Raw genomic sequence first — 144,179 nt, forward strand, 5'->3', positions numbered from 1 at the left:
CTAAACATTTTTTTTCTTTCTTTTTCTGTCTCCATATAGGTCAATGTCCATCAGAACAAATCTATCTTGAAGGCCATCACCAACTAGGGGGGGTCTACAAATGACGCAGCATACATTGCCAAAAGAGGTGGGAGGACCTACAATGCTGGCCCAAATAGTCAGCAGATGTCCAGCTTGGCCAAGTCTCCCAACATGGGAAGCATGTGCACTGCACCCTGACCCCTAATGTCCACCATACTTGTGCCTACCCTAGCTTGATGGGCAGCCGAGAGCCTCACAGCAGCATCAATGGGGTAAGTTATTTTTGGAGTTTTGCAGGTTTCATTCAGTTTGGCTGTTACGTGGAAACATTATGCTCTCAATATAAAGGTTGACACATGACCAATGCATAAGAAGAGTTCTTGGTAGTGTACGTTTTGCCCAAGATGTATAATAAAGTGTTTTGTATATGATTTTGTGGATCATGATTCAACTATATTTCTGTTCAGTACCAAAGGACTGTTTTGAGCTGCTTGCCTAAACAACAAATATGTCAGAGATTGTTAGGTGTTATAAGGGACGGTGTACCAAATAGGTCACATGTTTTCATTGTGTCAGGTGATGCTCTGTCATAGTTGTGAAGAATGTTAAGGTAGCCCTAATACAAGTGACATCGCATAAAATGCACTTATGATACAGTGGATTTTCCAAATGTCACATTGGTAATTTGGCATTATAACCGGACGATTTTGAGCATGAGTTAAAATGACTAGAAACAGATTAAATGCCTACAATTTTCACAGGTATGTTTTGAATAAAAAAAGACTATCGAATTTATTTTTTAAATGACAGATTTACTTTAAGTCTTACTCGTTCACAAATGTGCATGTAAGCCTGTCTGGTTCTTTGAATGAAATATTTCTTTGGCCTATATTTTTTGAAAAAACATACTTGGATGTGTACATATTATTGACAGTGACACATATCCAAAATCTAATTTTCATTGTCCCTCGTTATGTCCAGGTGATTAATCTATGATGAACAAAAGTAGGTTGTTTAAAGGTACTTTTTTAGATGGAATGTTCTGTCACAGATATATGGGGGTACACCATATTGAAAACTGAAAATGAGACACAACTCATGCCTCATAATGGATTGTATGAAGGTATCAACCGTTCTTAGGTGTTCAACAGTTCCTGTAGTGAATTTATAATGTCAGTATAACTTTATATTGCTGATAAAATATCAGCATAAAAAGTATTCTACAAACATACATTCATCATGATAAAACAATCAATAAAATAAAATAAAAAATTTAGACTGATATGTAGTCAGAGCATGGTTTAAAACAACAATTGTAGCTTTAAGAATGCAAATTCTTCAAAAGACATTTATAAGCTAAAAATACAAAAGTTCATATATTTGTATACAAATTTCCAACCGACTTTATAATTCAATTTTAATACCCGGTTATAAATTCAACGTCCTTCTATTTAAAACAGATAAAAAGAACGAAGCCAGACAGAAGCATGTAAAAGGGTTTGATAATGACAAGAGATACTATAGGGCTACACAACATTGTCTAAAATTCATTTTTCTAATAAGAGGAATGATATATCTTTTCCTTTAAATTGTGTAAAATTTACAAAACAATAAAAAATGCAGGTCATTCTGAAATGATCGCTTATCACACGGGCTAGGTGGAAGTGCACTAACCGTATTCATTTTAGATTGATAGGATAAGGGGGATATAGTTTATGCAAAATCTCACTAAGATATATATGTGTTGGAGATTGGACACAAATGTTAGATAAGAAAACGTACTGTCTATTATGCTAAGGACTGTTTGATAGTGTCTTACAGTAGACAATTTGTGGTTAGGATCATACCTCTTTGAGGTGAAGTTAGATAGTAAGCGGCTCTTAAGTTCTTTTTTAGTTAATGACAGGTACAAATTTGGATCCTCGAATAGGTTATATAGGCCAATGGCTTGCAAGGTATCCCTTTACACCATCTAAATACAGAGAATCGTGTATAATAGCTCTTGTTAACGAAAGAGTTTCTTTTCAACATACTGAGTGCCACATCAGATTAGGAACGATCCGGATCTTTTCAGTAATATAGGGAACCCTCAACTCCATCTGGAAAATATTATTAGAGCAGGATTGAGGGAGAGATATTATATTTTTCAAAAACACATCCTCTAAATGCTGTAGTTTGGAGATATCAGATATATCCCAAACAGCTTTGCCATATGATGCAGCAGATAGTGTTTTTGCCTAATAAACCTTTTTCATTCTTTCTATTGGCTTGTTCCCAATTTTCTTTACAAATTTAAAAAGAGCCCCAATGTTTTTACCATCAATAGTCCTCTATTGGAAACCTTATTTCTCCAATCGTTATCTCTAACATGATCCCCAAGTAATTAAAAGAATCTACGACCTCTAAGTTTAAACCTTCAATATACAATCAAGGTTGTTTCTGCCGCTTAGACCCTGCCACAAAAACAAAGGATTTAGTGTAATGAATCTTCAGGTCCAAATTGTTATACATTTTGAGTACTCCTCTATTAGTTGCTGTAACACGTTACCGGTATGTGCAATAAACATGGCGTCATCAGCACAGAGGAGTATCGGGACGGGGTAGGAGTTAATATAGGGAACATCAAGCAACACAGCACCAACCACTTCAACAGCAGACTCATGCAAGCACACATCTGTAGACAAACTAAAACCCACCAAACAAAATGCACACCCTCACCCGAATACAGATCACCTGAGAAAACTACACACAACCAAGCATACACAAGACCCACATTGCACTGGAAATCATACACCCACAGGCACCACACTAACCACCTCAACAGTAGACTCTTCCAAACACACATCTACCAGTGTTCACCAAACACAAATGCACACACTCATCTGAACAACATACATCTACCAAGAAACACACACCCAAACACCCACAACATACACCAGACCCACATGCAACTACAAAAACAACAGACAAACAAACAGCACCCACTGCAGCTCCCTCTACTCCTAAACCCAATGCTCCACCACTCATCTTGCATTTTCTCCTCATTCTGATTTTTTATCAGATCTGTCCTTGACCCGCTCCAACACCAACTCTACCTCTCCCAAACCCAGCCCTTCCAAGATAAATCATTGAGGTACCTGCTCTGTACCCACTAAATGTCCTTACTTAAGGAGGTTTCCCTTGGCATTTTCATAGGAGGCACATTTACTGCAAAAGAACAACAGTGCAATTATGGACATTTGTTTTTGGTTCAATTTATTATTTTATTCCAATATATTTTATTTACGAGAGAAGGATCTCTTTTTGTAATAAAACAACTATTTTCATTTGACCAAGGTTGCCCTAAAATTATTTTTCATTTACAAATCTTTGATTCCTAGAAATGTTACTGATTGGAATGTGAAGAACATTTTGTTACTTACCATTAGGACAGGAAATACAACATTTTGTTTAAATGTCTACTTTGTAATGTCCATGCACAAGTTTAAATAGTATGTGATGGACATGTAAATTTTGTTGCAAGCATTCATCATTATAATGGACACTTACAACAACATATATATGTTTCTATTTTATTATGTGTTAATAAAGGTGTGTTTATTTGAACTTGATAAATAATAATAAAAAACACACATGCATTGCACCTTAAAAAATTACGTGAAAATTAAAATATAATAAAATACAGGAAATGCACTAGACATCGGGTCATGTTACATTTATAATACATTATCTGATCTAAGTTTAAAACTGACATTGAATTTACAGTTATTTCAAACTAACATTTTGAGTTTTGATTGTTTTTTTTTCTCCTTCTTTCTTTTTGTCCTCATTTGCCTGACCCTTGTTCCAAGAAACGCCAACCATCTTACATATCCTTAGTCAGAGAGAAAAGATCATGATCCTCCCCCACAACCAGACACAGGTACCAGAGTGGCGGGAGACGAATACCAGGAACACCTAGAGGGAGGAAAGATAGGGTGGAGTGCTGACCCACAAATACTCCATCAAGGCATATTTCAGCCTGTCGGACCACATACGTTGTTGAACGGAACCACCAGAGGTCCGTGGAGTGTAATAGGCTTAATCATCGGACCCGGGGGGAAAATAAAAACCCGGAAATCCTAACTCCACTGAACCAACAAGTTCCAGAAGGATAGATTACGTTTGCTGCAGGATCTGGCCAAATCCATCTTTGATGTATCATATAGTGATGTTAGCCAGCCTGCATGCGATGGTGCCTTGGTGTCAACCCAGAATTTGCATATCTGCCCTCTCGCAAGAAGAATTGCGTAGAACAGGAAGATCTTTGCCGGACCGGTGACGCTGTTGTCTAACCCAAAAATTATTAACGGCAGCGTAAAAGTTAACGATGTGTTAAGAATCGAGTCCAATGAAGCCTTTACTTCTTCCCAAAAAGGACCAATAAGGGGACATTCCATAAACATATGAACATCAGAGGCTGCGAGGAAGTTACACTTGTTACAGCATTTTCCTGGCTGGAATTTGGAAAGCCTTAAGGGGAGAGGTAGGCTCGATGTAACGTGAACAGGTGGTTTCGCCTCAACCAGGCTGGTTTGACAGTTCTATACAAGAGAGTGAAAGATCTTATCCATAAGTCCTCGCATTGAAGGCCCATGTCACCTCCCCACTGCTCGTCGGGGAGAGTGAACTCCCCATCCACCTCCTCCAAAACGGCCCAGTACCAAATGGCTACCTCTTTACCCCCCGCTTGCCTCTCTACCAGCTGTTGTTCTAAAATACTGATCTTGCCCAATTGGACCGTTTTCCTTATCATAGCTAACAAGCTGTATACATTTGAATCTGGATAAAGCCGGACCTACCCTGTCATAAAGCTCCTCCCATTCTACCATTGACCCTCCTGCTAACAGCTCACCCCATCTTACAATCCCTGCATCCTTCACGGGGGCTGCAAGACTGTCCTTAAGACAAGGAGGGAGCCCAGGGGAGTCCCAAATGGGGGCAAAATTTGAAAAATAGGTCAGGCCTATTCTTGTTTTTATCTGCACCCAGGCTCTTGCCAGTGATTGTAAAATCTTTAACCTCACCTTTTGAAAAACTTCTGGTCCCCAAACTTAAATAGGAATCCATCAATTGGCAGATCCGCCACAATTAACATGGCCTTAAACATTATCCCATTAGATGAGCTCAATGGAGTTTTCAACAACATCCTGGAATATGACAACTGGAACGCCCATGCGTAGTATTGTAAGTCTGGCAATGCCAACCCTCCCTTTTCCCTCCTCCTTCTCAGTTTCTTCCAGGCCAGCCTAATTGCCTTATAATTCCAGACAAAAGAGTTGATTTCCTGCTCACATTTTTCAAGTTGTTTAGAATCAAAGGCAAGTGGGATGGTGTTAAAAATAAACGTGAATTTGGGAAGGATGGACATTTTTACTAAGCTTATTCTCCCTAGTACGGTCAGTGGGAGAAAGGTCCAAGACTTTAATAGCTTCCGACATTCTTTAAAGACCCTGTCTAGATTAATCTGTGCAATATTGCTGATTTCCTGGGTGATCCGTATTCCCAAATAGCGCATAGAGGGGGTCACTACAAGCTGTGTATTGACGATGTTCCAAGTCATTATCTCGGTTTTCCCTGCGTTGATTTCGTACCCCGAAATCCGCCCAAATTCCTCCGCCCTTTTGACAACTATGGGAAAAGATTGAACAGGATCAGTTGTATAAATAAGAATGTCGTCTGCATAAAGTGCTACCCGCTTTACCCACCCTCCAAACTCAAAAGAGGGGATGTTATGCTCTTCTCTCAAGATTTGTGCAAAAGGCTCAATATACAGATTGATTAACAGGGGGGAAAGCGGGCAGCCCTGCTTAGTACCCCTCGTGATTTTAATGGGCTGTGTCAGGACGCCATTAACCAACAGTCTAGCCCTGGGGGCCGTATACAGGAGATCAATAAGTCAACAGTAGTTGGCCCCAAAATTGAACCTTCTCATTACCACGGCCAGATAGGGCCAATTGACCCTATCAAATGCTTTGGTAGCATCCAAAGTGAGAGTAGCCAGGGGAAGAGAAAAAGTGGAAGCGATGTCTAAAGCTCCCATCAGGTCATGGGTAAGATCTGCCAACTGCCGCCCCCTTATAAATCCCTTCTGATCATGATGGATAATTGAGCCAATTTCGCTCCCCAACCGAGCAGACAAAATAGCTGCAAAGATCTTATAATCGTTGTTGAGGAGCGAAATTGGCCGGTAGGACCCGCAGTCAGTCGGGTCCTTACCAACCTTGGGGATCAGGACAATTGTTGCCTCACTCCACGAATCTGGTGGTGCCTCACCATTCAAGAAAATACCGTTAAAAAGGGCAGTCAATGTTGGAAGTATAATTTGACCTAATACACGATACACCTCTCCCGGTAAACGATCAAGACCGGCCGCATTCCCTCGCTTTAATTGTCCAATAGCTTTACTAACTTCAGCTTCTGATATTTCCCTCTCCAGATGGTTATTCTGTGCTGTTGAAAGGGTTGGTAAAAGGACCTTGTTTAACCAAGACTCCCTAGCCGTGGGGTCGTTTATGATCTCCTCCTTATATATGGTCTAAAAGAACTCGTGAAACGGGCACCCGATTTCCGATTTGGAGGTCCTAGATGTAGCTTCCCCTTCCAATTTTATTTCTCGGATATATTTTTTTGCTTGATCTGATTTTATTTTCCAGGCCAGTACCTCGCCTGCAGATTCCCCATACTCGAAGTGGGAGATATTACTCGCCTCCCATCTCTTGGCAACCCTTTCCTTTAATATTTTTCAGCTCGGCCCGCTTCTCTTGGTCTTCTACAGATCCTGTTGAGAGACCACACTTCTGGTCTAAAAGATGCATTTCCTGCTCTAGATTTTTGATTGTCCCTCTGTATACCTTCCCTCTGTATGAGGCTCTGTTGGTTATACATCCTCTTAAATAGGCTTTAAAAGCTTCCCACACAGTAACTATGGTAGCCGAGTTTAGATTGATTTCCAAAAATGAAGTAGACTCAGCTACCAAAAAGCTTATCTCCTCATCTTCTAGCAGAATCGGCCGGTCAAAAGACCAAAAGAAATGTTTAATCTGCTGACCCTGTTTTAAAGTAAAAAGGATGGCTGAGTGGTCAGACAGGTGAGAGGGGAGGTATACCAACTCCTTCAATGAATCTTTAAGATTATAGCTGAAGAGTGCATAGTCGATTCTTGACTTATATTTATACTTAAAATTATGAAAGGAGACACCTAGTTTATTACCCGCCCTCTCCCTCCATAAGTCTGCTAAACCCAAGGTTGTCATTATCAAAATCAGGGTTTGCCTTGATTTAGATGGTATCAATGCACTGGAGTTCGGTGACTTGTCAAGCTTGGGATTTAGAACTATATTAAAGTCTCCAACCCAGATAACCGGGTCTTGAGATGTAATCAGATGGTTCTGGATCCTGTTCAAGTATGATGGATCATCTTGATTCGGGCCATAATAGCCCACTAAAGTATAAATCCAGCCATCTACCACAATTTTTGTCAAGAGCCATCTTCCACTAAGGTCCTCCTTATGCTCCAGAATCTGAACTTTAGCCTGCTTTTTAAAAATAATAGGGATCCCTCTTATGTTGGCGTTATGGTCAGTACATAAGAACTTATCCACCCACTTCTGCTTTTTCAGCATGTCATTCACTTCATTTTTGAGTAGGTGCGTCTCCTGGATGATGATGACCTGCGCGGGGGAGTCTCTTAAATATTGTAGAATTCTTTGTCTTGTACCCCTCACACGCAGGCCATTGGCATTAAAGGATAAAACCTGCAACATGGTCATATTGGTATCCTACCCCCTAGCACCCACCCACCCAGAAGGCCAACGACCCCTGAGTGTAACTGCTGACATCTCTTAGCCTGAAAATAATCACCAGTAGGGCGTTTAGAGAACTTACTGGACATGACAAACTTAACGAGAACAGACTCATGAGGACGGTTTAACTTTTTTTTGCCTCACCCCGTGCCCCCCCTTCTCCGTCCTCCCCTAGAAAACCCTCCCTAACTCACACTGGCCAGATGGATAGCCAGATTTGCGTCTTCAGACAGACCTCCCCCTCCTGCGCCGCTTAACCTATATTAGGATGCCAGCTGAACAAAACAGTTAAGGCTGAGTGGCTCTTGAAAAAGCATGGGTGTAGTGGGAAAGAAAATCCTATCCGGCTAATGTGGAAAATATGATTTCGTAATGTGTTTGTATTCCACCCCCCCTTTTTTTCTAGCCTTTTATTCCTTCCAAAATCCTTTTTATTTCATATCTCTTTTCTTTTTTTTCTTCCTTATTTACTTTTAAGTTGGTTAAACCTTTTTCAGTAAACCCTAGACACCTTCAAAGAGAGTTTAGGGTCCAAACATTGGGAGGTCTAGTTTCCATCGCGCCCCTCCATATCACAATGTCACAACATCAGACTAGAGGCAAAAACCTGTTAGCTTCCCCCCGCGAGCGCTCGCTGATGGATTCTATTAAGTCATCGGCCTCAAGAGGGAATCGGATGTTATACATTTTATTGTTAAACATCACCCTCAAGAAAGCGGGGAACCGCATCTGTACTGTTGCCCCCGCAGCTCTAAACTTCTCCATTTTCTGGCCGAGCTCCCACTGTCGATCTTAGGTGGATTTAGATAGATCAGACCGGACTTCAAAAGAAAAGTTTGGGGCCTTTAGCGACGTTGCCTTCAATGCGAGATTCAGGATTTTTTCCTTCAGGGTGTATGTAAGGAAGTTGACCAAGATCTTTCTCAGTTTCACTCTCCCGGGTTTAAGGCGAAAGGGGTCTCTATGTATCCTCTGGATATCCCTCTCTAGCACTTCCATGGTTTCGTCCAGATTCAGGGCATTCTTTAGTACTGACACCACAAACGCCTTAATATCTCCCCCCTCCTTCATCTCTGGGATCTTCAAAAGTCGGAGATTATTCCTTCGTGAGTAGTTTTCCAAAGACTCGGCCCTTTCCTTCATGGCGTCCCCCTCTCTCCTTAGTGATTGAATCTTAGTCTCAGCTGACTCTAGACTTGCTTTTAGTGCCCCCACCGAGCCCTCCGAGGTCTCTGTTCTTTCGTAAAGGCCATCTACCTTCTTCTCAAGGGTTTCACAAACCACCCTGATCTCATTCTGGTTAATTTTTGAAACCATGAACCCACTCCTTATCTCCTCCCTCATGGCTGTCAAGAGCGCCTCAATTGAGCCATCTCCCCCCTTCTCTCCTACCATAGACCCCGCACTGGCCGAATTGGTTTCCTCAGTAACCTCCTCAAGATATTCGGCCTCCCTGAGATCAACCACTGGCCACGAGACCTCCATTGTGTCCACCGAGTTAATGATCTCCGTTTCCTGGGCAATATTAGACTCGCTTGAAGGTGGGTGGGAAGACTCAGTCATGTTCCCTTTGGGGGTGCCACTGACAGCCGCTGTAACTGGAAAAATATCCAATACCTGGGGCAATGCTTTAAAATAGGATCACAGAGAAGGTGTAATACGAACTACACTGCTTAGTCAGCACTTGTTTTCTCCTTTGCCCCCTTTCTGGGAACTGGTGCTAGCTTTAGAGTGCTTATTTTGGGCCTCTGGTTCACCCCAACTCTGTTCCTGACTCTGTCCACCTCAACCGCTCCCTCGTGCCCCACCACAGAGTCTGCCTCAGCCTCAGCCCCCACTTCACTTTCTCTCTCTGGGGTGTGGTTCAGGTCCTTATTCCCACCTTCCTCCCCTTGACTCTCCGTGAAAGTGCAACTTCTGGGGCCTTTTCCCCGCCTTCTACTTGTTGCCTCCCGCCTCTCAGAGGAACACTTGTTGGACTCTTTGGGCTTAGCAAACTCAGTACCATTTGTGCCTCCAACCCTAGCCCCCACCTTACTTCCACCTTCAGCTGTTTCACTTCCAGGTAGTGGGAGGGATCCACAGAATTGCACTGCTGCCTCCTTCTCCTTTTTCTTCGCCGCCGCGCCTTCCTCGATGCCTCCCTCGGGCTCCGTGGGACGGAAAATAGCACATATTGGATGGGCCGTCGCCCCCCCTCCTCCGCTTTCTCCGCTCTCTCCACTCTCTCCACGTACACTCCCTCTAAGGAGCCCGAGAGCCTCCTCCCTGCGGCCGCACCTCAGCTCCACTGCTGCCTGTTTCCACCGCAGGAGAGAGGTGGGGGGAGGGGTCCCAAGCCCACTCCGATACACATCGGCGCCGGGACAAAGCAGGCCCGAATCCAACCCTAAAACACAGCAGCAGAGCTCCGGGGGATTTTAAATCTTCACTTTCCCCTCCTACCGCATCCTGCACGACTCCAATGCTACCAGGAATGCCAGCAACAGAAAAAACCTACGGCGGGGCTGGGAGAGGTCTGCCACTGACGCGCCCACCGCCCTAACCAGCGGCCGCCATGTTTTCCGCTCTCCTTGAGTTTTGATTGTTGTCCATTTTTGTGTGAGTGTGCATTATCATGGAGCCAGCTTGCACCAAATACACTCAAATTTTACAGGTGTGTTTCTTTAAATTACTTAAACGTCAACATTACACAGACATATGCATAACAATTTGGTATGCTATTGGATATACGAGAGGCTTAAAAATTCACGAGTCCCGGGCAAATGTTGCCTTTGACTTGTCTTTTTACAAGTTAAAGTATCAGCTTACCTTTGATTCTGGTGTTGACGGGATTGAATTGTGTCATGGTCATGTATCAGCAGCAGCAGCAGGACTTGTACAATCGGGTCCATGATGGAACAGGAATTGTAAAACAGTGAGAAGGTAGGTTTCTACCTTATATCCGTTACAATCCACCAACTCAGGTGTGGAGTTTTCCCTGCCACAGTTGCATTCGCGGGTAGGCACATCATGACTGGCCCGGCAGACAAACTGGTTGTACTCCATTCGACAGACCATTTTGCCTATGACGCGTTGATACAGGTGGTAAATTGTGATGGAGACAGTGGCACTCTGACGGTCATTCATCCATGGCCCCTCCAGCATCTAAATGGAGTGGGCGGTCCACCTACTTGGCGGAAGGGGAATCAGATGGCAAAACGATGGCAGGATCAAATCCATTACGATTTAAATCAGGCCCTAAGTGTGAGGTATGTGTAATTTTGAATTGTATTGTTTTTTGCAGGTGAGTGTTCTGTTTTACTTTGCAGGATTTTCATAAAAAATGTTCCTGTGGGCAGATGGATTTAGTTTTTTTTAAAGGAAATCGGTTTTGATTTCTAATAAACCAATATTTTTTCTGTGACTTCCTTTTTCTTTTGAGTATCGAGAAGAGTTTTTTTCCAACACTTTTCCATTGTATATGGCTCCTGGATACTTTGAATTGCTTCAATGGATCTCTATTGGAATAGTTTTATTTTTACAGTTTTGTGTTCTTTTTGGAAGTAACTTTTAAAGTTTTGGGTGAATTATACTTTTGTCTACGAGGATATGGAGTATGATCTGCAGTTACAGTAATACTTAATTTATTTGTTTTGGGTGGGAAGTGGTATATTTTATAATTTATGTAGGTTTCATGTGATTGTTAATTGGTATTATATATTTTATGTCTTGTAATTATATTTCCAAATAAACTGAATTTGTTGTTTGAGATTTCTTGTTGGTGAGGTTAGGTATTTTTATATATATAATATACATATTTTTTAATGAACATTTTTATTGATGTGGAAAAAAGTAATGATCTCAAAGTGAAATCATATTCATGAGTTGGGTTAGGGTTGCCTTCTACATATAGATCAAGCATTGGGTTAGAAAGAAAGGGAAAAAAGATTCAATCAAATTGAGGTCACTCATCCAAACATTTCCAAATTCTCAAAATCTTTTTAAGGATTTTAAGTATTACCCTTAATATTTTTGCGAGCCATTGTCTGAAGGTTGGAACATCCATGGATTTCAAATTGGTTAGAATCAAAGATCATGCAACAAGGTCGGCAATTAAAAAAAACTGCTGTTGCACAATGGAAATTTCTCGATGCTGCAAAAATTATGCCAAACAAAGCTTCATAGCCATTGGGCACTAGGTTAAATATAAAGTTTTGGTTAATATACGAGAATATATCTTTCCAGAAGTTATATAGTAGAGGACAGGTAAAGCATATATGAAACCAATCCCCTTTTCATCTCTGCATCTAAAGCATGCTGGCGAAACTGCATTTTATGAATGAGCAGCAAAGTCTGGTACAGCACAAAGAACATTCTCTTATAATTTGCTGCACAAATGGCTTTGGTCTTCAGTTGGTTGTAAGATCTCCACTGGGAAACACTGATCTTACAACAAGTTGTAGATGTATTTTTGCTTAAGAAAACAGGTACAACCTCTTCATATAGTTTCCCTCATAATATATGATGTTTTAGTATACGATATTTATCTGATTTAATATATGGCATTTAGTACACAATATTTATATATCCAGTAATATATGATAGCAATTGCCTGCACTCTCAAAATATAGAAAACAGCTCTGCTAATGCTTTTGGCTACCTTCAAACCTTTTGCTTTATAGCCACTTAAATATTTGAATAAAAATGAACTGCATTTAGAACTCATTTGGGGATAGATATCTCATAGTTGATATCGTTGAATAAATATATCAACTCGAAAAAAATCCTTTAGCTTATGATATCCCAGGCTATTCCATAGGCTGATAGTAAGAGCGTTCAGGTGTTGCCATAAAGAAGTGCAATCGGATCGGCTGAATGCAAAGCAAGGTGAAATCTAGGGACACTGACTTCTTGCCAAATACTATTAAACCTATTGAATATTACATTTGGGATCTTCTATCCAGTTCTTTTTGGGAGTCTAGGTATTTTAAAAAATTAGAAAAGCTTGGATTCTGCTTCCATAATTATCCTATCTAAATAGAAATGGTTATGGGCTTTATAAAAGGTAGCAGCTCAGGTTAGCAAATGCAAAAAAAATGGCTGATAATACAATTTAATTCTTGAAAGCACCAGCTCTCCTTCTTTCTGAACTAATTGCAATGCCTGTAAGTTGATCCGTAGTTTCTTTTTCAACCCTATAGAGTGTCATAATACTGCATCTATTTCTTCAAAGAAAGATTGCTGCAACCTAATCATAACGTTAGCGAAACAAATAAAAGCAGGCGAAGGATATTCACTTTAAAGAATGCGACTCAAACAATAACAGTTCATGGTAACCTCTGTCACTGGTTTCACAACCTACGCATCTTTCCAAGTATTGGGATATAATTTAAGGAAAAGTTGGTGGGGCCACCACTCCTCCGACTAGATGGTTAGGGCTTTACCCAGTAGCATGATCTCCATTTTTTCTGTATTCAACTGGAGGCAATTCTCAGTCATCCAGTTGGATATTGCAAGCATGCCAGCTGAGAAACGCATTTTCTCTGATTCTAGATTAGGAACCACGATAAACATAAGCTGGGTGCTGTCAGTGTATGAAATGATCTCAAAGCCAAATTGTTCTACGATCTTTGCTAGCGGAGCCATGTATATATTGAACAGTGTCGGGCTTAGGCAAGATCCCTGGGGTACGCCCTTGTCCAACTGCATTTTGTCTCAGGAATGTGGACTTGAAATTATCATCTGCTATCTGTCTGACAGAAAATGCTGTAGCCATTTTAGTGCTGTTCCCTGAATACCACAATCCTGCAATCTAGTCTTGAGCCTTGGGTGTAAGATGGTGTTAAAGGTTGCAGACAGATCCAATACTATCAATACAGCCAAGCCTCCTGCATCCATCACCTGTCTAAATGAGTCAGTCAGTCAGTCACTGCCAGGACTGCAGTCTCTGTGCTAAAATCTCGTCGAAAACGTGATTGCGAGGGATCCAGAATAGTATTGGTTTCAAGATATGATGCTAGTTGCCTATTTATTAGGCTTTCCAATTGCTTACGCAGCAGAGATAGCACGGAAATTGGACAATAGTTGTTAAGTACTTGGGGGTCCAATGTGGCTTTTTTTAATATAGGCTGTACACATGCTTCCTTCCATGCTGTGGGGACAGTTCCCATTTGTATAGAGCAATTGAATATTTTTCTAATCGAGGGGGCGCAGCAAGTGGCTAGAAGAGCCATCATTATAGGGGAGCATGGATCACGGGGAGAGCCGGATTTGGCTGTAGCCAGGGAATATTATACTTCCTCTAACTGAAAACAAAACAGTCCAGAGTACTGTGGGTTACTTTTTCTTGCTCACCTGGCCTAGTGCTGGTCTCTGAATCTTGCAGAGTGGCAGAAGGGAACTTTGAATAGATATTAGATATTTTTTCCTGGAGGTAAACGGCCAGTGAGTCGCAAAACTCCGGGGATTCCACTGAGGATTGGCTGCATGCTTGTGGGGAGACAAATTCCCATACTATATTGAAAAGGGCCTTTGAGGAGTTTCTGGCTTGTTCTATTTGATTTCAAATAAAAGTGTGTCTGGCAATTTTTATGTTCTGATGGTACTGAGACAGAGCCTGTTTATAATGTTCCCTGTCTTGAGGATCTTTCCTTTCCCGCCAGAGTCTCTCCAAGGTTTTACATTTGGATTTTTCAAATTTTAGGTCTGGCATATACCATGGGGCTGACAGTCACCGCTGTGAGGGGCCATGATTTTTAAAAGGTATCGTTGCATCCAGTGCCGTCATGAAGGCTGAGTTGAAGCCTTCCAACAGCTCAGATACTTCAAGATCGCTGTCTAGTAGTTTAGGGTGAAAGGCCTCACTATAGGATTCAAAAGTGAGTTTATGCCAAGGTCTACATGCTTCTTGTCGCCGCCCGTTAATCTCAGCAATGCCCCAGATACGTGGAGGTTGCATAGTGAACGTAATCATGAAATGATCTGTCCATGTTAAGGGGATTGGAGGTTTGCAAACCAATTGGCCTGTGTTGGAAAAGATTAAAGGCTGTTATCAAGGCTGTAATCAATGATGGGGTTTCAGATGGTGCAGGCAGCTTCGTGTCAGATGGTGAGACGGATACCAATAAATCATTGGAGATTAACACCCCTAACAAGAACCTGAGGGTGGTGTCTGTAACACCAACGAAGGATCTAGGGGATTCAGGGGAGGCTAACAGGGGGCTGGTTGAGAAAGCTGACCCGGAAGTATCCCCTGTAACTGGTATTTCACATTCTGCCAACAATGTTACTGCAGGACCAATTGTGGCTACAGCTATGGAAGCCACGGGGGGTGCTATACCTCCTCCTCAGATGCTACAACTACAAACTATTCAGTTACATCCACCAGATCTGACTTTGGTAGAAGAGAGAGTAGATAGCGAGGATGACGAGGTTTTAGAAGAAACACAAGAGAATAATTCTAATGATAATTATGAGGAGCTGCCCGAGGTAGGGGATGTATGCAAAGAAAGAAAACATGATACCACTCAAGTAAAGGACAACAAACCCTTGGTCCTTAAGAAGTGGGAGAAGGTAAAAAATAAAGCAAAGAAAGCAAAGAAAGGTGCGAGAAATGTGAATCCTATAGTTCTGCCTAGTACATTAATACCAATAATTACTGGAGGAAGATCAGACTCCTTTGCTTAAGTGGATGCAAGTTAGAGGGGGTGTTAAAGACATGGCTTTGTGTACAGCTGGAACTACTCCCAAAACTACCCCCAAAAATTTGCAAATACTTCCGCTATCAGATTCAGATCCAGAACCACTGGAGATACCTTTGACTGCAGCCCCCGCCGGTACTACACCGTCTATTGGATATGCTACATTGAGCCTTAAAGATAAACACCTTCCTTCTACCACTCCTGGCGGGGAGACTATGCCTGAGATACCTGCTACATCCCCCTACTCTCCTCCGGCTTCCACCAACGCTTCCTCATTGGATCTAATATTAAGAACTTTAATGTTACATCGTCAAGAGGCTCAAGAACACTTTCTTCAACTAAGGGAAGATAACAGTAAGGTGCACAACTGCCTGCAGGAAGTTACAAACAAACTCAATGGGATTACAAAGGAGATTGAAGAATTACAGCAGAGGGTTGTCGAAGTGGAGGAGACGCTAATTACTACTACGGCCCAAACAGAACAACATAAAGAAGATATAGGGGCCTTGCAGAATAAAGTGGAAGAATTGGAAAATAGGCTGAGGCGGCAGAACCTGAGACTTTTTGGGATACCCGAGGGCTCAGATGTCAGGGCTTATTTGGTTAAATTATTCCAAAGGGCATTCCCGGACCTGTCCGACTGGGATTGGGACTCCCAACTGCAGAGGGTACACAGATTACCAATAATCTCAAGAAATAAGGAGAGTAAATACCCACGACCCATCATGATCTACTTCGGCAACTATTTGCTGAGACAAGCGGTCTATTAAAGCTAGACCAAAAACCCCTGTGACATTAGATGATGTAACTTTTTTTGTGAAATCTGATCTTAGTAAGATTAACATGGATAAAAGATGGGGGCTTCGTAAACTGATTGATCCATTTAAGTCTCAGGGGGCAACGGTATACCTTCAAGAACCTGCTCGCCTCAAAGTTATGAAATCTGGCCATACTTATTTTTTTACTGGGGTAGAAGAGGCTGAGCAACTCCTTGCAAAAATGAATTCAAATACTTAAGAAGAAGGGAAGAAGAGGGGAAGGAGAAAGAAAGGGAAGGAAAGGGAAAGAAAGTGATTAATTTGTTATGTTTAATGATAATCTACTAGGGCACCTGCTTTTGGTTTTTGATTTTTGCGTATGAGGCTAATACGGAGGGATGGGGATTCCGGGGAGACCTCTCTGACTGGCTGCCCTTACAGCGGCAGCAGAAGCTAGAGATAGGCTTCCGGGTAGGTACTGGGGGGTGGGACTCTAAAGGCTGGGGGGTAGGCTTAGGGGGAGAGGGTGGGGCGGGAGTGGACAAAGGGGGAAAATTGTCAACACAAGCATAGATGAGTTTAGTTACATAGAGATTAAAAGCAATTCTTTTTTTTCTTTTTTTTTCTTTTTTTCAGCTGAAGTTCAATAACCAGAAGCAATGTATCAAATAAATTGTTTAGCCTGGAATGTCTCAGGTTTAAATAATAGAAGTAAAAGAGAATTAGTCTTTGAAGAACTTAAAATGTACAATCCTCACTTTGCACTATTAAATGAGACTCATATTCGTTTTCGGGACCGTAAAAAAATGGAACAAGGGGGATATGAATTGATAACTTGTACAGCTTTGAATGTATCAATAAGGGGGGTGGCGATACTCAAGAAGAAAGCACTTGGGTTGATGTACTAAGAGTTGCCTCCGATAAAGCTGGTTGATGGGCAATTGTTCAACTTAATTTAACTAATTTCAAATATGTATTATGTGCCCTGTACGGATCAAACATTGACGATGCGGGTGTTTTTGACCGTCTTAATATAGAATTACTGGACTGGGAAGGAGAGCTAATACTCATGGGCGATTTTAATTGCGTTATGAATTATGCGAAAGACACTACGAAGCCCAACCCATCTCAACGGATGTGAAAAACAAGAGCCGCTATCCTCAAATTATCTCGTATTCATAACTTAAAAGATGTATGGATGAATCTTTATCCCATGCTAGCAGGATACACCTACTATTCAGCCAGTCATAAAATGTGCTCCCGCATAGACATGGCCTGGGCCAGTGATAATATCTTGGACGGGTGTAAAATGGAGATCTGCCCTAGAGTAACATCAGACGACAACCCCATACTTATACGGTTATATATTTCATTTGAAAAACAAGAAGTCAGGCTATTTTCTTTCCCAAGATATTGGTTAACAGATACATCATTTGTTACTCAATTAAAAAAAAAACAAGTAAAAGAATTCTTAGAGTTCAATGTAGACTCTGCTCAACTCATTCATGTATGGGATGCTTGTAAAGCAAGTATTAGATGGTTTGCCCAACAGTATATCATCAAACAAAATATAGAACGAAAAAACGAGATATGGGAAGTGACTTCCAATATTCGCTCACTGGAAAAACATCTAGCAGAAGTTATCAGACAAGAGAGTACAGGGGTACATACCACACAAAATAAATCCTCAATAGAACTCAAACTGATTAGTTTACGATCTGAAACTAAAAAGTTTTTAAGAGAAAGAGTGAGTTTGAAACTACATAAATATAAGATCTCGCAATATGAAGGTGGCGATAGAATTGGCAAGATTCTTGCTTATAAAGTAGCGGAGGATAGAGCTAATTCTTTAATTGAAAATATAAAAGGGGCTGATGGAGTTACCTATAATCAACTAGGAGAGATTCTAGAACAATTTGTTACATATTACAGTAAACTTTATACTCCTGAGAACACTCTTACGGAAGATATTCTGCAGAGATATATAAGAAAGAACTGGGTACTAAAAAAGGAAACAGAAATGATGGAAGAAATGGAAAGAAATGTTTCTCTTACAGAATTACAACTGGCTATTTCTTCCCTTCCTCCGGGGAAAGCTGCGGGAGATGACATGCACCCCATTGAAATTTATAAAAGCTGCAGCGAAGAATTGTTACCTATCTTGTGCTCTGTGATTAATCAAATAGGAGAATCAGGCAAAGTACCTAATTCTTGGAAAACTGCTAAAAATATATTTTTTTTGAAAAAGAAAAAATCGCCATTGGAGTGTGGGTCATATAGGCCCATCTCCATGATAAACGCGGATGCTAAAGCATACGCTAAATTATGAGCCATGAGATTAGCTCCTCTTATGCCCAAATTAGTAAGTCAACAGCAACATGGCTTTGTGATGGGAAAAGATACGACTGAACATGTTAACATGGCCATCACAGCATTCGATGTTGCTTTTACTAATTCCTCCCCACTCGGCATGGTGCTACTAGATGCTGAAAAAGCATTCGACCGAGTGGGGAGGGATTATCTATGGGCAACTCTCAGGGAGATTGGCTTTGGGACACATTCTCTAACAAGAATCCAAGCACTTTATGATTGTCCAAATGCGAAAATAGGATATGCTAATTTAACTTCCCCGAGTTTTTCTGTTTTAAGAGGCACTCGCCAAGGGTGCCCTTTGTCTCCACTCTTATTTGCTCTTTCCATGGAGCCATTTATCAATGCAATACAGGAACAAGAACGTATTAAACCTTTTATCCATGGTATACATTTTCTTAAAATTACAGCTTATGCCGACGATCTTGCAATTTACACTACTGATGTGACAGAAGCCATGGCTGGGTTTGTTAAAGAAGCCGATGATTTTGGCATGGTTTCAGGACACAAATTAAACTTGAACAAAACGCAAATTATTGTAAACCATAAAATACAGGCCCCAGTCACTGGTATCTGCCACACAGCTACTTACTTAGGCATTAAAATAACGTCTAATATTAGGGATATTAAGGCACTAAATTATGATACTTTACTAAAGGATATAACAGTGCTTCTGAAAAAATGGCACAAGGTTCCCCTAAATTTGCTTGGACGAATAAATCTTATTAAAATGAATATTCTACCCAAATTTCTTTATTTATTTATGTCTATTCCGCTGCTTTGTAACAATTTATTTTTTAGAAAATTGGATGGTATATTGGATAGCTTCATATGGGGCTATAAAAAAACCATAGAGCTCTCTCTTCTGAAACTAACACCTATTAAAGGTGGTTTAAACTTCCCGGACTTCAAAACCTACTTTTACACTTATTTTCTGGGCAGAATTCGCAGCCTTTTTAATTCTAATAATCCATATTACTTTCACCAATTTATGTTAGGTCTTAAATCCATACAATTCTTGGCGAGAACCAACGATCCAAATTATTTCAAGAGAGTTAGTTTTAAGACTGCCAAAGACGCGGTTCGCATTTGGAATATGATCATGGCTATTGATAAAACTTCATTTTTTCATCCCAAGTTAATATTGTGGAACAATCCAGGTTTACCCGACATATTTAGTGATTCCATGGGGAGAATTTGGGCTAATCAAGGCATAATCCTGTTGGCGGACTTATATGGTTCAACAGGTTTTCTAGAATTTGATTAGATTACTCTATGAACTCCCAGAATACATGCGATTTAAATATATGCAGATTTGTGATTTTTTTATTGGTAAAATGAAACTTAAGGAAATTTCAGATTCAGAAATATGGACATGTATTTATGGGGAAAAAAATAAAGCTATAATTAGTCAAGGGTATAAATGCTTTAGTCAATTTAAATTGGACGACTACCCTAAACTGGCGCAGAAATGGGTTTCTAAATTAGGGACGTGTATATCCTCAAACAATATCTCCACATTTTTTCATAATAGTAACAATTTGGTTCACTCATCTAGCTTAAAGCTTCAAGCCTATAAGACCGTATGCCAATTGTATTACACTCCGTTTCAAATTTCTAAGTGGTCAGGAAATAATACTCCCTACGACCGGACAAAATGTCCAAAATGCGACCTGCTCGAGGCTGATCTGGAGCACATGATTGTTTCATGTCCTATCTTACATACAGTATGGGATAACGTGGAAAACTTTCTGAAACAGAAACAACTGACATGTGCTCCACTATCAGCTGAGATGATACTTCTAGGAATGCAACCAATTACTGCTCCATCTAAGGATTTGTTGTTTATTTTACTATCGTGTGCTAGATTGGTCATAGCAAGGGCATGGATCTCGAACAAACCACCTCACATAACCGAATGGTGGCGGTTGGTGAAAGAAATCTATGATATGGAACTTTCCCTAGCTAGAATACGAAGCGAATGCTCACTCAAGAAAGTCGACAAAATTTGGGGAATACTGTTTCCATATATGAGCTGATATTTATTTATTTGTCAATAAGCGATACGCAGACACTTGTGTATAGAATATTTTTTGTCTCTGCAAATCAGTATATGACTTAGTACTTTATGAATTCTGGAACTTTTCGTAAATGTTTTGTATTCAGTAATGAATTTCTCTTGTAATGATTGATTGCTTGTGTTGCTAATAAAAAAATTTTTTTTAAAAGGAAAAGATTAAATCCAGCGAATGAACGGCCAGATGTGTCGGGCCTTTAACTCTCTGGGAGAGACCTAGTAATTCTAGATTAGATAGGAGTTTATTAACTTTGGGGTTAGTGTACTCTTCCCCATAAAAGTTAAAGTCGCCAAGCAGGAGGAATTGATTTGATGCTAGTACATATGTGGCTATTTGTTCTATCAGTTGGTCACAACATTTCAGCCTAGATCCTGGAGGGCGGTAAATCAGTGCTCCATTTCAGCTATCTGTCGTGGATATGTTTATCTTAAAGATCCCTAATTCCATACAGCTATTGCTTATGGTAAAGTAAAGTAAAGTAAAGTCCACATTTGTAAAGCGCACAATCACCCGTAAGGGTCTCTAGGCGCTGGGGGGCCGTCGGGAAGATTAAGCGAGCTATTGCCCAGAGTCACATGGTGCTGGGCTAACCTGCCGCCGGAGCCGGGTATCGAACCGTGGTCCCCAGATTCCAGCGTCAGTCGCCCTGGCCGTGGCGCCACACCTCCCAGTTCACATTGAAGGAGTTTTTAAAGGCTATGGCCATGCCACCATCAGTTTTTCTGTCTCTATCTAGGTGAATACGTTTATAATTATCCGGAATGGCTAAATTAATCGATGGATGATTTGCAGAGTTTAGCCATGATTCTGTAAGGAAACAGATATCTGGAGAGCGTGAGGTGATCATATCCCATATTTCAATAGTGTGCTTAGCTAGTGACATAAAAATGCAGAGTAAGCCATTTAGACCATACGTGTGTGATTTTTGGCTGCTTCCTATATCCTGTAGCGTACTTAGGGGTCGATTAGGATCGTGGACGGACTTGAGTCCGTCCGCGACCCCAGAGGAGGAGGGAACGTCCGCATGGGCTGCGGCTTTCCCTCCGTGCAGATTAGGATGTGACCGCCAGGTTGACGGTCACATCCTCTATCTTCAACATTGCGGCGGGTGCAGCTTCAAGCTGCACCCGCCGCAATGTTAAAAATGCATGCATTGCATTTGCGTGCACAAAGCGGCAGGCACCGCGCGGTGCCTGCTGCTTTGTGCACGCAAATGTACCCCCCATGTGCACCCCCCACCTCCCCTTCACCAAGGGGGCCCGCAACGGGCCCCGGAAGAGAATGTCCGTATGCTTTTCCACGGCGGAAAGCCGCCGTGGAAAAGCATATGATTTCCTCCATCCTAATATGGCTGGCGGTGTCTGATAGACACCGCCAGCCATGTTAGAGCTTTTCCACCGCGGTCGGAAGGCGACCGCGGCGGAAAAGCTGCGGACGGATTTCAAGACCCTCTGTCATCCTAATATGGCAGTGGGTCTTTTGAGGCTCCGCAGCGGTTTTCCCGCATCCTCCGGGCCGGCGGTGGCTTCCGCCGGCCCGGTAGAAGCGGTAAAACCGCTATCATAATCAGCCCCTAAGTTCTAGATCATATTGGAAATGGCAATTTTCGTAAGCTACCAGGCCTTCTAAAATATGTGGAAATTTTTGGGGACAGGTTAAATGTGGTGAGTGCTTTGCATATTCCTGTCTTCTAATCTGATGCAGGGAGTCTGTGGAGTATGACAAACAGATGGGGTTTAGGACAGTTACCTCTGTGGAGCCAGCGTTCCTGGCCCCTGGGCCCGATTGGGCGCGGACGGGGCAGACGGGCTTGCCTTTGGCTCGCCATGAGAAATCCTCTGTGTGCCTTAGCACCTGGATTCATTTCTGTGGGCCAGAAAGCTGTCTTTATTGAAACTAATCCACTCTGAGTTTGGAGACGGTGACACAAAGGCTAGAGAGCTCTAAGTAGTGAGATATTGCCATGTTTGGTTGACTATCACCAATAACCGTAGACCCAAAAGGTCGGCTTACTTTCCTAGAGCCGGGATGCACTTTTTACAAACTGTGAAACAAAGCCCCCTTTTTTTCAACATTGCCAAGTACAAAGTTAATTTAAATACGTCACAGAAGAAGGAAGCTGATGTATGATTGCTGTCTTTTCGCTATCTCAAGCAACGTGTTAAGGCTGAGAAGCAAAAACCTAAACTAAAATCATAGCGTTTCTTTTGACGGCTGCTGGTGATCATCGCACCGCAGTTATTTTTTATAGGTCCATCTTCTTACAGCTCACACGTGACTATAACAGGAGGATGAGAGAGGTCCTCGTGTTGCACCCCAGATGAACCTGCTCCCTCTGGGTCGGGCAGTGCAGCTGCTGACATCTGTTCTGCAGTAGGCTGCAGATGAAGGGTCGCACCCTCCGCTACATCTTAAACTGCAGACGTGTTGATATTCTAGGATCAGCCACCTAACAATAGAAACTATGGAGATCACCTTGGCGTCATGGATTGAAAACATAACAACCCATTGCACAAGACGTCAACACAATTCAGTTTATGGTGAAAAGAGTGCATTTTGCCAGCATATATTTCGATTTACACATTTTTAAACATTACTGTCAGATGTTTTGTAGATATACTACTGGTAACCATAGTGATGTCACATATTATAAGAACTACCTTTTCATAAATTTGAGCGGTGATGGCATGTTGCTCTGTGTTGTCCACCACTGGGAGCGTACTCAGTATGTCATTGTACGTTACATCATAGCAAATTAAAAACATTTACAAGCTTCTTCTTCCTAGATTTACTCCTATTAGCCTGCTTGGTTACAGGACAAAATAATAACAGAAAACGATTCTGCAAACACAAGAATATCAGCATTATTTAAAATGCATAAGCGATTCCTCAGGTCACTGCTTATTTTGAAGCAAAATAAATAAATAACTACATAATTTAGTCTGTGTTGTAAAGCTCGGAAAAGCCTGGATTATATGCAGAATTGCATTATGTGGTGCTTTTCTTTACTGAGTGCCCGTCAGAAACTTGTTTGATATGTCTATGTGGCATTTACCAGTCATGAGCTTCCATATGCAAGGCAATCATGAGTGAGGCATAGAATTCTGATCCATCCTGCTTGTGTATGTGTAGGGATCATAATTCCAAGTAATGCAATGTTTACCACGCCATGTAATTATTGGGAGCCAGAAATTCGGGATCCTGTAATTTTCCCTACATACATTTTATCAAGTCGATCCTTCTAATGCTTACAGGGGGAAAACACCTATCAGGAACTGCAGAATTTGGTGCTGACTTGTGCCTCATTTCTAACTTTGAATCCAGAGTTATCCTCTGAGTACGGTAACTCACCAAATGTGGGGGCTATTCACAAAGGTAAATCTACACATATAAGTTTACTTTTGCGCTATTGAGTAACTTTACTACTCTGGCTTTTCACCGTTTCCAAATGTAATTTTCATTGAAAGTGTAGACTTATATGTCCCACCCTCTACATTCAGAGGGTGGAGCAAAATGTACAAGTTTAAAGTAGATTCATGTAACTTTTCACACATAGACAAAGGTCTTTGCCACAGGTATGGCGATCTCCCTATGTTAAAGCTTTGGAAACAGTTTTAAAGTTTGTTGTGCCTAAAAAATAGTAACAAAATAGTAATTTAAAATATTTGCTTTAAATATAGAACAAAATATAAAAGTGCTTCAGAAAATAACAAAATAGTAATTTAAAATATTTGCTTTAAATATAGAACAAAATATAAAAGTGCTACAGAAAACTAACTTAACAATTGAAAAAATATGTCATTATTTTGTTATATATTAAATGAAATTAAAATTAATGTTCTTAAGATTCAAATAAAAAGATGGCACCTAAATGATCCAAAATTGTTTCTAGAATAAATGTAAATTAATTTATATATTTAAAAAAAGAAGTTACATTGATGTTTACCAAGGAGCCTGCCGACTGGAGCACATTCAAGATCTCACTCAGCCGGTACCACAAACTTGTGAAACACACCAGAAGAAACGCCTTAGCCAACTGCATAGAAGCAAGCGCCATCCACAGCAAAGAAGTGTTAAGTTCCCCAACCAGTTAGCAACCGAAAACATCATCACCCACTCCCAGAAAGTCTGTACCACTCCAACCCAACTATTTCCATGACAAAATCTCCACCATCTGCAGATATTTCATACCCCAACCTGCCAACACTGTCAGAAGCCCCCATTGACTACAGGATCACCAGCTGGAACAAGCTCACCACACAGCACACCACCAACATCATGTGCTTCATCTACTTTGGTTTGCCCACTGACCCCTACCCACACCACACCACATTTTCAACCTCAGCATCAGCAGCATCTGCAGCAAACTCACAGACATTTTCAGCATGTCAATTACTTCAGCCACCTGCCCAAATGACTGGAAACATGCTAAGATGAAGCCCTTCCTCAAGAAACCATACGCCAACCCCAATGTGCTCAAAAACTATCAACCGATCTTCCTGCTCCCCTTTCCTGCCAAATTCTCAAAGAAAACATCAATCAGGAACTTATGGAATACCTAGAGAACAAAAACCTTCTGGGCACCTCCCAATCTGGATTCTGCTCCAATCACAGCACTGAAACCACCCTGATTGCTGCCACAAATATAATTAGAACCCTCCTGAACAAAGTTGTTTTAGCTGCTCCAATTCTCCTCAACCTCTTGGCAGCTTTAGACACTATCTCCCACCACACTCTGATCAAAAGGCTCCATCAGATCTACATCTAAGACAACACCCGCAAATGGATTGCATCCTTCCTCTCCAAAAGGACTCACATGGTATACCTCACTCCCTTCACCTTGGAGCCAAATAACACCATCTGTGGCATCCCTCAAGACTCATCCCTCAGCCTCACCGTTTTCAAAACCTACAAGACCGCCCTGGCCAACATCATTAGAAACCATGGACCAAACATCATCTCCTACTCTTTGAAAGCACTACCTCATCGTGAGATGACTCCTGGTTGCCTGCCGCCCTGGGACCACAGAACAGGCCCGGAATCTCTGAATCAAAGTCACTATGAAGAACCAGATCAGCACTGTCTCCTCCACCTACTTCCTCACCATCCGCATGCTCCGTAAGATCTTCAAATGGATCCCTGTGTCCACCAGATATACTATCACCCAAGTCCTCGTCACCAACTATCTGGACTATAGCAACACTCTCTATGATGCAACCACATCACAACTCTGGAGAGACTTCAGACTTTCCAGAACTCTGTGGCTAGACTCATCCTCAACCTCCCCAGAGGGACCCACATCACCCCCACCTGCAGGAGCTTCACAGGCTCTCTGTACACAAGAGATGTCAATTCAAGATTCTGACACATAACTACAAAGCCCTGCACAAACAAGAACAAGCATACATCTACCAGCGCCTGAACTTCCACTGACCCTCCAGACTCCTGTGCTTCGCGTCCCTCTCTGCGTCCACAGCCTCCACATTTATTGCAGCAACATACCTTGCTGCGAAATACTGGAACAGTCTCCCCATGAGCCTGAAAACACTTCCCTCCCTTCAGAATTTCAGAAAAGAACTCAAGACCTGTCCTTTCCACTGAGACCCCGAGCAATCTGGACCCAGTGCCTGGATACCCTCTGGGTGATTTGTGTGCTTTACAGATTCGGGTGATTAATTGATTGAAACCTCGCCAAATTGGCATATTCTTTATTGGTGTATTTAGCATTGTCATAACTTCATAGTCTATGGTACAAAATGTACCCAAGGGTCTGGAAGGTAAATGCCAAGAGTTGACTGCAGTATCAATTGTACCTCGCACTATGGTGATGGTGTAAACATGGCTTCAGGCCTACCACTGTAGTCTGACTGTAACAGTGCAACTGTGAGCTGTCAAAATAAACCCTTTTTCACAGGTTAAAACCTTCCTGTTAAATATTTATAAGTCACCCCTATGTAGGCCTTGTTGCCCAGAAAGAAGTGTGCATGGTATTTAAGAGTAGGATATGTATAACGTTGATGTTTTACTGTCCTTACAGTGACTGGCACCAAAAAAACTATTTTCATTGGGGCAGGCCCAACTGTCCTATGCATCACACTCAGTGTTTTCACAAGAAAATGTCTCAATCAAATTTCAGAATTCTCCAGTTCTTCTTCTTATTTTGGTTGTTAAAAAACAGAACTCCAAATGTTACCACAATGACAGCCAACTCGTTTCTTCTACAATAATGAATTTCTTCCGGGCCTATTCATCTATATTGTCTAATCCTCTGAAGCTAATAGGTATGTCAGCATCCACACTCAACCATGTGAAATGCGCTACATGGCTGGATGAGAATCATATCCAGTTTGGAACATTAGGTTCTCATGTTGGTCGAGCCAATCCTCCCCGTAGTTGGCACCGTACTGAGCACCGATAGCTACACAATTGTTTTCCCTCACATTGCATGGAGTGAATTCACAAAAAAAGGCCGTCTTTGTTGTAACATTTAGAGATCTGTTTATTAACATGCAAAAAAAATTAACCGAACATTCTGAAATTTGAATGAGACTTTTTCTTGAGAAAATACTATGCGTGCACCTCTCTGTGTATTACTATATGGTTTTGCCTAAAGAGTCACACCTTGGCAGGAGATGTTTATAGTGAGTGCACAACCATATAAATGTAATAGTTCATATTCACTTATTGGCTGCTTGCTTGCTCTTTTGTTATACCAGCTGTCCTAAGTAGTACAGATTAAAATACTAATACTGTATCTCTGGAATGGGTACAATTCAATGGTGAAGTCAGATTTTTTTACAAATATTAAGGAAAATTACTTTTAGAAAGTTACCTTGCCAACTTCTCCCCATCAGTGATTAGCCTTGAGGAGATGTGAAAAGAGTATGAAATGCCTTGCAGGGGCATATATAGAATGCACTGAGTGAACAGAGTTGACTCTTCATGAAAGGAAGAGAACAGGATGCCAAGACAATTCTTATGCATCCACTGTCTGATTGCTGGAGTACCCTGATTTTGTCCTACCAGACTTCAGTATCTGGGCTTGATATGAGTACAGTACCTGCTCAAAAGTAAATTTTAGTGTTAGATATCGGAGGACAATAAAATACTCCCAATGCACAATCCCAGCCCTTAGAGCTCAAGTTAAGTGTGAATGCCCTGACATGTTACATTTTGAATCTGTTTTCAGTAAGGCAAACAGGAACTATTGAACAAGTGGGATTGGGCTGGCCCTCGGGGAATTGTTACCCTATTGGTTAGTGAGGGGAGAATTAACATTGCCAACTAGCTCATGTCAGTCATACATGTCACATCTCCAGGCTCCCACTTCAGAATACTTTCTGGGCATACAGAAAACCAGAAGAAGACTGAATCTGCTATCTGTGGCCAGGGAGGAGACCAGAAGGACAGGACCTACCCTCTCTTTTACCCAGGTAAAAGAAGTGGACACCATTCGGCAGCTGGGTGATCTCTTCTGTGGCTACAGGAGACAAAAAGCTGCAAGAGGCATTTTAATGGAAGTACCCAGTTGACCAGTTGCAACTAGACCTGTACTGAAACTTTCTGTTGCCCTCTGCCTGACACCCCATGAGCCTCCAAGGGCCTCACTAAAGTCCTGGAGTACTTTAGGAGTTTACTTCTGTGCTGCATTACGACTAAAAAGCTTAAGTCAGAAGTTAAAATCTTTGATCGGGATGAACCTGGCTGGTGTATCCGCAGTCTGCTCTCCATCGCAGGCTGCCTTAAATTGTGCTGGCTCCCCTTCTGCTGCAACCATTGATTATTATTGATACTTTTGTGGCCCTAAGATCACTTAAAAATTCATATCTCTCATTCCCCTTTGTTTGATTTTTTGTCACCCTGACAACGGTTGTGGTTCCTGCTTGAGTAGGATTTCACTCCCTCAACCAGTAGTAACCTAATTCTAACGTGAATGTTTTTACACTGATTTAGTTTTGGATAACCCCTCCCTTCCACACCCAACCCTGCCATTGAGGAAGAGTTTCTGCTAGAAATGGATTGCATTTAAGATATCAACATTTATGGAAACAGCAGAGACTTATCTATATTTGCTCTACAGAAATTTATAAATAAATATATAAATATATAAAATTACAAAGTAACACAAAATATAATATCACCAAAAACTAAAATAACCCCAGAAGTTTTAAAATCATAAAAGAGTGTTCAAGCCCATTGGGGTTATAAGTGTGGTGCTGGGCCGTACAATACTGGACGAACAGGGAGGGGCCATCTCATAAAATTAAGCATAATAGGTCATTATTAAAGCAGTAATGGGTAGGGAGTTTGCTAATTAACTTATGTTTATGATTTCAAAAAGATGCAATGAAACACACATATTAAAAACATCCACAATCAAACACTCAGGAACACAGTGTAGTGTTGTGGGCCCTAGGCCTACATGTTACTAAAATAATGGACAGACACATGATGTATGTTTAGTAAACTGGCCTGGGGCACGTGCACTCGGGCCCTTTTATTTGCATGCTCATGTCACTCGTGACGCCTGTGCTGGATGGGTGTGGGATGCAAGTGTGTCCAGCCCTTGATGTAGTGGCTGGTAAAATTAGTGCCTGCTGAGACAGTAAAATGTGTAAAGCAGGACACTAAATTCCTCCCAAACTTTATTAAAACGAACCCAAGTCCAGACTTTGAGACTAAACAACAATAAAATAAACACCACAGAGTCTATCAACCTCTAGAATCATGCAACGGGGAAACAGCGGAAATGTGGCTGATGACTCTGACAGCAGCAGGACATCTTTGCTTGCACTCATAATTTAACCTGAGTGGTTCAGGACATGAATGCTGGCTTGGAAACGCCAGCCGCACTCTGGCAGCATACCAGTGGAAACATGTACTTTGGTCTGAAGTTGCACCACTCCTCTAACATTGAGGATGATCTGTGGTAGGACATAACAGTTCATAAAATAGGGTGCGTCATGAGCATGGTTGGAGTCCATTGTGAAGGGTCACAAAGTTGTTGCTTTTTCGACTGAAGTCTTCATTATCCGACCTCGCTGTATCCTGGAGTCCGTCAGTGGGGAACTATCAAGTCCAACATTCCCGCCTGGGGGAGGCATTTCGTGTGGGTTGCCACGGGACTGCTTGTGAGCTGTGCTGGGGCTGCATGTGTGCCCACATTGTGTAGTGCCTCCTGATCCTTCACAAGTCCTTCAAATGGATACCCCCAGAATGCAGAAAAGTTGTCTAACACGCTCTCATAAGCAGCAGACTGGACTACGGCAACGCCCTCTATGCCGGAATCAACAGAACCCTCCTACACAAGCGACAGACCATCCAGAACACTGCAGCCAGACTCATCCTTGGAACCCCAAGGCACAAAGACATGACCCGACACCTTTGTAACCTCCACTGGCTCCCCATCGAGAAGAGAGTTACCTTCAAACTGCTCACCCAAGCCTACAAATCCCTCCACAACATCAGACCCAACTACCTCAATGAGCAATGAGAAAGTCTCCTTCCACGTACCCAAGAGGGACCTTTGCTCAGCAGATCTCACCCTCGCAGAGACCCCCTGCATCCACAGAACAAGAGCTGGAGGCAGAGCTTTCTCCTACGTCGCAGGCAAAGCCTGGAACAAGCTCCCAGTGAACATCAAACGCACCCCCACCCTCCACACCTTCAGAAAGAACCTCAAGACCTGGCTCTTCGATTGAACCGGAGCTGCACCCACACCCTCCCAGTGCCTTGAGTCCCTGACGGGTGAGTAGCGCGCTTTATAAATCCCCTGATTGATTAATTGATTGCTGAAAAACCACCAAGGAACCACTCCCTAGTCGCTTGCACAACCTCAGAATGGGTCTTGGACAAGACGTGCCCTCACTACTGGGATCTGGATGCAAGCCAGATTAGCAGGTTCTTCTTAGCAGCTGGTAGTGCAATAGTAGTGTTTGACGCACTTGACATGAATTGGCATGATGGGGTTTCCAGCTGTATTGTGAATCTGGATGACATTTGGTGATGACTTTTCATGATGGTTGAAGGCCTCCATTCTTGAGCTGTCGATCACAGGGTGTGAGGGTGGCCAGGTGCTTCCTTTACCTTTGGGGTTTCTGAGCCGTCTGTGACTGTGTCATGATAGACACACTGGGAAGAGTGAGGCAGAGACTTTGTTCGCCCATGCTCACGGCTTACTCTCCCACTGTGCCGTAGCCAGGTTGTTCATGTGTTGTGTCACCTAGTCGAATTGCTGCTTGTGTGTCTGGATGCAATCCCTCCACAGCTTGAGTCTTCTTGAGCTTCAGCTCTGGCCTCTTGTTCTGTCATCAAGTTCCAGGTGCAGACCAGCAGGTCACACATCCAGTTCTTCCTCTGGGTGCAGTGGCATGCACCATCTTCCAAACAGGCCAAACAGGGCCTATCGACATTCAATGGTCTCTGGACCATGCAGTTGAGACTTCCAGTCGCTCTTCTCTCTTCTTTCTCCTGGGTGTTGGCCATTTGTCTCTTGTGTTTCCTCAAAAGGGAGGTTCTTGTAACTCGAATGTCAGGTGTTCCCTCTTCTGGGAATGGCTTTCACAGGCAATATGGAGCTGTGGCAGTGGCAGCTTGCCACTTGGGAGTTTGCAGCTCTCCTCTTGCCTGTATTAGGCCACTGGCAACTCCATCGTGAGGCAGTGTGGGGAGGACACAATTTGCCATCTTTGGCCCAATGCAGGGCTGCGCTTCTGCAGTGGAGATGTAGATGCTCTCCCTCCTGCATCCGGGCAACGCTAGGCTTTTCTGCTCCTCTTGGCTCTTTGGAGCTCTGGTGGTGCGCAGTGTTCATGCCTGTGCATGCATAGTCTCTTCCAGGGTGCCCTCGGCTGGCTCCCTGTATGCTTGCTCTTCTTTCCTTGTGGAGGCAACAGACAGCCGCTAGGGGATGTATGGTGCTATCTTCACAAGTGTGGTGGCATCAGACAGTCGCTAGGGAGGCATGCATACTGCGCACAGTGGCCCTCATGGCTTGCTAGCTGTCTAGCACAGCTTGCTGTCTTTAGCTTTCCTGCTTGGGGCTTGCCTGGTGTCATAAGTCCCATTTAGTTTGCTGGCACATGCTTGGCCACTTGACCCTTCCATTGGATTACTTAGCTTTGTGCTCCTTGTGATTCTCTGTTGGGGGAGATTACACAGTATCTCTCCCCTCAAAACTGCCTGCAAACTAACAAGGGGTGTGTGGCGCACTTCGTACCCCTTCATGACAACTAGCAGCCTGCCAGGGGCATGTGGCATCAGTAGTGGCTCATGGTGGGAGTGCTGCTGGGCGCTGATGCGGCACGGGGCAGGGGCAGGGTGGGGGGTAGTAAACTACGGATTATGGGCAATTAGAGCTAAGTAAACGTATAAATAAATAAAACAAATAATTTTGCACGTGCTTCATCGCCAAATGTGATGCGATGTGTGCAACAAAATTTGTTTAATTTATTTATATGTTTACTTACCTGTAATTGGCCGTAATCTGTAGTTTACTACCCCCCACCCTGCCACTCTCCACCTTACGTCAGCGCCCAGCAGCACTCCCACTAAGCGCCGCTACTGTGTAGCATCCTCTGACCAGTATCCTGCTGTGGATCCTCGGAGCATATGCCATTGCAGGCCTTTCAGATGTGTTCCGCTCCATCACCTCGCAGCCTCAAGTGCAGGCTATACTTCAGGGTTGTCTCACCCTCTTACTGTCATGGACCATGGACCGGTGTGTCAGGAATCACACCTTCTTTCCACTACTGCAGAGATTACATGCGGGTGCCAGATGCCTCACGGTCCTCTCCTGTCTTTGCCTTGCTGCCACAGTCACTTGCGGAGAGGCTCTGTTGTGGTGCAGTGAACTCCTGCATTGCTATGGTAGCTTCTCTGCTTCTGCGGGGTAATCCACCCACGCTGGTGCATCTGGAGACCACGAGTCATGTCAGTGTCACTGGGGCTCTTCAGGCTACATTATGTTTGGGCTGCAAGATGGCATATTTCCTTTACTTGCTGCGTTGTGCCACCTTATTTTAAAACAAAGCCTTCTCTTGGCTGAGAGAGCTTTGTGCTCTTTGCTATGGTTCACAGTCCTTCTCCCCTTCAGGAAATAGGCAGCCCACTTGGCCAGTCACTTGCTCTTGCTGCTTGAGAACGCAGGGCACAGCAGGTCCTCCTTCTCTTTGGCCACATGGCAGTCTCAAGTGCAGGCTGGCCTGTAGTGTTGTCTTGCCCTTCACTTCTTGAGGGCAGAGGACAGCCGGTGTGTTACAAAGCAAACGCCTCTTCAGTGCTGTAGTGGCAGCAGGTATTCATTTATTTATTTAATACATTTTTATAAAGCGCGGACTGTACCCGAAGGGGTCAGAGCATTGTACAATAGAACCAGTTATGTTACATGAGAGAAATGTTACAAAAATGGAACATACAAAAATAGCAGGCCACAGAATCAAAACACTGCAGGCAAAAGGAACATAATATCAGACACAGCAAGCAAAGAATGTACAGACAAAAATATAAATAAATATAACAAATTTACAATGACTAAAGAACTTCCTGGTGGGGTCTGAGAAGGAAGGAATTAGTTCTGAAAGTGTCTTTGGAATAGAAGAGATTTGAGGTTCGCTTTGAAGATCTGGATGGAGGTGGTGGCACGGAGCAAAGGAGGAAGCGAGTTCCAAATTCTCACTGCATTACCTGAGAACTATTGAGCCATCAATTTTTACATTTTGAAGGAGGGGGGCTCAAACGGGAATTTTTCGGCATTCTGAGAAGGTCTTGAGCCTCCAGACAATTTCAGTTTGTTTGCCAGTTAGCGAGGGGAGGAAGAGTGCAAAGCTTTGTGGGTGATCTACGCCGTTTTGTAAATAGCTCTAGCCTCGTTGGGAAGCTATCGGAGAGAAGACAGGATAGAAGTGATGTGGTCACTTTGTTTGGACCCTGAAATGAAGTGAGCTGCTGACGGATTTGAGGGGGGAGAGGTGAGATTTGGGAAGGCCAGTCAGAAGAGAATTACAATAAACCAGTCTAGAGAGAACTAGCGATTGGACCAAAGTTTTCAGGTCTTTCTCCGGGAAGAACCGACGAATCCCCCATAGAAGGCGCAGCTGATAACGTGCGCTCTTGGCAATGGAGTTGATGTGTGAGATTAGGTTGAGTTTTTTGTCAAGAATGACCCTTAGGGATTTAGCGCAGTCAACAATGATGGGTTTACTGTTGAGTAACTTCAACGGATCCATCCAGGATTGAACAGGAGGCGGGGAGAGAGAGCTAGATAGGAGGAGGAATTCAATTTTGGAGGGATTGAGAATGAGTTGGTGGACTAACATTCAGTTGTGAATAGAGTTAAGAGTAGAGTTGAGTAGTGGGGGATCTTGAGAGGAAGACACCTTGAGGTAGATTAGGATGTCATCCACATAGAGATGGTAGAGGATTCCAGATTTGCTTAGGAGGTTCCCTAATGGTTCCAGATAGAGATTAAACAGAGTGGGAGCAAGGATAAAACCTTGAGGGACGCCTTGACCAACCACCCGTGCAGACAAGAGTCTGTTCGCAATCTTGATCATTTGGGATCTCTCCGAGAGGAATGAGGTAAACCATTTGAGTACTGTGCCTTCCACTCTCCTTCTCTGTTGAACAATGTTAAGGAGGGTGTTGTGATTAACAGTGTCAAAGGCTGCAGAGAGGTCAAGAAGAATCAGAAGGCACGATTCCCCTGAATCGAGTATATGCAGTGCATCATCGACCACTCGCAGCAGAGCTGTTTCGGTGCTGCAATTTTGAATAAAGCCAGACTGGAACATGTCAAGGAGATTTTTGTCCATAATGTGTTGGGAAAGTTGTTTTGCAACACATTTTTCTGTGATCTTTGAAAGAAAAGGGAGATTGGTGATGGGGCTGAAGTTATTGAGGTCGTTCGCATCTTCAGAGGTTTTTTTTAGAAGGGGGGTAACCTGTCCTGTTTTGAGGACAACTTGGAGGGATCCTTGACTGAGGATGAGATTAACTAGCCTGGTCCAGTAGGAGAGAGTATTGGTATATAAATCAATGGCGATGACACTGGGTATGGGGTCAGAAGAATGGCTGGAGGGTTTGGTTTCGAGGATGCATTTAAAGAGATCATCTTCCGAGATGGCGTCAAAGTTCTGCCAAGTGACTAAGGATTTTCGCTCCTCAATGTGGGTGGGGTGGAAGAGCTGTTCCACCAGAGATTGATGGTTTGGGGAGAACAGTTTGGGTTTTTGATGAGTTTGAAAAGTATTTTTACTCTGTTTTTAGCTGAATAAAGGAGGGATCTGAAATGTGATGTTTTTTTCCTGGCAGATGTGTTTGTGTTATTTCTTTTCGTCATGGAGAGCTTTATTGAAACAAGGAGCTGAGGGGGAGGGTCTTTTCCTTTTGCTTTGGGGTGGAGCTACCTTGTCGATTTCGACTGCAATGATTGAGAGGCGATGGGGAGTGAGATCGCTGACATCCGTATTGGGGTCTAGACTAGGAAGTGAATGCATAGCAGAATCACATAGAGTCTCAAGATCAATGTTTTTTATGTTGCGGAACCAAGAAGAGGCCCTTTTAGTTTGGCCAAGAGTTAAAATTTGAGAGAGGTCACCAGGGGGCTCAGGGTACACTCCGCTTCCATCCTGGTTTCTCTCTGGCACGGTCCCTTCTGCGATGGACAAAGTTGCAGAGGCATGACAGGCTCATAGGGAAGCTGGGCGGCACCACTTCAGCGCAGTTGGGCCTGGTGGGGTTCTGTGTGGGGAATAACCACTAGGTGGTGCTGCGGCCCCTATTCACGTGCCCCGACAGCTTTCCCAATGCAGAGAAGGGGGCACCCCCACTGCTGCTGGCATCCGGAGGAGGTACATGGGGCACTGAGGGCTTTTAAATTATACTTGGCGGCAGGGAAACTTTACGTTTGCACACAAATAGCTTTGTTGAGTTGCTACCTTCTTTGAGCTACTTGCAGTGCCATGCCGGTTCCGGAGTAGCAAGCTACCGCTGGTTGGTGCTGCTGCAGTTTGGTGGATTCCGGGGGCATGCAATGCCAGTGCAGGATTTCCTTTAATGCTGGTGCGGCCATGGGGAGCCGCCAGCAGTCTGCATCAAGGGCCGATCGCCGCTCACAAGGTTGCTTTATTTCCTCCTTGCACCACAGTTAGAGGGAGACACTTTGGCCGGCTCTTCAGTAAGGCTTGGACTTGTGGAGGAGTGCCTGCTCGTCTGCTGGAGGCACTGGTTTTGCCAGGTGCGTACGAGGGGTGCAGATATCACACTTCTTTCCCACCTTGTATCAATAGGCTGCTGTCTGGTGGTTGCAGGAGGTCTGCAGGGTCGTTGCTTGCTGCAGGTGTGGGGGCCTTGCCCCAAAGACGTGCCACCTCGAATTACTCTTCACAGGCAGTGTTGGACTTGGCCCTTTTTGCAGGGTCAAGCCTGAACTTTTTGACTTCCTCCTATATTTTTTCTGACCTGTTGTTGGCTATTTAATGACTCTGGGCACTTTACCACTGCTGCCCAGTGCTAAAGTGCATATGCTCTCCCTACTGTAAATGAATGTATTAATTGGTGATTCCATGATTGACAATTTGGTTTACTTGTCAGACCCTAGTACAGTGCACCGAGTGTGCCCAGGGTGTGTACATCCAAATGCTGCTAGTGGTCTTGCCACGCACAGAAGCGGCCTTGTAAAACGTGTCTTAGGTCTGCCATTGCAGAGACTGCGTGCCATCTGGTACTGTCATGCTTACTGGGCAAGTACACCCACTTGCCAGTCCTTTAACCTTCGCTTTTCTTCATATCAGACACCCCTATGGTAGGCCCAAGGGCAGGGTGCATTGTAAGTCTAAGGTAGGACAAGCCCTGATGTGTGTGGCATGTACTAATAGTGAATTACAGCCATTTTCGTTTTTCACTATTGCAAGGCTACCTGTTCTCCATAGGCCAGAATGGGCTGTTAGAATTATTACATTTTATAATCCTAACTGACTCAGAGAACACGGTAGAAATTCAAGTTTAGTATGCCTGGACTCAGAATGATAAATTCATCTTTTAGTAAAGTGGGTTTTAACATTCTGTGTTTGCAAATACCACTTTTAGAAAGTAGGTATTTGCTTGCCTAACCTTTCAAGCCTGCCTCTGCGAGGTTGTGTATTCCTTTGTCTGGTTTTGTGAGTGACAGGGCTGGGGGATTCCAAGTGACAGGATGAGTCAGCCCAGTGGTGAATAGAGAGATCTGCATCTAGATGGGAGGGAGGAGTTGCATCTGAACCTTGAATAGGGCTGTGACTGCCTTCCACAATGCTGGCTCCACCCCCTGGGGAGCGGCTGATGTCTCTGCCCTGCACACTGAAAGAAGAGAACGAAGACTGTCAGCAAAGTGCTCCAGGGCTTCTGATGTTCCTGCCCTGCACTGTGAAAGGAACACTGTGAAAGGAAAGGAAAAGTCTAGTGCTTCAGAACTTGTTTGGACTGGGCACAGGCCCCTCTCTCCTCAGAGAACAAAGGATTTTGGGGTATAAATATTGGGACCCAGATCCCATCAAATTAGATCACTTTTGGATTACAAGAAGAAACCTTTGCTGAGGAGAGGAACCTGAAGAAACTGAGGAGAGACTATTCCCAAGCTGAAGTGCTGCTTGAGGGATTGGCCTGCAGTGGTTGCCTGACTACCAAAGAGAGGAGAAAGAACTTTGAGTACTTTACTTTGAACTTGTGAAAAGATCTCCAAGAGCTTGGAAGAGACCTTGCCCCCTGACCGAAGTCTCAGGACCAGTAGACTTGACCAGCCTTTGTGGATTGCTGCTGGAAATGCTGTTTCAGTGGCTACAGAGGCAGAGAGCTGTGACCGACTCTCACGACCAGCCCAGTGTCCTGTAGGCACCGCATCGAACAACGTCTGCCTCGAACAACGCAAGCTCTGAGCTCACCGACTCAGTCCTGACGATGTCACTGAGCCGTTGCCTGCACCGCAACTGGTGGACACCGCGACGTGCAACGCCTCGCTACACCGACTCGTACTGGTCTAACCAACTTGGTCACTGCTGCTGACTTCGAGTCCTGTGAACGCACCGGAGTTGGGCACCACCTCACATGATTCACGACGCATCGCCCGACTCGCACCGCTGTCCAGACTGATCGACGCCAGCTCCCGAACTCCGGCTTTGTCGCTGCACCGCAAGCTGTAAGCACCGCATCGAAGCACCGTCTCGCCCGGCAACGCACGCCTTGGATCCACCGACTCTGTCAACGGGCCGCTGCCTGCAACGCATCGAGGGACAACGCATCCTGTAACGCTTTCTTTTCTGCACCGCGACGAACACCGGAACCAGCTCGCACGTCCGTGATGGCCGCACCAAGTAAAAGGTACTGTGACTGAATCTGTCGACATTTGAGTGGGCCCGGACCAACGCGGTCCGCTAGATTTGTTATTGTTATATGTGTTATTTCAACAATGCTGTAGCCGGACAGGGCTACCAACTCTTGAATTCTAATAGTATTGTGGATTATTTTTGTTGTTTATTGGTCTTGTGGTAACTCTATATAAAGTATTCTTATTTTTTATATAAAACCTTGTATGGTGTCCATTTGTAGTGTTGTCTCTGGGTTACTGTATGTGTTCACAAATGCTTTACACACTGCCTTTGAGATAAGCCTGTCTGCCCGTGCCAAGCTACCAAGGGGGTGAGCAGGGGTTATTTTGGGAGTGTACCCCCTTACCCCAACTATTTGTCACAAGTACCTATCTGTGTCAACTGGAGACCCCCAATTCCAACAGGCAGGCTGCAGCAGGGACCCCTATCACTCCTTCATACACAGGGGTGACCTCCAAGGCAGCACGGCATGGGGTCCGGACCACCACTTATTGCCACTGTAGTGTTTCTACAAGCATTCTTCTGTATAGCAAATATCTAACTACAAACTATTCATGGTTTTATTCTTTCTGCCCTGCACATATCCTTTCACATACCACGTTTGGGTGAACATTCACAAATTACTACAATACTGTTTGTGGTGTCCTGCTGGACACGTTCTAGTGTTTCAGCATGCACTATTTGTATCAGCCACTCCCACGAGGGCTGGACACACTCACACCCCAAACCCATCCAGCACAGGTGTCAAGAGTGACGTGAGCCTGCAAATAAAAGGGCCCTAGTGCACGTGCTCGTGGCCAGTTTACTAAGCATACATCATGTATCTTTGCCCAATATTTTAGTGGCATGTGGGCCTAGGGTTCACAAGTTCATCCAGGAGCGCAATCCTGGAAGATGTAGAAAGTAGCAACACAGATCAAACTATTTTCCAGATGGTTTTTCGACCAAAAAAAAGGTAGGTGTTTACTGGGGCCAATTTGACGTTTAAAAGCCACTGTGTTGCTGGGGAGAATATACACAAACAAATAAAGGGAAAAAACATCCGTGCTTGCGGTACATGGAACTGTATCATGTATTCATCCACAAAGTGCCCCATCCACATGTGCAAACCCTCACTATTTAGAATTTATAGTTCCTGGCAGCAACTACAATAAGAAAGACACTAATATGCGTACAGGAATTACGATGAGAAGCAGTAGTCTGCTTTGTGCGCCAGGTGCCTAGCAACTGGGAAATCCACTTGTGTGCGTGTGTTTAAATTAATAGCTCCCAAGGACCCACTAAGATCACGAGCAGCAAGTGTTCTCTTATGTTCGGTCAAATATGAAATAGCACGTAACCAACAGTAATACATTAGCATTCCGTCTTTATTGAATAGTTAGTTAAAACCATTACAATTGCGAGGTAAATAATTCAAACAATTTAAAAAGAAAGAATATGTGAAAGCGGCAGCAAACTTTAAAAGGGACTTGTCCATTAAAATGATTAATTGTGCAACAGTAATACAGTGTGGAAATAAAAGCATGGTATAAAAGATGCACCCTGGTTAATTATTACATGTTGCTCTTGTTGTCTCTTTAGCAAAAAAGGCATCAAAATCAATCATAAATTGGCACATCTTATTAGGGTACGAACATCATAATTAGAGCTTCTGGTTGTATAGTATTTATGTTCTTGATATGTCCATCTTTAGGTATCCATAATTATTTTGAGGTATTTTCTCAGTTTATCCATATTTATTTGGGGGTTTGTGAAAAAAATTAGAGTGCATTTAGCATTTTGCTGCATCTATTGAATTGAAGAAATATATCTTCATAATTGAATGCCTGACAGATTTTAAGGATGCGCGAACCCATATATGATACATCAATACACCTATATGAAAAATTAGCATTTTAGCTCTCACACATGCATATCTGCTGCTGTTTAAACTTAACTAGAAAGGGTTCTCCTTTTCAACTCCCCATGCTGGAAAGCGATTGACTTGACACTTGACACTGAGAATCATTCAACACATTTCCTTTTTCTTTTTATCCATAGTTAAAAATCAATACAGAGAAGTAACTGTATGGCTTTCTAACTGTATTTATCTGAGCCTTAATCATAATCGGCGTTATTGTTGTGATGTCTACTGGCAGATCTACACATTGTGATGCATTGACACTAAACAGCACCAGAGTTTCTGTGGAGCAAGAATTAGTCCTTTATTTGAAGCTTCTGGTAAACCTGTTCCAGGAATCTTACAAATCCGATGATTAGCTGTGAGTGTGCTCCATTTAGGCACTCAAGAAGGGCTTGCTTACAGGTAAGGACTTTCAGATATTTTGACCGTGCGCAGATTAGTCTTGTGCGCTCGTCAGTTAGTGCGGGGCAAACACATAATATATGCACAACAGTTTCGTGCTTGTAATTGCAGAGTCTGAATTACAGGATTGTTAGTAGACATCACTCATGGCAGTATTAAGTCTTTAGTTGAAAATCTGCACAATCAATCGTTAGCTTGTATGTAATATGGTCTGGGAGTAGCTTACCGAGGTAGCCTTTCTACTGGCTGGAGTCGTAGGTGTGGTGCCTATGCTATGTGTTATGACTCAACCTTGTCTGTGGAATTCATAGTCTTAGGGTTAGTTATGGCTAAAAGGGAAATCACCAGTCATTGGAAGGGAAACAGTGCCCCTAGCGTCTTGCGGTGGTGGAGTGAGTTTTAAAAATGGGCAGATTGTGAAGGAATCTTTAGACTGCAAATGGCCCAAAGAACTGTTAGTGAAAAAACACTGGAAGCGGCGAGAACGTCGGTGGCGTTAGTAGAGTTGATCAAGCAACTGAGTGATGATAATGAACCACCTCCTGAATGAGTAGAACACGATGTGGAGATTGGAACGCTGCCCTACCTGTGCAGGTAGTCTGGCCGTCTGAGAGTATACACTGCATAGGGGCTTACCCTGTTTAGATCCCCTTCCTACTGGAATTATTGTGCCTGATGCCTTGTATGACTGGATATTATTCTCAACAGACAATTGGATGATTGAGCGACATGCCTTGAGAGAGCGGGTGTGGGTAGGAGTTGAGCAGGAGGGAGGGGTGGGGAGGGAGGTTTCTCTTCTTTTATTTATTTGTTGTGATTTTTGTGAGTTTGTAATGGAACAGACTGTTAGGATGTCGGCTATCCACTGAAGGGACGCAGAGCCTGGCTCGCTTGAAGACACTGATCTGACCTCAATGTACTGTTGTCATTGTGCACAAGGATCACATCTAGCCATTATCTGGAGACGGTGGATTGAGATCGTTGTATATGGATGTCGATAATTATTGTCGAAAGTACAATGTAAGCTCTGGATCCCCACTGTATTGATCTTGAATACTGGGATGCTAATGAATAAAATCTGTTTACAAAAAAAATGACTCAACCTTGCATATGCCACTGCGGTTAACATTCTAGAGTCTATGGGAACGAGGAGGAGTTATTCCTGGTCAAAGGCCGGAGTAGGATGTCCCTGCTTTCAATCCAATAATCTTGTTCCATACTTACTCTGCATCCATGCCATATTTACAATTAGACGATGAGCAGACTTACCTACACATGGAGGAACAGTTTGGTTGGGTTGTGTCTTTCTCCCTGCCAATATCGGGATTTTATCCCTTCCTGGAACTCCTGCTGTGTTGCACCCTTCACTGAGGTGAGCAGTTGAGAGTAAGCCAACGGCCCTCTGGGGATCTCATCATATATATTTTTTTTATGGAGCTGTCATTTGTGGCATTGGAAGTGCAAGCCTCACTGAATGGCCATTGGGGTTGCGTGTGAGACGCCCCCAGATAAATGAGTGTGCCTACATGTACCTGCGAGCTCCTAGGCCGCACACAGTTGTGAACTGCGTTCACTGCATCACCCTGCAACCCAGTGAGATGTCAGCAAGCCTACGATCAGGGCATATAGCATGAACCACCTTTGTGGACACTTTGAAGCTGCATTAAGCTTCAACTGTATTTTACTGCCTCTGTCAAGCAGTTTTGAGAGGCTAAGAAGCATAACAATGAATAATACATGAGCACAAATATTGGAACCAGCAACATTTGTTGAGGGGGCAATTACAATCTTTGTAATATTTATTACTTTAAAAGAAATGCAGGGTTCAGTAATTTTGCATAACTGAGCAGTGGTACAGGCTTGATCACAAACATTCTCCCCACACCTCATATAACCAATACTGTCTCCTCTACCTTGGAGTAACTTTTATATTATGTGCGCCTTAGCTCACATCTTTAGTTTAAATCGTCCGCAAGCATTTCTTTCCTTACCTGGAGAAGCCCTAGTGAAATGGACTGAATGGAAGGAGTATTTTCTAAATTGTTTCAGACTGCTACTTTCAGCCAACATTCTGTGCAGCTTTTGGCAGACTCAAATTCTTTCAATGCAAATACGTTTGCAACAAATCGATGATTAGGTTTCAGCTCTAAAGAAACTAGCTATCTCATGCAAATTTGGCACACTACACGATCAACTTAAAAGGGATCAAGTCACCATGCACACCAACAACCCGAATCTGCAAAAGAGGCTGTGGGTTAATAGTGATGCCACCCTCAAAGAGATTGTAGCCATTGATCGGAAAGCTGAACTATCTAAAAGGTGTGCAAAGGAAGTCTTGGAAAATTCTTCTTTGCACACAAATAAAACCCCACTCTTTATAAGGTTTCTCTTGGTCATCCATCAAAGAAAGTCTCAAAGAGCATTAAAAGTACTCACAAAAGTATCCTTAGTAAACTTCAGGCAAATAGTTCAGAGACAAATGCTTCAGATATCACAGATGCTGGAACAAGGATAACCTAGCAAGGGACTAAACTGTCCTGTAAGCAAACTTAAATGTTCATACTGTGGGGTTGTAGGCAGTTTTCTAAGATGTGTGGGAAAAACACTACTATGACGGGCATCGTAGAAAAATCTGATTTTTGCTATTCCAAGGAACCTTGGGGATCACCTTGGATGCCAATATCAAAGAATACATTTTGATATTAAATGATTAAGGGGTGAACGTGAGAGAATTAATGCAATACATTCTGGGAGTCTTTTCAAGTAGAATCAGTAAATTGAAAGGGTTTTCTCACAAAATCATTATAAAGGATGATGTTAAAACAGTTTGTCCCAAAGTGAGAAACATACTGATAAGTATTAGAGGTGAGGTTACTGATGAGATAAACAAATTAGTGAGTAATGGCTTAACTGAACCTTTTGAATATATAGAATTGTTTTGCTCCATTAGTTGTGTCACATAAGGAAACTAGCCAAGTAAGGTTGTGTATCAGCTAAGGGATGTAAATATTAACATAGTTGTAGATAGGCTCCCCCTTCCTAAGATCAATGAGTTGTTAGCTGAGACTAAAGGTATTAAGTGGTTTTCCACTATTTACCTGACCTCAACCTACAACAAAGTGTCTATCTATCCTATGAGCAGGAACTGTAATGCTTTTATCACTCAATTTTGGTGTTATATATTTGTTAGAATGTCCTTCAGCCTAGATTTGGCATCAGCTGTGTTCCAGAGGTAATTATTCAGGGACATCACAGGAGTCATATGTTCTAACATGACATGCTAGTGATGGGGAAGAGCAGGGTGGAACATGACTGGAATTGATAAAAGTATTGGAATCTCCCTGTGAGAATGGATTTATGACTGAATGTAATAAATGCAATTTTGCTGTGAAATCGGTGACTCACTTAGGTCATAAAGATAGCAAACTAGGCATCACATCTAAAATGAAATTATTAAGATTGCCTCACCACCCACTCTTAAGAATGAAGTTAGATACCTTTTAAGGGTTGTCCACATTTTACTTAAAGTTCTTTGCAAGCAAAACGTATGGAATTGAGGCAATTGCTCAAAGATAGTCAAAAATGTATATGGAACTACTGCTTTCAGAGTGAGTTTCAAACCACAAAGAATTATATTTGTCATGCTGTTTCTTTACAGGGTTTTGACTTTTCCACTCATACTGAGATTACTATGGATGTGAGTGGTAAGGGACTGGGGTGGTGCTTTCACAGGTCACTAAGGATGGGCAAGAATAGAAAATGTATTTCGCTTCACACACTCTTTCTCCCACAGAAGAAAAAAAATCCATATTATATAAGTAGATGTTAACCAGTGTTTGGGCAATGGAAACATAAAGACAATATATATGCAGATCCAAATTCATGCTATGCATTGTCCACAAACCAGTTACTAAAGTAGCTATGCCCACAGGCATTCTTAAGGCTACCCCCTGCATAGCCAGGATGTCACGTAGGCTTTTAGACTATAATTATGATAATGAATATCTACCATGCATCGAAAACAATGTTGTTGATTATCTGAGTAGATCACCTCTACCCCAGGAAGAGCATATTCCATGTGAACTGGATGAGTATAATGTGGCACTGACTGATTCAAGTAAGGAATGTGTCAGCCTGGAAGAAAATTGGATAGAAGGATAAAGACAAGACAACAATCTGGGCAGTGTCAAGAACTACATCCATGAGGGATGGTTGAGCAAAAACAAATTAGATGAAGATTGTAAAAGATTTTTGGAGGCAAGGAGTAAACTTTCTACTTATGTCCATGGTTTTTATGATGAGAGGAGACAGATTAATTCAACAGTTAATACACAAAATCATGGGTAACATGCATGTGGGTTAGGTGTAATCAAGAGATAAACTTTCATATGGGTGGCCTGGCATAGTTTCAGAGTTTGACAGATTTGTCAGAAATTTTGAGTACTGAGCTACTACAGATAAGTCAAAAGTATTATTAAGATCACCTCTTTGTCTCATGCTTTGGCCTAGAAAGTCCATGAGAAGCTCTAGCTATTGATATTCTTGGGTTGATTTTAAACCATAATCGTACTCATAAGTATATGACAGTTTTGTTGGATTTCTTTCTCCAAGTGTATGGAAATACAGGTTTTGAATATAGTTGAACCTTAATAGAGCACATTCTTCCTTGACATTTTTTTTCTTAGAGAAGATATCCCTACTAAGTGAAAAGGGGCCTCAATTCAACATTGAAGTTAACCATGCCCTGGACAAATCCTAATTCGGCTTCGGAAGCAACCACAGCACTGAGCCCACATTCCACGCCGCCACCGATGACATCCGCTCTCTCCTATACTGGGGTGAAACTCCAGCCCTCATCCTGCTGGATCTCTCAACTGCCTTTGATACTGTCTCCCACCACACCCTCATCATGAGACTACACGATGCCTGTATCCACAACAGTGCCCTGGACTGGACCAACTACTTCTTCACCGGCCGAACACAGTGAGTCAGACTACCTTTGTTCCTCTCAGAACCCACAGAGATCAGCTGCAGTGTGCCTAAGGGCTCCTCCCTTAGTCCCACCCTCTTCAAAGTCTACATGGCCCCCCTCACTGTCATCATCACGAACCATTGACTTCACATCATCTCCTACGTCAGCAGCACCCAGTTGATCCTCTCCCTCATCAATGAACTACAGCCACCAGAATCAAGTTCCACAGCTGGATGAAGGCCGTTGCCACCTAGATGAAAGATAGTTGCATCAAAATCAACTCAGACAGGACTGAAGTACTCATTCCCAGCCCCATGGACCACGCATGTAATCTCAGCATCATACTGGACTCCTCGCTCAAAATGCACTGACAGATCAACGCCGTATCCAAATTATGCTGCAACACTCTCCGCCTGCTTCGAAAGACATTCAGATGGATCTGCAATGAATCCAGAAAGATTGTTACCCATGCACTCATCACTAGCAGACTTGACAACGGCAACACACTCTATGACGGCATCACCCAGAAACTCCTCAGGAAACTACAGAATGTTCAAAATGCCACAGCCAGACTGGTCCTCAACATCCCTCACCACAGCCACATCACCGAACACCTTTGAGAACTACATTGGGTCCCACTCAACAAAATAATCATCTTCAAGCTCCTCACACATGCCTACAAGGCACTCCAAGATGTTGGACCTGCATATCTGAACCACATCCTCTTATTCCACCTGCCGACCAGACACTTTTGCTCCACCCTACTGGCCCTGGCCACTGTCCCACGGATCCAGAAGACCAGAACCGGAGGAAGCTCTTTCTCCTACATCGCAGCCAAGACCTGGAACACCCTGCCTCTCCCCCTCAGGCAATCACCATCATTGACTCAGCTCAGGTACGCTCTCAAGACCTGGCTCTTTGACTGAAACCCTGCACCCAGACAGATCAGCAGCATCCCCTATGCCCCCCAGCTTCTTGAGATCCTTACGGGTGAGTAGCTGCACTATATAAACCCCCTAATTGATGGATTGATTGATTGAATTTGTGTCAATGAAGAAATTCCTTCCTGGGAATGATATTAAGTATAAACACACCTCACTTTATCATCCTGCAGGCAACAGTACCGTAGAACACTTCAAATGGGTGATAATGGGAAATGTGCAGGTTGCAATCCACAGTGGAAGACATTTGTAAACAGATTTGGGAGTCTAGGATAAAACCCACATTGGCTGGGTACATCCCTTTTAGACGACTGAGAGGTATACAACGTTTCTTTAATACAGTGCTTTTCAGTTATCAGGAGATCACAAGGAATGGTCTCCATATTTCTAAGAGGCAATATAAGAAGAGCAAAAGAGATCTATAAAGAAAACTATAATTGGAAACATGGGGTCAAGGATGTTATTCATGAACAGAGTGACAAGGTGACCTGACCTCAGGTCGCTCCCCACGCCGCACGGCTCCTCCTGAGACTCTGCCCCACTTCACCGCCGCCGCCGAGGGTTCGCCGCTGGTGTGCCCCGGGTGACTGCTGTACGGCTAACCTCTCTTTTCCCACTGTACTTTGTTTTCTTATTTTGTGCATTGTTGTATTTCAGGCTGTTTACTGTGTCCAAGGCGTCCCCTGCGCCCTTCCCTCTGTGCCCCCCTGCCCACCGCTTCTGGCCACTGCCCCCCTGCTGCCCTGCCCCCTTTGCCTTCTGCTGTCCCGTGCCTCGACCATTGGCCGCCTCGCTCCCGCCTCCTAGCTGCTTCTCCCTCCCACTTTGCCTCTTATGGGGGCCGCGCAGCGGGCACGCCGCTGGTGTGCCAAAGGCGCACCAAAGGCAAGCCTGTCTGCGCCCATCCGTGCCCGGACCGCGCCCAGCGCCAGAACCCCTGGACCCCGTGCCCCCGCAATGCCAGACTGCACTAAGACTCCAGCACCCTCCACGCACTCAACACCGGACAAAACCACCCTGCTACTGGGCTACCCCGAAGCGCACCCAAGGGCCATTCGCCTACCGGAACTGCAGATTCACCAGCATCAAGCCCACCAAACCACCAACCAGAGAACCCAACCACCTCCGCTGCATCCTCCTCAACACTTGCTCCGCCCGCAAACACGCCATCGAACTCTGGGACCTCCTAGACTCTACCGCCCCGACGTCGCCTTCCTGACCGATACCTGGCTGAATGCCACCTCAGCACGAGACATCGCCATCGTCATCCCACAGGGTTACAAATCTCCCGCAGAGACCGCACCAACGGAGTGGGAGGGGGAATCGCCATCATCCACAAGGACACCCTCAGAGTCTCGACAACCACCGACGACAACCTCACCACCGCCGAGCATATGCACTTCCAGATGCACACCGACCCAAACACCACCCTCAGAGGAACACTCGTCTACAGACCACCCGGACCACGAACACAGTTCAGCGACCTCGTCAGCACCCACGCCCTCGCCTCCACGGACTACATCCTCCTCAGGGACCTGAATTTCCACCTCGAGAACAAAACCAACGTCAACTCCACTGCCCTGATCGACAACCTCGGGCTCAAACAGCTCGTGACGACACCCACCCACACCGCTGGACACACGCTAGACCCCATCTTCTCCACAAGCCCTCACGTCTCCTTCAACCACACCACCGAGCCCCACTGGACCGACCACAGATGCGCCCACTTCTCCTTCGGGAAACCCACCACACACCGCCGCACCCAACAGCTGCCACGCTGCTGCTGGGGCAAAGTCACCAAGGACCAACTGACTACCACCCTCGCCCTGAACTCACCTGCCGACCCCACCGACCCAGATACCGCCGTGACCAATCTCAAACGGTGGATCAACGACTGCGCAAACACCCTCGCTCCTCTCAAAACCTCTACAACCAACCACACCAACAAGAAAGCAGCCTGGTTCACCGAAGACCTCCGGATCTCCAAGCACACCTGTCGGAAGATGGAGAAGAAATGGCTCCACGACCGAACACCAGACAGCCACACAGCCCACAAAAAGGCCACCCGCAGACACCACCAACTCATCAGGACCGCGAAGAGGACTGCCTTCAAGGACCGCCTAGACAACAACGCACACAACACCAAAGAGCTCTTCAGCATCGTGAAAGAACTCTCCAACCCCAGCTCCAACACTAACGACATCCCACCATCACAAGACCTGTGCGACTCCCTGGCCACCTTCTTTCACCGCAAAATCGCCAACATCCACGACAGCTTCAACTCCGACACCCCCGCACCCACCATCGAATCCACCACCCCTGCGGCCACCAACCGCACCAAACGCCTAACCGCCTGGTCCAACGTCAGCGACGAAGACACCATCAAAACCATGAACTCCATCCACTCCGGATCCCCTTCTGCCCCTGCCCTCACCACATCTTCAACAAAGCCAGCACAACTATCGCGCCCCACTTCCGGAAAACAATCAACAGTTCCTTCAAGACAGCAACCTTCCCGGAAAGCTGGAAGCATGCCGAGATCAACGCCCTTCTGAAGAAGCCCAAGGCGGACCCCAAGGACCTCAAGAACTTCTGGCCCATTTCCCTGCTCCCGTTCCCAGCAAAAGTGACAGAGAAGATTGTCAACAAACAGCTAAACCGCTACCTCGAAGACAACAACATCCTGGACCCTTCCCAATCCGACTTTCGTAGCAACCACAGCACCGAGACCGCCCTCATCGCCGCCACTGACGACATCAGGATCCTGATGAACAAGGGAGAAACAGCCACCCTCATCCTCCTGTACCTATCAGAAGCCTTTGACACAGTCTGCCACCGCACCCTATCAACACGCCTCCATGACGTCAGAATTCAAGAGAAGGCCCTGGCCTGGACCACATTCTTCCTCTCCGGCAGAACCCAGAGCGTCCGCCTCCCACCCTTCTGCTCAAAAAACACCGAGATCACCTGCGGCATCCCACAGGGATCCTCCCTCAGCCCGACGCTGTTCAATATCTACATGGCACCGCTCGCCCACGTCGCACGACAACATTACCTCAACATCATCTCCTACGCTGACGACACCCAGCTGATCATATCCCCCACCAAAGACCCCCACACTGCCAAAGCCAACCTCCACAGAGGAATGAAGGCCGTAGCCGACTGGATGAAGGACAGCAGACTGAAGCTGAATTCAGACAAGACGGAGGTCCTCATTCTCGGACCCACCCCATCAGCCTGGGACGACTCTTGGTGGCCCACATCGCTAGGCACAGCCCCGGAACCCACAGACCACGCACGCAACCTGGGAGTCTTCCTCAACTCCACCCTCTCCATGACCAGGCAAGTCAACGCCGTCTCCGAGTCCTACTTCAACACCCTCCGTATGCTCCGCAGGATCTTCAAATGGATCCTTCCTGACACGAGAAAGACCGTCACCCAGGCCCTCATCACCAGCAGACTCGACTACGGGAACGCCCTCTACTCAGTAACAACAACCAAGCTCCTGAGACGACTACAATGAATCCAGAATGCCTCGGCACGACTGATCCTCAACATCCCCCGACGCAACCACATCACACCCCACCTGGGAGGCCTGCACTGGCTCCCCATCAACAAGAGGATCACCATCAAACTCCTCATCCACGCACAGAAAGCACTACACAACACCGGACCTACATACCTCAACAACCGACTCAGCTTCCACACCCCCACCTCGCCCTCGCTACAGTCCCTCGTATCCGGAAAACCACCGCCGGTGACAGATCCTTCTCCTACCTCGCCGCCAAGACCTGGGACGCTCTCCCTACCAGCCTACGACAGACTCGGGACCTGCTGGCCTTCAGAAGACTTCTCAAGACCTGGCTCTTCGATCAGTAGCGCCCCCCCCCAGCGCCTTGAGACCCTCACGGGTATGTAGCGCACTTTATAAATGCAGTGATTGATTGATTGATTGGCAAGGTGTGCGTCAAAGGAACAGCCATGACCAAGAAGGGGCATATGAAATTTAGTCAACCTCACCAAGTAACTATGTCAATTGTAATGTTAATTCTAATGAAAAAACGTATAAAGGGGACGTTCACCCAAAGGTATGATGGTGCTGACATCTAAGCAATGAGATGAGATGTACTGGCTACAGCTGTAGCTCATAGGCAAAAGCTGTCTCAAGTGGCAATGTTTTGAATGCCTGTCTAAATGGTTTCAATAATGTTATTGGTTGAATAGCTGCTGGAAGAGAGTTTCCAAATTCTAGATGTCAAAACTAGATCACTGAAACAATATCGACAGACCGAATATCGAGAACCTAAAATATCGAAGTAAAATTATCGACTTCAAAAATATCGACTACCAATACTTAAACAAGAAACTACACAAATATCGACTCCACAATATTGCAACTAAAAAAAATCGACAACAACATTATCAACCGAAACAAATATCGCAAAAAATATATATCGACTTTCAACACATATAAAGACATTAGCAAAAATATCGAAAAAAAATATAGACCACTAAAATATCGCAAAATAAATTTATCGACTTCTCTATACATCATAAAAAACAAAATATATCACAGAAAAAACATGGTAAATGGTAACATAAATCACCATACTTATAAAAAATGAAACGTACTATAATCACTGAATAAATAAACATCACAAATTTGATAAAAAATAACACTTCGAAAATACAATACTTTCGCATCATATTAACATGTAAAACATTATACATCTCACACTATAAAACAATTATGAAAAAAAGAAAGAAAAAAAAGGCTCCACGATAAATAAAACAATAATTGGCATCTACCATATAAACCACATAACTCCCCAAAAAATTCAAACACTCTCAAGCAACTAATAAAAAACACCAAAAAAGTAGGCAGACAATCAAAACAACCAACACATTACAGAAACACTAAAGAAAGAATAGACACAATTAGATAACACTTTGCGCCACAAAACGTGAAGAAGGGGAAACTCTGCCAAATTTTCACCAGAACAGAAAGCTACTACATTCAAAAAAAGGATACACAAAACAAAGGTAAGTACCACTACCTTATAATAACTACTAAACTTAGCACTAAAAACTAAAAATTTAAACAGCAATAACTGAAACATTTTCTTTCCTTCTTACCATGTCTTGCAGATATATAAAAATTACTGAAAAAAAGGCCATCTTTTACAACTCTATCAACTCTAAAACAAAAGTAAGTATATAAACTAAAATAACAGTGACAACTTTTAAAAGAATAACTAGCAAGAAAACGTCCATAGGGAAGGAAAGCCAATAATACAAAACAAAACATATACAATAAATCTCATTTTCTTTTCCCAACAGAACCATCGACAGAGAGAAGTAAAGCATCAAAACACACAGCACAGGCCACCAAACAACCAAGAAACAGGTAAATATACTGTGAAAATGTTACAAATGATGAACGAAAAACAATACTAAATATCTCTATGTAACATTTATTTATTGTAGAAAGAAAAAAGAAAAATGACTGAAGGAGCCAAATTTATAAGTTCACAGTAAGGCAAAATGCTACTTTGTTATATGGGTTATACATATACCCAAGAAAAATAGCTTGATATGAAAGCAAATATTACAGTAATAAATGTTATGGTCGAGCAATAACACAGGAAACAACTGTAACAAATGCAACAGAACATAACCACCCTCCCAACATGACAGAGATAGAAATTAGACAAATGCTTGACTCACTAAAAGAAGCAAGCACTAGCACAGACCTCCCTACTACAACTATCCTTAAGGAACACTTAAAAGTTCTCCCCCAACATGCATCAAGTCAACTCCCTTCCATTAAATCTCTAAAAAGGACAATAGCTAGGCAAAAAAAATTAACTGTAGCTACTCCACCTACCCCAAAAACCTTTGAGCAAGTCTAAATTCCCCCTGAACTGAGAATAACTCATAATGAGGAACCTTTCATTTTATACGACAATGCATCTAATGAAAAAAGAATTATAATGTTTGCTACAGCAGACAATATGTTGAAATTACACCAATGCGAAACATGGATGATGGATGGTACATTCTCAGTATGCCCAAAACCTTTCTATCAATTATACACCATTCATGGACACTATCAGAACTGCAATATTCCTTTCATATATCCCCTACTACCCAACAAACAGCAAAAAACCTATGTTGAGCTACTAAATAAAATTACAGAAGAAACAAATAATTACTTCCCCCCAAAAAATTATCATAGACTTTGAAACAGCAATGATGAATGCAATTCAAAAGACCTACCCTCACACAGCAATCCAAGATTGCTACTACCATTTTAACCAATGTATATGGAAACATATACAAAAATCTGCCCTAAGCTCCCAATACTGCAATGACAGCACTTTTGCCTACCAGTTAGAACACTAATTGCGCTAGCCTACGTTCCTGTTACAGACGTAGCAGAACATTACAACCTACTAATAGACAGCCCCTATTATAAAAAAATGAAACAAACTGAGCCCTCTGTTAGATTACTTTGGAGACACATGGGTAGGAAGGCTACATAGATCAGGACACAGAAGGCAACCAAAATTGCAATTTCCCTGGTGGAATGTCTACCTAAGTACCCTAAATAAACAGGCTAAAAGCAACAACGCTGTCGAAGGATGGCACAATGCTTTCCAAGCAAGTACAGGCAGAGGTACCCCCACACTACATAAACTCCTTCAAGCATTACAAAAGGAGCAAAGCTACCAAGAACTCCGAATGGAGCAATCTGTAAGTCTAATTGGCCCTAAGCTACGTAAACAAACCAGAAAAATGTACAATACCTTACAAGACCAGGTAACCCTATACCCAACTACCAGATGCCTACAATATCTGTCTATGATAGCAAAAACAATTCTTTAAACATATCTAACATACCTATACTGAGCAAACATTAAACATAAAATGTATATTTTAAATAGATGTTAGAAACTGTAACAACATTTTCAAATATATTTAATACATTTATTTAAATATATCTGAACATTTTTCTTATAATTTCTGACATATAACGTACAATAATTAAACAAATAAAATAAGAATCCCACCTAAAAAATAAATGAAGAAAACGTACTCACTTTGTTGCTGAAGACAAACCGTTGTAACAAAAGAAAGTCTTCCATAGTAGTAATCCATCCAAACAATCCAAAGGAACCCATGAAAAAATGCCACCGAATCCCAAAACATTCTTCTCTAATACCATCCAGTCGAAAACCGTAAAAATCCCGAAAATAGTGACCAAAAACTAAAAAAACGCTCCAAGGAACTGAAATATAAAAATAAAAATTAAAAACACATCCATAACGAATCTTCTCCATAATAGATCCAAAGATAAACCATTAAAAACCCGAAAATAGTTTAAAAAATAAAGAAACGCTCCTTGAAAACGCAAAAATGTAAGAAAGTGTGTCTAAAATAGAATAAATAATAATCAACACACTTCTGACAAAAAAACGCAATCTTCTCCCAAAAACGACATCCACGCGAAGTACCTGCAAAATAGAAAAAAAACATACCCACCCACACACAATACACCCCAACATACATTTACAAACATTATCAAACATTATACATATCATTTAATTAACATTTCTAACCCTACTCCTATCTCAACATAGTAAGCCCAAATCGAGTAAACCGGGACCAAAACAGAAACCTGTAACTACCTCCTAAAACACACACATCCTACAACTACCCAACACTAGAAAACCTAAACACACTCCACAAACACTCAAACTATACATCTAACTTAGTTAAACTACTTAAAATTAAACTTACCCTTCCACACTCGAAGCAGCCTCCAACCGCGAGCTCTTCCACGTCGAAATGACCCAAAATAACATAACGCGGTTACAAAATAATCCCCACAAATAGTCCCATTCATATTAACATTAAATAACATTCTAAAATTATTTTACACATGTTACAATCAATATCATCTAACAATTGTATTTTTTTTATTTAAAAAAATTGTAAGAATGTTATAAATGTTACTTTATATTAATTAAACAAACATTTACTTTAATAAAAAGTACTTAAATGACTGTATGAATATAAAATACTGTAACACATGTTACTATTATTTACTCTTTGTGTGTACAAATAATGTACCTAAAAACATTACCTGTGTAAAAATACTTTACCTCTGTAAAAACTATTACTATTAAAAGTGTATGTATTAATAATAATAATTTATTTAAAAATATACAATTGTAAATTATATATCAATGTCAACAATGCCTACTTTTTTTGGTAATGTATATAAATATGTTTACTTCAAAAATTGTTTAAAAATACAGACACTGTATTAAAAATAAATAAAAAATTATTCTATATCACTTGTAAAATACATTTTTCTTTTTACAATAATGTGAAATAAACAAACAAATGTATACTGAATAAATATTACTTTTCTTAAAAATGATTGCATTAAAAATTTGTTTACAATACAATTTTCTTTTCTCCAATATACAACTGTAACTAAAATGTAAATATGGTATTAGAATTTATATCATCAACAATTAAATGTGTACTTAACATTGAAAAATGTCAATAAAATTACTTTCTCATTTTATTACCCTCTTTTGGATATAATAAAATATTTAAAACATGCTGCGAGTCTGATTAATTTAATTTCACTTACTAGCACATATAATAATTAATAATAATTGTCTCTAGATTTTACTGTACAATATGTATTTAACTAATGTTAATATCATTGTATATACTTTCACAAAATGCTGGACAATCGAACCATATAAATCACTATTCCCACTCCACCTAATATATACTCTAGCAAGGTGCTGGACAGTCATCCCATACAATTTACTATTCCCACTCCACCAAGTATACAGTCAGGGAAGATGCTGGACACTAAACCCATATAATTTACTATTCCCAATCCACCAAGTATAAAGTTAAAGAAGGTGCTGGACACTAAACCCATATAATTTACTATTCCCACTCCACCAAGTATAAAGTCAGGGAAGGTGCTGGTCACAAAACCCATATAATTTACTATTCCCACTCCACAAAGTATACAGTCAGAGAAGGTGCTGGACAGTCAACCCATATAATTTACGATTCCCACTCCACCAAGTATAAAGTCAGGGAAGGTGCTGGACAGTCAACCCATATAATTTACTATTCCCACTCCACCAAGTATAAACTCAGGGAAGGTGCTGGACACAAAACCCATATAATGTACTATTCCCACTCCACCAAGTATAAAGTCAGGGAAGGTGCTGGACAGTCAACCAATATCATTTAGTATTCCCACTCCACCAAGTATAAAGTCAGGGAAGGTGCTGGACACAAAACCCATATAATGTACTATTCCCACTCCACCAAGTATAAAGTCAGGGAAGGTGCTGGACAGTCAACCAATATCATTTAGTATTCCCACTCCACCAAGTATACAGTCAGGGAAGGTGCTGGACAGTCAACCAATATCATTTAGTATTCCCACTCCACCAAGTATAAAGTCAGGGAAGGTGCTGGACACAAAACCCATATAATGTACTATTCCCACTCCACCAAGTATAAAGTCAGGGAAGGTGCTGGACAGTCAACCAATATCATTTAATATTCCCACTCCACCAAGTATACAGTCAGGGAAGGTGCTGGACAGTCAACGCATATAATTTACTATTCCCACTCCACCAAGTATACAGTCAGGGAAGATGCTGGGCACTAAACCCATATAATTTCCTATTCCCAATCCACCAAGTATAAAGTTAAAGAAGGTGCAGGACACTAAACCCATATAATTTACTATTCCCACTCCACCAAGTATACAGTCAGGGAAGGTGCTGGACAGTCAACGCATATAATTTACTATTCCCACTCCACCAAGTATACAGTCAGGGAAGGTACTGGACACAAAACCCATATAATTTACTATTCCCACTCCACCAAGTATAAAGTCAACGCATATAATTTACTATTCCCACTCCACCAAGTATACAGTCAGGGAAGGTGCTGGACACAAAACCCATATAATTTACTATTCCCACTCCACCAAGTATAAAGTCAGGGAAGGTGCTGGACACAAAACCCATATCATTTACTATTCGATCTCCACCAAGTATAAAGTCAGGGAAGGTGCTGGACAGTCAACCCATATAACTTACTATTCCCACTCCACCAAGCATACAGTCAGGGAAGGTGCTGGACAGTCAACCCATATAACTTACTATTCCCACTCCACCAAGCATACAGTCAGGGAAGGTGCTGGACACAAAACCCATATAATTTACTATTCCCACTCCACCAAGTATAAACTCAGGGAAGGTGCTGGACACAAAACCCATATAATTTACTATTTCCACTACACCAAGTATAAAGTCAGGGAATACTCGCTTCTGGTAATTCCTCCAGAAGGGACTGCAGCGCTCTAGACACCTTTCCCCTCTCCCTACATAAGCGGGAGAAGGGTGCGGACGCCAGGACATTATCGGATCCAGCAGGCGTCCCCCCTTCTGTCAATTCCATCCGCTCCAATGACAGGTACTAATATGTCTATCTTGAGGTATTCCAGAGCGGAACTAATAGATCTCAACCTCCCTCAGGTCTAAGTCTCAGACACCCTATTAGCCGGCATTGACAGATTCCTGTGTCTCTTTGGCTCTGATCCATCTTCTGGCCGGAAGACCAACACGGTATCCTCAAGCTCTAATTTGCCCACTATAGTCTCGAAGGAACTTACTGCTATATACTTCAATGCCCGTTCTATCCCTAGACATGCGCTGGAAGTATGGAGCCTTCTTAATGCAGAAGCTCCAGACGTATGCTTTGTATCAGAAACTTGGCTACATGAGTCTGCCATTCCTGAACTTCATATAGCTTTTCCCCCGCAGTATTAGATAACTCAACATGACAGGAAGGACTCCAGAGGAGGGGGATTATTGATAGCAGCAACCCATACCATCAATATCTGTATCATAGAAAGTACTGTGATTGACCGTACAGAAATCATAATTTTTAAAATCAGCGGCCCTTTAAAGAGGTCTGGAAGGGAGCCTTGGTTTATCGACCGCCAGGCGCCAAATGAGATTTTGCCAAAGTCCTGTTAGAAACTATTGTACCACACGTATTGACTGCAGACAAGTTTCTGCTGCTTGGCGACTTTAATTACCATGCAGATGAACAGTCTGATGCAGATACCGAAAAGATACTCTCCAATATGAGCACCCTGAACCTCAGTCAAAGGATTGAGGGACCGACCCATCGAGCAGGACATAGCCTCGATCTTCTCTTTACCAATTCCCTTAACATCAGGACATATCCTTCGGTTCCACTACTCTGGACTGACCACTATTTATTGAAATTTACCATCCCTGCCCTTATTATGGGTCCAATCCCTAAAAAAGATTCTAAAGCTTAAAGACCCCTGAAAAGGATTATACTATCCTCCTTTTCCAAACATTTTCAGACAGATTCCATAAACCTGACTGCAAATGTTTGTATGGCCGCTCAACAGCTCGAAATAGTCATTGAAAAAGCACTGGACAAAATCGCCCCTCGGCGGATGGTCAATTGTAAGAGGAAGCCGGCACCCTGGTTTACAGCACAGCTAAAAATCTCTAAATCTCTTACAAGATCCGCTGAAAAAAAATGGCAGAAAAGCAAGGATTTGATTGACCGCAAGGCATAGAAAACTCTGCATATTAAATACATAAGGGACATAAGATCGGCAAAGCGGATATACTTAGCGGAGCGCATAATTAAAGCGGAAAACTCGTCCATTGAGCTATATCACATTCTGAAAGAATTTACCACTCCTAAAAATCCATCACTTACCCCCGACTCTGCAGAATGGACCGCAGCTCTTTCAAAAATTTTCGAGGATAAAATAAGTACTGTCTACGAATCCTTCTCTCCAGATACAGTTCAAACACAGCCTCAAGAGCCAGCTCTCACCTTGAATGACTCCTCCCATAGATGGGCCTCATTTGAAATGCTTGATAAGAATAAGACTGTGGAAATAGGGCTAAAGATCAAATCAGAATCTCCAAATGACCAAATATCCCCTAAACAGTTTAACACCTTGGCTGCTAGGGAGATTATCCTGCTGTGCTGCAGACCCTTGTTTCCCATTGTTTGAGCACACGAGCAGTGTACTGCATGACGAGCTGAGCTCGTCATGAGCATGGAAGGGGTTAACATATTGGCCTCGGCTCTGACTGAATGTCTTACCAGCCTCCTCAATGAATCTCTTTTGGAGGCCGATATTCCCATAATATGGAAGGCGGCGAGAGTAAGGCCAATACTGAAGAAACCGGGTGCTGAGGCTAGCACTCTTCTGAACTACCGACCTATCTCCCTGCTGCCCCACTTCGGAAAGATATTGGAATCTTTTGTCAGTAGACAATTGGTGAATTATCTAGAGAGTAAGGAGCTGCTGGACTCTTCTCAGTCGGGCTTTCGCGCCACCCATAGCACGGAGACTGCGCTAGGACAAGCATCAAGCAACCATTCTTGTCCTCTTGGATCTATCTGCAGCCTTTGACACCATCTCCCATCGCATCTTGATTCAACGGCTATGGGGGATTGGTGTCAGAGGGCAGGTTCTGGAATGGTTCAGCAGCTACCTATCAAATCGTACAACCACAGTACAAGTTGGTTAAAATACAGCCAACACTCGGACTGTCAAAAGGGGTGTCCCGCAGGGCTCTATCCTCAGCCCCAAACTTTTTAATGTTTATATGGCGCCCCTGGCCAAGGTGATCAGAGCGTTCGGCCTTGATGTTTTACGACGATACCCAAATTCTGGTCACTCTTGGCCCGGACGTGAATGAAACAAAAGGTCCCTTTAAAAGCTGTATGATTGAGGTTAAGAACTGGATGGGCAGGAACCATTTGCAGCTTAACGGCAATAAGTCAGAGGTCATGTTGTTTTGCAAAGCCATCGAACATTGGACCCAGGAGTGGTGGCCTGAACAGTTGGGCGACTGTCCAGCCCCTAAGGAATCAGTATGAAATCTGGCCTTCACATGGACAGCAAACTTTCCATGAAGACCCAAATAAATCACATTTTAGGAACCTGTTTTGGAATTATGCGTAGTTTGCGTAAAATTTTCAAGTGGATCCCAGCCGAAGCACGACAACCCTTAGTACAGGGTCTTATTATAAATAGGCTGGACTACGGGAACTCGCTACTACTCGCTATAAATGAGCAGCACCTATATAATTTACTATTCCCACTCCACCAAGTATAAAGTCATGGAAGGTGCTGGACACTAAACCCATATAAATTACTATTCCCACTCTACCGAGTATAAAGTCAGGGAAGGTGCTGGACACTAAACCCATATAATTTACTATTCCCACTCCACCAAGTAGAAAGTCATGGAAGGTGCTGTACACTAAACCCATATAATTTACTATTCCCACTCCACCAGGTATAAAGTCAGGGAAGGTGCTGGACACTAAACCCATATAATTTACTATTTCCACTCCACCAAGTATAAAGTAAGGGAAGGTGCTGGGCAGTCAAACCATATAATTTACTATTCCCACTCCACCAATTATAAACTCTAAAAAAGTAAATACAATAAATACATATAACGAACCTCCATAAACAATACATACCTCTTACATCAAAATTACTTTTAGCATATTAAGAATCATCCAAAATCTCAATTAAAAATAAATATTAACAATAATTATAAAACGTTCTATCATTATTAGTATTTTTTATATATTTTCTAAAATATTTCTAAAAAAATAAAATAATATTGAGATGCTTTCTATCTCTTTACTTAATTCCAAACAAAATTGTAAAAACAAAATTAAATTTAAAATACATAATTAAATTATTTTTCTCAAAACTTATCCCCCCCAAAAAAATATAACACAATTCTTACAAACATGAAACATTATTTAGATTTAAATTATTTTGTATTTTTCAAAATTAAAAAAAAAATCTTTAAAAATGTTTTATTTTTTTATTTTTAATATTTACATTTACATTTCTATTAAACAGCACTATTCCACAAAAATCAAACAAAACACCCAAAATAAATATCAAAATTGAATATTTTAAATTATTTTTAAAAAATATTTACAAAAACATATTGTATTTATTAATAAAGATAACATTTTCAAAATTTAAAATTCTTAATTTCTTTGTTTTTTAAATTAAAAATTAATTTTCAAATTTATAGTAATACACACCCTAAACACCGACAAACATAAATAACACACCAATAACCCAAAATGTTTCCAAATTTTAAAAAATTTTTACATTTTAATTTTAAATTTAAAAAATACATAATTTAACACACTAACCACCCATTTTCCTTTACAAAAGTACATACCACTCCTGTAATGTATTATACATTTTATTAAAAAAATTTAAATGTTTGAATTTTTTGTTTTTGTTATATAAAAAAATTCAATTTTAAATTTTTAAAACACTCCCCACCCTATTCCCCTAAAAACCCACATCCCGCTCCTAAAATTTATTATACATTTTTAAAAATAATTAAAATATGTAATAATAAATTAAAATGTAAAAAATATAAATTCCAAATTAACATTATTATAACACTTACCACCCTATTCCCCTAAAAACCCACATCCCGCTACTAAAATGTAGTATACATTTTTTAAAATAAGTTAAAAAAATTGTAATTTTAAAAAAAATATGAATTCCAAGTTCACATTATTAAAACACTCCCCACCCTATTCCCCTAAAAACCCACATCCCGCTCCTAAAATGTATTATACATTTTTTTAAAATAATTAAAATATTAATAAAAATGTATTTAAAAAATATACAGATTTAATTTTTTAATTAACAAACATTTTTTTTTTTACTAACACCTAACTTTTTCAACATTATTAACAATCTATATTCCAAACATCAATATTCTAACACTCTATATTTTTGCTTTCGATATTCTAACACTCTATATTTTAACTTTCGATATTTTTAACTAACAAAAAATGACGACATTTTAAACGCTCGATATTAACTACTCGATATTTCTCACTTCGATTTTTTTTTTTAAATCGATAAAACATACCTCGATATTACTTACCTTGATATTACTGCCATCTCGATATTCCTCATTCGATATTCTGTCCAGTGGATAAAAATAACTCGATATTTAGACTGCACACCGTCAAAACTGGGTACAAATGCCCTTCCATTTAAACATTTTTGAATCTAGGAACTATGAGTAAACTTGCCTTAGACGAGCGCAGAACCCTAGTTGGCGCATACCTCACCACACACATAGCAAGACAATTCAGAGGTAAGGCATGGTTGGCCTTGGAAGCTGGACAGCAGACCTTTAAAAGGATACCCTGTTGATAGTCTGTGGAGCTCTTTCAACAGCGGAAGAATAAGTGTTCTACAAGACTCTTAAAATACCAGCTTGGCTGCTGCATTCTGCAATAGTTGAAGTCTCTTTAAACAACAATCTGGTAATCCCAAGAAGATGCTCCTGTCATAAAAAATTCTCCCTTCAATCATAGCTGCCATAATTGTTTTTATGGCTCCAAAATAAAAGGAAGACATAAGCTTCCTCACTGTTCATAGGAAGAATATCCCTTTAGAAACCACACTATACATTTGCGATCTCAGGGATAATGTATGGTTCACTATTATATAAGATTTTTGCCCCATATTAAATGTAGGATGCATGCCCATTTCTTTGGGACAATAGTGCTCAGCACAAGCTTCTGGATGGACATTAAAAACTACACCCTCTGTCTTCTCCGCATTTAATTTCAATAAATTCATCTTCTTCCATCCACACATATAACACAACGCATCTTGGTATAAAAGTTAAGCTGTCTTCACGTACTTCAAGTATAGCTGAATATGGAGGTCATCTGCATAGTAAAAATGTGGCACCCTCTTCTAGTTAGTTCCTTTATCTAAGGTTGTATTAAGATATTAAACAGGTAAAGTGAAAGAGCTGAACCCTGGGGAACTCCACAACCTACCTTTACGTCAGGAGCTCTATAAGGCGCTAATTGTACTTCTAGAATTCTGTTACTCATAAAAGAATTTAGCGACTCATATGCCATTCCAGAGACACCTGTAGCCTCAATACGGTGAAGTAGTATCCCATGATCAACCATATCAAAGGCTGCAGAGAGATCCAGCCTGATCAGAGCCTTAGCCTTTCCTTCATCCAGAACCTTCTTAAATTAGCAATCACTGAAACTACCAGTATGTCAGTGTTGTGTTTTCACTGAAAGCCTGCTTCTTATGGGTTTAAAAAACTTGTGTATTGTAAATAAATACACAGCTCTTGAACTGCATGAGATTCCAATATTTGTGCTCAGTAAAATAGATACTCTGCCTAACTGCATAGACATACTAAGTAAAGAAGTGAGAGGTTCAAATGAAGCATTCTATGAGACTGTGGTATCTGTCCGTCACCTATGTCACTAGCACTGTAGAATATACCAGAACATTTTTGAAGAGACTAGAGCAGTGGAACTTTACTGTCATGGCGTTCTAGAATGTAGAGTGAGGAGCCTGCACGCTCCTGAACTGGCAGTTGGTATGCTGTGGCTGCAGTATATGGAATAAATAAGATGCTTTTCTTCACTCCTTGGTCAGCTTATTGCATAATCAATTTATCTTGCATTGGATACTGGGGACGAGGATGGGATATGTCCAGATGCACTGCAACATGCACTAAATTTAACAGGAAGACGGAGTGTGGCCACTCTTAGGAACTCAAGGGTATTCAAAGAGGTATCCTGGTTACACAACTGAGTCCGTGATCCTTGTGTCAAACTGAGTCTGGTGCACATTGAGTACTTTTGGGGATGGTCACTGGCTGTGACCCTGAGCAGCGAGTAATTGGTTACTGGCAGTAGGCATTGTGGTGACTTAACGGTCATCCCGACATGTGACCCCTGCTCACCCCTTGAGTTATTGACTTGAGAAAAAACATGTGTGCCTTAGAGGTGTGGTGATTTCAACCTTCTTTAAGCAAGTAAACAATTAGAAAGAAAGCTGACTATCTGACATCGCTCTCCGCATCCAACATCAGCGTGGAGGCTGCGCAGCTTTTGTATTCCCTCCTTTTGTACTGCTGAACTCAAGCAAATACGAACTGATGGGAGTTTGTATGATACCGAGTACATGCAGCGGTGAGCGTGAGCGGTGCACACTGATCACGAGAATTCACCGCCGTTGGCATTCCCCGCTTGCATGGGGATGCTCACTGAGCATGAAAATTAATCAGAAAAGTGTATATGAATTGATCTGAGCGTGATTGAGGCAGGAAACTAGCAGCTGCACACGGTCTTAAGCATGAGGGGTGTGTGCTCAGCACAATAATTCACCACTGTTCACTTGCCTTGTTCATCGCACAATGATGAGAATTCAGCACCCAAGAACCTGAGCTAGGGTCTCACTCCAGTAGGACTGCTCACCTTCCTTAAGTCTCCCTTCCCAAGTGCAGGTAGCAACCTTGTTCCCATGGGGTTCTGTCGGAGCCAGGAGAGAGGAGCATCTGCGAGGAGTCTTTGGAAGACTTTCTATATACACCCCACTTGCCATGTTTTGTACTAGGCCCTTCAAGGTGTACTTGTCTCATTGATTCTCAGCTTCAGAGTTTTTTCCTGTCTAAACAGAGCCAGCACCACCTGGAGTTAGTTGAGGAAAATCTCACTGATGCTTGCAGCGATAAACAGAGCACAGAAACTCGGTGTGTGAATACATTTTGTTTCTGCCATATACTGTGAGACCTCAGCCCTAATTTGCTTGTGAGAGTAGAGGGGTTGGAGAAGGTGAGGTGGGGGAAATTTTATGTGACATCAGAATGAAGAAATTAGTCTGCAGAGTGTTACTCCTCCCCCATTCGTTTTAATGTCCCTTGGGGAACCACCATTGAAGTGGAACAAATGGAAAAAATGTTTCACAATTATTCTATAGTTTTTTGGGCCCAATTTGGGTCTAAGGTAGAGGATAGCACTACTACAACATTGTTTAGGAGGCGAGGGACAAGAAATCCCAGAGCATCTACCCGATCTGAGTGCTGATGAATCCAGGGGGTTAAAGGAATACAAAATAAACATAAATATATTAGACAATCATTTTCTTTGTCGGATCAGGGACCAATTTTTGTTGAATTGTAAAAGTGAAAGGATACAGGAGGTACTTTTACTAAAAGTTGATCCTCCCAGGGAGATGTGTTTATTGTGGCAAAATACGCAGAGCACGTTAAGCAAGACATCCAATGTAGCCTTAGGGCTAGTGCGTTCGACCTCGGACCTGGGGTACCGGGTTCGAGCCTCGGCAACAACGCTCAACATCCTGTGATTCAGGGCAAATCACGTATTCTCCCTGTGCCTAACAAAATAAAAATTGTCCATCTGTAACGAAACTGGTGCTCATGTAAAGCGCTCTCATACCTGATGCCTCAAGTCTAGTTTGCGCTATATAAAACTCTAAAAAAAAAAATAGTAATAGATATGTACAAATAGTGGGGATCAAATAGTGGGGATGAGAAAAATGAGGTGCAAGTAGTTAAGTGTATTCCTATGACAGAGGACAGGAGGAGTGTCGGCGCCTTCAAGGGGCAATGCTACGATGTGAGAGTGTTGGCCAAATAGGGACCAGAACGGATGGGCCAGCAATGAAAGCTGTATGTAATAAGTGTGCTAGGAAATGAGATTTTATGCAATGCAGTAGAAGTAGCTCTGGTAGCAAGAAACCTGAGAAACAAGGTGTGTCTGAGGTGTACAATGAATTTATTCTGCAGATGACTGATAGAAGGTCAGGCAACCCAAAATGTGGTGAGGATATAAGACCTTGACGTAGAGTACATGTTTTATTCATGCTCTAGTTTAACATTAGTTTCAGAGAAGGTTTGTCAGACACTGTTCAAGAAACAGATGAAGCTACACTAAAAGGATTTACACGAGGGAGGGTATGGTGGTCAGCCAAAGAAGACAGAATACTTTCAAGGAAAGATCGAGTATAAACACAGATATAGAATATGCAAAGTGATAACATTTTAGGATGGCCTGCACAAAAAGACATAGGAGTCTGATTCACAAAGGGGATACATGTGGCGGAAGCCTAGCAGTTGCAGGGGAGTCTCCGCACTCGGGTGGAATCTCCGCAATTAGCCCAGAGTGTGGAGACTCCCCCATGACTACAAGGTCTCTACTATGAGTGCGGAGGCGCTTTGTGAATTAGGCCCATAGGAGTTTATCTGAATCCCAATGCTGACCCTCAAATACTGATCCAGAATGTTAACAAGGATTTTAGGATGCCTCATACAATTTGGGCACAAGATAAAATTGAAAGAGAAAGCAGTTCCAGTGTCACCTAAAGTACATAGTCTTCCTTTGAGAGTACAGAGCCCAGTGAGAGAAGAGTTATAAAAATTGTTCAAGCAGGATGTAATAGAATCTGTGGAAGCAACTTAGGGGCCCATTATGATGTCGGGCGGATTGCCTCCGCCAGGCTGGCGGTGGCCACCGCCGGCCTGGCAGAGGCAATCCGCCCGACATCAATGTCCTGATTCCCCCCCGCCACATTAGGATGGCGGAGGGGACAGCGGCGGACGGAACGACCGTCCGCCGCTTTACCGCCGTGGTCGCAAGAGATTAATATGGTGGCGGTGTCCAATGGACACCGCCAGCCATACTACAATGGCAAAATGTAGGGGCCTTTCCGCGGCGGCAATGCTGCCACGGAAAGGCAGGCGGCGATTGCTGCGGGGGCCCCCTGCGGGGCCCCCAGGTGGTGGCAGAGGTGGAGGGGGACATGGGGGGTACCTATGGTACCCCCTCACATTTGCATATGCAAGGCGGCAGGCACCGCGCGGTGCCTGCCGCTTTGCATATGCATATGCAAATGCGTGCTGACATGTTTATCATTGTGGCGGGTGGTGCTGAGTGCACCGCCCGACACAATGATATACATGTAGGATGTGCCCGCCACTGTGGCGGGCACATTCTTATTCCCCCTACGGGACCCCCGCCCTTATGGCGGCCGGTCCCGATCTCCGTTAGGGTGTTGTCCTCCCGCCATCCTAATGACCCCCTTAATGTTTAGCACCTATTGTAGTGCAAGAATATCAGACAGCAATATTTGTCAGTGTGTTGACCTTAGGGCTCCCCACAAAGAGGTAGTTGTTGTTATGTTCCCTTTGCCAAACATAACAGAGATAATCATAACTGTAGTTTGAGCAAAACACTTCTCAACATTAGATCTAACAGAGGTCTATTACCATATTCTTCTACACCGACTCTCAAGAGCTCACTGCTTTTATCATGACCATGGAGGCATACAAATTTAAACGTATGCCGTTTGAGATGCTTACAGGTTTGTTGATCTTTCCAAGAGTCAAGTCTAAAATACTGTCTGGCATCCCGGAGGTGTTCTGTTATCAGAACGATCTGTGCTGATATTTGGGAACTCTTAGGCACAATATAATGAAAGACTTAAGCAAATTTAGGACTGATTCAAATAGTATGGTTTTAGAGTAAGGAAAGGCAAATGTAAACTTCAATGTACTGAAATAAACTATCATTAACATAATTTCACTTCTTAAATGGTACAACCCAAAGCAAATCTGGTAAACACCATAATGAAAATACTGGCACCCACTGCACCACACTTGACATGCTGACCCCTTCATCACTATGCCATAGCTTTTGTCTCAATGGGGGAATATGTAAGCTTAGCACCCCCACAAAGCTTTAATACGAAAGCAACTATTTCTTCATCTTCATTGCCTTTATCTCCCCTCTGCAGCACAACTACATGCAAAACCTGATTTCTGCCATCAATCATAAAGATGCATTTATCCTTGGTGTCAAATAGTTTGAGTGCGCCAGCAGAAACATCATTTTTAATTTCATTAAAAGATTATCCACACTATTTACTCCACACACATCTTCCATTATTTTCAATAGAAGGTGCAATCCAGCAAATTGCATTGCGTAGTGCTTAAAGCTTCCCAGAAAGGATCTAAGCTCATCCTTATCAAAGGGGGCAGTTACACTTTCAGAGGCATGTGAACTTTTTTTTCTTTTTTAAGCTTCACACTCCTTCCTAGCACATGGTGACTCACATAATCCACCATTCTGAAGAAAATCACACTTTTCTTTTCTGATTGTCAACCCAATTACCTTGATTATATCCAACACTTCACTCAACCTTTCCACATACCAAGATGTCATCCTGGAAACAACTTACTTCAGCAACCCCTATAAACAGTTTGTTCATTTGCCTTTTGAACACAGAGGAAGCAGACATAGCTCTAACAGCATAGAACATAGAGAACATCTCTGTCCAAAGTCACAGATTATGTGAGATGTCTCAAATCTTCATGAACTTCGATTTAATGATATGCCACAGACATATCAAGAAGGGTAAAATAGATGGCATCTTGAGCTGTGGCTAACATTTCATTTATGTTGGGCAGGGGTTGCTAGTTTACTGAAATAGTTTTATTGAGATTACGCCGATCTTCACACAAACTAAAAAACTTTTCAGCCTTGTATAATAAAAGAACAGAAGCCAATCATTCCAAACCTTCAATAGGTCCTATTACCTCTAATACACAGAATCTTTCCGAAACTTTCCAGTATGGATTTCATTTATTGTCTTAGATTTATGGGTACTTTTCACACTATATGTACCATGGGCACCGCATTTCATTTTAAAACTATTCAATGATGTTGGAATACTTTCCAGTTACCAAGATTTTTGATAGAAAAATACAGAGTATCCATTCACTGCATTATTGTCTTTCAACTCACATGCAATCATGCTTAAATATTTTAAAAAAACTTCAGGCTTGTCACCACTTGATCTGGATGATTGGGGTCCAAAATTATATTATGATCCCCTTGATCATCCCATCCCAGCCTAACGTATTGGACCCATTTTAACTACATTTACCACCCAGGTGCTAGTATTTTCAATACATAATTTTCTGCTTCCACTTGTATTATATCATTAATTACCTTTAAAGTCTGGTTGAAATTGCTTTCATTGCCATGTCTAGCTTTGCCTATCCTTGCAATTTGCCTCTTTTTACCACATCTAAAAAAAGAATGGGTTTGGGCTGGACATACTTTCAGTATTTCCTACATTTGACTTGCCACCATAATGAAAGCATGCCATTTCATTTCCTCATGCACCACTTTTGACCCAGAGCTATTAGCACATGAATGCCCCTCATTGTTAACAAGCTTAGTATTATACTTCTCTACTGGTTTGTATATCAGTTTGATTTCTTTCCCCTCTTCGTAAACTATGATATCTCTCATGCAAGTCTCAGAGTATTTAATACCCCTAGCTCAGTTTAATGCCATATCTTAATCATGATCCTCTGTCAAGAGTAGTTGTTCCAGAATATTCAACTATTTGATCTCTAATATTTGCATCCTTGAGGTCCTGGTAATTGCAAGTGTTCTTAACAGACATTCAAGTCGTCAGCTGATTCACCAGAAAACTTTGATCTCTGTAAGACTTTATAGCATTCAAATACAACATTTGCTTAGTTGGATGAAATGTCTAGGACCCTATAGGAAGCAGGAATCAGGCTAAGCAGCAGGAACTTACTGGTCAAACTCTACAAAGATGATGCAAACAGGAAATCCCTGGTGGTCAGCTTGAACATAAAATAATTTGCAACACTCAGGAACATTTAGTTGCTTTGGGGCAGATGTATCATCACCATCATTTGCGATTCCCAAATAGCGATTTTTTAGAAATCGCTATTTGAGAATTGCAATTTGGGATGTATGTAGAAAATCGCTATTTTTAAGCAATTTCTTAAAATTCCCTAATTGCGATTAGCAAATTGCTCATCGCAATTAAGGAATAATTTCCCATTCATTTCTATGGGCCAGGAGGCCCATAGGAAGGAATGGGAATTTATTCTCAATTTGCGATTCGCAATTTGCAAATCGCAAATTGAGAATAATTTCAAGGGTGCAAGGGTGTCTTAAGGACACCCTGCTGCACCCTTTAAATTTGCATGTGTGCGCATATGGCGCACATACATGCACTAAGGGCATGTATGAGCGCCACATGGCACCTTTACAAATGCCAAAAAGTGCATTTGTAAAAAAAAACGCAAATTACCACCAACTACAGGTTGGTGGTAATTTGCGATTTCTTAATGTGGATTCGCAAAAAAAAAATGGTTGATGCATAGCATTTAAGGAATCGCAAAATTGAGATTCCTTAAATACTTGAGCAAAATAAGGAATCGCAATTTTTGCGATTCTTATTTTGCGATTTTGCTCATACATACCAAAAGTTTGCGAATTCCGGCGTTTGCGAATCGCAAACGGCTTCTTACATCTGGCCCTTTATTCCCAATATGAGTCCATAAGCTATCCTTCCTGCCAGAAGTTTTCCTTCCTTGCAGCAACTGCCAATGGCAGGATATGCCCTCATGAATTCCAACCACATTTTAGAACTTAGAACATATATTCTGTGAAGCAAGACCTCACAGGCTCTCAATCCCACTTCAGGAGCAAGTCAAAGTTTACAGATTGCTAAAATGGATTAGTAAATTTGAAAAAGGTATCTGAGTTTTTTGTGACTTTAAAAATGCTTTGTGTAACAGGCCCATATCATGGAAAACTCCTGTACAACAACACATAACCTTGTTAACCAATTTCTCATAAGCACACATAGCACTACCCAAAATATACATTTTAGAGTTCTCTTGTACTTCCCTATGACTAGGCTTGCCAAAAAATGTGGAAAGGCAATCAGCTACAATGGGTATAAATGTGGTGCTAGGACATCTTGCTGATACTATTGAACTTGGCATGCTGTGCCGAGATAAAAAAGTCTTCAGCTCAGGTACAGTAAGACCAACAACAATCACCTAAATTTAAAATGTACTAGTTATCATCGAAAAGGGTAGGCACAACAAATTCCTGATTTTACCTTCCAGCTCCTTCATGGAAGTCATATTTTTCATTTTGGTACAGATGATTGACGTTAGCACTAGCATCAATATCGAAATACCTAATTGTGGTGACTGTCTAAACTTGACGATGGCATTAAAGGGCTGCATTAATTGAGTAAAAATAAATACCTCTGACTTATTTAAATTAATAGTCAATCTGTCATAGTTGTCAAAAATATCAATATCTCACCTCTCAGTGCTGTAGTCAAAGATACCCACATTCCTATTTTGTTTGCATTTCATTGTTAATATCAGTGTTGATAGACTTTAAAATACATCTTTTTTCCAGAGTACAATAGGTTCTCGTCTCACATCTTTGATTAACCCTTCTCTGGATAATAAAAACCTATGTATCCCTCATCTAAAACCCAAAAGGCTCATGAATACCTCTGTGGCTGCTCAGTTATCTAGGGCTTCTATTCCATCTTGGAGCCAATAGATATGGAAGGCAGTTTTTGAGTGGATTAGTGCCTATAATGGTGAGAGAACTGGAGCAGCAATATTTTATACTCAGACAGTGGCAAATGAAATCTGTGTCCGTTGTATGGAAATGGAGCTGCCTTTGTTGACATATCTAAAGTAAACAGCCATGCATAACACAATAACGTACAAAAAGCAACATTATAACATAATTGCAATAGCACAGCACAAGAATTAGCAGTACAAATTACATCACCACCACAACAAAATGCCATGCAACACACATGCATTTACTTTATAGTTACACTTTACCAACTCCAGAAAACCTGCTTTGGTAGAAGGTGGCAAAAGATATTTGAACCAAGCACTGCCTTAACGTGTCACCAAGGAAGGACATATTTTCTTTGTGTTCTCATGTTCTTTTTCTGCCACAGTTTTGAGATGAAAGGTGTCTTAAATAGTTGTAGATTATGTAGTAGTAAATGGTTCTTTGTCACTGAATTTCAAAGGAATAGGTTTCTTTAGGTGTGCATTTTTGCAGCATTTGCAATTATAGAGCATGTCAGAACACAACACAACAGCACAACACACAGCAAAAGAACAACATAAACACATATGTGGACACAAAACAATCAAAACAGATGTCTTTGCATCGTTCACTGCCTTGGTTACCATTTATGAAATATATAGAATATGAGCCAAAAAATGTTTTATGACCTGTCCCGTATGTTTTTCTATTCAAGGTTCACTTCCATTCCACAAATTTTGTGTTCATATACCTTCGAAGCAGAACTAATGTCATCCATACCCCACCTTTCTCGTCCAAACCATACTCCACAAAAGCAGGGGTCCCTCAAGGTTCTTTCATCTCGCCCATGATTTTCAACATCTACATGAAGTCATTACTGGTACTGATCAATCAATTTCACCTCATGTGCTATAACACTGCAGATGACACACACATTCTCCTTCAACTGGCATGCCCCAAAGACATTGGATACACACCAATTTTCAGTTGTCTCAGAGCCGTGGATAAATGGATGACTTGGAGCCATCTCAAATTGAATGCTTCCAAAACAGAAATACTCACACGTGGTAATTGGAAAGAGTAGGACCCGCTTGCCGCCTTGCCAGATGAACTGCCAAAGTATTGAAGGAAGTAAAAAACATCGGAATAAACATTAACTCAGAGCTATTGGTGAATGCCTAAGTGGACAAGCTAGCAAGATAAAGCTTTCTCACTAACAAAATTGTGCTACAACTCTTCCCCCATTTGAGATCGCCACACAAGGTCCAAGCTACCGTCTCCCTTGTTCTGTCCAAACTCAATTACGCCAATATCCTTTACCACGGATCAGCTTTAGCGACAATGAAAAGACTACAACGGATTCAGAACTCGTCTGCCAGACTACTCTTGCATATCAAACCGCGAGACCACATCTCCCCTGCCTTGAAAGCCCTGCATTGTTTACCGGTTGCCAGAAGATCCTTGTTCAAGCTGTTTTGTATCACCCACAAAGCGATACATGGAATGGGACCACTCTTCATCAGGAATTAAATAACCAAACACATTCAACAAAGGAACCTCAGCTCTAGAGTGGCACCTCACCTCAAAATCCCAAGATACAAGATCCATGGACAACCTCCTTATCTTTAGAAAACTACTCAAGAATAGTCTCATCCCCACTTAAGCAACATATGCAACCAGAAATATACAGCATATCCCTCTGTATATAAGCATTTATTTGTACTATAGATTTGTACCTATATATGTGTATTGCTTTGCATAAACATGTAGAATAATGATGTTTTAAAACAAATGGGAAAATTAACATTTAAGTACAACAACACTCGAAAACCAAAGTTCATCTAGTGCATCTTTAATATGCCTATACGTACTTCCTTTCTGCATCTATATACCAACCAGGTGCTTGAAACTATATATTTAATACTTTTCTCCTAAAAAAGCATAATCAATGCACTACGCTATCTCTCACCCTATACCTCTATAAATATCTATAATCTACATAAACCCACTTCCTTTATGTATCTATATACTTTCCATGTACTTACAGATCTATATATTTATTACTTTCTTCTAATTCAGCATATCCAATGCACTACCCTATTTCTCACCATATGCCTCTCGCAATATATCTTCTACCTCAACTCTCTGACTCATCTCAAACCTCTTTCTACTACTCTTTTCAATGTACTACCCTATTTCTCACCCTATACCTCTATCAATATATCCTCTACATCCACTCTCTCATTCATCCCAAACCCCATACCACTAATATGATCCCCAAAATAACCCTTTCTAGACTCTCCCCTACTCTACCCCTCCTTGCATCATCTGACACCTTTTTAACTATACAGATCCCCAAAACCTTTCTAAATTCTTCCCTCTTACCCTTCTACTCCACAACCCTTTTTACTTATCCCACGACTCCTCCTACTGCTATGACTTCCCCCCAAAAAGTCTTAATTCTTCACTTTTCTATCCCTCCACTGTCCTTTTCAATCATAATAACAGACTGATATGTACACTACTCAAATTTCAGATTTCACTATACTAATTCACCACTAATCCTGTCTGGGTTCCACAGTAACATGCTGCTCACCAAAAAAGCCCTTCAACACCTCATCAGGGGTAGCAAGCACTAAATAATTGCAAACCTTTTTCCCTCTTCAATCCTTCTGCTACCCTTCTCTATCCAAATAACTGAATAACGTGATCACCGCTCAAATTACTTTCATATTTCACTATACTAATTCAATGCTATTCCTTTATTGGTTCCGGAGTAGCGTGCTACACGCCAAAAAAGCATTTCAACACACATTCAGGGGTAACAAGCGCTATATAAATGCAAAGCTTTTTCCCTCTTCTATCCCTCCGCTATCCTTCTCAATCCACATAACTGACTAATAGCCACTGCTCAAATTGCTTTTTTATTTAGCTGTACTAATTCAGCACTAATCCTTTATGGTTTCCGGAGTAGCGTGCTACTCGCTGAAAAAGTACTATATAAATACAATTACAATTTAATACATTACAATTTATAAATTGTTGAATTTATACTGTTTTTCGGGAGAAGTTATTTATTCATGAGGAATTACTGGTTAAAGTTGTTCTTATTTTCTGATCATTCAAAATAGAACATGCATTGGCAAAGCCAGTATATGTGGCTGTATTGTAAGAGAAAGGAAGTTGATTGCCGAGTTTGAATGTGTGGATGGATGAGTGGGTGAATGTGAGAATCAGTCAATGGTTTGGTATCCGAGTAAGGAACAGAGTCCATGGACATTTATGAATGATGGTAGTATGTGTGCTTCATTGAAAGGTAAAATATGTTACATCTGTGAGAGGACAGTGCAAGCTTTAGAGATGTGAACTACATTTGAGTGACCAGTTTGCCATCAGAGAGCTAAGCTGCCTGTAAATGGAGATAATTTAAGCTAGAGTGTGGTGAGATGCCTCTGCATGAAGACAGAGTGAGTGGAGATTGCTGCAAACATGTCCATGCATTTTTGCTGGCACTTGAGTTTCAGTGCTTCCACTGGTGCATCTAACAATGAAGATGACCTTCATGCAAATGCGTGCAAGTATTATTTCTACTGTCATTAATATCATCAATAATGTTTCTTGTTAAATTTTATTCCATTTAAAGCATACATTGCAATGTGCTTGCACGTGTTTCGGGTAACTGTTTACAGAAATAGTTTGCCTGAAACTCAAATGCAAATCAATGTTGAATTTAGAATTTACAATTAATGGAAATGGAGGTTTGTAAACAAAAACACTTTAGCGCTATAAGAGCTTAAATATAATTAAGTAACAGAATGTTTGACAAAAGTTTATATTAGATATTTAGCTTGAATGAAATCTCTGTCACTTGATATGTGGGCACATAATGTGCCAGAAAATTGATTTATTGAAAACAAAAATATTGCTATTCAAAAGTCAAAATACACTCTTACATAACTATAGAAATCCTAACAAGTCACTTCTCACTGTTAAAATGTAACACAGTTTAGTATCACACAAGGAACATTATAAATCAAGTAGGAGCTGAAATCACAGGAAAAGCTTCACCTTGTATTGGAAGCCTCATAATGAAATCTCTGGACTAAACACCACCTTGGAAAGGGTAATTTATAAGTCTTGATCATGCCTCTCTCCAAAGCAATGACAAAGCATGCAAGAAAGAAGTCCAAGTTTGATGTCCTTGATCTGATGCAGAACTACAGACACGTGTTTCCACACTTTCTGCCAGATGTAGAGCCTTTGAAGTTGTAAAGCATTCCCCAGAAGATTGTGGCCTGAAAACATCAGCTTGCTTTAGATCATAAGGTTGCCTAGCCATGCACTGAGCATGGTGTCCTGCAGTGCACTGTCTTACTGCATGATGTTAAACGGTCTTCCTAGAGAGGGACACTGCCTCTTGTAAGTTCATGTTGTGGATGTAAAAGTGGAACAAATAACAAAACAACAAGGGAGTATTAGAAATAACTTTCCATGAGAATGCACTAGATGGATAATCTTCTGGGTGAATCAAAAATTGTAGGGAACCGTTGAAACATCTAGGAATAACACATTTCTTGAAACTGGTATTCTAGTTGTCTTCGTACCTTGATTGCAGGAGATTCAAGTGGAAGCGGATGGTCCTAATCAGGCACATGTAGTCTTAATTGGGAATAGTGAAAGGCAAAATTACTGTAGTAAGTGTGAAGCAGCTCTAACTAAAAGGCCACAAGATTAATTTGATGAGTGATGATAAAATTCACCAAAATATTGTGGTAAAAATGTAAGTGAAAGTAGGGGATATGTAAGAAAACAAGGTGACAGCCAAATATTAACTCCAGGAACACGGAGTAAAAATTGAACTTGTTTTGAAGCATGTTCCTTCATCTTGATTTTAGAGTGGCATTAACCTTCAGATCAATTGGCTATGTTTCTGTAACTGACTCAAATAATCAGTAGCTTTTGGAGGTGAGATCTTAGTAGCACTAGGAGTTGTAAAGTTGTAAAAACTATTTGAAACTGGTAATGAGGAGGCCCTGTTTTCTTGAGCTGAATTGCGGATGCACTGCAGACACTGTTCCAAAGTTTGTTTGTTTGTTCACCCTATTTGCTCATTAAACTGGGATTGATAACCAGAGCACTGAGATGGTTCTTTTCCTAAAACTTTACATAGACCTTTCTAAAAACACAAATGATGTTGAGTGTCTTTATAAGAAATAATGACATGAAGTAATCCACAAACATGGAAATTATCTATCAAAACTGTGGTGCCATTTCTTCTGATCTAGGCCACCTAGAGAATGTAGAAAAGTGGCTATATTCATAAAGGTGTTTGCTGCCACCAATATTACTCAATAGCCTTCGGAAGGTAGAAGATCCATTATCAACTCTGTAGAAACATATACCAAAGTTCAGAAGCTACTGGTCAAGGTTGTAAATATCCAAAAGAATTAGAATATGATTATTAATTTTGAGCACAGGTAGATCAGAATGAACAGTTGGCTACCAATAATATTGTACAACTAAATCTTAAGCAATATCTCAGAGTCAAGATACATCCTACATACAAGTGTGGTCCTTTAATTGGAACGAAGATAACTTGGCAGAAATACTGTTAATTTTGTTGAGCTAGAGGAGTCTGTTAGAGAGATTAATGACTAATGGTAATGATGAAATAGATATTTGCCCTACAAATTCTTTGAACAAGGAATTCAGGGCCCAATTTAGAGTTTGGTGGAGAGGGTAATCTGCTGCAATGGGGTACCCTCTCCATACAACTGATAGTCCGCCCATCTAATTTAGAGTCAAGTGGAACTTCAGTATGTTGACGGTGGAGGCTACTCTGTTCCTGTCTCTGACATATACCGCCAACTCCCAACAGAGTAAGGTCGTTGGATGTTTGACCATTTGTTAACACAAGCTTTTTGGCGTGGGTGCACACATGACACGTTTTCACTGTCCTCACTGTCAGAGGAAAACCTGGTGGTAAAGCACAGTGAAAACTGGAAAATTACCCTGTATCCAAGGGAGGAAACTCACATTGCAAGGGGGGGTCATTATTTATTTTAATTTTCAAAGACAATATTCCGCTTTTGGATTTTATTATTGAAAATAAAGAAAACTTTGAATGTTTTAGTACAGTTCTATCAAATAGTGAATGTATTTACAGAAACCTCCGTGACAGTGATTCCTGAAAATGCAAGAGAAGTCCGCTGGTTCAGCATTCATCTCTAAATGTGGCAGGCAAAGTACCCTCACAATGGTAAGAGTTAAAGTACTCTGCCATTACAACTGTGCAAAATTTGTCCACCAAACTTAATTTCTTCCTTGTCTAATTTAAGCTGTTCAAGTTTACAAAAAGAACTAAGGTGTTGAAGTCTTGATTACAATAATCGCCCATGCTCTTTATGTGGTACAAATGTTTTAGAAAACACCAAAATATCATATAGATTAAGTAATACAAGTTAATTCAAGGCATCAGAAAGTATTGAATGCTTACAACATTGACAAATGACAGGGATATTCCATAACCCAAACAACATTACACACTATTCAAAATAACCAAATGGAGTGAGAAAAGCTGGTTTCCATTCATCATTATTTTTCTCACATAAAAGAGTATAAGCTCCTCATGGATCAGGTTAATTGGGGAATCATATTACCTAAAATAACCTAAAAATGTTCTTTGTAAGAGATAAAGAGTAAAGGATAGGTATTAATGATCATAGCTTGAGTTATAACTCTGTAGTCAATACAAGTTACAATATCTCATTCTTTCTTTGATACAAAAACAATGGAGGCTCAACTGGGGTGCGGAATGATACAATGAACCACATTTGCAACTTCTCCTATGCATAAGCCTTCAGTATCTCCTTCTCTTTCTCTGATAAGAAATACAAATGTCCAAAAACACAATAGCACACATTTCAGTCAGTTAGTATCTTACCATCATATTCACTATAAAGGTTAAATGAACAGACATTGGGCTTTGGCAGAAACTGGAAATAATGCATGTACTTAAGCGGCACTGAAGAAAGATTAGCCACAATTAAATGTGAAGTTGAATTGATTATATCATCAATAGGTGACCAAAAACTTTCTAAACCATAAAAATGCTCACACAAAACTCTGACAAAGATACTGTTTTAATCGACCAGTTGGCAAATGAATGCCACTTTAACCTATCAAATCTAAACATTACACTATAATTGGGAGAAGTAACAATGCCAAAGAAAAGGACTTCAGTAAGATATCCAAAAGTAACCTTCAACAGCAAAGAAGACTTCCACAATAGTCCTGAAGCTAATGGTGCTGCAGCCACAGTTTGAAACACTTCAGAAGTCTTCCTAAATCCCTTAGGAAAATTATTCTCAATATCTAAGTCATGATTAATGACCATTCAGCATTCACTAGTATCCAGCAATGCAGATGTACTATTAATTTTCACTTCTTTCATTCTCAAGGTAATAGCTAGAAAAATGTATTCATTGAAAATCTAATATACGGAAATCAATGTATTCCTATTTTCTTCTCCTACTCAGCAGATGATCTGCCTTTTCCTAAATTTTTCTGAGGCAATTTAGGGTACGTCTAAATCTTATATGCACCATCAGTACATTTTCGGCACAGCCCATTGTTTCATATATATTTTAATTTTATGTCAATGGGCCACCGGAACATTTGAGAGGTTCAATTTAGTAACTCTGGTACAGTAAAGAACTGAATCTGGAGTTTTTTTCTTTCTCTTTCCTGTATTTAGGTTCAATTTAAACCAATAAATCAATTAGTTCAGAAAATGAAGTATTATGTAGCCAATGAACCAACTTGTCCTTAAGGTTTCAAACATCTCCAAAAAGATTGTTTTGCAGTTATTTCAATGGAATTAGTTTAAGCTGCTAACGGACAAACTGAGTTGCATAGGTGCATCCATTCCACCTTGAAGATTATTGCACAATGCTTCCACAGAAGAATGCTCCAAATGGAGGATGTTCTAGCATCTTTTTAAGTGCAATCAGGAATGCCGAATAGCTTCATTATTTGCTACCTCTGTTCTGTCACCTCTTTACAAATCAGGCCATATCAACATATATCTCAATTATGGAAGACCTACTTTCATATTTAAATGTTTCTAGTTAAAGATTTATATTTTTAAATAAATCCATCAGTAGACTAGTAAAAATCAAACACTGCTAACCTAACTTACAGTGATTTGTCACTTAAATTTCAAACATGTTTATCACTTCAATCTATACTCTGGACATTTCAAGATTGAAAGAAGCTTCTGATAGTCTCTTTATTTTAACATTAAATTATTTGTAAGATTCATTCAGAATAGTTTTTTTTGTAAATGAATACATTATGAAATTATTGTAAGGTTTTACATATTTAGCTAGGTATGTGGTCAGCAGGTTTCTTTCATCTAAAATCGTAATTTATCCAAAAAGCATAATTCACCAGTTTAACTACACTGAACATGTTTAACATGAGCATTGCTAGCTAGTTTGTGGAATAAGGTGACAATTATGTAATGTAGATTAGATATCATGTCAAGAATATGAAATTTAAATCACAATTACCTAAAATGTATTTACCTAAAATGCCAAACAACTGACTACAGGTCACAGATACTGCAGCTTTATATGTCCGACATTGTTTAGATACAGATCAACTCCGTGAATATGCCCCCTAATAAGTGTAAAGTAAATGGAAATGCTAATATCTGATCAGGTTTCATTTTTATATTTAACCGCACCTCTTTCCCAGGGACAGACTTAAGATGCATTATCAATCTATCACTCAGGATTTATAAAGTGTGGCTAATCAACCAATATGTTATCCAGGCGCATGCAGGCCCCAGAGGCTTATTCAAACAGCCAGGTCTTAAGGGTCATTCTGAATTCTGGAATTGAGGTGATGGTCCAGTGGTGCATGGGGAGGATGTTCCAAATCTTTGCTGCAATGCGGGAGAAGGAGCGTCCTCCACTTCTGCTTCGGTTGATGTGGGGAGCATGGGCAATTGAAAGGGAGGCAGAGTCTAGTCTTTGCAAAGGTTGGTGGCAGTTCAGGTGGTGTTTAATGTAGGCAGGTCCTTGAAGGTAATTGTGTGCGTGGGTCAACATCTTGAATTGACTACTCTTCCTGAGGTGGTGTGTGAAGTGGGTTTTCTCAAGAAGGGCCGAGGATGAGCTGGCTTTGGCATTCTGTATGGTCTGAGGTCTCTGTAGAAGGTTTATTATTTTTTTTTTTTTTTTTTAATTTGGATCCCAGTACTGCAATAACATAGATGTCAATAGAAATATAAATATACATTCCAGGTAATATTCATCGAAAACTCATCATACAAGTAAGAAATAAATATGTAAACATATCTCATATTAAGTAACTTAATACATTCATAACACAAAGCATGTGACCAAAAGAGGTTTTCAACCAGAGCGCATTGGTCATACATACTATCAGTGCAGTTAACTTAAGATCAGACACAAAATGAAGAGGACTCATAAAGTGCTTAGCAACAAGACGCCTGGGAAAAGTTTATATAGTGACATCAGACCTTTTAAGCAAAACCTCATTCTTTAGATAGGGAATATTGCCCCCAGAGTTTTTCAAAAGTTTTGACTCCCCCTATTCAAATTGCATAAAGCTGTTCACTGTGTCTAACTCTCCTCATTTTCTGTAGCCAGTCCTTCATTTTAGGAGTCACCTGAGTCCACCAATTTTGGATTAGAAGGGACTGAGCTACCGCTTTTGCTATATATACTAGTTTTACCCATATGTTAAGTAGACCCAGTACCAGATCATACCCCAGAACTCTTAGCGAAGTGGTTGAAGCCAAATTAATCCTCCATTCATTTACAAGATACTGAAATACTTCAGCTCAGAATCCATGAATGGATGAGCAATGACTGATTACATGTGTCCAATTGGCCAGGGATTGACCTAAACATCTAAAACAATCACCAGCGAGATCGGGGTTAATATGTCTTTAAAAATCTGGAGTTCTATATAGAAGCCATTTAGAAAAGTCTCTATAGAAGGTGTGTGGCAATTCCTACCTAGAGGGCATTGCAGTAGTCCAGTCGGCTGGTGATGAGGGCTTGTGTCACTGTGAGTCTCGTGTGTAGGGGTAGCCACTTGAAGATCTTATGTAGCATGAGCAGAGCGAGGAGCAGGTGGAGGAGAAAGTGTTGATCTGTGATTTCATGGTGACCTCTGTTGCCAATGATAATTCCAAGATTTCTAGCATGATTGGAGGGAGTGGGTGTGGGATCTAGGTCTGATGGCCATCAGAAGTCTTCCATGTGTTGCTGCTGTTGCCAAAGATCGGTACTTCTGTCTTGTCTGTGTTCAGCTGCAGTCAGTTGTTATTCATCCAGTCTGCGATGTTTGTCATGCATCTGTGGAATTGTTTCTGGTGGAGGTGAGGTCATCGGTGAGTGAGAGGATGAGGTGTGTTTCATCTGCATAAGAAATGATATTAAGACCATGGGTTCTGATGATGTTGGCCAGCTGGGTCATATATGACTTGAAGAGTGTGGGGCTGAGGGATAAGCCCTGTGGAACACCATAGGGGGTCTCCTTGGCCTCAGAGATGAAAGGTGTGATATGGATTCTCTGGGTTCTTCCAGTTCGGAAGGAGTTGATCTATCTGAGCGCTTCCCCTTGGATGCAGATGTGGTGGTGTCTAACAATTAGTGTGTTGGCATATGGTGGTGAAGGCTGCTGAGCGGTCACGGAGGATCAAAGCTGATGTTTCTCCTCTGTTGAGGATGGTTCGGGTGTCGTCAGTGGCTGTGATCAGGGCAGTTTTGGTGCTGTCATTGCAGTGGAAGCTGGATTGGGAGGCATTGAGTAGCTGATTCTGCTTCAGGTATGTCATGAGGTGATTGTTGATTATCTTTTCAAGTACTTTTGTTGGGAATGGGAGCAGGGAGTTTGGCCTGTATTTTTTAGTTTGCTGCAAGTCGGCAGAGGGTTTTATAATAGTGGTCTGACTTTGGTGTGTTTCCAGGCATCGGGAAATGTTGTAGTGATGATAGAGGTGTTGAGTAGATTGGTGTATTCTTGGACTATTGTTTAATTCCCGAGGTTGAAGATGTGGTGCGGGCATAGGTCAGAGCGAGCAACCAAATAGATCGATTTGATGTTAGAGGTGGTGTCCTGGGTGGAGTGGATGTTCCAGGTTGTCAGTGTGTGGTTCATGTCAGTTATGGTGGTGATGTATCTGTCGAGGAAGTCCATAGGTGTGGATTGGGGTTTGAAGTTTTTGTATATTGTTGCGATCTTGTCATGGAAGAAGTGGGTGATGTTGTCGCACAGTTCCTGTACTGGTGTGATGTTGTTTTTGCCAGCAGCCAGGTTGGAGAATTCCTTAACAATGTTGAAAAGTTATTTGGTGTTGTTGACACTGGTTTTGATGCATGCAGCAAGGTCTGTCTTCTTCGTTGCCCTCAGGAGGATTTGGTAAAGAATGTGGGAGGTCTTAAAGGCTGCCCTGTTAGAGGTGTCCTTGCTAGTTATTAACAAAGATGCCACAGCATTAAGACAACACTGATTCCTACTTTGTGGAAAAACAACAGTTTTACATACTTCACCCACCTCATTCTCCCTAAACAAATGAATTATTTACATTGGGTACAAATAAAGTGGATATGTCAGGCATCTTGTAACTATGAAGTCTGATGTACTAAGAGAATTGTCACAAAGAGTGATTCCAAATTGTGCAAGGCTCTTAAGTCTACCAGCACAAACATATCCCATTCCGTGGTACAGTCTGAATATACTCAATACTTCAAAAGCGTATTTGTTGGTAATTGGGTGATTATTATTTATTCTGCCTGTATTAAGGCTCTCCCATCTTCTAGCAAAAAAAAAGGTTTGCAGGTAGACGTGAGAGCCTTATTACAGGCAATGTAAATAAGAATCACTCAATTACCCATAAATAAATATTTGTTATCTATTGAGACTTTATCACAGAGTGGATTATATTTTATACAAAGTTGTTCTTACAGACTAGGCCAATCACAAGAGCTAACTTCTAAATAAGATCTATATCAAGAAATCACTTTTTGCACATTGTGACTTTTATTGCACTTAGTGAACATAGAAGCAAAAATGAATATGATATATTAGCCTAGAGAATGTGGAATTATACCTGTGGAACACATCGACTATGGCTTTATCTGTGTTCAGTATTGAAGATTTGTAAGGGTTGTTTCAGGAATTTGGACTTTAAAAACCCCAAGAACTACTTTCCTATTTTTGCAAAAATCTCGTGATATGATCACTTTTAGATATTGGATATTGAATTAATAGAAGAGATTGTGATCTAGGACTTTATAAGATTAAGAGTGCATTACCATATTTACAAAATGTCATGGCTCCGTATGAGTACCTCTAGTAAATTTTGTTCTCACACACATACAAATTATTCTACAATTATGATTTATAACTCTGAAGTGGGGTGCTCCTATAGCTATTCAATTAATTTGTAACTATAAATGCGAGTGGATATCTGTTATAGGAGCTGTTCACCCAGATATCAAGCCAGATACCTTCCTATCCAAACAGTAGTATGTTACTTGGTACATATGTGTGTTTGCCTTAGGGCCAAGAAGGATCTCCTCTGCTGGAGTTAATTTCAAAAACGTCAGGTGCAGATTTATATATATACAAAAAAAATCCCATATGCGACTATATCAGGAGTGGGCAGTGGTCCCCCTGATCACTACATGCTCCCTTGTGATCATATGACATGATTTGCATTGGAGAAGGTGTTTTAAGGGGCTACTTTCCCATTTTCAAATCAGTTACCCTATTCTTTGAGGTGTAATAACTGATCAACGGTTTGCAATTAAAAATGTGGTTGCAAACTATGGATGCATACCACTGCAACACACAATTAGAAGGGATGCTCCTTTAAAACTGTAGTATGTTTATCTAGGGACCTGTATCGATACTCCTATTTCTGACCCTTGTCCGGTTATTATTCACTAATGTCCATACAACGGCACGGAAACCGTTCTCAGATTAAGTCATAGCGCATGCTGTCACATTGAGCAAGCACTATTCCTCCAGCCCCCTAGAAAGCACACCGAGTTCTCTAAACAAACCAAGCCTCCAGCAAACCTGGGAAATCCCCGCTGCTATTGTTTTGATTTCGTTCGAGAACTCCTGTAAAGAATGTAAGAACGACCAGTTCTTAATTGACGTCTTATGTCCATCCTTACGTCAAACCCGGCACCTCTCAGGTATAAATATACCGACAATGCCCTAAGTAAAGACACGGTGGTGATGAGCTTGGAGCAGCGACTACTTGCCGAAGAGCCCAGCTGATGCAGGAAACCCACGGAGGCTGCCCCTCCCTTTTGACGCGCTGAGGAGAAACGCTGCCTTTCCTCTTGCCGAGGATTCCAGCCTCCAGCGTTTCCAGCTTGCCCTCGCGGGTGACTGGGATACCGAGTCCTGAGAAAGAGATACCAGCCCTCTTGCCTTCTAAATCCCAGGTACTGAACTGACTAACCCCTTACAGAGAATTCTTGAGTCAGATTCTTGGCAAAACAAACTTAACTTAAACTGCTACTTACTTACTCCCTCCCATGTATTAGGCTTAGGTCAGGTACACCGGGGTAGTCGTAGTTAGAAGCACCAGTTGAGTACGATTAGTCAATGTATATATGTATGTATATCTTTTATCCATTTTAAAGTATCATATGGCTAAGAAACCATATCAATGCTTTTACAGTATTATTTTATAATCCTGCTTTTACTGTATGCACTTTACTTAACCTTAAATATTGCTACTGTAGCGATTCATTTCTCTTGTATGAGAAAAAGAGACTGATCAATAAATAACACCTTTTATTGAACACGCCCATCTCTTTTTTCTCTACAATCTGGTGGAACTAAGTATGCACGTACTGACTGAGTAAAATAGTTGTCTTTTGTTTTCACACGACTCTGGAGATATACTCTTGATTAGGGAGAGCAAAGTTGTCATGTTCTATGGTTGTCAGAAACTAAATCCCTTCTTGTCTATCCAGGGAGGTTAAACTCCTCCTCGCCTATTCGAGAAAGTTTCTAGTGAACTCTGAGCTAGCTGGCACACAAAACTTAAGACTAATATCGTCAGTAGAAGACCTAGTTAACCTCTGTCCTACGTCTATACTATTGAAGATATTATTCCAATGCGCAGAGCCTATTGGGATAATAGGAACTACACTACATGGCGCCCAACGGTTTGGTAAGGAGATAAAACTAACGCAAGACATTAGAGTAACTCAGTCGTGCTTTTCACACAGACCCTTTCTCCCATAAATACTCCAAAGACGTCTGGAGTGGGTAAAAGGTTAAAAATCCGCCAAACTTAGTAGGAGGAGACTCCTATGTACGGTTTTTGGTTTATTCAACGTTGAAGGATACAGTGTTTCAAAATATTGTGCACCTAAATCTTTGTTTCCGTGAAAACCTGATCTGCAACAAAAATCTTCTTGTCAGTAAAATGTCAGACAATGAAGAAGATAGGGAGACAGCTAGAATAGCAGCTCAACTCCTAGCGGATGACACAAGTCTCCTACAGCAAGACCCGGATGCAATACTCATCCCGGTCAGCATAAGAAAAAATATAACTTTAAAACTTATAGAAAATGGGCTGACATCGAGAGGTGGTACAGTCATATTTGTAATTGAGGCACATGAATATCGGCAGACAGAGGTATTCTATTCATGGATAAACTTTCCAGCAGCAAACGCTGTAACAAAGGAGTTCTACTATTACAAAACAGAGGAACCACCGGATGAGTACACTCCTTTCGAGGAGGTGGAAATCCCATTAAAATACCAAGAGCACCTGCTCTGGTTTAAAGGCGCCCTAAAACATAATGATCACATCACCAGGCTCGGTCCACTAGGTAGACCAGGAGCAACGTGGCCGGTTCTAGCTAGCTACACACCACATCCAGACATTGAAAAAATGTCAATACCAGAACTTTTAGTACAGCTAAAACAACTGATTAAAATACATAGACAATTAGTCCAGTATATAATGCGGACTTCAACAGTCCAACCAGCTATTAAAATTCCACAGCTGACCCCTCATCAAGGGAACACAAATAAGATCACACCACAGAACATACAGTCCTGTCTAGGTAAAGTACTTATTAAAAGGGAACAAATTCCATTCTGGTTAGCACAAAAAATCACTCAAATAGAGGCAGTATTTCCGGATACTACCCCTACTGAGAAACACAGAATTCTGATTATCTGTCTTCCAATGGGGATCGCACCACATGTGGAAGACTGTGACACTTGGGGTACGGTCTTTGCTTCCATTTACACAAAAACACATGGTGTTCCGTCCATGGCGGTAATACCAGAGGTGCTAAAACAGATTCAAAATGAATACGGTCCAGAACCTGCTTTAACTCTGGGTATGAAATTACTGAAAGATTTCAAGCAGGTCTCTGCAATATTACTAGCCAACATAAAGGGGGAAGCAGCAACTGTGGCGATCCGCCAAAGACTGAAAGAAACAGATATAGCAGAACAACCATTTGAACATGCCAGAATCATAGAAAAATCCTATGAAGAACTAGGAAGAGATAGTTTGGGTAGAAAACCAGTGAAACCCCAACTAACTGAAAATCCTGAAAAGGTATTTATTAAAAATAATCTAAACACTCCAAAAAAGAGCTGGGATGGAAATAAACAATCCACTCCCAAAGAAAAAAGATTCCAGTCCAGAGGAAGGTCTCCTCGGCGGAGAGACAGATCTCCGGACCAAGGAAACAAGTCTCCCCAGAGGGAGCCCTCTGAGAAAAAATACAACCTTAGAAATAGGGATAATTTGAAGAAACCTTATAGATATCAAGATATTGATACACGTCCATCTCGATCTTTTCAGACTTCCTCGCAGAAATCGGAAAGAAGAGGACGGTCGGAACACAGGGAAGAGCACGTCAAGTCCAAAGACAAGGAATCTGTTCATCAAAATAAAAATTTCCAATTTCCAAAAAAGAAGGTAGCCAGTATTAAAGTAATCAAACATGCCGAGGATACTGAGGACACAGCTGAAAAACGGAGAATGGGCTCAGACAATGCTAGACAGCGCAGCAGAAGTGAGCATAGCTCGCAAGATCCTGATGAATCATCTGGAGACAGTGGACACGAATGAATACATTCAGGTGGAAACTGCAGATACCAGAGTTAGCAAACCTCATAAAATATATGAAATACCTTTACGTATAGAGGGAGATAAGACTAGGAAAATAAGGGGTCTATTTTGGGATAACCTCTCCAAAGGCTATGACATCCTTTTAGCTGAAAAAGACTGGCCACCAGAGTTTGTCAGGGAGTGCCCTCATGGCGAAGAAATGATTATGCCTACCTTCTCAAATCACATTCCAATACATAAAAAATATACACTTGCAAGAAAATGGGCAGTAGCCCAAGCTCCTGCATTATATAAAAACCACGTAGGATGGGATGAGGACTCACCCCCTCACAAAATCCAGTTAAAATCTCAACCAACTGCACAAAGACAGTACCCAATTAAGCAAGAAGCTGAAAAACAGGTCAGGGAGATCTTAGATCAACTTGAATACCAGGGGGTGATTGAAACTTGCACCTCACAAATGAACAATCCTTTGTTTCCTGTCTCCAAGCCAGATGATTCATATCGTCTAGTTTTGGACTACAGACACCTTAACTCATCTTGCAAAACTTTTGCAGAACAAAACTCACACAGTGCAGCACTAATGAATAGCATAGTGCGCAAAAAATACAAAACAACATTAGACATCTCTAATGGATTCTTTTGTCAAAATATAGCACCTGAAAGCAGATATTTGACCGCTTTCTCAATAAATGGCTCGCAGAAATTTCTGTCGTTTGCCACAGGGGTTCAAGAACAGCCCAGGATTATTCTCAGCGAGAGTAACAGAGTTACTACAAATGTATGATGATGAGGCATTATCTTATGTCGACGACATCTATCTAACAGATGATGACTTGGATACTCACTTGAAAAGAGTGAACACCATAATACTTGGGTTCGCAGCAGAGGGTTACAAATTCAACTTCAAAAAGTCAAGAATTGCCCATCTGTCTGTCCTATTTTTAGGATATGAATTATCAAGTGAAGGCAAAAGCCTGGCTGACAATTTCCTGGAGAAATGTGCTGTAATCCAAGCACCAAGAATGCTGAAAAACTTACAATCAATTCTAGGTTTCCTGAATTTCGGAAGAACTTACATTATAAATTATGCAGAGAGAGTTAAACCTCTCTATGACCTAATAAGACCAGATTTTAAAACGATCAATTGGACTCAAAAACACACAGAAATTTTGAGATCTTTACAAACAGACATGTTACTTAAAACAAAACTGCAAACACGCGATAACACACGCAACCTTGTGATTCGAGTCATCCCAGGAAGATGCGGATTCACATACCTAACCTCTAATGAGGGAGAAACGGTACCAATAGCTTACAAATCACATTTGTACACAGAAGCTGAAAAAACATTCAGCATTAAGGAAAACATTGTTCATGCGGTTAAAACAGCTGTAGCAAGAGAAGGATACCAAGCTAACGGCAGACAGATTACAGTCAGAACAGCAGAATCAGCCTTTGAGGCATTAACAAGTCCATGTAATTTACCTACTATGGCATTAAATCCAAAATGGGTACAATGGGAAAATTCTCTTGCTACAGACAGAGTGAAATACTATTTTGACCCGGAAATGAAAAAATAAAAAAATCTTGAATATGAAAGAGAATACCCTCTGCCTGGCGACATTCTGCCCATACAACTTTACGCCTGCGTAATATACACAAACAGTTATGCAGAACCCTCAGTTTGGGGAAAACAAGCCTACAACGCTACATGCGAGGTTGTCAAATGCCGGTGGCGCGGACGTAAATTGATGCCACTAGTAACGATGTCACAATCTGTAAAAGACAATTCAGGTCATCAAACTGAATTAATAGCTTTAAAAATGGCGCTCGATATTGCCGATCGCGAATTCCCGACACTGATAGTGTGCGATTCACATTCCTGCGTCAAATCATACAACGAAGACTTGCAGAAATGGGTTCGAAACGGTTACAAAGATGACACAGGTGCCACAATAAAGCAAAAATCGCTTTGGGAACAAGTAGTTCTTTTACAGAAAGAACTACAAAAAGCTCACGTGATACATACACTGAGTCATCAGCGTGATGGCGTTCACGCTGCAGGGAATTTATTGGCTGAAACAGCCACAGCGGAAGCAACTAAATCGGCTCCCGTAGCTACAAAAAAGCGTTCAGGAAAATACATTGACGGGAAAACAATGCTGGCGGTGAAAACGTCATCAAAAGGCGACTGCTCAGCGCTACCCATCAACTATCCACTCAATTATACATACATAATCGATGCGAACTCCGTTCCTTTTGCTCATATCCCTGGAGTGGGGGATAGGGTAGTTCCAAACAGGAACAGGAGAGGCTTCTTAATACAAGAAGCACATATGGGATTAGGTTTAAGGCATCAGACAATCAAAGAATCTTTAACAGAATTAAAATCAGAATACTGGTGGCCGGGGATGAGCGTGGATAATCACAAATTTGCAAAAAATTGTGAAAACTGCAACAGAGATCGCAGTGGGGAACCGGCCGAGGTAGTGCTAGAACACATAATAGAAAGCATAAAGCGATCTATTCGCATGATTAAACAAGAAACATGCGTCCCAATGTATATTATTTGAGACTACCGTCACTTAAAATGTAGACCCCAGCTCTCGGCTGACGTCTGAACTGTTATAAAAAGATTTGCGAGTCTATAATGGCATATACGCATGGGGCATGCTACATTCTGACCATTGCCCTGCTTTTAGCTCTCGAGCTTATGGGGGGTGTATGGCCAGCATGGGCATTGCATTGCGGGACTCTTATCACTTCCTTCCTGAGGGAAACGGGATGGTGTAAAGAAAAAACCAAGGCATAGAGCAATCTATAACGGCAAAGGTATTAGGTTCGGGAGCTGGGTGGGTCAAACATTTAATAAGTGTCCAACGTAGTCTTAATAATCTGCCAAGAAATTCTCTGAGAGGTCTCAGTCCGTACAAACTATTGTTTGGGACTAGAATGTTAATCCAGGACCTCGATAGTCAAACTTCAGTGGTTAAAGAAAAATGCTTTGATATCAAAGATCGTTTGGCTATTTTACAGGACTTAAACGAAAAAAGAAAAGACATGAGCAACATAAAGTTGAAGCAACAGCCAACAGCCACTGAAGAGAAACCACCTGTCCCAGCAAGGCCTGTCTGGATTCCAAAAATCGGGGATCTGGTCAGAGAGAAGATTGCGGTAAAGAAGGAATTTGGGCCTTCTTACAGAAAAGCAGTACCTGTCTTGTCTGTCAACGGGACAAGATCAGTGGTATTACCGCCCCTTGCTGGTAAAAAGGAGAACCGAGTTGTATCCATCGACCTGGTTAAACCACAAACATGTGGCCGATAATAAGTAGTAGGCCAAGTGGACTCCCAAGAAGTAGTAGAACACCAAAGTTTGCTACAAATACAGAGGTTCAAACTGAGAAACTAATCACAATTGATAAACCTACAGTGAATCAACAAGGACTATGCAACAAAGCCATGGAACTTTAACCTCTTGAAACCCAAATCAAAAACTTACATCAAGAAACACCAGTCTACAATGATGTAACCACAGACTATGCTAATGGAACAAAGAAAATTCAAAAAGCAAAAAAGAATCCAGAAGCAATTGAAACAATTGACAGAACAGCATCAGGCTACTTCATCAACTTCGATGATTTTTCTGAGGATCCGAGTGAACCTGAGGAAGAACCAACAACAAAAACCCTAAAAAACAAATCAAAGGAACTCTTTCATCAACTAAAAGAAACCTATCTGATTTCTCCATGGATTGAACTTTGGGTGGCACTAGGAGTATTCATCCTCATACTTTGGCTCATCATGGTACTATGCTTGGGACATTTCATTGAGGGAAAATATGTTACAATGGACACAGCAAGTCAGAATATCAACTTGGTCCTGAAACCACACAAGTCTTCACACATCGAGAAAAGAGAACTTTCTTCAGTAAACTTCACAGCCAATCCTATACCCGGTGGGGTAGCATGGGACAAAACTGATTACGAAATCCATGGTCCGGTCGAGCTCCTGAAGTATCCTCATCAATTCAAGATTTCATTGAGTGACTTTGTAAAACCAAGCACATTCGCTGATGATTGGGACTTTGACAGTATTAATGATATGATGTCAGATCTAGTGATATCAGCTAAATTTACAGAACATGATTATTTACAAGGTTCATCTAATTATGACCAGATGTATTGTTATAACCACTATGGTAACCATTATCTGCATAAATCAGCTCAACCTAGCAATGTTTTAAATTATAACCAATGGGAACATTGTGCAACTCCACCAAAAGGAAGTTCAAAAACATTTTATGATAAATTTTCATACTTCTCAGGGTTTAACACAAGTGATGCAGAAACGTTTTATTTTAGACTGTTTAATAAGACAGGAATGAAAAACATGCTTACAAACACAAAATTAATCTATTCAGAGGCATTTTTTGAAAAAATGAAAACATTTGGTTTTGATTTCTGGAACAATAATATTGAAACAAAAACGATCTGGGGTACAAAAGATTGGCAAGTGCAAGGTATAGAATCATTATTTAGAGCCTGCATGATCCCAGAACAAATTATATTTTTGAATGATACTATTCAACAGACAACCTGTCTTGGCCTAGCCAAAATTAAAGACTTAAACAAACCGTCTATTCCAAAACCAACACCCGACAGTAATAGCACTACAGATGTTGAGATAGACGTATCCCATATTTTAAACCAAAACAGAACACATCCTGATTGGAAAAAATGGTTGATCTGGCCCACAGACACAAATAACTGTCAAGATAGATTCCTGAACAAAAAACAGGGGTTCACAATAACCAGGCCAGACCCTAGATACTCCCAGAGACAACATCCAGGGATTATAACTACATACAGTGTAGGGAAACTCTGCCTCGAATGGCTACGAACATCCACACTGGCAGAAATTAAGCAACACTTGACTTTACTTAAAGAAGGTGCTGACTTGCGTGATTTCATTATGGGACCACGCAAACAGCGTCAAAAACGTTTCATAGCGGCCTCTATATATGCAGCTTACAACGAAGCTTGGAAAGTAACTCAAATTGAAACAGCAGAGAAAATACGGGAAATTGACCGTGTTAATTTGGAAAAATCGTTTTCTGTTGTGGACAATGGGTTAATGACTCTGTCTTCCAGAATATATTCCCTGGACAGTATTGTATCATCTGCAATCGATATAATAGAACAAGACTTACTGATGTTACAACACGGTCAGTCCCAATTGCGTTCTATTGTACAGCTTGGCTGGACGTTACAAAATCTGCGTTCAGGCTACGTGCCTTGGCGTTTAATCAACACAACGTCACTATTCACTATCTTTAACCTTACTGATACACAAATCAGTTTGGCACAAAAGGGTGCAGAGTATACAATTCTGAGCATTGAAAAACTTGAGAGATTACCATTGACAATGTCAGAACGACCTGTCATTGAATGGATAATACATGGAATCATAACTATTCCAATAACGACTTTCCAATTTCGATACTGCCAGAAATATATACAGGCAGGCCAGTAGGAAAGGTTGGGTAAAGGATACATTAAGTCAACATGGAACTTACCTTACACACACACACATGTTATAGTAATACAGGACAGAGTGTATTTCTTAGTGGTAACAATTGTGAAAAATCGCTAAGTGGTATACTTCTGTGTCAGGGTATAAGTTTACATGGGGCCTGTGAGGTGACTTCAAATAACCTTTCATGTCACCAGCTCGGCACACCTACAACAAAAATAGAACCATTCTTTAGAAGACTTTCTAACGGGAGTTACATTCTAATTGTAGATCACAGATGTTGTGGCTTACTGCCAGGAAAACCTTATCTAGTAAGCGTGACTTCCATGGTCATTTGCTGTGAGCGAGTATTGTTCCCGAATGACGCTCCAGACAGGGAGGGTAAAATTTGGCCCAGTTTGAATATCTCTTCTATTCGAATTGATACTTTAAGCAGAATGAAGACTGTGCTCCTACAGACGCCAGTTCACTTGACGTCATCAAAAGAAACGTATGATCTCCAAGTTGTAAGGACAACGGGAGAGATACATGCATTGTTATCAACAAATTGCCCCCTACACTTCGCAGAAATGCTAAACGAAATCTTAAATATTTCTGATACAAATGGTATCGCGAGTGTATTTAAGACTGTTTTTTCGGGACTGTTAACCCCATTCAAAGCAGTCCTGGGTATTTTTCCAAACTTTGTCCATTCCATCTTTGGCGGACTTCCTCTCCTGTTGGGACTCGTAGCAGGCATCCTATTTTTGCTACTCTTGCTTCGTTATGGCAAGCCATGTCACAGACAAGACTCCAGCAACAATGGAAGAAACGATCCTAGCTATACGCTACCGGGACCGCATAACTAAAGTCCTTGGATTAGCCCGGCTAAGAGATCTAAATATGACCTGGTTTCTTTCGTTCAGACCCATATGGCAGAATTGTGTCTTACCTGTATTAAGATGCATGCTATGCGGCGAAGAATGCGTGTTGGACACCTGTCTTACACTACAATCAGAAGTACCATTGGATGCAGATACTTTGTTGGGTCCAGTAAAGGCTCATGCATTGTGCTGTCCCCAGCGGCTACCTATCCTGATGACGGCATTCGTGGAGACTTCACCACTACGATTGAAGGGTAGTGAAGTACAGGATGAGAGCAGCATCAACCAGGTACGACCTTCTGTAAGCAGTACTGGTCTAAACATCACTGAAAGCGAACATGCGCATGACTGCATGGTAGCGACATTTTCCAACTTGGTCGAACTTTCACCAGAAGCGGTAGACTGTTTTTTCGAGAGTCTGTCTGAAATGATGTTTTCACCAGAACAGGGAGAATGACTTTAAGCAAGATTGCACACAGCGTTTCCTGAACTCTGAATTTGGCCTTCGGTTTTAAAAACAAAGCTACTGACAATTTTTTTTCCTTCTTCACTGAAAAACGAAAACTTTCTCCCAAACCCATAATATTTACCTTTTGGCACTTATCTTCTGCTTAAAGTAAAACAATTCCTAGAGAACAGAACTTCTATTTTTAGGAACTCTAGAGACAATACATTACCTCAGCCTCTAGCGTATTTCTAATAATTGTATTTATATGTGATGAGATGGTCTCGCACTTTTTCTTCTGTATTAAGAGCCATTTCATGTGTAATTTTCGCAAATCATTCATGCTGAGATAAATTGTGCATCCTTTTTTGAATGATTACACTGCTTGAATGCATACAGTACCTGTATTCATTTTTCGTGTATTTCGAATATGCCTATTTTTTAAATGCAAACGATGTATTTTGGGGTGGTTCGGTATACACATGCACTATTAGTTATGTTTACTATTGATTAGGTTAGTAAATATGGACATGAATTCGTGGAGTGGGTGTAGTATGTTTATCTAGGGACCTGTATCGATACTCCTATTTCTGACCCTTGTCCGGTTATTATTCACTAATGTCCATACAACGGCACAGAAACCCGTTCTCAGATTAAGTCATAGCGCATGCTGTCACATTGAGCAAGCACTATTCCTCCAGCCCCCTAGAAAGCACACCGAGTTCTCTAAACAAACCAAGCCTCCAGCAAACCTGGGAAATCCCAGCTGCTATTGTTTTGATTTCGTTCGAGAACTCCTGTAAAGAATGTAAGAACGACCAGTTCTTAATTGACGTCTTATGTCCATCCTTACGTCAGACCCGGCACCTCTCAGGTATAAATATGCCGACACTGCCCTAAGTAAAGACACGGTGGTGATGAGCTTGGAGCAGCGACTACTTGCCGGAGAGCCCAGCTGATGCAGGAAACCCACGGACGCTGCCCCTCCCTTTTGACGCGTTGAGGAGAAACGCTGCCTTTCCTCTTGCCGAGGATTCCAGCCTCCAGCGTTTCCAGCTTGCCCTCGCGGGTGACTGGGATACCGAGTCCTGAGAAAGAGATACCAGCCCTCTTGCCTTCTAAATCCCAGGTACTGAACTGACTAACCCCTTACAGAGAATTCCTGAGTCAGATTCTTGGCAAAACAAACTTAACTTAAACTGCTACTTACTTACTCCCTCCCACGTATTAGGCTTAGGTCAGTTACACCGGGGTAGGCGTAGTTAGAAGCACCAGTTGAGTACGATTAGTCAATGTATATATGTATGTATATCTTTTATCCATTTTAAAGTATCATATGGCTAAGAAACCATATCAATGCTTTTACAGTATTATTTTATAATCCTGCTTTTAACGTATGCACTTTACTTAACCTTAAGTATTGCTACTGTAGCGATTCATTTCTCTTGTATGAGAAAAAGAGACTGATCAATAAATAACACCTTTTATTGAACACGCCCATCTCTTCTTTCTCTACAATCTGGTGGAACTAAGTATGCACGTACTGACTGAGTAAAATAGTTGTCTTTTGTTTTCACACGACTCTGGAGATATACTCTGGATTAGGGAGAGCAAAGTTGTCATGTTCTATGGTTGTCAGAAACTAAATCCCTTCTTGTCTATCCAGGGAGGTTAAACTCCTCCTCGCCTATTCGAGAAAGTTTCTAGTGAACTCTGAGCTAGCTGGCACACAAAACTTAAGTCTAATATCGTCAGTAGAAGACCTAGTTAACCTCTGTCCTACGTCTATACTATTGAAGATATTATTCCAATACGCAGAGCCTATTGGGATAGTAGGAACTACACTACAAAACCTCTCTTATTTGTGATTTGGAGTGTACTGAAAACCCCATTTTGCAAGTTGGAAATGATTTCCTAACACTCAATATGGGTTTAGTAAATAGAAAGAAAGAAATTTTGAGGTCCTTTGGGACTAGGCCCAAGCATATTCGGCAGTTCTAAAATGTAATGTATGTTAATGTTATGGTGAACTCGGACTGACTAAGCATTAACACTAAAGAGCTCATGCACCACACCCTAAAGTATTTATCTCAACCTACATACTGTACAGTCATCCGGAACTAGGCAACATTTTAATGAGTGTCAGTTAATATCTGAATACAGATACTTAGTGAAAAGTTAAATGAACTGCATTAACACACAGAATAATTTGAAGGCACGAAACAGGTCATTTATTTTGACTAGAGAGCCTCTAGATGGGAGGAAAGCACAAGCTTTCTTATGCTGATGCAGTCCCCTGGTGTGCCCAACATCTAGCTACATCTTTAACAAATGGTCTACCATTCTCTTGAGTAACTTTCGGCATCCCTTACTTACTTTATTTATTTATTTAAAGTGTAGTATAAAGCGAGTACTTAACCCCAGGGATTCATACATCTGTACATGATTACAAACATATATTGTCAAAACAAAAGCATCTCAGTAACAAAACATAGCATCCTCCATGGTTGTTCTCCTGGAAGCCAGTGGCAATTAGATGCTAAGGCAATCAAATGGTCACTGTCCATGGTTGTAATATTGGGTGAAAGGCACTATTGCCCATTCTGTATTTTGTTCTTAGGCAAGATGGTCGCCCCATAGATGAAACTGTCTGGGAGGAGGTTGTCTATGGTTCCTATCATTATGGTAAGAATCTGCTTATTAGAATCTGCCTTACTTTTTTCTCTAAAATGAAAGACGAGTTGTTCCAAATTTCTGATCGGAGAGAGTGCCATATCCTTGGAGCAGGTTGTGATAACGAGCGTGTGTAGGTCTTCTGTTTTCTAAATTTGGAAGGTTCAGCTGGAGGGAGCTTGCGCTCCTACAGGAGTGCCTGCCCTCTGAAATGTGGATCATTTTTATTAGATACCAAGGTTCACCGTAGTGCAGGGCTTTGAGTGCTATGCAAGCTAGGTTCAGCTGGGTTCTATCTTTGAATGGTAGCTAGTTGAGAGACTTTAGAGAAGGGGTAATATGGTCAAAACATATAATCAGTCTTTCTGTCGAGAGATTGAGCCATGCTTTATATGACATAGTAAGCCTTGTTAAGGTTGAACAGCCATATTCTAGTCTGGAAAAGTCTGGTATTGGGATGAACAGTTTCACCTTCTTTAGGAGGTTGAGTTGGAAAGATGCACTACACATGGATATGCTGACCTGCACTTGCATAGTTTTTATTCAGGGTTCTCTAGAGAAATTTAACTGATTCTATGAGTGGTGTGCAATTTAGGATGTTGAGATGGTTGATACCTTCTTGGATGGGTGGGGAGATGTTGGAAAGGGAGATAAGTAGGACTTATGTTGTCAGAGAGTTCAGTTGGAGGTGCTTCCAAGACAGCCAGGATTGGGTTGTTATCTGAATTTTGTGGAGTTGAATGGTATCTTCCAGAGAGGGGATCTTTAAGTATAACTATGCATTATCTGAATGGTATGCAAGATACCATTGTTTAGGGTTTCCATCAGCCGTTCCATATAGTGGTTGAAGAGTGTAGGGGAGACAGTGGATTCCACGTCTCTCCAGGAATTACTGTTTCTGTGCTGTGAACTGGTCTGAATCCAAATTGGAACTTGTCGAGCAAGTAGATATGCTCAATGTATTGATAGCATCGGTTGTGGACTTATTTTCCACTAATTTTGTGAGGAAACGGATGTTCAACACCAGGAAAAAATTATTTAGATCTTTCAGACCGACACCTGCATTTTTCAGGAGGAGTGTCACTTGCCCAACCTTCAGACAGTCTGGGGTTGTGCCTTGGGTTATCAATGAGTTTACGATCAATGCGCAAAGGGGAGAGAAATGTTGACTGAACTCCTGTATGATTACGGAGAAGATTGGTACATTGAAATGTGTGGTTGGTCTCAGCAAAACTATGATTTTGTTGATCACTTGTTCATTGAGGGTTTTGTACTCACTCCACATTGCCTAATTCTGGCCTTGGTTTGATGTTTTGTAGTTAGAATTTTCGCAGAGGATATAATTTTCATTTGGGAGGTGTGAGTGTTAATGATTGTGACAACTTGTAAGCTTTCCCTGTAGCTAGTGATTGAGTTTTTTATTTTCAATATTTTCTTTTCTAAAAAGGTTAAGAAAACTTCACAATTCTCCTAGGAATTTTTGCTGATCATAGTTGTGTTGTTTGTCCTGGTCTGTTGTTTGACAATTCCAAAATGTTTATCTGGGTATTTTCTGGTGTTTTCAAGATGTGGTCTAAAAAAGTATGCTTTGGCATTTCAAATCTTTTGTAGTTGTTACCTTGCTCCTTTCTTTGTTTTAGTTTCGGTTGTACCAGGGTTGACAAGAGCTGCGTTTCAGTCTTTTGAGGCTGAATGGGACTACTTCCTCCATTATGTTTACCATTGCTTAGTTGTATTTTGCCATTAATTCTAGTACAGTCTGCATTTCATATAGGGGTGTGAGGTTCTGTTCATGTTTGTGGTATCTTTTATCAAGTGTTTAGGTTTTATTCCTTGTCCTTTCACTCGTTCTGTGTACACTATGATGTAGAATAAAACTGAGTGATAGTCTGTCTGCTCATTAGGTATGATAGAGTCAATGCACTCCTTCCCTGGATATGATTTGATTGACTTTTGCTCCTTTGATATGGGTCGGGCTTGAGCAGGCTAGCACCAGATTTTGATTGATGGAGAAGTGGTTTATAGTGGACACTTGTTTGTCATCCTCGTCATTCTAATGGAGGTTTAAATCTCTAAGAATAATGCCATTCAGGTGTAAGATGGTGTGTACTGCAAATGTTTCCATTACTTGTTGAATGAAAAACTGGTTGTCCCCTGAAGGGTTGTATATGAGGTACATTTTAACTAGTGATCTGCCTGATGTGAGGATTTCTACTCCCATGTGTTCACAAGATGTGAGTCTGTTCATTGGAAAGGTTTTGGTGTATATGGAAATTTTGTAAATGACTGCAAGCTTTCTGCCCTGACGCAAAGGATGATCAAGACCTATGATGGTGTATTAACATATCTGAATGGGGTGAGGAAGCTTGATTTAGCTACATTTCAGCCAGGAATAGCATCTCAAAGTTATATTGAAAGATAGTTTGCACAATATCTGCAGCTAGTTGGGCAGTTGTTCTGCAATTGAGCTGCATGCACTTCTGTATTGTCCTTGAAGGGCATGTGGTCACATGGTCTGGGAAATGCAGGATCAAAATCAAGTTCCCATGGGTTGCACTCTGCTCTTTGTCTTGTGCCTACCCATGTTTTCTTAAACAATTGGGTTGCGGTTTGAATGTGCATGGGTTGCACTCTGCTCTTTGTCTTGTGCCTAACCATGTTTTCATAAACAATTGGGTTGCGGTTTGAATGTGTGAACCCCTACAAGCACCAGTCACAATCCTTATCACTGTGAAATCACATGCAAACCCTAAATTAACCATTGCTAATTCGTCTTGTAGCTTGGCCCAAAGCAGTTAGGCTTAACTAAGAGGTAATGTGTAAAGTATTTATGCAGCACTTAAAGCAGTAACACAGTGAACACACACCACAAAGGGATCCCACACCAGATTAGAAAAGTAGCACAATTATTATTAAATACAACAAGACCAAATTGACAAAAATCCAATTAGTAGAACTAAAGATTTGCATTTTTAAAGATTTCGGCAAAAATAGTGGCAAAAAGCACAAAATGCAAACTGTGGATATCTGGTCATGCTGGACCGGGTCAAGGTCAGCAATAAAGTGAAAACACAGACAAGAAAAATCTCATGCCACTTTAGAACAGTAGAGTAAAATGTAATAAATAATGGAAGGCTAAAGTGACAAAAATACCATCAGTAGAACCAGAGATATGCAATTTTAAAAATGTAAGTGAAAATAACACCAAAAAGCACAAAGCACTAATTGTGGCTTTCTGATTGCACCTGACCAGGACAAAGTCACAAGTTCAGTCCAACTGTGATGGAGCTCAACCCAGCTACAGGGACTCAGTTAGGTCTGCTGGACAAGAGACCCTTAAATCCTATTTGGGGAGGATGCATCATGCCGTGGAGGTGATGTGAGGTCCAGGTGTTGAGAATGAGATGCGTAACGCAGTGGCGGTCCTCAAGAGCTGCGAGGCTGCGATGCGAAGTACTGCATTGTCACCAAGGAGGCCGCTGACGAGGGCCTAGTGATGCAGAGACCTGAATCGAGGATTCGTCACACAGCAGCAGTTCCGATACAAAGACCTGAGTCTGGGTTGAGTAGTACAGTGGTTCCGATGCAAAGTTTTTGGGAGAGGATGCGTCACACAGTGGCTCTGATGTGAAGTTTCTGGGATGCAATGCGTCACGTTGCATCAGTTCCCCTGGGACCAGAGTTGGGCTTGCAGAGCACATTTAGATCTACTTCCAAGGGTCCAGGACTGGGGTGGCACCACTTGAGGAATTAGACCTACAGCAGACTGAGTCCAGGTGCTAGGTTCAAGATGGTTGAAGCCTGTTCTGTCCCTGAGTCTTCTGATGAAGTAGCCAGTCACCTAGCTCTTAGAGTTACTCCGGATGTTTTTGGTTCAAGATGAAGGTCCAGTCCTTCTTACACAGGCAGGAGAGCAGCAGAGCAGCACAGCAGAGTGGCAGTCCTCCTTGCAGAAAACCAGCACAGCAGTCATTCTTCTGATTCTTCCACCGGTCCAGAAGTCTACTGAAGAGTTGGCTCTGAGGTACCATTATTTATACCTGGTGCCCACTATGAAGTTGGAGTTGGTTCTGGGGTTTTCCACCCCAGAGGTTTTTGGAATTTTCTGACTCCTTGCCCTGGTCCCAGCTTGTCAGAGGTCACAATAGACTATGGGCAAACCTTGTGTGAGTGTGCTCAGGCAGAGATTTTGTGATGTGCTAGTGTGGTAAGTGACAGCTCGCCCCCCTATCAAGTCAGAGATGGCCATCCTGCCAAAACCTATTCCCCCTTTGTGTCACTGTCTGGGAGCAATACACAAAGACAAAGTGCCAACTGGACCTAGTCATCTTACCCAAGGACAGGCTTTAGGCACCAAATGGTTAGGACACAAAAATGCTAACTTTCCAAAAGTTACATTTTCAGAACTGTGACTTAAAATCTCACTTTGCTATTAAAGTGGGCTTTTAATTACAGTTCTTTAGACACATATCTAGACCTGACTACCTACTCCCAACTGAAAGCCATCACTTATTAAATGTATTAAGGAAACCCAGGGTAAATGATAATAGCAGGTGGTAATTTGATAAAGCATTGCTCTCTGACCCAATATGGATTGCTGAAACCCATGATTTTATACAATGTTTTTTTAAGGAAAATGTTAACACAGCATCAGGTTTTAAGATCTGGGAGGCTTTTAAGGCTACTTTTAGGGGACGGGTTATTGCATACAGAGTGAACCTCTTCAAACAAAGGCAACATAAGATTACAGGCCCTCAAAACGCTGTTGATCCGGCTAGGGAAGTTCTTTTGTCTAGGGCCCCAGAAGATTCTCAGGAAGAGGCGCTCCAGCATAAATTACTAAGGGCGAAAGAACAACTAAAACATGTTTTTATTTTGGAAGAGATCTCTGGGAGCAAAGCATTTCAACAAACGGTTTACTAAGAGAGCCAACACATAGGTACATATCTAGCCTGTTCAACAAAAACACATCAGAGTAGACAAATACTCCCACAAATAAGGGACCCTAGCACTGCAAGCTTGGTTAACATTAAAGATAGAATAGCTGAAATTGTTGTGTCTCATTTTAGGAAGATCTATGTGGAAGTCTAGCTAATTAACATCCAGGCTTTTGTGGATAATTTTACGACAGTACTTTTGAAAAAGTTCACAAGAGGCTTGTACTGACGAAAAGTTGTTTATTCCTAGTATACAATTTCTGGGCACAGGGCTCCTTCATCCTTCAGCAACTGCTCATCTCTGACTGTCCCCTGGATTTTTACAATCCAGAATCCAGTGAACACAACATATGACCACAGGGTAGCCAGGTATACAGTTGCCAGGATACAACATATCTTCCTCTCTACAAAAAATACTGATAATAATAAAAATAAAAAAAATAAAAAAAGAAATGAAAATGAGATCAGGTATAAACGTAATCCTTCATCCTAACAGGTTTGGACTTAACACGTTTCAACATTTCATTTTCATTGGATGGTATATTATGAAAAGGTACAGAACCCTGTCCTCTTGACCAAACATCACGCTCCAATTCTTTACACTTGGTCACACTCCTTACATTCCACCTCTTTCCGTCACTCACCCATATGCTGTTGCCATCTACTTTTGTGATCTGTTTGGGTTTGGACCATTTAGATAAACATGTTCTCTGACTGCCTAATACGCGGGTTCGTACCCATTCACCAGTAGTACATTTTGCCATTCTTCTCTTAATTCTGTCATTGTGTCTGTGTGCATACCTGCTTTGATAATCTTATACTCTACCCAATATATCTTCCTTAAATATTTATTTTGAATCAGTATTTCACATCCTTGCAGGTTTGACTTTAGTACATGCCACACGACCCTTAAGAAGACTGAAAGGGGATTCACCATTGGCTGAATGAGGTGTATTCCTGTAACACCATAACATCTTCTTTACGGTATTTTTGCAATCATCACCATTTGTATTAGCTAATTGTATACACTCCTTTAAAACTTGGTTAAACCTTTCCACAATACTGTTTTCTCTTGGATTATAAACTGCTGTGGTGAGATGTTTAACACACATGCTTTCTACATACTTGGCAAATTCGTCAGCTATAAATTGTGGCCCATTGTCAGTTAAAATAGAATTTTGATAACCTTCCTTGCGAAACACTTCTTTACAAAATTCAATTATATTGACAGCTCTGATGTCCCTTACAAAAGCAACTTCTGCCACTTGGTAAAATAATCCATAAGAACCATGGCATATTTGTTGTTTATCCCTGTGACATAAAAAGGACCACATATGTCAATTGCTACCTTTTCCCAAGGTTTAGAGGGAAACATTGTAGGTAGAATAGTTGTTTCTTGAGAATTGTGAGATTTATTACGGCACATACATGCAATGCAATTACGTACACATCTGTCTATATCTTTGTCCATAGCAGGCCACCAAAAATCATACCTAGCTCTTCTTTTCATGCTCGACATGCCACTGTGACCTTCATGCAACAATGTTAGTAATCTTGTACGTAGCTCTCAGGGTACCACTAATCTGCCTCCTCTTCTGAGAATACCATCTGTGAAAGATAAATTAGACCATACCATCTTGTAATTTGTGAGTTCACCCTTTTAAAAAAATGAATGAGTTAGTCTTTGTAGATTACTCACTTACAATTTGTTGTAAGTTATTTTCATCAAGTATTGCTTGTTTCCACTCTACTTCACTTATTGCACCCTTGCAAGAGTCTTGTACGCTTGCTACATGCCATTCTTCTTTGTCTTCCTGACAGTCATTGTCATTGTGAGGTAAGGGTAAACGAGACAAACAATCAGCATTAATATTCTTGTGACCAGCCACATATTTCAATTGAAAATTGTATTCTTGTAAACGATATAACCATTCCGCTATTCTAGGTGTTGCTCTGGATGCACCCTTGGTAGTAAATATGTCAATAAGATGTCTATGATCAGTTCTGAGCTCAAATGCTGTCCCCCAAATGTATGTTTCGAAATGATCAACACCCCACCAGCATGCTAATGCTTCTTTTTCGGTCACTGAATAAGTTGCCTCCGCTCCTTTAAGGGTGCATGAGGCAAAAGCTATTATGCCTTCCACACCTTCTTTTCTTTGCATTATTACTGCGCCTAAACCGTAGGCACTGACATCTACTACAATAATAGAAAAATCACATGGATCATATGGCTTCAATGCTACAGCTTTAACTATGTCTAATTTGATTTTGTCAAAGGCTTTCTGATGTACCCTTTTTCATCAAAAGCCTCAAATCATGCACTTTGCTAGCAAAATGTTGCACACATTTCGAATAATACTCTGCGAGTCCTAGCAAAGAACGTAATTGTTCTTTGTTGGAAGGTGCTGGAGCTTTTTCAAAAGCTTCCAATAAGTTAATTTTAGGTTTGACACCTTCATTTGATATTTTCTGACCTAGGTAATCTGTTTGTTTGACTCCAAATGTACACTTTTCCGCACATACAGTCAAACCAGCCTCTTGCAATGCCTCAAAATATCATCATGGTTGTGTAAATTATCACCCCACACCAAAACATCGTCTTGAAACACTCTTACATTTTCAATGCCTTTCAAAATACTGCACATAAGCCTTTGAAAAACCGCTGAAGCGGATGCCAATCCGAATGACATTCGTAGATATTGAAACGCACCCTCTGGTTTTATAAATGAAGTTAAATGCTTCGAATCAGAATGTAATTTGACCTGATGATACACATTAGATAATTCAATTGAGGAAAAATACATAGCATTTTTAATACTGGCCACCATCTCATTTATGCATGGTAATCGATGACGATCGACCCAAATGTTATTGTTTAGATCTCTCAAGTCAACACACATTCACAACTTGCCATTAGGTTTTCGTGCCAAAATAATGGGACTAAGCCATTCTGAAGCTTCTATAGGTTCAATAACCTTAGCATCACATAATCTGTTAAATGCTTCCTTTAGTTGAGTACGCAATACAAATGGAACATTCCTGACCTTATAGATGACTGGAACACTATCTGACTTTAGTATAATCTTATGTTCGAATTTGGTTAAACAACCCATTTTGCCAGTAAATAACTTGGGAGTTTTCGCTTCCCATTTCAACGTTGCATTAGACAGCAATACTTGGTCAGGGTGGTTGGGATCTAGTATGATTCCTCGGTTCTTTTGTTCTCTCCAACAGAATAGCGCTCTCCCATCTTGTACCTCATATATCTTGCCTTGAGTAGATCTGCCCTTGTAGGATAATTGACACTCAAAGTATCCTAGTAATGGTAATTTAGTGCCACAGTAGCCTTCAGGCTCAACATCAGGTGGTGACAATGCAATCTTGCCTGCAATTTCCCACATGTGCTTATTGATGATGGAGTACGGTGAGCATGAATCTGCCCACAATGATGTGGCAAACTGGTTGATTAGAACTTTGCATATGGGAGGATGATATACTTTGGATACTTCATTTACCTGGTTATCACAAATTACCATGACCTTAATATCATCTTCTTCAACATCATCATCAAAATATTCATCCCTATCAAGTGTTCCTACAACATTTACAGAATGTTGCCAGTTTCCGTTGTTTCCTGTTTTGCACCACCTGGAAAAATGACCTAGTTTTTTTACATTTAAAGCATGTAACTTTGGAAGCTGAACATTTTATAAAATCTGCAGTGTGTTTAGGACTCCCACATCTGTAGCATGTACGTCTATTCAAATTTGATTGACCTCTTCCTATAAATGGTTTAGGTTGAATGATGTTCTTATGTTCATCTTTATGTTCTACTTTTTTCCCTTATTTACTACATTAATGTTATGGGTGTCAACTTTATCTTTATGTTGTTCAATGTTTAACTCTTTAACACACTATGATGTATTCTCCATTCTTCTAGCAGTATCTATAGTTTTTTGTAAAGAAGAATTTGAAAGTTCCAGTAATCAATCTTGGATTTTCATGTTGTTTGCACAGTTAATAAAATGGTCTCTAATGATTTCTTCATGTAAGTCTCCAAATTTACATGTGGAAGCTAATGTTCTTAAAATTGTGATATACTGTTGAACACTTTCACCAGTTCATTGAGCTCTTGAAAAAAATGTGTCTTTCTACCACATTGCTATTTTTTTTCTAAAGCTTTTAGGGCTTCAACATATTCATCAACAGACGTATCATTGGAACTGGTTTCACTTCCCTCACTGTCAGCCACCTCCAAGACTGTAGAAACAACATGCACAGGTTTGGGCAACGTTTTTAAAACTTTTCTTCGTTCTACACCTAAGTTATGCTGTAATACAGCGAGTTGCCTGGATGTTCAGGAAGCTTCTCCACCTAAGGCTTCCAGCTAGGTGTCAAAGGATTCGCACCAATCTTCCCATATCATGGCAGGAAGTCCAGGTCCTTGTAAAAATTTGGATGGAGGTAGTACAGAAGATGCAGAATCCATACTTAATCAATCGTGTTGTTAACTTAAAAGTGTAATAACAGTGAATTATGTTTAACTGAATTAACGTAATCAACCTTAATACCAAAATGTAGTGAATTATGTATCAATCGTGTAAATTATCTAATTATATCAATTCAGTAACATTGAAATTCAATAACTTAAAAAATTAAAATAAAAGAAGTAGTCACCGCTGTCTGTGGACGATAATATAATAAATTAAAATAAAAGAAGTAGTCACCGTTGTGGCATATGTAACTTGCAAGGTAGTTCTCTTCAAACTTTGAATAAATTACTTCAAACGCGCTGTCCATAGATGGTGTCTGTGGTGATTGGTGTGCTCTGCGCAGATGTGACCCTAATGACGTATCGTTCCCTTTAATCCTTGAATAGTTCACTTTAAGCGCAATGACAATTGATGGTGTCCATGGTTGTGAGCTGTTCAGACCTGACCTCTACGTAACAGGCTGACGTAGACGATCCTACAGTGCTCCCACAATGCAAGCATACTGGAGAATGAAGGAGGAAGTTCAGAGCTTGACGCTGCGAGGTTCGAGGAAATGACGGTAACAATTTAATGAATTTAAAAGATAATTAATGGCAAACGAACGGTTTCGCTTGCAGGTTCAAGGAACAACAAGTGGCAAACAAACGTCTTCCTTATTTAGATATAGTTTAGTACTTTTTTTTCCATTTGCCAATTTCCAGATTTTCCGTTAATCTTCAAATGGTTCGATTATGGGCACTTTGTAAAACTCGCCCGTTCAATTCATTCCAGAGTTACACACAGAGCAAATTCATACGACACAAAATGCAGTCTCGGGGCAATTGACTCAGACTTCTCAGCACAGGCACTTGATTCAGACTTCTCAGCACAGCGCACAATTGTCACATTGTAACACATTACACATTGAATTCCTCACACACGGATTCTCCATTAATGGGGTAAACATCGCTTTAACAGTATTTTGGTATCAGCGTTTGCACAGCTGAGAGTCAAAAAATATATTTTTTTAATAGATTTTACCTCAAACACAGGTTGTAACAAGCCTCAGAGGTTGTTTTCCATAAACACCACTCATGTGATCTTTTTTGTAAATAACGTGCTTCAACACAAAGATCCCATCCTTCGTCACCACTTTTGGAAAAGTTCACAAGAGGCTTGCACTGATGAAAAGTTATTTATTCCTAGTATACAACTCCTGGGCACAGGGCTCCTTCATCCTTCAGCAACTGCTCATCTCTGACTGTCCCCTGGATTCTACAATCCAGAATCCAGTGAACACAACATCTGACCACAGGGTAGCCAGGGATACAGTTGCCAGGATGCAACAAGTACAGTTGCCTATGATCCCCGAAGAAGACTGTAGAGTACTGAATGAACAGATTACTTTGGCAGGACTAAAGAAAATTATAAAAGAAATGGCTAGTGCCATGGCAAGTGGTAACAATGGGATACCGATTGAAGTCTACAAGTTGTTTTTAAAGGAACTTTCTCTATTTTTGGAATCCCTGTTTAATCAGGTGATGGATGGACTGCCGGTCTTGGACAGATTTAAGGAATCTGTCATGATCTCTATTCTGAAGAAGGATAAGGATCCTAATGACCCGAGCTCCTACTGCCCAAAAAGTCTATTGCATGTAGATTATAAGCTGTTTATGAAAATGGGGCGAATAGGAGCTCGGGCTGTGCGAAATATGTAATACATGCGGACCAAACAGGGTCTATTGAATGCAGATTATAAGCTGTTTATGAAAATTTGGGAGAATAGGATCTCGGCTGTGCTCAACAGGTAATACATGTGCAACAAACAATGTTCTTGCCTGGTAAATCGATGGCTGTAAATAAAAAAAATTTATTCAAGCTATTGACTATTTTTCAGCTAGGAAGGTTAGTGATGCCATATTAATGATGGATGCAGAAAAGGCATTCCATCTGGTGGATTGGCAGGCCCTTTTTTTCATTTTAGGGAGGTTTGCCTTTCCACTCAGCCTGATTGTGTTAGAAGGAAACTATAAGCGCAAAAATAATTATAAATTCAGATCTATCGGGAGAAGTGATGATAAGGGAGGGTACTAGACACGGCTGCCCCCTTTTCCCCCTTCTATTTTCTCTTTTTATATAGCCACTGGCGATGAAGATTCGCTTTAATATAATAATTCGGGCTCCCATAATAGGAATGGCAAAAATTATGCTGTTTGTCGATGATTTGATCTTGTACATGAACCCAGATAAGGTGAACATTTGGTTGGCCCTTGGAGAAATCCAGGCATTTACAGAGCTGCGGGGTTACAAGGTCAATCAGTCTCTTATTTAATTTATCAGGAGCCGATCTCCCTGAAGAGATGACATTTCTGCCTTTTAGACCTATTAGATGTTTAGGCCTATATGTTACAGCCAGCTTCTCTCAACTTTTTCACTTAAATTATATAAAAACACTTAATACAATCAAAAATCTTTTAGATAGATGGTCACTTTTACCACTGACCATATTAGGTCGAATCTCCTTAGTAAAGATGTCGATACTTCCCTTGCTGATTTTTTTTTTCAATCTCCCTTTAAAAATACCAATCTCATATTTTAATGAAGTAGATAAAGTGATCCGTGAGTTTGTTTGGACAAAAAACTAAACCTCGGGTGAAGTTATCTATTTTACAACTAGACGTAGAGCTTGGGGGGCTTGCACTACCTCATTTGTCTACTTATTGTCAAGCTGCACTACTTAGTTTAATAAAGCAGCTAGTGGCTTGTCCTCATGCCCCCCCCTCTCGAGTGTGGTTGGTTGCCCAACCTTCAACTTCTCTCCGAAAGGAACACCAGAGTCTTGGGATATGATAGGGATAAGCCTTTATTTTGGGCTATTCAGGGTCTTGTGCTCGGCCTTTCCAAGCCTCTTTTGGTCAAGTCACAATGGGTTTTTGTAGAAGCAAACAAAATGAAATAAAAGGGGGGGAAGTAAACCAGGGGGTTGTAAGATCTAGCACCGCTAGATAGGGGGTACTTCTTTATGTCCTTAGTCCAAGGGGAAAGGGTCCTCATGATTGTTGGGTGGTCCACGACTGGTCAGTTCCACGAGGGCGCCTATGTGAGGGAAGGGTTTTTTGGTGTCCTAGTGCTTTGTGCCCCGTATTCCCTCTATTCCCTCCCACCAACCCCGTAAAAGAGATCCCGGCACTTGCCTGAACCCACGATCCTCCTGGGCCGTGGGGAGGGGAGTCACAGCCTCCACTTTCCCTGCTGGAATACCGGACTCGAGGGCGATGCTCCCAGAGCTGTTATCCTCGTCGTTTGTCTTCTCTGGTAGGGGTTTGTCTTCCCGATGTGCTCCTGCCTCTGTCCTAGTATTCTGTAACTCTGGACTCTCCTTCTCGCGTTCTCCCTCCGTCTTGTCCTCCGGCTCACCTTCTCCTCCTTCCTTGATGGCGAGAGCCTTCCACAGCAAGTTGGCATTTTTAGGCCCTCCTCCGAGAGAATTCAGTTCCGTCCCTGGGGCTTTGTTTTGAGCATCTAGACCACTCATTCTACTTTCGGTTTGGAGTCCGGCGGCCGCCATGTTGGAGGGAGGTGCACCGCCCAACCGGGATGGGGCACTATCACATGGCTCCTTCCTCAAATTTTAATAATTTTTAATTTAGTCATATGTTAAAAGAAAGTGCAATTAAGTTACTAGCATTCCTGCACACCTCAAAATTACCTAAGAAACAAGATATAAAGTTGTGATCTAATTTCTAAATTGCATGCAGCAGTTTGATAAATTTTACAATGTGCCAACATGCCATGCATATACCTCTCTTCAAGATTGTGAACTATGGGGTCTTCAACGTTCGCGTAAGGGATTACAATCATTTAATATATTAGGCTTTTGTAAGCTAGATGACTTCCACGAAGGCATTAATTTGAAAACATGGGCAGCTTTTTTAGCACAATGCTGGCTTCAGGGCTGTGATCCCTGGTTAAACTTCAGGCAGATAATAAGCTTTCTCTCGAATAATTATAAAACAGTCAATGAGCGGGTAAGAACAATCTTAAAAGCAGCCTTCGAGATGAATTTAACTGGAATGGCAATTGGTAACGGTTACTGCATCAGGACATAAATAGGAGTCTCATTGAAACAATGCTCTCTAAAATTGCTCAGCAATCTGATTGTTGGCTTATTATTCAGGAATGGCAACAAGTGCGTGTGAAAGCTCGAGCATTTGGCTCTGAGGGCGTTCAACTTTAAAAGTGTAGTGTAGTTCCTATATTCCCAATAGCTCTGCGCACTGGAATAATATATCCTATAGTTTAGACGTAGGACTGAGGTCGACTAGGTCTCTATCAAATATTTTAAACTTAATAGTGTGTGCCAGCTAGCTCAGAGGTCATTAAAAACGTTCTCGAATTCACAAGGAAGGATTAGTTTCTGACAACCCCATAAACATGACAACTTTGTTGCCCAAGAATAAGAAGTATCTCTAGAGTCACGGAAACAATAGATAAATATTTCACTCAGTCAATCGTGCATGCGTTGTTTCAACAGAGACTGGCGTTTTTCAATAAAAGGTTTATTGAACAGTCTTCTTTCTCATGCTAAGGAAATGAACTGCTACAATCATAATGCAGGCTGCAAAGTATAATGCGTATAGTGAGAACAATATTATAAAATAATACTGTAAAAGCAATGTATGGTTTCTAAGCCATAAAATACATACATAAATAACAATGACTAAAAGCAAGCAAGCAAGAAGCTAAAAAACAGGTCAGGGAGATCTTATATCAACTTGAATACCAAGGGGTGATTGAAACATGCACCTCGTCAATGAACAATCCTTTGTTTCATGTATCTAAACCAGACAATACATATCGTCTAGTCTTGGATTACAGACATTTAAACTCTTGTTGCAAAACCTTTGCAGTACAAAATGCCCACAGTGCCGCACTAATGAATAACTTCATGCGTAAAAAATATAAAACTACAGTAGATATTTCTAATGGTTTCTTCTGTCAAAACATCACACCAGAAAGTATGTACTTGATCGCTTTCTCGATTATGAGGACCCAGCGTCAATTCTGTCGTCTCCCCCAAGGATTTAAGAATAGTCCAGGGTTATTTTCAGCCAGAGTAACAGAGTTACTACAAACCTATGATCATGAAGCATTATCATACGTCGATGACATCTATCTAACAGACGATGACTTGGACAGGCACTTGAATACAGTGAATACCATAATACTTGGCTTCGCATCTGAAGGAAAAATAAATTCAATTTTAAGAAATCACAAAATGCCCACCTCAATGTCCTTTTTCTGGGATATGAGTTGTCAAGTGAAGGCAAAAGCCTGGCAGGCAAGTTTTTAGAGAAGTGTGCGCTGCTCCAACCTCCAAAAACGCAGAAAAACTTACAGTCAATTCTAGGTTTCCTGAATTTTGGAAGAATTTACATTCTAAACTACGCAGAAAGGGTTAAACCTCTCTACGAACTAATCAAACCTGATTTTAAAACAATTAATTGGACTAAAAAACACACAGAATTTTGCTTTCAGTACAAACAGACATGTTAGCAACAACACATTTACAGACTTGCGTAAATATACGCAACCTTGTAATTCGAATCATTCCAGGAAGATGCGGATTCACGTACTTAACCTTTAATGAAGGAGAAAAGTACCAATAGCTTATAAATTACACCTGTACTCACAAGCTGAAATAAAATTCACTTCTACAGAAAAAATTCTGACAGTGGTTCAAACTGCTGTAGCAAAAGAGAGAGCCCTCGCAAAGGGTAAGGGCATAATGGTCGTGACAAAAGCAAGCATTCCGAATGCCAAAGCTTTACATCTGAGATGGATACAATGGGTTAATCCTCTTGCTGCAACATACCTATGGTCACGAAAAACACATTCTCTCGGAGATTGTACAGCTCAGCGAGCTGAACTACAGGCATTCAAGATGGCGCTTGAAAATACCGATCGCAAATTCCCCACACTCATAGTGGCGTAATACTATAAATAGATATGGGCGAGCAGGCGCGCAGCGGGCGCGCCGTAGGCGCACCAGAGGTGCGCCAGAGGTAAGCCCGTTTGCGCCCGTTCGCGTCCCGGTTGCTCCTGGTGTGCCCGTAGTGGCCTCTCCTCAGTCGGTACACCCTCCGGAGGAATTGTGCACTTCGATCGGCTACACTGATTTTGGTAAGCAGCGTTTGTTGCCTCTATCTTCTCATGGTGCTCTCTCCTGTGGTTTGCTTAATGTTCGTTCCCTCGTTAAGCATCACGCTGAGATTGCTTTTTTAATCGAATCCTTAAATTTGGATATATTGTTTTTAACTGAGACATGGACAAAAGCAGACAGTGGAGTGGAGCTTGGTTGGGCCTGCCCACTGGGTTACCTCATAAGACACACTCCCCGAGCTTCTGGTAGAGGTGGTGGGGTGGGATACATTTATAGAGACTCACTCTCCCTCTCGCAGCTCGTGGTAAAAGAGGTGTTGGGGTTCGAGCTCATGGGCTTCTGTATAATGGCGCGGGGTGGTACTTTGGTAGCAGGTCTTCTTTGCTATAGACCACCTTCCCTGACTACCTCGGCCTCCCAGCAATTGATCGACCTGATCTATGACCTCTCAAACTCCCATGCTAGATTCATAGTGTTGGGCGATTTTAACTTATGGCCCACTGGCCCTCAAGACCTGGCTTACAGAGAACTTTGCCAAGCGTGTAGTAATGCACAACTTGAGCAACTTGTGCTGTCACCCACTCACGCTAAGGGGCACACTTTGGACTTAGTATTTGCTGACAAGGAGTTGGTTACAGTTAATGAGGTCTTGGATCAATGTTGGACCGATCACGCACTGATTCTCATGTCCATCTCTTTGCCTGGAGGACGGTTAAACATAAATGGTCTGAGCAGGCTCAAGTTCAGTAGACAATGGTCTCGCTTATTAAGGGAGTCGAGTCTACCCACATTACTGCCTAGAGCTTTTACTGTGGAGGACAGTGTGGACAAGAGCTATGCCGCCCTATGCCAGCAGATTTTGACAGCATTGGATGAACTGGCCCCTTTACGAAGGGTGAGGGATAAACCTATGAGAGCCAATGCCTGGTTTACAAGCGATCTTAGCCAGCAGAAACTTCGCTGTAAACAGGCGGAGCGGGCTTGGAGGAGAGGATATAGGAAGTCTGATAGGGCAGCATTTAAAGAGGCCTTGCAGGAATATAAAGTCCATCTAAAGAGGGTCAAAGCAAAGTTTTTGGAAGATTCCTTGGCCAAGGCTTCCAATAAGTCGCAGACCCTTTTTAAGCTGGTTAATGATCTAGCTAATCCAGCTTGTGCAGTTCCAGCTATCCCGGCGTCTCAGGAACTGTGTGATTCCCTGGCCTCTGCGTTTGAGGAGAAAATTAGGACAATTCTGAACGGACTTTTGGCTTCCGGTCAGTCTGACCTGACATTGCCTTCTTCCTCAGATTTTCCTTATTCTTCGAGTTCTGAGTGGAACGACGACAAGGTAGAGCATCCTCAGCTATCCTGTTTTCCTATCACCTCCTTGGAGGATTTTTGTGTACTGGCCAATGGCGTCTCCTCAGGTTCACCACTTGATCCAATGCCACACAAGATCTGGAAGTCATTCCAAGCTGAGTTGTTTCCCCCGCTTTACTCCATCTGCTGTCAGTCGTTGGCTACAGCGTCAGTCCCAGACAGCTGGAAGCTGGCAATAGTAACACCCTTGCTAAAAAAGGCCTCTCTGGACCCCCTATGCCCGGCCAATTACAGGCCCATTTCGCTTCTACCAATTCCAATAAAAATCATAGAGAAGTTGGTTACAAGAACCTTATCCAACTTCCTTGAAATTAACTCTTGTCTGGATGTAGCTCAATTTGGCTTTAGGCCGGCCCATGGTACTGAGACCACGCTGGTTGCCGTGTTGGATGATCTACGAACACGTGTCGACAGGGGTAAGTCAGCATTTTTAGTGCTGCTCGACATGTCGGCCGCGTTCGACACGGTGGACCATGCGGTGCTACTGGGCCGCCTTCGGAGTGCGGGGGTAACTGGCCTGGCTTTAAGCTGGTTAACATCCTATCTTTGTAATAGACAGCAAGCTGTGGCGTTACCACCGTTCCGATCAGCCATTCGACAGGTGATGCAGGGTGTACCCCAGGGGTCTGCGATCAGTCCGATCCTTTTTAATTTTTATCTTCGACCCCTAGTAAGTCTGATAAAGTCATTCGGCATATCAGTCATCAATTATGCCGATGACACTCAACTGATCTTTTCATTTGAGGGTAAAGAGACAGTTTCGAGAGACACCTTCCACCGGTGTATGTCGGCATTGCAGAATGGTTGCGAGTTAACTCGCTTCAATTCAACGGGTCAAAAACCGAGGTTCTCCACTGCTCCTTGGATCGACTCCCCCGCTCGTTGCCGGATGACTTCTGGCCAGCCTCTATTTTGGGCACGGCGACTGCTGCTGAGTCGGCCCGTACTTTAGGGGTCCTATTTGAGCCTAGCCTGCAGCTTGACGCCTCTGTCAACAGGACCACTGCGACTTATATGGGCTTGCTTCGAGCCTTACGAAAAATCTTGCCGTTACTTCCCCTAGGAGCTAGAGCAGAGGTGGTGCGTTGTTCCATTCTCAGTAGGTTAGACTACTGCAACGCACTGCTCCTGGGAGCTCCTAAGATCCTGATACTAAAGCTGCAGAGGATTCAAAATATGGCAGCCAAATTGGCTTTATCTCGCCCACGTTCTGCATCGTCATCTGTAGCACTATCTGACCTCCACTGGCTACCTGTTCAGCAGCGGATTGCTTTTAAGGCCCTGTGCCTTGTTTTCAGGGCCTTGCGTGGACTGGGACCAAGGCTGCTCCAAAATCTTTTCTCCTGGTACCAAGCTGCTAGACCCTTGAGATCTTCTTCAGCGTTCCTGGTGCGGGTCCCCAAGATTAACAGAGTGAGGATGGGCGGTCGTGCTTTCAGTTTCACGGCCGCCAAATTATGGAACACCTCACCACTGGCGCTGAGGAGTAGGCAGGATCTGATTTCTTTCAAGAGGGATCTTAAGACACACCTGTTTTCGAGAGCAATGTAGTGTATTACATCCGATGGAATGGTATGGTCACAGCGCCAGGATACCCTTTTGGGTGGCAGCCGCGCTTAACAAGTACTCATACATACATACATACATTACTGCGTTCAATCTTACAATGAATACTTGCAGAGCTGGATTCAAAACGGATTCAAAGATGCAAAAGGTGGCACAATCAAGCATAAATTACTTTGGGAACAAGTAGTTCAGCTACAAAAAGAACTACAAAAAACTCATGTGATCCATACACTGAGTCATCAACATGATGGCGTTCACGTTGCAGGGAATTCATTGGCTGATGAAGCAGCGAAGGCAGCTGTACAAACAAGCTTCCGTAGCTACAATTACTCATTCACAAATGAAAATAGATGGCAAAATAATGCTAGCTGTCAATGCCACAAGCAAAGGCAGTAGTGCAGCATTACTTCTAAAATATCCATACATAATTGATGCCAACTCCATTCCTTTTGCTCGAATTCCTGGAGTGGGGGATATAGTAATTCCACACAGGAAACGTAGAGTAGCTTTGATACACAAAGCACATTTGGGAGAGGGTCTGATACATCAAGGGATCTCTAAATCTATACTAGAATTAAAGGAGACGTACTGGTGGCCAGGGATGAATGCTCGCATTCAGGAATTTGTAATAAATTGCCATGACTGCAACAGAGATCGCAGCATGGAATACCGCCAGATACCTGACTACAGTGTAGCCAGCCCAGTACAGACACCATTGTTAGACAGCATTAGACTATCTACACGCAGACTTCCCTATGGACAAATGCGTTTCCACAAATATTAAGACGAGATTCATTTGGATGTTGCCTCAGCGTGCGGCTGACGCCCAAACTGTTATAAAAGATTTGAGAGTCTTTATTGGCACAAATGCTGTCGGCACGCTGCAAAGTAGGTATTGTCTAGCATAGGTTTGGTTTTCTTTGCCAAGAATCTATCCAAGATTTCTCTTAGGTTCTAATTAGCTCCATACCTTAGTGTAGAATGAAGGAGGTCTGGTATCTCTGTCTCGGGACTCGATTTCCCAACACCCCGCAAGGACAGCTTCTCGATCAGTTCCTTAGCTGGAGGGTCGGCTTCCTTCGGCACTTGCGTTAGCGAGCTTGAAGGTGCCTAGTTTGATGTAAGTTGGGCATAATAACGTCAGTAAAGAACCCCAAGGGAATAGTAGTTCTTTGTAAAGTACATGAGTTCTTGGACAAATTAATATTCAAGCAAGGGAAGGTCCCTTACTGCTTAAGCCGATTTTCCAAGAAATCGTTGTGACGTTTTAGTATGAGTGGAAGTAGCCATGCCTGTATTTGGACTGCATGGGCTATGTCTAAATAAGGGTATGATTTCTATGCATATATTAGGGCAATGTGAATTGTACCTATATAAGGGCATGAATCGAGAAATGTCATTATGATCCTAAATCGCCATTCAACAATGTGATGTCCTTTCTTTCAAGATGGATGGTGTATTATACTCATCTCAGACTACATAAATGGTTTCCTTCAGTCCTGAACACATGTTTTAGATGTAATCTGGCGGAGGCAGGTGACTGGTCGCACATATTCTAAACATTCCCTAGATTATAACATTTTTGGGAGGAGGTGTTCAGGTTTACCAGTCTCTTTTAAACAATGCAAATCCTTCCATCAACATCGCTGGCCCTGTTTGGCTTTTCTTATCCAATCAGTCAGCTTCCAAAACATAGGCAATATTTTGTATTCACGGCCATAGCTATTGCAAAATTGGCGTTCCCAGAAGGGGCCTACAGTGGGACAGTGGCTTCGTAGGCTAGATAGGGCCTACCAATTTGAAGAAGCCTACACAAAAAGGGTAGGGGGGCTTCGTAGGCTTAGGCAGACCTAGGAGGGCTATGCCTTGACCATTTAAACATATAATAACATGTAAAAGTGATTATTTCTGGCATAATTTACGGAGAGGGGTTTGAATTCAGAAAACTTTGTTTTTTTTTGTTTTTTGTTTTATCTATCAAGATGAGGCTAATTTGTAGTAATATTTCTTGTACCTTTTTATCTTGACTTGTACTTTTTGGGTGATAGTGAGATGTGCATTATAGATTGCTGGTTTTATATCATGCAAAATAGAATATGAATTTGCACTATTTATTGTCTATTTTAATATGAGATTGGGTATAATGTAAGCTTGTCTTTTGTGCATACCTTGATCATCATGTCTGCTATTCTCACTCTATTAAAAAAAAAGGAAACTGTTATATTCTCATTGTGTTATTGTATGCTATGCAGTCTAGCTGTCTCCTAGCTGCTCAGTCAGAGAGAGAGATGGTATTGGAATGTTGGTGTGACTGTGGTGCTTGGAATGCTTGGGTGTCTGTGTGGATGAATGGTGACAGTTGGAGAAGGGCTGAGCAGCAGGCAGGCTGCTCCTGGTGGGGCTGGTGTAAAAGCTGGAGAGGCTGGAGTAAGGGCTGGCGCAAAGGATACACCTGGCTTATGGACTGTTGTAAATATTTACCACCTGCAACTTAGAATTAATAAAGAAACCACAAACTCTTCTTAGCTACCTGTCTTAAGATACAACATATTTTGGCGATGAGTTGCAGACCTATTTATGCTCTACAAGTGGTCTGAAGGAAGTAACAGATGACTTGCGAAGGATGCCTTCAGGTTGGAAGAAAGCTACAGAAACTACAAGCGCAGCGAACACTTGGAACATGTTGTGGTTCACAAATGACCACACAGACAGTGCAAGTACATTTCCTGGAGGAAATGGTTCAAAAGACACAATGGAGGAAGTGTGGACACCGAAGGCAAAAGATCCACAAGAAACATATCAAATGGAGCATCACAAGAAATAAGAGAAACTGGAGCAACACGCTTTGCAGCCCAACCAGTGTCCCTCACATCGGACAGCCCAAGCGTGCTTTGCTCACAAACATCATAATTGTTGGACTAGCATACAGTTTGACTGAAGTTTAATGTGTTGGTTTTCCTGTTTTGGCGCTGCACTCTGAACATCTTTTGTGGCAGGGTGTGTGATCTCTACAACAGAGATTTCTTCCCTACTGAGAGTCAGCTTGTGGCTTTTGGTGTGGCATGGCAGCATTGGATACAAAAGGGGGATCGCAAGTGCATGTTGCTTTTCATCATGATGTTCTTAAGAAGTGTGCACAGTGTATTGTGTGGAGTCTAGCAGCGCTTTGCTTTACATGGACTTTGTTTTGCTTGTTGCTGACATGAGGAATTCAAATCTTGTACCTGCTACCGGAGCAGGACATCTTTGGTGAGACTATTTGCATTTTTTTAAAAATAAAACGTACCTCTTCTGGTCCCCTCACAGCTGGAATGCTATGTCAGAGCATTGCAATGTCTGTGATTGTTGGGGAAGTTGGCGGTTGGTGTTTTAAAAGGTGAAAATGCTCCTTCAAAGAAGCGCGTGACAAGAGTGAGTCTTACCTGTCTGCATGCCGTGTGAGGATGTCAGTTGCTCTGGAGTTGTCACACACTTTCAAATTGTGCAATCTTTGTTTTGGAAAGAGGTGTACACTTAGTGTGACATGTAACGTGCTAGTTGACAAGGTTTTGGAGCACGTACGCTCCTAGAGCCACCCGGAAGGCTTTTGTTCTGCTGTTTGGCTGGTACCTCTTCCATGCATAGATCAACTAGTTCCTTATTGTATCCAGCAAACCATGTGTGGTGGAAGAATTGGTGGCCAGTCACGGGCTGCAAGAGCCCTCAAGTGTCTGTCACAGGTATGTTTTCTTCTCCGCACCATTCCTGCTTTTCGGTTCCTGTCTCTCCAACAAGTTTCGCTTCCACAGTTATAGGGTCTTTCATTTTGTCAAGGCTCCGGAGGATATCGATGACTGTAGGCACTGATACCAATCTTCTTCAATCTGGTAACAGAACTTTGTTTCATTCACGCTTGGTAATGGAGGTGCTGACATGCTGAGTCTATTTACATTTGTTTCCAGTCAAGTTGTGCCACATTCCTCAAACCGGTTGGGTATGTCGTGCCACAGTGCCAAGAAGAGTGGAACATTTTAATGTGAAGTGTGTCTTGAGGTTATATGTAGGGAGCCTAATTGCGCTCGCAAATGCTGAAAGTCGCCGAATTTCAGCATTTGCGATCGCAATTAGGGCAGTGTGCTATGAAGCTCACAAAAACCCACATGCAAAATAGGGAATCGCAAAATTTGCGATTCCTTATTTTGCTATTGCATTTAAGGACTCACAAATTGCGATTCCTTAAATGCAATGTAGGAAGCACCCAAGTTTGCGACTTTTGGCTTAAGGAAACGCAAAATACTACCAACTTCAGGTTGGTGGTATTTTGTGATTTCTTTGAAAATTGCACTTTTTGGCATTTTTCAAAGTGCCATGTGGCTCACATACATGCCCTTAGGGCATGTATGTGGGCCACATGTGCACACATGTCAATTTCAGGGGTGCAAAAGGGTATCCTATTGACACCCTTACAACCCTGTAATTGCATTCTCAATTTGCGATTTTCTAATTGAGAATCGCAAATTGAGAATGTCTTCCCACTATTTGAATGAGAAGGTATTCCTTATTTGCGAATCACAATTTGTAATTTGCAAATAAGGAATAAGTGGGATTTGCAATACAATTTGCTAATCCTACCTACATTTCGTTTTGCGATTCTCTAATTGCGATTCCCTAAAAATCGCAATTTGAGAATCGCAAAATGAAAATTACCTACATATGCCCCTTGGTCATTTAGTTGGTCTGTGCTCACTAGTACCTATGATCAGTATCATGTGGGTTTTGGGACATATCTTTTCAAATCAACTTGTTACAAGGTATTTTACATGTGTGAGTGTCGAACAACAGTGGGTTACTTCGCTCACAAGGGGAATTGCTTAACAACTTTTTCTTCACAGTTTTGTTAATTTATATTTCAAGGAGAATGTGTTTAGTTAATACTGTCGCAAGGATGCTTCTAGGAGTTCTTCTTGGATAGTAATCCCAAAGTTTAGGTTCCCTTACGCAAGGGAGTTTCCAGCCTTGTAGTACTCAGGTGAGAGGTTGCTCACCGGTGTGTGTTACAGTTTAAAATTGTACTACAGTTACAGGAATGGAGTTTGCATGACCAATTGAACATTTTCTTGTTTTGTGATGCCACAGTTAACGCTTCCTTACACATGGGTGGCACTTTCAACAGAGTGGGTGGTAGTCAGATTGTACTCTCAAATACGGGTGGTTCTGGTTTTTCTAGGCCAATATGTTGGTTTGCCTCCATTATATTTTGTGTTGTGTTTAATGTGTGTAAGTCGGCATGCGCTGCACATTTTGTCTGCTTGTTTTATAAGTTTGTGTGCAAGTCGTCCTACGAATCACATGTTGTAGTCTTGTGTGTAAGTCGCCCACGCCTCTCGTTTTGTTGTCTTGTGTGTAAGTTGCCTGCGCATCACTGTTTAGTGTCATGTGTGTAAGTCACCCTGCACATCACATGTTGTTCTGTGTAAGTCGCCCTGCGCTTCATGTGTAATTCACCTTGCGCCTCATCTTGAGTACACTCTGTATATTATGGTTTCACCCTCTTTACCTGTTTTGGTTTTGGGTGTTTGTCTTGGGGTGTGGTCCACCCTTCACTACATTTTTTTAAACATTTTTATTAAGAAGGACGGGGATATTGCCTGTCAATGTTTTAATCTTGCTTGCCAATATTTTTCTTTTCCTTCATGTTACGAAGTGTTCGGACTCTTGAGAAGTTATATTTAGTTTTGCTTCCCTGAGTTTGAAATGTGTCTCTTTCTGTATATGTTCTTGTTTTGCTTTTAGTTATTCCCATGTTCTTTCACACTTTCATTTTTCATTTAAAAGTAAGGGGATAATGTTATATCCTTATTGTGTTATTTTATGCTACCCAGCCTAGCTGTCTCCCAGCTGCTCAGCCAGAGTGAGAGATAGTACTAGAATGTTGGTGTGACTGTAATGCTTGGAATACTTGGATGTCTGTGTGGATGAATGGTGACAGTTGGAGATGGACTGAGCAGCAGGCAGACTGCTCCTGGTGGGGTTGGTGTAAGAGCTGAAGAGGCTTGAGTAAGGGCTGGCGCAAAAGATACACCGGGCTCATGGACTGTTGTATATATTTACTACCTGCAACTGGGAAATAATAAAGAAAACTAAAAAAGCTATTCCTGGCTACCTATCTTAAGATACAACAGAAACCCAATGTTATCCGATGGGAGAGGTAGGCCATGCACTAGTGAAAACAACTGTCAGAGTTTTTCACTACTTAGGCAAGAAAAACTTAAAAGTACATGTCCACCTTTGAAAATACACTGCGTCCTCCCCTCCGGGCTGTTCTGGGCCTACACTAGGGGTGACTTATATGTGGTAAAATGGAAGATTTGGGCCCATCAAGAGTTATATTTTGCCAGGTCAAAATGGCAGTTTAAAACTACACACACAAGCTGCAATGACAGGTCTGAGATGTTGTTTTACAAGGCTACTTAAGTGGATGGCATAATCAGTGTTGCAGGCCCATCTGAAGCATATGCCTTGAGTAGTGGCAGGCACTACTTTACCAGGGACTTACATGTAAATTAGTGCCACTTAGGTACAAGCCAATTTTACCATGTTTAGGGAGAGAGCACAAACACTAATTAGCAGTGATAATGTGCACAAAGTCCTCGGTCCAACAAAAATGAGATCAGCAAGAATTCCGTTCTCTTACAGAACTGTGCATAGAGACTTGGAACCTCAGTGAGTTAGGGTGTGCCAAAACTCACCTTAGTACCCAAAATCCCCTACCAGACTAGCTAAAGTGTCTCATTGGTCATTACAAAATCCCAATGCTTAGGCAAACCAGAACATGGACTTAGAATACCTCAGGTAACGTGGAACACATTAACACTCTTTCGTTATTCAATCAGTTCAATCCAGAACAAGGAGTAAAAGAGGATGCGTGCACATTTGAAATGTTTATTTACTAATGCAGTGTTCTCAAACGCAGTATCTTAGCTCATACAAGCAAACATATTGTAAGAAACAAAGTAATCTGCATAGTTACTAGTCCATAGAAAACAAAAGGTGAAAGCACATTAAAATGCTAAAATGAATAGGTTTAAACAACACCTAATTGTCACCCTCCCTAGCTAGCATATTATATTATATCTAAGAAGGTCTCTTTGAGTTTTAGCAGGGCGGGCCCATAACTCAGATCTTAGTGGTAAGGGATCACATCATCTTCCACCAGCTCTCTGCATGCAAAGCACCATCAAGTGTGTGTGTATGCTCTGTGCAAAGCAATATAAAACGCGCCTAGCACCTGAATTTGGCCGCAGCTGCATGTATGTTATGTCTAGGAAGGTGCGAAGATCAGACCTCACAACAACTGTGTCGAGATATCCTTGAAGGCTTCAGCACTCACTGTACAGACACGGCTCACTAAGCAAAGCTGATATCAGAGTAACAACATATTATTCGTGTGTGAATCAAAACACTCTACTAGGCTCAAAGCTACAATAACAGTTATGTGTCGCGTGCAGAAGCAGCAGAAAGGTAAAATGGCGTTTAAACTCCTAATAAGCTCATGCTAACTTAACACAGCATGTAGGCAAAGCATAACTATATGACAAGGAGAGGTGAAGGCAAAAGGTTTCGATGAAGACCACCCTAATGCTGACAGGTCTAACAGTTTGTGTTGGCATCAGTCTGTGTGCTGTACGTACGTCAACAATGGGGAGGGCTCTGAGATTTCCTTGTAGGATTGAATCATGGCTCGGATACTCCTTGGCTTGGTAAGAATACTGATTTTGATTGCACTCTGTGGCCACCCTGTGTGTTTTCACTGATTTGAGACATTTAACTGACAACAATTATAATCAAGTGCCTTTTTAAACCTTTCTTGTACAGCAACTTCACTTTTCTACTTTTAAGGCTGGGGCATTTGTTCATCATTTTTATGTAAGGTCTCCAAAACCCCTACTGCAATTTGAATAGGCCCATTTTTTGAGGACTTTTTGTAGGGTGCTTCAGCCATAATGTCATAGACAGCTTTTTGTTAAGAAGACCAAACCAAATCATTTTCCTGTTTATTTTTCAAAACGTCAACTTATTTACTAATAGTTTTTCTCAATATACAATTAAAATGTCTTCACCAAAGAAAAAGTAAGTGCAATTGCTCTTCAGTGATGCCATTCCCCAATTCAGAACTGACTGTATTGAGAACTTGCCTCTGTATAAAAGTGACTTGATTTTTCCAGGAGTCAGCCAGGAAAGCTGCAACATGTTCCGCTTTCCATACTTACCACAGTTAGGTTTTGTGGATAGCTAAAAGTCCTAAATCTATGCCTGTGCTTAGGATGTACAGCTGTAGCTTTAGGAATCTTCTTTGTAAATTGGGACAACGTTTTGTATCCCATGTACTTAAATCCTATTTTTTCAGGAAGTTTGACATATAAATGTACTGTCAACCTATATCTAACAATCCATGTATATTAATGACTGCACTCCTCCCGTCTGTGCCGCTGCCAGAAAAAAAGCTCCACAAATCACCTTGTTATTTAAGACATATTAATAAAATTACAATGGAATGTGTGTGACCTTAAAACGTTCGAGCTCAGGCAGCTGGATAAATAAAAAAAATTATCAAGCTTTGTGGAGTTTTTTTTTTGTCCTCATTCGCCTCTAAAACACCATTCCATTTGCACTTTTGAATGGAGTACCATGCCATTATGTGCTGGAAGCCAGTAAAAAGAAGAGAGGATGGAGGTTTCACCCTTTACCTCCCTCGATCATTTGAAACTCTGTCCTCTTCAGAGTTCCCTTTCTATCACTCTACTTCCCCCCCATATTGATAGGAGGGGTGAGGGGGGGAACAGAGGACAGATCACCAGTCGAGGCAGAGAAGGCTTAATCCTTGGACTTCATTTACCTGATGCTCAAACCAATTAAAAAAAGGATACCAAAATTCATGCTTTCTAGACCCCAATGTATCCAATCTGGCAACATATTTGACGGAGCGTACCCACTGTCTACATATTTCCTTTCGTGCCAGCAGTATAGAATAGAAAATCACCCTTGCCTGATTTTTTGTACTTTTTGCCAAAGAATCCACACATCCAAAAATAACAAGCAGGACACTTACCTTAATATCGATCTTCAACATGCTAGACAAGGCCCTACTCACATATTTCCAGGATGGCTGGATCTCTGGACACTCCACAAACATGTGAAAATCATCTTCTCTCATACTGCTACACTTGGGGCAAGCTACGTCTCTTCCTCTCCCAAACTTTGACAACCTCTGAGGGGACCAATAGGCTCTGGGAATGGAGAAAATGTGATTTCTTCTCAGGTGTGCAGGTTAAACTGCTTCAAACAACATAGACATAGATACTTTCCATTGATGTTCTAGCGATGCCTCCGGAAAACATCTTCCCCATAGTTCTGTTGGCAACATGAAGGCTCCATCTTCCAATTCCACCATCAGCCAATAGATTGTTGCAAGCTCCTTCTTGAGTACTACCTTGTGCATTAGTCTATCTTCAAGCTCGTTTGATTTTCCTATTATCATACCTGAATCTTGGAACCAACTCTGCATTTGCAAATATTTTAACCTGGACAAGTTGTTTACATGTTTCCCAAGTTATCAGATGACCATCTCGAATTATGTGGTCCCATCTTGTTAAACCTTACTCTTTCAGTGGTCCAACCAGTGAATCTTTTGTCCATTCCGGTGAGCCAGGAGAGTCACAAATAGGAGCCATTAGACTATAGTATGGTATTTTAAAAACTTTTTAACCTTATACCAAGTCTCAGCCAGGCCCCTCAAGGTCTTTAACCTGACGTTTTTGAAATACTTGGGGTCTGCATATTTAAACATGAAGCCAAACTTTCCCCCTAACTCCTGCCTTGCCATTACTTCCAATAGTCTTCCAATCTCAGATGGTGTGGGTATATTCAACAGCATCTTACCATCCTTCAGTAAAAAATCCCACGAGTAAAACAGCAGGTCAGGCAGTGCTAATCCTCCCTTCTCCACCCTCCTCCTCAATTTCTTCCAGGCTATTCTAGCTCCTTTGCTTGACCAAATAAAACTGCTAATCCGACTTTGCATCCTTTTAAGCCATTCCTTATCAAAAGGCAGGGGAATTGCTTTAAAAAAAGTACATTTTGGGGCAAGCACTGTCTTTATGGAAGCACAAAACGTCTGCCCAATGAATCCATGTACTCCTGGTTCCCAATGTGTAGGAGGAACCAAAGCCCCTCTCCTGGTGATTCTCACATAATTATCTGGCAACAGCTGTGCTGTCAAGCCCTACCATAAGAAGTTTTATAGAACCAGGTCATTTAGCTTGCACCTATGCCTGCTAATTTTGCTTTAACGTTGAGTGCCAAAATAGACCATTTTGGCGGAAAACTGGCCTTGCAGTGCAATCTGTTTAACTTGACCCATTAGTGTAGGGTTTTGGATAGTCATGAAAGGTGTATAGTTATTATAGAATCAGTGTTTTATGCTCAAGGGTAAAAAAGATAAGTATTTTTTTAGGTAGAACACGGCAAAAAGGTTATGAACAACATACTTAGCAAGAGTCCAGTATACCCTATCCTTTTTATTCAAGGTATAACTCTATTGCATGTGTGCCTCAAACTCCTGTTGTCGTAGTTGAAAACTTAATGCACAAAATTATCTACAGAAAAGATAAACTAAACTGACTGGTAATTTGACAACATCAAAATGTTCGTTTTTTTGCAGGACCAGCCATTTAACAAAAAGCTCAAATTGTAGAAATGCCATAACGAATCTGTGTGGACATTTTTTATGAATGCAATAATGGAAAATCTGTGTTCTGTTATTGATTGCATTCCACGCGTTTTTACAGAGTGCACTTTCTTTGCACTTTGGACAGTATACAATGATCTGATAATGTGAAATATGTTTGTGGCTTTTTTATTACAAACAGAGTGCTTCCCGCTCCTTTGTTTATGTTGGATGTGAAACACTTTTCAGCTAAAACATAAAATACTTCTCCAATAGAGAATAAACAAATTTCATGTCCAAAGCTAATTTAAACAGACATTAATTATTGAGGATAGTCGAATGTAATAGGATTGTCAAGGATTGACAGCAAAAGCAAGCGAAGCTCGACCCAAAATTGATTTCAGCTGTAGTAGAATGTTATACTCTGGAAAGCTGATATCCTACAGGCTGAGAATAAAACTAGGAAAGGAGTCCAAAAGTCATCGACACACCGTTTTAATATCTGAATCTAACATGTCATAAATGTTACGTATTTCTAAGAGGCACGGCTAGATTTTTCCTATACGTGCCCGTTTATGAACAATGAAAACTGGCATTCATAAATTGTAAAAAGTATGAAACTTTCATTTAGGAATTGTAAAGTATTTGTAAAATGCATCTCCTTACCATTTTGCGATTCCGTAGGATTCACACTTAGGGCCATTTGTATCAACATACCCTTTTGCGATTCCTAAATAGCGATTTTTAAGGAATCGCTATTTAGAAATCGCAAAATGGTATGTATGAAGAAATTCACTATTTTTTAGCGATTCCTTAAAATTCCTTAATTGCGATTAGCAAATTGGTAATCGCAATTAAGGAATAATTTCCCATTCATTTCTATGGGCCAGGAGGCCCATAGGAATGAATGGGAAATTATTCTCAATTTGCGATTCGCAATTTGCTAATCGCAAATTGAGAATAATTTCAAGGGTGCAGGGGTGTCTCAAGAACACCCTGCTGCACCCCTGAAAATGACATGTGTGCGCATATGGCGCACATACGTGCCCTAAGGGCATGTATGAGCTTCAAATGGCACCATTGGATTTTCAAAAAAATGCTTTTTTAAAAGAATTCGCAACTTACCACCAACTAGAAGTTGGTGGTAATTTGCGATTCCTTAAGGGCATTTTGGAATTTCTTTTTTCCTTGATACATTGCATTTAAGGAATCGCAAAATTTGCAATTCCTTAAATGCAATCGCAAAATAAGGAATGGCAAATTTTGAGATTCCTTATTTTGCACCCAAATTGTTTGATACATACCATTTTGCGAAAATGGGTTCGCAAACGCCGAAATTCTGCGAATTTCGGCGTTTGCGAACCCATTTGGCCTTGATACATATGGCCCTTAATGACTCAATTCCAGAATGCGATTCCTAAAGATTAAAACAATAAAAAATCTGCAAACCCAATATGTAAATGTTGCTTTGCAAATAAAGGATGATATCACTTCATGTTCAAGGAGCACATTCCTGTTTTTGACAGTTCTGAGAGAAGGTATACTGGTTGATTGAGAGCCATTACAAGTATGCCCAACTAAAATATTCAGAAACAGGATGGAAAAATGGTTTGATATGGAGATGGATATACTTTTTAAGTTGCATTTATTAAGCAACATTAACTTATTCAGCAAACAGTCCCTCTCTGTGCCTTAACCCACCAAAAGAAAAATATGACATGGCATACAGGAAAAATATAAATGCAATTAGTGTCACCCAGCAAAACAAAAACGAGATCAGGGATCTCCGGTATGACGTCAGAGCAAGAACAAAAGAAAAAATTTACGCCAAGTTCACAAGAATAACTTTTTGCAAAAGCTCACATATTGTATGTGTACTAGATGACAGAACTATTTATTAACTGTTGGAGACAGATAGCACCTGATTATGATGGAAGAAATTGGAAGAAAGTAGGAATGTTTTGTTTGGTGTTTGAAACCCTCTTTTATGCTAAGGTCGGATTTTAAGCCACAGTTTTGAAAATGCAGCTTTTAGAATGTTGCCATTTTCTTGTCCTAACCATTGTGTGCCTGCAACATGTATCCTGGGTGGCATGACTAGGTGTAGATGGAAGTTGCCCTTACTGCATTTCTCCCAGACAGTGAGACGGAGGGGGAATAGCTGTTGGCAGGATGGGCCATCTATGACTGTATAGGGAAGAGGAGCTGTCTACTACCATGCTTACACATCACCAAGACTCTACCTCAACAAACTCACAATGGGTTTCTCACATCATTCGTGCCCCCAGACAAGCTGGGGCCAGGGCAGGAAGGCAGGAAATTCCAGACACTTCTGTAGGGGGAGGACTCTGAAAGCTTCTTCCACTTCAAAGCTGGTACAAACTATAGATATTGGACCATCAGAACAAATATTCAACACATCTGGAAACTCAGAATAAGGACCGGTGTGCTGTTCTGCTGCGAGAAGGACTGCTATTCTGCTGCCCTTCTTCCCTGCTGCCTTGCTGCCCTGCTGCCTGTGTGAGAAGTACTGGACATGCATCTTGAACCCACCACCACCAGAGTGACACTGAGGGCTACTTGGCTGGCTTCCTGGTCATAGCTTCAGGGACAGAAAAGACTCAAATCACATTGATGCCTGCACCTGGATGCTGACTGCTGTAAGGGATTCTCCTGAAGTGCTGCCACTGCAGTCCTAGACCCTTGGAAATAGGCCTGAAGATGCTCTGCTTAAGCAGCTGTGGTCCCGCAGACCAGATATAGTATGATGCATTATCCCATGGATCATCGGACTGTCACTGCATGATGAATCTCAACACTGGACCTCACATCGCAAATACTCAGCACCACTGTTGCATGTTGTGCTAATGCATACTTGATATAGCACAACAACTCTCTCCCGGAGGGATGTCATTTTTCTTGTGTTGTGTTTTCACTTTTTACTGTTTGTGTGCTGCATAAATACTCTACACATTGCCACTAAGTTAAGCCTCACAGCTTTTGTGTCAAGATACCAGAGGCTTCCACACAGCTGAATTTGGTGTTTGCTTGTGGTTCACCCTGACAAGAATTGATATCCCAAAATGGCCACAGGGAAGGATCTCTGGAACTGAGCACCACGGCTACGGGATCACTCCAGTGTGTAATCCCTGTTGCCCACCCCCCACCAGAAATCCTGTAACAACCGAGGTAACCGGGACTCACTGGAGCATGACACTAACCGGAACCGAGTGGTGTGTACTCTACCAGATCGTCGGCATTGAACGTTGATCTGTGCCTCACCGCACCCGGGCTGGAACAGCTGCCTGGGAGGTGGGCGACCAGCACATTACACTACGGTGGTCCAGAGACTGCATCACATTGGGCATGGCAGAAGAAACTTATGGAGGGCTGACACGGAGAGGCACAACTCCGAGATCATGGGAGTGAGGGACCCCCCCCCCCATCTGAGGCTTCCACCCGTCATGGCTTTCACATCACAGAGGCATGGCCGGTGAGTGGCTGGGAGGCAGAGGGCGAGGATACTAAGGGCAGCCAACACCGATGTGCTGGCCCTGGTTGAGGGAGGCACATGTCTTTGGTGCCTGACTAGAAGAAATCGTGGGTGCCTGACCTTCAGATGGCAGCTCCCCGGGCTTAGGCAACCACAAAAGATTGTATGCCTGACCTTACGATAGCGGCTCCCTGAGCCTAGTCAACCACTACGAAATGACCTCAGGAATGATGAGGCATGTCCACACCACTGCAGCGTAAGCGTATGCCACCTCCTGCCTATCCTGCACGTTGAAAGGAAAAGGATCCTACCTACAACATACCAAAGTTAAAAAAATAAAATTATAATAAAGATCAGTAAATATCTTGGATTCCTGACCCTAAGACAGCGGCCCTCCCGAGCTCAATCAACCAGAATGCGAAGAACGAGGAGGTGAGACCAGAACCTCTTGCCTACTCTGCGGCCGGTAGAATCAGCTTGGAGCGGAATGGCTCCTGAATACGTGAGGGGCGGCAAAGCTCTGATTGTCCCCCTGCAAGGACCTGAGCCAAGTGGCAGGCACCTACAGCCCGCGACATCTCCTGAGCGAACAATCGGAGAAGCTCGGCAGGGTGGACGGGAGGGCCACGAACCGTCCTCCCCACACTCCCTCATCTCAAATAAATAGCAAGTACCTCCCATGCACGGCACGAATCCCGACTGCCTGGCCCACACTACACACAACAGACTATCAGGAGATTCCCTCCCAGTGCAGTGATCAGGCGAGAAAACACTTGCGGAGGAGGATGCCTGACTCCAACATGGTGGCCGAGCTAGCCACGCAAGATCTCTTCTAATGTAGGTACCGTTGAGACCAATTGAATCTGTAGAAACTACTAAGCAGTTACCCTGTCCTCTAGAATTATCATGAGGCAGCGGCTGAGGGATCTCAGAGTTCCTGGGTGCCTGACCTCAACATGGCCACCACACAAACGGACTGAACAACTAGGCTCCTACCTACTATTCCTCACTTCCAAAGCCCTTCCACCACCCACACCCTGCTCGCTCCACCACACTGCTGAAATAAAGAGGCCCCTCCACCCACACTGGACTCCATGGACTGGCTCATCGGGCTTATACGAGCGACGAGACTAGGGGTGCTCCCCCACCATCCTACCCCACCCGGCTCACCCATCATGACTTAAATTATGTGATCTTCCTCCGACCATTGAGATGCAGCTAGAAGATGGGTATTGGACTTCCCCCTCGGCTGTCACCTACCCAGCAAGGCTTTGGGTCGACTTTCCTTGGTCTCTCCATCGTATCTCCCCACCTCTTTACCCTTCCCCCCTACAACTCCACACTCCATTTATCTCATTTTTCTATGGTCTTTAAAGTTTTTCAACCGAGACCTTGCTAGTTGGCCTGAAACAGCGGCGATTATTTTAACGCCATTCTTGATAATATTGCCCCATATTTTAGAAATGACAAAGATATGCCTGAAACACAATTTCTTTTGCTTCAATCAGCAATTCTACCTACAAGTTAAAGGGCAGTCATGGAATTTAATCTTTAACTTGTAGGTAGAATTGCTGATTGAAGCAAAAGAAATTGTGTTTCAGGCATATCTTTGTCATTTCTAAAATATGGGGCAATATTATCAAGAATGGCGTTAAAATAATCGCCGCTCTAGCGGCGATAATGGGCTTCTTAATATGACCTAGTGAATTCCCATATAAGCCCAGGTTCTGGTGTGAGCCTGGGCTTCTATGGGAATTCACATGGTCGTATCATCAAGCCCATTATCGCTGCTTTAGCGGAAGTTTACTGCCGCTAAAGCAGCGATTATTTTAATGCCGTTCTTGATAATATGCCCCTAGGTTAGTTGGAACTTCATGTGGTCTTGGTTGTTTTACCAAAAAGTATTCCAACTCTTCAATTGTGTGTTCTGGGGCAATATTAGTATACAGACAGGCACCCAGTGAATCCGGTATTACTACTGTTTTATCAAATGCCATGTCTTCAAGTTGGATGATTATATCCATACTGTCTTTTGGATAACTGTGAATTTCACCTATCAACACAACAGTTTTGGAAAAATATCCAGTATTTGGTAAGAGGTTCAAGAATCGAGTTTACTCCAGAAATCAGAACTAAAGGATCCAACCCCCTCTAGCAAGTGGGAACCGAAAGGATTAGTACAAGTTTGCATGAATGGTGCATGGCATTCAAAAAGGAGGAAGAATTCCTCATGAACAAAGACACTTGCACACATGTAATGTATATCCCCCAAAATTCTTAAAATCCAATTCACCCCCAACTATGCCCAATTATTTATTGGACTAAACTGGAGCTACTTCACTAGGGTCTTATAAGTAACTTGTATGTGCCAATCAGGTATATTCCGATTTCACCATATTTTTAAGGAGTGAGCACAAGACCTGAAGCACTGGCTGGCAGTGGTAAAGTGCACAGAGTCCTCACACCAACAAAAATGTATTTCAGCAAAATAGATGTGAGTAGGCAAAAAGTCTGGAGTACATTCACCCTAAAAGCTGTCAGGTCTAACCCACATTTTACAGCATCTTACATCAACACCCATTAGCTTGTCTCTGTGCTGTGTGTCACTGACTCTTCTTTAGTTCTGATGCTTTTCCTGACAGTGGACGAACTGCTAATTGATATACAGTTTTATATTCTGGTTTGATGGATGTTGGAGACTCTTAACATCAGCCAGTGTTTAAGGATCTATGAAGGTGGTGGACAGACATGAATAGCAGCCTTAAAGCGATACTCAAGAATTACCAATGAATTGAATACTGCTACTTTAAGCATTCATTTTTATTCGTTTTTCAACCTGCAGAGCAGGAAATGAAAGAGAAATAATAAAGATATATTTTCCCATTAAATACAGCACATCGCAATCATTTTAACTCTCTCAACAAGTTCAGTCATTAGCCATTTCATATAAGCATTTTATGTGGGAAAAGATAATATATTATGATACTTACCACAGGAAAGTAATATATCGAATTGATAATCAGATGTCCTCTCTGTTTCTTAGCCATCCACCCCACACTCTGTTATGTTTCTGGGGGTAGCCCTGGGTCTTGAATATCATGCAGCATATGTCCATTTGCCCTCCAGCGTGCCCCTAAGGGAGGAGAGTTGATTGCCTCCATATTATTGCTATATCTCCTTGTCCAACCACCCGTCCCTATTGTATCAAGGTCCTTTATGCATTAATAAAGCCCTCATAATCAACTATGTTTAACTATGCCATTTTTGGGGCTAGGTCTATTAATTAGTCGAACCAATGCTGCCCACACTGTATCACAGATATTGTCCAAAAAGGGTCAACTCCATGTAGTGAGGAGGAAATCTCCCTCCATCATGTGACATCAAATAAGTTGGGACTGTTCTGTTTACTGTCCATAAACAGTGTGAAGTCCAATATAAATGGTGGTTGCATTTCAACTGAATCAGACTGAATTTTGTAGAGATTTCTGATTTGTGTGGGGCTATCAGTGCAACTGTACATTGAAACTCCTCAATGGAACGCAAATCTATGTTCCAGTTGAGTTTCATAGCGGAAAATGAGTCTGGTGTATTGATAATTAATGTTTTGTTGCTGGTGAAGATTTAGCCCTTTAAGGATAATTGGGACATTGTGAGTATAGCTTCTAAAGGGGAGTAGGCCACTAAGTCTGTGGCATCAGGTGAGTAGGATCTAAAAGCATGGCAGAAATGAAGATATCTAAAAATTGGAGCCATGGCAATTCCATTAAAGATTCTCTGAATATTGTTTTGAGTGGATCAATTTGGCATGAAGCCACTTAGATCTTTATTAGCCAGATCTGTGATGACGATAGCTACTCATATTGCTAAGTCTTTGGCTAATATTTTAATCCCACTCTGTATTAAAGAAGTTGGCTGATAATAGGCAGACATGTGCGAGTTTGTGAGGCTTTAGTATAGTTGCAATGTATGTGTCCAAGAGATCCTGAGGGAGATGGCATACGGTCCTGGCCTCCACGTAAGAGCAAGGAGGGGTTGGGTCAATATGTCAGTCTAGCACTAGAAGAACTCCATGTCGAGTCCGTTGGGGCCCGGGGATTTCCAAGTGGAGAACTGAGTGAGATGGACTGTTCCATTTAATCCATTTTGATTGGTGTATCCAGATAACTAATTTGTATACTAAGGCATGCACATTGGAGTGTAGAAATGTAAGTATGCATGCCATCGGGCGATGTAGGGGGCATGTATAGTGCAGTGTGGTGAGATGCTAAGACTTTCATTAAGTATGTTGGGTACTGGTGTGGAGAACCACTTTCATGTGTAATGTGATTTATATGAATGAATGAAGATGCAGTCATTGAGGTATAACCAGTTTAGGAGGCTCCTGTTGTATTGCTGTTCCTCAGAAAAAGGGTTTTGGGAGCTTTGCCAAATTTTCTTAGGTTCATCCAACAGGGTTTGTTTGAGTTACAGTGTGGCCCTGGTGAGATTATGGAGCAATATGTTAGACTTATCTAGTCAATAGATTTGTTAGGCCTCATGAACTGAATTTTGATAGCTGTTTAATTTCTGCTTATATGAAATAGGGGTTAGTAGGTGGAGGGTGTGAAACACTACTCAAGCTGGGACCACAATCCATGTCAGCGTGAAGTCACAAGCGAACCCTAAATTAACATGTGCCATTCCCTCAGGCAGCTTGGCACAGAGCAGTCAGGCTTAAATCAGGGGAAATGCATAAAGTATTTGTGCAACACTTCAAACAGTAACAAAGTGAACACACAACACAAAAGGATCCCACACCAGATTAGAAAAGTAGCACAGTTATTAATAAATAAAATGACAAAAATCCAATCACTATAACTTGACATATGAAAGTTTTAAATATGGTCATGCTGTTAAAGATAGCAGGGATTTGTTAGCATGAGCTGAAAGCCGTTTTGTATTTTGGCAGCCATTTTAGTTAGCCATGTGCTCGCCATGTGCTATTTCCCTCTTCAGAGCCTTGCACATGCTCAGAAGGGCCTAGCTAGTAGAATGCACCTGCTTCTCTCATACAACTGTCAGGCAATTTTTGCTGCTGTATGGAGAAGTAACTCTCCTCCCACTTTGTTGAGCAAGCAGATCTTGTATGCCCATATTAAGCATTTTGCATGCTTACATGTGCCAGGACCTCCCCCTTGTTCTTATGCTAACTATGTAACCCTAAGCATATATAAGGCCCCTGTTTTCTGTACTCCTTAGACTGCCTTATTCAGTTGCTAAGATTTCTGTGTGACGTAGTCTCCCTCATTTGAGGTTATTAAAGATGTTACTTTTATATTACAGCTTCTGTGCCAATTTCTTCTCTGTTGGTTTAAAAGGACCAAGTATCAGTGAGACCCCAGAGAAGGTTTCTATGTTCTTCAATGCTGGGCCAGGCCAAATTTACAAGTTCAGACCGACAGTGATGGAGCGCAGGCTGGCCACAAGGACCCCATTAGGCCTGCCATACAAAGAACCTCATATAATGGTTTGTGAAGTATTATGAGGATCCTTGTTGAAGATGTGACGCATAGCTGAAAAGATGTGTCAGCTCCGAGATGCAGCAAGGCCCTGCGTCATCGCCAAGTATCCCAACAATGGGGGCTAGCAAAGCAAAGTGCAGCATCAAGGATGAGGCGCGCAGTTGGGACAATGCATCAGTTCCAAGGAGCTGTGATGCGGAGTCCTGTGTCGTCATCAAATCTTCTGCTGATGACGGATGCAAGGGCCTGTGCCAATGATGCATCGCGCACAGCAGTTCCAATGAAACGATGGGCTGTGATGCAGAATACTTTGTTTCGGAAGAATACTAGCAGTAGAGGCAATGCATGGGTTCCAAAGTGGATGTGTTGAACAGCAAAGGCAATGCACAGGTTCGGCTAAAGACACACCAAGGAGAAGAAGCGTTAGTTCTGCTGGATCCACCAATGGGTTGACAGAGCACCTTCAGGTCACTTCCAAGGGTCCAGGACTGGGGTGGCACCTCCTGGAAGGTTAGGGCTCAAATATGGCAGTGTCCAGGGGCTGAGTTCAAGGCTGTTGGAGCCCTCAGACTCTGAGGCTGTGGTCAGGAGGCTGACCAGCTAACCTTTGGACTAACTCTGGGGTCCTGGGTTCAATAAATTCAGGTCTAGTCCTTCTCACCCAGGCAAGAGAGCATCAGGCAGCAGCACATCAGGGCAGCAGTCGTTCAGCGCAGCAGTACTTTCAGCAGCTAAGCAGTCCTTCCGGGCAGAGTATCCAGATGTCCAGAAGTGTAGGGAGGAGGTAGTGTACAAGGTCCAATATGTGTGCCTGATGCCCTTCCTCTGGAAGGTGGGAGAAACTTTGAGAGGTTTTCCTTTGAAGTCTCCGGGCATCCTGCCCTGCCCTGCCCTGGCTCCTGACTAACTACAGGGGGTATGCAGCTGTTGTGTAGAGGCAGGACACAGCCCATTCAAGTGTAAGTAGGGTGGTGACCAGCTCCATATGCCAATCCTGCTAATGAAGGCCCATCCAGGCACATCTTAGCTTTCTATTGTGTATGGGTTTCTAGGAGGAATACACAAAGCCTAACTGTCAGCTACAACCAGTAATGTGACCCAGGACATCTAAAGGTGCTAAATGGCTGAGAAAGGAACATGCCAACTTTATAAAAGTAGCATTTTCAAAATTCTAATTTCAATTCCAACTTTAACATTTGAGAGGATTTTTCATTACATTTCTAAAAATTAACTGATCACCTGCTCCCATTTGGAAATTACAGCTTATTAAATGTAATAAGGTAACTGCAATGTTATCCTAATGGAGGAATATAATTGTTTTTCACTACCAGGACATGTTAAACTTCAAGTTACATGTGTGACTTTTTAAATACAATGCAGCCTGTACTGTGGGCTGTCCAGAGCCTACCCTAGGGATGACTATATGCGTTATAAAAGAAGGTTTGGGCCTGTCAAAAGGTTCATTTTGCCAGGGGGGAACAGCAGTTTAAAACTGAACACACATGCTTCAATGGCAGGACTGCTACATGTTTAATGTGGCTACTAAAGGGGGTGGCGCAATTAGAGCTTTGGCCCACTAGTAGCATTTCATGTACAAACCCTAGGTATCTGTAGTACACTTTACTAGGGACTTATAAGTACATTAAATATGCCATTTGGGGTTAATCCAATTCTACCATGTTTTAAGGAGAGAGCACAAACACTTTAGCGCTGGTTAGCAGTGGTACAGTTCACAAAATCTTAAGAAAAGCAAAATAAATTCAGCATTAATAGGAGGAGTGAAGGCAAAAGGTTTGGGGATGGCCCTGCAGAGATTGCCAAGTCCAGCACTGCTGCATATAATTTCTTTGGTATGCTAATTTTTAAATAGCACTCCCTTTAATAACTACTCCATAAGCTCCTCAGAGCGAACATGGTGAAGACAATGAACCATTGTTAAGTGGAAAGTATTGCAAGGAGGAGTGTCCTAAGCCCTCTCTGAACTCGCATTTTGTCTTCCATCAGGCATTTAATCTCAATGTTGCAGACGGGGGAGTTTGAACAGTGCATAAGAGTAATTCCTGGGGCGTGACTCGAAAGACCCTGGGAATGCTGTGCCACTTATTCAGTTTGGGAAACTTAAGTACTCAGGAGGAAGGAATTGTCTAAGTGGGAAAATGTTCTATGGACTCCCAAAAAGAAAGTATATCTTCCTGACGGCAAATTCAATTTGCACCATGCATCACATCGGCCAGTGGGTTGTAATGAAATATTCAAGTGGGGTTTGTGACAAGACGTGCCAGCGCTGGCTCAGTTCTATCAAAAGCCATAATAATATGGCAGATGAAGTCTCATCCAACATAGTAAGGTCTCAAGGTGTAGAGAGGACAGACTCATTTAAGTAGGAAAACGAAAGGACTGATTAGGAGGAAGTGGAGCATAAACTGAATATAATACTATCGGGAATCCCCATAATGTGTTTGTCGCCCATATGTAATTTCCCAATCTGCCAGATAAGGTCTGATTAACCAGTAGTGGTAAATCAGTAGTGGTAAATGAATGTTAAATAATATTTCTGTTCCCCAGAGCCTCTAACCAGCTCCATTACTGCTCAGAAGACTCAAAAAGATAATGATTTAGAGTTGTATAGTACTTTAAGGTAGGCCGGGAAAAGACGCATGGGAGCTTAATTTTTCTTTGACCATACCAAATGTCTTAGGTTGTTGCTGCTCAAATTTAGCATAATTTGGGAACATCATTATGTGGTCAGAGTTGTATTGAAAATTGGCATGCATTCTTATTGTGCAGTAAATTATGTCCCAGTTCTGGAAATGAAGACATCTGGCTATTATCAGGTGAGTAGGTGTACCGGGGCAGGCAAGAACCCAAGGTTCGGTGCACTCTTTCTATAATAAAGCATTGTGAGAAGTCTTTCATGGGCACTATGGTTTCTAGGCAGTCAAGCAGAAAACACCTGAGATTTATAACTTCCACTCCCACAGAGATCCCACAAATCCCAAATTACTTCAGCAGGAGCGACCATCGGCATCCTTCCCTCTCATGGTTCGTTCCTTGGATTCTATTGGGAGGCAACTTACTGAGGATCAGAGTTGTTTGATGGTGTCCTCTAACTCAGAGATCCTCCCTTCCGCTTCCCTCACATGCTGCACTGCATTGCAGTGATCTTGTCTCAAAATCATAACATCTGCACCAACTTCCCCTGTTGTTATTTAGAGGGTTGATTAGGACTTCTGAATAGCCTTAAGAGTTGTGGATGTTTGGTCAGGCAGTATTGCCTCCCTCTGAGGGGCAGCATCCATTGCCGTTGTATCAGGAGCTAGGTCTAGATGCTGGGTAAATGTATCTATTTTCCTTTGATTAGTTGCCCATTGTGCTGTGACTTTTATTGGACACATCAACATAGTATTAGGGGCATCCTACTGATGTCACCCAGCCTGTTGGTAGCTTATATGTCTATAGTCAGGTGGTGTAGGGTCTTTTCTGGGGTATACTCACCAAGACTATAGCAGACAGAGGATACTTGTAGCTTACATTACACTGGTCAGTTGGTATAAAACCCTCACTGGAGGGCTTGTGCAAAGATTGCAGAAGCCAGGGTAACCACAGTCTTTTAAGTGGGACTGTCGCATGCCGCTCCTTAAGAGCGACCTGTAGATTGCCTGTAATGAAGATGGTCGGGGTTGCAGTTGGTGCGGGAGGCATGGGAATCTATGGTGTCATCATCTCCCAGATGGGATCACATCACGCAGAGGTGCAGCAATGGGTGGTGGGGGGGCAATGGGTGGGGGGCTGCATGACTCGGGGGTCCCCAACTCAGTTCTGTTGTATACCAGTACGTCTTCTCCTGAGCTCTACACACATTTATGTAGGAAACAAAACAGGACAGTTTTAATTTTGGGAGGGGGGGTGAAATTCACATCAATTGCTTTCATGTAATTACAGGTAATTTGGGCAAAATGAAGTGCAAATCCATCATTTAATGTTATGTTTTCATTCAAGGTGAGCTCATGTGTCAGTTTTTGAGATAAAGATCCATTCCATGTTCAAAAAGTGCAAAAAGTAATCACTATGCGCAACAACCAATCCCGCTCCATTGTTCCCAAGTGTACAGTGAATGGCATATTTATGGGAATTTTCTACCATAGATGCCGCATAATTATGTGAAGTGGAGCAATTTCGGACATTTCGTGCAATAAGCATAGCGAGAAATTCCAGAATTGATGCAAATTGCGCTGGTGAAATTTACTTTTCACTCAGGCCAAATACCAAGAAAAAAGGCTGACATGGAGGCCAGAGGAAACTTGAGGCATAGCATACTGGCTGCAAAAGGCAGGAGCAAAGAAACTGGCAAGCAGAATAACATCTGATAAAACGTAGAAAAATGTGCATGCGTGAAGGTCAGAAGCTAACTCCTGACACGTGCGGTTTCTTCAGCACACCCGGAGATTGGCGTTATTTTTATGAAGATACCATCGGTCACACGTGGTGAGGAGACCTTGACAGGAACTGCTTCAGATATTGGATGGTTTCTGCTTATATATGAGACGATCGAAATGCTAATACTGTTTCTAACAGGAAACAAAAATATAACTCATTTAGTAAATGTTGCTGAGACCGACGTCTCATGGCTTTGAACATGATTCTAATGTTAAAAACTTTCATTCTTTATTAAAAATTATTTTGAAAATGTTGATTCTCTCCATCTTAAGTAATTGATGGATTGAATTAAAGTACATCTTGGAATCTCACCCAGCAAGCTGCTACAAAAGGTTAGGAGAAATGCATAAATAATGAAAACAGGCCATAAATGTTTTTTTTTTTAATTAATATCTATTCATGATTAGTAACAGTCACATGCATGACACACAGAATGTGATATGCTGGTGTACAGCACAAGTAATAAATGCTATTAGAGTGAGAAGAAAGAACATTGTTGGGTTAAAAAACATATGGAAGAGTTATTCTGAGCAGTGACTGAAGAACAGATGTCCATGACAACACAAATTGAGTCATTAACTGCAAATTTATGTGGCGCACAGGCAATATGACACAATAGCCCACAGACGGAGACTTAGACTATTAAACATGTTGGGTCTGTCGACTGGCTTGCTATGCCACTGGAGTATTATCTGAGAACGGTGAATCTCCAGAGAGAAATGGGCCATTTCCCATTACTTGGGATGTTGAAAGGAATTTGTGGGTCACATCTGCCTTGGAGGTATACCAACACACAAGGCAACAAGCCAGGATCGGTATGAGCTACTGAAAGTCAAACAACTTTTAGCCTCAGCTGTATTTCTGGTGTTGCGATATAATGTGTATTGTGCACGTGAAGATTCGGGACGAAGGAAGAAAGAGAAGGTGCAGCTGTCAGCAGAGAAAGAAAATGGTAGAAAAAGGGAGAATACGACAGTGGGAGTCAGAAAACAACATTATTGTATAAATACATTGTTATTTTTTTATACACTATTTTGGTCGTCATTAAGTATAAGCTAGGCTTGGTTGATATTTCATGTATATTTTGCTGATGAACCTGATAATAAACAAATGTTTTGTATCAGGGCTATTTTTGGATTACATAAATTAAGAGTACATGTCTTTCTTATTACTATATCAGGTGCAGTTTTAATCTTAGGTGTGGTTGATGGGAATGTCTGTTTTGCATGCTCTTATCTCTTCTGCTTTGGCACCCTCATGTGTGGGTGTATATTGACAGGCGGGTGTTTCTTCATGAAAGTCATCATTCTCTGGGTCAATGAGATGTCCATGCAGAACTAGTAATTTTACAGCAGGTTTCGGGTGCATGATGTGATGTTCCACCGCTTCTATGAAGGCAATAGACTCTTCCCTTAGGGAGGGCTATGTGCACTTAACGGATCTTTTTTTTTATGTGTGATGTTGCAGCTCTTCCCCTTTGTGATGCACATAGTGTGTTTGAAGCCATAGCCAAATGGAGTACCCACTGTTTCCTAAAGTAAAAATGTATAACAAATGTAAAATCTATGTGATGTTGGGTTACAAAACCTTGAGTGAGGACAGCCTTGTCACTTACCTAAATGACACCCATTTCCAAGCTCTGCCAGTTATAGAGGGCATAATGACGGCTCCTGTAAGCATCAGGAATACTACCAAGGAATTGTACTTCAAGATCTGTGATCAAGAACTCTGTATCATATACTAATTTATACTGAGGGAATGATGGCTTTTAATGTTTCTGCATTGATATTCTGTGTCTGATGGTGGACGTGTAAACACATGGGTGCCATCAACACAGCTTATAACTTGAGGTGAGTGGCTATGCTGCAAAATCTCACCATAGAAGGGAAGCCAATGTGGGCATGTGTTCTTGCTAACTAGGCATGAAGGAATAATATCAGCACCGGGAGAGTGCACTTTGTGACATTCCTCTGCTACAGAAGCTCTGGCTTGTTAAATCCCCGAGGTCATCCAATGAAAAGAGCACATGAACTGCTTGTGAGTAGGTACTGCATGAATATGCTTGGTTGTTCTGCTTAAGATTGAATTTAGTTATTCAGTTAGATCCAACGTGACCCGCATTCTCATAGATTTCCTCCTCACTTTCTTCAAATTATGTACTACTGTACTACTCTTGCCTTTCACATCCTTATCCTTTGATCTTCAGAAATGTCATTCTTAGCACCAATGCATAGAGGGCTGCCTCTATACTGAAATATTGTCATGCATTCTGGGTTTTATTTTACAGGTTTCGCCAAGTTACCACCTGTTTCACCTTCATTCTAATTTGCATGTGCTAAGTGCTTAATTTAGAAAGGATTAAGTGCCGGAGCCCAAAGTTCTGCTCAGAAACCCCAAGCCTCAATCAGGTTTCTTATAAAGCACGACTATTCACCCGTAAGGGTCTCAAGGCGTTGAGTGAGGGGTGGTGGATCCGCGGTTTAGTCGAAGAGGCAGGTCTTGAGGTCCTTCCTGAATTGCGGCAGTGATTGTGATTGCCTCAGGTGCAGAGGCAAGGAGTTCTAGGTCTTTGCAGAGAGATAGGAGAAGGATCTTCCTCCAGCCGTGGTCTTGCAGATCTGTGGGTGTGTAGGAGAGGCAGTGGTTGAGGTATATATGCAGGAGCGTCCCTTGCAGGTAAGAGAGGTGGGTCAGAGGGGCCGGGTTGGGGGGATTCATTTAGACGACCATGAGCTAAATAATCAATTTTTACTCATCGGCGTCTGTCAAAATCCCCCACCACCCGGCCCTACCACCCCACCACTCTTACCTGCACAGGCTGTGGCTGTATGTAGGTCTGGCATTGCTCAGCCTGTGCTACTGAATGTTAGGGCTGCCGAATACCAAGTCTATGCAGTCTTGAACACACCCATGCCACTTTCATCCACCAATACACACCTTTTATCTCATTCTTACAGGTTCGTTTTCATCCCGGATTTCTCTGTTTGTTACTGTTTTTCAGTCTTTCTCTCCCTGCTACTTTCCCTTTCAATTTCGTTCTCTCTCGCTCTGAAGTCAAAGTCTGATTTTGAAAAATAAATGCTGGTTCCTAAAAACAGTGCCAGATTGTTGCCACCTGCAAATACAGACTAAAATGTAGCACTGTATGTGCCAAACATCCATTTTGTGTCTATTAGCCAGTTTAGATGAACCTTGCATTATCATTAGAAATTCGTTATTTAAAATTCTCTATTTGATTTCCTAAGTATATATTTGGTTCACTATGCTAATTTAACAAATTCATAGATTTTCAACTTTTCTACACTGCAAAGCATACATTATGAAATTGTTAACAATTTAATAACTGATTACCACAATGTTCAAACGATGGACCCTTATGTAGTGCAATAATCAGATTGGGAAATATCTATGTCACTGTATTATGTTTTTTCCACTGTTAATATAGAGTCAGGAGACAATTCACAACCTAAAAATAAAACTTGAAATGTCACAATAACCTTTTACTAAGAAAGACTTACTTACCAGCACAAATTATATTGGTACAAATAGCTTCCATGTTCTTCTTGAAACAGTTATTCCAAGAACAGCTGGGGGAAAATTGAAATAGTGTGCATGAACTCTTGTTATGTAACACCCGTTTCTGATGTGGTCTTGGGAGCCTTTCTCTAGTCAGAGTACACGCAAAGTTTTTATTCACTGTGGCATTGTTCACTGGGTAATCTAGGCCACCCTCTAATGTGTTTCGACTAGCACTTCTCCCCAGTGTATCCTTTAATTGCAAGGCTCCAGAAAATTGAAATCCTGCATTTCAATCGGTTGACCCACAAAACGTTGATTTAGCCTATAAATCACACATCATTTGTAATAATGACAGTAATAAAGAGTAATTTCATAATACTTTCCATACCGTTTAATAACCTGAAATGATAATCGGACTGCCTCATCTTTTCCTCCCTGTCTCTTTGTTGCTCATTCTCTCTCTCTTTTGTACACACACATTACATACACATTTATTCTTGACCATTGCTAGTCTTGCTCACTTTCTCTCTCCTACTCTTTTACCGCATCACTTTTTGTTTTAGCTTGTCCCTCTTTGCCCATCTCTATATATTTTTTTCGCTCCCTATCTATGAGACAAAGCATCTACGTTAGAGTTTTTGTTAGATTTTACAATTGCCACTCTGAATTTTGAGTTAGGCAATCGCCCGGCCTTCCAAACAGACTCCAGGCCTGTGGGTTATGTGAAAATGGTATGTTTTGTTCTCAATGCACCTTATAAAACTGAGGGACAGTGCTGTCTCTGAGTCTTTTTAAAACAGGCATGCCTCGTAGGTCATAGGCGACTTTGCTGCTGAGCAGCGAGTTCAGAAAACTGAGCTCCAGGATATATTACTTACCCGGCACCTCCACTATCTTAAGCTAATGAACTACTGGCGTTTGGCTCGTCTTACTACGGGCTATTATCCTATATTAAAAACGATGATTTAATATTTAGTTGGATCTATGCTTTGGAAAATACATTCAGCATCATAATCATGTATTTATCAAACGTAATCTGAAATCATAAACTGAAATCACTAATCAGATTATAGATACTTATTTTAGGTCTGTGATTTTTGGGATATGGTATTTTTTGTGTGAAATCTGACTTCAGTGGCTAAATGGAATGCTTACTTTAACCAAAGCCTCAGCCACACTTTCTCCATACTTCAGCCAGAGCAAATTTCCAGTCTTACTTTTTGACAGTTTTCCTAGGAAGATACATGCTGTCAGTCTTTAAGGAGGTCGTTTACTGTGCTGGGGGAAGAAAAAGGCAGACCATCATTAACATCTCTAAATTATAAAGCTCTGACCACACATAAACAGGTTGTGTAAAAAATCAAAGCATATGCTTCCCACTACGAAATCATGGGATAGTGTTGACATGGGCTTCTGGAATCCTTCTAAAGTGGGATGGGCTTGACTTCTTCAGAGCCCTCAACTGCCCCCTTAGCTTGTTAGAGGCCAATCAACTTTTCTAGACATTGAGTGTCCCATGTCACAGGAAATGCATCATTTGGAAGTAAAAATGGGAGTGGTGTGGTCTAAGAATGTTCAACAGATTAGTTGAATGTTAGCCAC

This window comes from Lissotriton helveticus, chromosome 6, assembly GCF_964261635.1.
Source record: "Lissotriton helveticus chromosome 6, aLisHel1.1, whole genome shotgun sequence".
Taxonomy (NCBI): Eukaryota; Metazoa; Chordata; class Amphibia; order Caudata; family Salamandridae; genus Lissotriton; species Lissotriton helveticus.